A 102,071-nucleotide genomic window follows, 5' to 3' on the forward strand; every position below is an offset into this window, starting at 1 on the left:
TTCTTTAAGAACTTGCCATAGTTTGCTGTGGTCCACACAGTCAAAGGCTTTCGCATAGTCAATGAAGCAGAAGTAGATATTTTTCTGGAACTCTCTGGCTTTCTCCATAATCCAGCGCAAGTTAGCAATTTGGTCTCGAGTTCCTCTGCCTCTTCGGAATCCAGCTTGTACTTCTGGGAGTTCTCGGTCCACATACTGCTGAAGCCTACCCTGGATGATTTTGAGCATAACCTTGCTTGCGTGTGAAATGAGTGCAATTGTACGGTAGTTGGAGCATTCTTTGGCACTGCCTTTCTTTGGGATTGGGATGTAGACTGATCTTTTCCAATCCTCTGGCCACTGTTGAGTTTTCCAAATTTGCTGGCATATTGAATGTAGCACGTTAACAGCATCATCTTTCAAGATTTTAAATAGCTCAACTGGAATGCCATCACCTCCACTGGCCTTGTTGTTAGCCAGGCTTTCTAAGGCCCACTTGACTTCGCTCTCCAGGATGTCTGGCTCAAGGTCAGCAACTACATTGTCTGGGCTGTACGGGATATCCAAATCTTTCTGATATAATTCCTCTGTGTATTCTTGCCACCTCTTCTTGACGTCTTCTGCTTCTGTTAGGTCCCTCCCATTTTTGTCTTTTATCATGTTCATCTTTGCGCAAAATGTTCCTCTAATATCTCCAATTTTCCTGAACAGATCTCTGGTCTTTCCTTTTCTGTTATCTTCCTCTATTTCTTTGCATTGTTCATTTAAGAAGGCCCTCTTGTCTCTCCTTGCTATTCTTTGGAAGTCTGCATTCAATTTTCTGTAACTTTCTCTATCTCCCTTGCATTTTGCTTCCCTTCTCCTCTCTGCTATTTCTAAGGCCTCGTTGGACAGCCACTTTGCTTTCTTGCATTTCCTTTTCTTTGGGATGGTTTTCGTTGCTGCCTCCTGGACAATGTTACGAGCCTCTATCCAAAGTTCTTCAGGCACTCTGTCCACCAAATCTAGTTCCTTAAATCTGTTCTTTACTTCCACTGTGTATTCATAAGGGATTTGGTTTAGATTATACCTGAGTGGCCCGGTGGTTTTTCCTACTCTCTTCAGTCTAAGCTTGAATTTTGCTATGAGAAGCTGATGATCAGAACCGCAGTCAGCTCCAGGTCTTGTTTTTGCTGACTGTATAGAGCTTCTCCATCTTTGGCTGCAGAGAATATAATCAATCTGATTTCGATATTGCCCATCTGGTGATTTCCATGTATAGAGTCGCCTCTTGTGTTGTTGGAAAAGAGTGTTTGTGATGACCAGCTTATTCTCTTGACAAAACTCTATTAGCCTTTGTCCTGCTTCGTTCTGAACTCCAAGGCCAAACTTCCCTGTTGTTCCTTTTATCTCTTGGCTCCCTACTTTAGCATTCCAGTCCCCTAGAATGAGAAGAACATCTTTCTTTGGTGTCAGTTCTAGAAGGTGTTGTAAATCTTCATAGAATTGTTCAATTTCAGTCTCCTCAGCAATGGTGGTTGGTGCATAAACTTGGATTATTGTGATGTTGAATGGTCTGCCTTGGATTCGTATTGACATCATTCTATCATTTTTGAGATTGTATCCCATTACAGCTTTTCCCATTCTTTTGTTGACTATGAGGGCTACTCCATTCCTTCTACGGGATTCTTGCCCACAGTAGTAGATATGATAATCATCTGAGCTGAATTCGCCCATTCCTGTCCATTTTAGTTCACTGATGCCCAGGATGTCGATGTTTATTCTTGCCATCTCCTGTTTGACCACCTCCAGCTTCCCAAGGTTCATAGATCTTACATTCCAGGTTCCTATGCAGTATTTTTCTTTACAGCATTGGACTTTCCTTTCACTTCCAGGCACGTCCACAGCTGAGCGTCCTTTCGGCTTTGGCCCAACCACTTCATTAGCTCTGGAGCTACTTGTACTTGTCCTCCACTCTTCCTCAGTAGCATGTTGGACGCCTTCCGACCTGAGGGGCCCATCTTCCAGCGTCATATCTTTTAGCCTTTTGTTTCTGATCATGGGGCGTTCTTGGCAAAGATACTGGAGTGGCTTGCCATTTCCTACTCCAGGTGGATTGCGTTTAGTCGGAACTCTCCACTATGTCCTGTCCGTCTTGGGTGTCCCTGCACGGCATAGCCCATAGCTTCTCTGAGTTACTCAAGCCCCTTCGCCACGACAAGGCAGCAATCCATGAAGGAGTTTTTCGATAGTATATTTAATTCGATAGTAGTATTTTAATGTGTACATATCAGCTTTTAATACATACCAATACATACCTCTTATGTCCTTATTCATTTTGAATGCCCTATCAACAGAATATAAACAGGTACCTCCTAACTCACCAAAGCTGGTGCCTAGAGGCAGTTAGGACTGTTTTCATGCCTCTCCACTGACCTTCAAAGGCAGAAAGAATACTGCTGAGGAGGGAGGGAATTTCTGCAGCAAAGTCCCCCACTGTGGTGGACGGGTGCCAGCAGCACTTCCGTTCTGTTACAGCAGTACTGTAGAAGGTAGAAAGCCTCAATACAAGGCACTCCAAAAACAGAGAGTCAGTGTAAGCCCCTCCACATGTAAAGCTGCTGCATTATCCGGATAGACCCCTTCTTGACACGTCAGTTATGCTCCCCCACATCAAATATCTCTCTTGCTATCAATGGGGGAGGTAAGGTAAAGGTTCCCCTTGACAAATTGTCCAGTCATGTCCGACTCTAGGGGGCGGTGCTCATCTCCGTTTCCAACCCATAGAGCAGGGGTCAGGAAACTATTTTACCCTTTACCCCCTAAAAAATTTATATACGCTGACATTACCCCCTTGATTTGAAGGGAAGGATCTCAGTCACACGCGGCCAGTCGAGCGCCACCGCAATCTCGCCTTCCGCGCCTGGGCCACTGCCACCACCTGGCAGGGCTGCACTCAGTCCTTGGCCCTGTGGGGGTGGTTCCCTTTCTCTGCTGGTGAGCGGCTCCTGGGTAGCCGTCGAAGAGCAGCAGGTGGCTCAGCCTCCAGGGGGGGGGCACCCGATGCCGCCTCCTGCTCCGGCACTAGCTCCGGTGGCTGCTTGTGCGGGCGGCTGTGGGCCTCGCCGTCAAAGTGCCATGATAGCTGCCACACAGAGGGCAAGAGGCTCCTCCAGACCTAGCCAGCCAGCGCAGAGGCGCCACCAAAGGCGCCACGCAGCCAGGCGAGTGCCGCTGCTGCCCGACGGGCTCCACCGGGGACGGAGCATGGGGTGGCGGCCCAGCACCAGGAGACTGAGCCTGGCCCAGGCTGCCGTCATGGCCACGCCCTCCCCCTTCCACCACGATCCACCTCTCCAGGCACTGGAAGGAGAGGCTCCTCCTGGCTGGGGCACTCCAGCCACTCGCCCCAGCCGGGGCCTATTGCTGTCCGCCATCTGCTGTGGTTTGGTTGCAGCCAGGCTGGAGAAGGCGGTGGGAAGGGGGCGATCGGGCTGCCGGAACCCCCCTCCGGGTAGAGGAGGAGGAGGAGGGAAGTGGGTTAGGGTCACGTCCTCATTACCCCCAGGATTTTCATTTTTATCCCATTTGGGGTAATTTACCCCTGTTCCCTGACCACTGCCATAGAGCTAGCGCTTGTCTGAAGACAATCTTCCGTGGCCAGCGTGACTAGACACAGAACACCGTTACCTTCCCACCGTGGGGGTACCTATTTATCTGCTCGCATTATGCATGCTTTTGAACCGCTAGGTTGGCGGGAGCTGGGACAAGCGACGGGAGCTCACTCTGTCGCGTAAATTCAATCTTAAAACTGCAGGTCTCATGACCTTGCAGCACAGAGGCTTCTGCGGTTTAACCCGCAGCACCACCATGTCCCGTATCAATCAGTTAGTGGCTTGTAAACACATGGATTCATTGAGCTAAATAGCCCAGCAAAATTTCTTTTTTACTTTCTACCATGATGAGCCAAAAGATCTGTGGTTGAGGTGGTAGACAAATTTGTTTTTGGACTACAACTTCCAGATTCCACTGCTGGTTGGAGGATTCTGGTACCTGTAGTCCAAAAAAGAACTTTTTTCAAACTTTGGATCGACTTCATTACACTCCATAACCACCATTCAGGATTCTTCTGTAAAATTAACAAAGAATATTACAGTGGACCCTCTACTTACAGAATTAATCCATATTGGAACGGCGGCTGCAGGTCGAAAAGTCTGTGGGTCAAGTCTCCATTGACCTACAATACACTGAAAACCGACTAATGCCATAACCAGCCATTTTTGTTCCATTTTTGTTCCATTTTTGTTCCATTTTGTTTTTTTCTGGTCTGTAGGTCGATTCTCCGGCTGCAAGTTGAACCGAAATTTTGTGGCCAGAGAAGTCTGTAACTTGAGCCGTCTGTAAGTTGAGGGTCCACTGTACCTGATTTTTTAATAGTACCCGGTTTCCCCGAAAATAAAACCTAACCTGAAAATACATCCTAGTATGATTTTTCAGGATGCTCATAATATAAGCCCTACCCTGAAAATAAGCCCCAGTTAAGTGAAACCCTGCCCTCCACCATTGTGCAGCAACCAGGAGAAGATGACATGATATGTACTTGAATAAATGTAGATTATTGTACATGAAAAAACATAAAGCATCCCCTACTGCATTTTTGGAGCAAAAATAATAATAATATAAGATCCTGTCTTATTTTCCAGGAAAAACGGTATAGCTGGTCTTAAGGGTTCAGTCCATAATACAGATTACTGTAATTTGCAGTGGATTGGTTCTATGGTGCACCATGGATACCTGAAACTGCAGATATAGGAACCCTACATATATAGTGGATCCTCGACTTACAGACGGCTCGACTTACAGACTTTTCGAGTTACAGACTTCTCTGGCCGCAAAATTTAGGTTCAACTTGCAGCCTGAGAATCGACCTACAGACCAGAAAAAAACCAAAATGGAACAAAAATGGAACAAAAATGGAACAAAAATAGCCGGTTACGGGATTAATCACTCTGATGGCAGAAAGTGAGGAGGAACTAAAGAACCTTGTAATGAGGGTGAAAGAGGAGAGTGCAAAAAACGGTCTTAAACTCAACATCAAAAAAACTAAGATCATGGCCACTCACGTCCTGGCAAATAGAAAGGGAAGATATGGAGGCAGTGACAGATTTTACCTTCTTGGGCTCCATAATTACTGCAGATGGAGACAGCAGCCACGAAATTAAAAGACGCCTGCTTCTTGGGAGGAAAGTGATGACAAACCTTGACAGCATCTTAAAAAGCAGAGATATCACCTTGCCAACAAAAGTCCAAATAGTCAAAACTATGGTTTTTCCTGTCGTGATGTATGGAAGTGGGAGCTGGACCATAAAGAAAGCTGACCGCTGAAGAATTGATGCCTTTGAATTGTGGTGCTGGAGGAGGCTCTTGAGAGTCCCCTGGACTGCAAGGAGAACAAACCTATGAATTCTAAAGGAAATCAACCCTGAGTGCTCACTGGAAGGACAGATCCTGAAGCTGAGGCTCCAATACTTTGGCCATCTCATGAGAAGAGAGGACTCCCTGGAAAAGACCTTAATGTTGGGAAAGTGTGAAGGCAAGAGGAGAAGGGGACGACAGAGGATGAGACGGTTGGACAGTGTCACCGAAGCAACCAACATGAATCTGACCCAACTCCGGGAGGCAGTGGAAGATAGGAGGGCCTGGCGTGCTCTGGTCCATGGGGTCACGAAGAGTCGGACACGACTAAACGAACGAAGGAAGGTTTTAAATTAGGAAGGCCTAACCCTCTCATTTTTTTGAGATTTGTATCACCACTTCTTATTTATCCTTGCTCTTTTATCTTCATTACAAAATGTATTATTCATGTTTTGCTAGTCTTTCAACTCTTCTTCAGTTTCCTTTATCAGTAACATCCTAAATCAAAAATTAACCTTAGCTAATCAGCAAATAAGATAATCTTTCCTCTGTCTTTGCAGGCTATAGTACAGTCAACCAAGGCTTCAATGTCCATTTCATACTTCAACTATGATTACCAATCCTGTAAAAATCTTTCTACTTAAAATCAGACAACAAACATCCGCCAGAGGAACACTCTGAACATGCAATAAACAGTAAAAATATCAGCATGTACAGCAAAGTGGAACCAAAAATGATCCGTTTTGTGAGCCTTCCTCATAAGGCCTTCATCATAAGCCAAACTCTATAACAGAACTTGAAAGTACACTTCTGTGTTGGCATATATTTCAACAACAACAATAAACATTCTTCTGCTTCCCAGTGCTGGCTAAAATGGTTCCACTTCACAGACGTTTATGAAACCATATGGTGCTTCTTCAGGAGACATTTCTTATTCAGTCTGGGGGCTAAAAGAGTTTTCAGAAAATGTGCCTCCTTTCTCTAGATGCTCCTCTAAATGTAAGTTTATTCAACATTTTTATTTAAGTAGTTACTTTTTGTTTCAACTTGTATACTACCCCATTAGCACAAACACTCTCTTTAGATAGGCCTTTCTCAACCGGGGAGGAGGGGGGCGTACGGCTGCCCTGGACCGCTGGCACACCTGAAAGGGGCCACAGACCGAAAAATGTGAGAAGTTTCTGAAAGATATATGTTCATGTTGTGTCCTTGTTTTACATGGGGCCCTGGAATTCCTAAAAGGACCATGGGAGAAAAAAATGTTGAGAATGATGTTTTAGATTACAATAACAATAAACTTTTGTTGTTGTTGTTGCTGTAAAAGGTTTTGCCCATTTCCAGATATACATAAACAAAAGATAGTATTGGTCTTACATAAAGTCACATATAATCTATCAAATGATCACAAGAGTCTTACCTAAGAGAGTGGGAAAGTGCATATCTCACATGCTAAAATCCCAGGTGTCTCCAGGTAGAGCTGGGAAAGTCCCTTGTTGGAAAACCCAAATAATATCTGCCAGTCAGTACAGACAGAAAACAGGGTTTCAGATAGACAAAGGTTAGGAAGTAGTTCTTCAAATAGCTAAACTGCTATTTCCCCCCCCCCCAATAGGATGTTGTTTGTGTCAATAACTTAGGCAGCTCGGGGAGTGAGCCAAATTCACAGATCATAAGACGATCAGTGGTTACTAGCCTTGAGGTTTATATGCTACTTCCAAGTTCAGCGTATGGATGGCTTTGCATATTAATTGATAGGAAACAGAGACAGGGGAAGGCAATTACCCTCATCCTGACTGGAGGCTTCCATGGGCATCTAAGTGGTCACTGTGGGAAAGTAAATAAATGATGAGACAAGCCTTTAGCCTGGTCCAACAAGCTTCATTTAAGCTCTGACACATTAATCTAAATTATCTTCCTGCACTCCCTCAGCTCCTCCTCATTTCTGCAAAATGCCAGAATCTTGGAGAACGGTATGAAAATTGCAGAAAATCACCCACCGAGTTCCAACCAATGACCCAACACAATCCAAATTACAGCATGCACAAGCAGCAGTGAAGACCATGAACAAAGAGTGCTGAAGAGGAAAAACAGCTCCACGCAGGAGGCTGCCTCATACCAGGTCGAACTATTTCTAGCCCAATACTGCATACAAGAACTGGAAGCTACATCTGCCCATTGTATTTCAGGAAACCTGAACCCCATCATGCACCTGCCATTTTGTTTCCCCTAAACGCAGCCTGGAACCCACTATTTTCTTCTTTGGATTCAATGTTACCACAAGAATAACATATTGTTTAAAGTTGCAGTCCAAGAACATCTGGGGACACAAGGTTGGGAATGATGGAGCTAATGCATTAACCTCTTTAGACATGAAATACAGCGGTGCCCCGTTTGATGATTACCTCGTTAGACGAGGAAATCGCTTTACGGTGAAGTTTTTGCGATCGCAAAATGATGTTTTAATAGGGAAAAACCGCTTTATGACTATTGGTTCCCTGCTTCAGGAACCAATTTTTCATTTAACAACAATCTTTACAGCTGGGTCTTCAAAATGGCAGTCCGCTGTGCAAAATGGCTCCCCGCTGTGCTTTAGGACGGATTCCTCACATTACAGGCACCGGAAAATGGCCACCCTATGGAGGATTTTCGCTGGACGCTGAGGTGTTTCGCCCACTGGAACTCATTGAACCAGTTTTCAATGCATTTCAATGGGCTTTATCATTTCGCTTGACGAGGATTTCACTTAACAGTGATTTGAACGGAATGAATTATCCTCGTCAAGCGAGGCGCCACTGTATTTCTACCAATCTTTGATACCAAAGTGAAAACATGAGAAGAGGCCTGTATGAGGTCGCTCTAGCCCAGCATTTAGTTCCCACAGCAGCCAGTCAGATACCTATGAGAAACCTACAATATGAACATGGCAAGCACAATATGAACATGACAAACCTTGAAGCTTGAGCTCCCCAACCAAAGAAATTCAGAGGCACATTGCCCTAGTGAGAAACAGTATGGCATGGTGGATGGTGTTGGACTAGAACTCATGAGACCTGAATTCAACCATGGGAATTCACTAAGGCAGGGCAATAGCAAAACACTCTTTCAATATCTCACAGACCCTGTGTACACAATATGATAGATAGATAAAACCTTATTACGGTCAAAGACCAGCCACAAATAAAATATCGAAATATACACAATATGAGGACCATCTAAAGCCGCAAGCAACTTGAGAGCACACAACTACTCTGGTAGTGAATGCAACAACTGTGATTAGTAACCATTGACCACTATGTGTTTCAGAGATTTATCAAGTCCCTTTTAAAAGTCAATCTAGTTGGTGACCATCATATCTTGTGGCCAGAAACTCCACAGGTGAACTATGTGTAGCATGAATAAATAATACTCATAGGTCAAGTCAATTCTGATTTACAGTGACCCCTGTCAGGGTTTTGCAGGTAGAGAATTCGCAGAAGTGGTTTATCATTCCCTTCTTCTGGGGGCACCCTGGGACTGTAGAGCTTGCCCAAGGCCACACAGGCTGGCTCTACTCAAAAGGAGCAGAGTGGAGAATCAAACTCCCAACCTCTGGCTCCGCAGCCAGACACCTAAACTGCTGAGCTATCCAGCCAGCTCTAGCATGGATAAAAGGCTCTTTTTTATCTCTCCTGAATCTCTCACCATCCAGATCACATTCCAATATGAGAGAAAGAAACTTTTCCTTGACCAGATCAGCAGATATATGAATTCAGGATTTTTTTTTTGCCTCTGTGTGCCTCACTCTATATTCCTTGAACTGAAGAACATTTGCCATTTTTATGCTCATTTACCAGTTTGAAGAAATCTCTTTAAGATTTCCTAACTGATCTCTTAATTTTAACCAAATGAAAATTTATTTTTTGTTTGTTTCACATAATTTGGGGAATGTAAGAGAAAGGGTAGAACAGTAACTAAACAATAAAAATCCTATGTGGTGCAGCTGTTTTTGGGATGTTGACCTTGGAAGATGCAGGTTTGAGTAAACACTAATCCATAGGAAATGCAGTGGATGACATTCAGGTAGTCTCTCTCTCTCTCTCTCTCTCTCTCTCTCTCTCTCTCTCTCTCTCTGGCTAATGTACCTCATCAAGCTGTGGTAAGAGAGAAGGGGCAGGGGAGGAGAAGACACGTACAGGCTATTTTGAGATTACTGGAAGATTGACAGTATATAAATGTATCAAATATATAAATAATCTTCCAAAAAGTTTTTAAAAGTGCCCCGAGGGATAGAATTGTGAGCTGCTCATAGAACCTAAAGAAGAGATCCAAAAATTTAATGCAGCTGGAACTAAGCATGTGTATCTCACACCAAAAAAGGTGTGGAAAAGGTGAGTACTGGGCATGCTCAGTGAGCTTGGAATGATGACTAACAGTTCATGAAGTACCTGGAATTCCAAAGAGGAATGTTCCACCTTGCAACATCTTATTTCACATCTTATTTATGCATTAATCAATTTTAAATTTGCTGACTGACTCTCTTACCTGCAAGAAAAAATAACCCCAATTAACTGACAAGTTCATTATAGGTAAAAATAAATTGTTATTTTTTTAAAAAAATAAAAATGCATCTTGGAGCTTCCACTTAGTATTTCCTTATCTGGTGAACATCCTTTTTTTTAATTAAAAATTGGCATATAAATTAAATACATGTCAATGAAACTTCACAACTCTAATCCAGTGTGAGGCCTACTTGAAATCTAATTTAGTAGGTCATCGTAACTGGATTATCGATTAGGTAGCCCTCCTCTTCAAACACCACTATTATTCTTATTAGAAAAATACCACACTACAGTGGTGCCTCGCTTAACGAGCGCACCATTTAACGACGAATCCGCATAGCGATGCGGATTTTGCAATCGTTTTTACGATCGCATTGCGATGTTTTCTATGGCCGGAAATCGCATTGCGATGTTTTTTTAAACAGCTGATTGGCGGTTTCAAAATGGCCGCTGGGTGCCCAAAATGGTCGCCGCAAGTGTTTTCGTGCCCTGTCCTCGCTTACTGAGGGCGCGAAAATGGCAGCGCTATGGAGGAACTTCGCTGAACGGTGAGTTTGGGAGCCATAGGAATGCATTAAACGAAGTTCCTATGGCTTTTTCCGTCCCGTTTAGCGATGTTTCTGCATAGCGACTATTAATCCGGAACGGATTAACGTCGCTATGCGGGGCACCACTGTATAGTGTTATTTTGTATTGTGTAGTACATAGAGTGATGGACTAGGACTCTAGAGAACAGGGTTCGAATCCCCACTTGGCCATGGAAACTCACTAGGGGTGTGGAATTGGCAAAACCATCCATAAATATCTCATTTACCTTAAACACATACTGTATGAAGTCGGTTCATAGGTGTTCCCTCTCCTCCGGACAGCTTCCTTAGGTAGCAACGACAGAGAAGCATGCCTTTTCTAAAGCTCTTAACAAAACATCTGTCTGTAAAATCTTCTTTCTCTTCTGTCCCCTTGTTTCTCAGATCTTTGTAAGACTATCAACTCCTTGTTTGCAGCAGGAATACCACCATATTTTTGTGATTCTTATGGTTTAAATAATGCAGGAATCCATGATGATAAAGTTTGCAAAAACTCACAAAACTAGTACACTCTGAAAAAGGACAATAAGAATTGCACAGGAAGGATTCTCCAGCCCCTCAGTACACAATGCCAGCAAGCTACATCTATATCTTTAAAAAAAATCAAGAGTCAGCATGATCCTATTATATTAGGCATCCTTCAGTCTCAAAAGACTATGGTGTCGTGCTCTATATGGAGGACCATATAGAGCACGACACCAGCATGATCCACCGGTGGTGAAAATGTCAGAAATCCAAGTCCAGTCATCAGTTTTAAGTAGGATACCCTCTGCAAACTACATTACATCACATCACAATGGTGCAACATCAAGAGGCAGCAAAGCTTTCATGCCACTTCAGGCACAGCGCTTTCAGTTCACACCTTCATCAATCAGTCACCTAGTACACAATCATTAAAAGCAGAACAATAGTCTATATGTATGTGCATGCTTACGTTTGCATGAAAATACACATATGTGAACCAGCCTGGTGATTACAAAATGAGATAAGGATGTGCTGCTTGAGTCAAGGAGATGTATGAGTCAACTTCAGGTCAAGGAGGAAAAGCAAATCAGTATATCCTCTCTGTCCCATTGCTCCCATCTAAGCATGGGCAGAAACCAGTGGAATCACCTCTCAATTCTGGTGAAGACTACAGAAGGAAGCATTGTTACTTTACATTAGCTACTCAGCTTTTGGCAAACACCTCAGCAAAGAAATACACTTCTCCCATCAACAACGCTGGGGTTGGGGCGATGGACCATGTTGTTTAAAACCAATGTAGTGTGTAATTCTTATGCCCACAAGAAGGTAACTACAAAGCATAAACAGTGGATCAACACATACAGAGAGAGAGAGAGAGAACAATTCTCTCTACTAAGGTTCTGTTCCATAGCGTTGAGAAAACGTAAGGAGCCTTAAAGGTCCTGATCTAGAGACTGAATTAGAGATGTTGTGTTTGGACCCAAGCAGACTACTTTGATGCCTTCAACTCATGGGGTTTTGAGTGTCCTAGGGGCACAGTATTTATTGAATATTTATTTATTGAAAAAAATTCCATGCATAATCAAAACTGTGTTCAGACCGTATGCAGTTCGAGTGTACAGGGATTCCACAGAACTGCCGACATCAAAGAGCTGATGCCCTCATACTCTGAAGGACTTCACAAAAGCACATGGCCGACCCAATTAAGACACAGGATGCCGAACAGACAGATGCTTGAATCCTTACTGTCTTGTAAGCCAAAACACAACAGATTAAAACCTACGTATTTTTAAAACATCTGAGTTTGTATGCACAAAATAGACATACAGGAACACACTGGCGGTTTAGTTGTTTTGATTATCAAAACAAGCACAGAGAGAAAGTTTAGCAGGCAAACTTTCTCTCTGTGCTTGTTTCGCAGGAGTAAAAGGCATCACAAAAGAGAGGCAAAATCTTTGAGCAAGAGTTTTCATATCCAGATTCATTATTGGTTACACACATTACAGTACTAGAGACATTTTACTACATACATCCTTAGAGACAGCCCAGAAAAGACTGCTAATTAACAGGGTTCTTTGCCCACAGAGTTTTAAGGAAGCAAACCTCATCCCATATTTATAATCTTTCAGTATACACACGCACACAAAACATACCTATTTCGCCCGCACTACACACTCTGTGCAGAGGCATGACTCATGCCTTAAAAGACAGCTTTTGGAAACTTGCTGAGATTAATGGATTTTGTCAGGCAAGGCACTGAAGGAGATGCCACTGCATTCCTTGCTTCTTGCCACAGCATCTGCCAAAAGAGGCATGGCCAGTATAGACTTGACTGGGAGCTAACAAAGAGCAGGAAGGTAAATCCACCCATGAGATAGTGGGAGGGCAGCTGGATGGAAGCTGAAGCCGGAAAGTCACGGTGCGGTTGTGTGCAGAAGCCAGCCAAAGGGAGCAGGAGAAAAAAAAAAGTCGACCTGTTTGCAGGCGTTTGAACAAAAACAAGAGCCCAGGTTACCTCACAGCTAGGTAACTTCTCCCTCCCAAAGGACCCTTTATATTCTCAATGCTCCCTTCGCATGCAGGATCACCATGTTCGCCAATATTTTAAAAAACAGGGTCTAGAAAAATGGGAGGGCAACACAACCATATTCTCGTTAAAGTTGTTATTGTTGTTTGTTTAATTAAAAACAATCCAAAACACAGTAGCCACCGGCCTGTGACAAGAGGAGAGAGATGGAAAGCTTCCTTACAGAACAGGCACGTCCCGGGAACTCTCCGTTCACAAAACTTCAAAGCAAACTTCCCCCCCCTCACCCCAAACTGTTGCATCTGCAACTTACCTGTGCCACATGTGTTGGGGGGTCTCTGGGTCTCTTCAAGGAGTCACGGGGGGCTGGAAATCCCCTCCTTTTCTTTCTCCTCTCCAAGCAAAAGATTTATATATTTGGGGGAACAGGGGGGGGGAAGAAGACAGTCCCCGAAAGAAAATGTATGACGAGGGATGGACCAGGTTTCCGTCTTGACCAAGGAATCCAAACAGAAAGGAAGAACAGAGCCGCCGATGCAAAATAATGACGAGAAGAATTGGGGAATGAGAGAAAACGCGGGTGGAGGGGGGGGGGGGAAGGATCCGGACTGGGAGGGGGAAAAGAGCCGCGAAGGGGAAAGACCAACGGCTCCTCCTTCCTGCAAGAACTCCAGCGGCTCTGGGGAAAGTTTGGAGAAGTTTAGAGAGGAGGCATAAAATTCCAAAAATAAAAAAAAAGGAGGGCGGGGGTGGGGTGGGGGCTCCGGAGCCGGGAGGGAGGGGACAGAAGGCAAGGGAGGGGATTGTGGTCTTGATTATGGAGCGAGGAGGGCCGGAGGAAGAGGAGGAAGAGGAGGAGGCGACGGCTGCCTGCGTTGCTCCCTTTCCTCTCTGGTGCGTGTCGGAGCTGCTCGGAGGAGCTGCCGGGGCTGAGCTGGGGAGTCAGAGCCCAGGAATGCCAAGAATGCGGAGCGGCCGCGGCCGCCACGGCGGGGCAGAAGGCGGCGGGGACTTGACTCCGGATCGCTCCCTCGCGCGCTTTTGCTCTCCCTTGGCCCACATCCCCCCCTTTTTTTTCGTAGCAGGCACGGGAAAGCGAAAGCAGCCCCGCGGAGGCGTGAGAGCCCCGGAACGGGTTGCTTCTCAAATCCCTATCCCCCCGGATGGTGCAGTTTCAGCGCCACTTTTCTTTAAGAAAAGGTGCCCGGGGGGGGGGGAGATTATAGGACTCCCCAAACGACAAACATCTCTTTCGCCTTCCCAGCGGCAGTGAAGCGCGGGTCAGCCGGAGTTTTGCCTTAATCGTCCCCCCGCCCTCGCCAGCCCCTCCAGGAGTGGACTGGCAAGAGGAAGGGAAGGCAGGGAGGGGGCGAGGAAGCGTTGCGGGACAGTGACTGGGGGGGGAGCGTTTATTTGGGCTTTGGAAGCGCGAGGAGACTCCGCGCGGGGGGGGTGGCGGGGGATGGAGGCCAGAGAAGATGGAGCTGCCTTGGCGGCTTTCGGGGAAAAGATCGGGCGCCGAGGAAGATGGAGGAGAAAAAGGTTTCCCGCGGACGGGAGCGAACTTTGAGAAAGGGGCGGGGCCACGGGGAATCTTGCGGGCCAGGCAGCCACTGAGCGCGCCGCGTGTCCCTACTGGCCCGCCCCTCTTTCAAAGCCTCTCAGGTCCTGGGGCCTGCCTGGATTTCCTTGGGAAGAGCGTTCCGGCTGCGCTCTCTGAGGCCAAAATTTTTAAGCGCGTATACAGTACTTGGAAGTACTGTAACTCCTACCCACGTCAGTTACGAGTGTGCTGTTCATACTCAAAATAGTGCATGTGTATACACGTACATGTAATGTATGTATATATGTGTGTACTTCAAGCACTGTGGGGCTGTATATAAGGAGTACCTGTCCCCCCAGTTCTGTGTGAATCAACAACAGCTTGTGTTTATTTTTAAAGGACCTTCTCACACATCCTGGCCCAAAGGTCTGTCTGCTAAGGGCAGGGTCAGGTGTCCACTAAGATTTAGGAGGGCAGTTGCCTACTTTTTCCTTTAAAACATTGTGAGGCTTTCCCCCCTCTGTGTAGTTTAACTTTGTTCTGTAATTCTTAATACACTTGATTGTGGCCTTGCCTTTGTAATGTTTTCTTTAGTAAACAGCTTTGGAGATCATACTTTTAAAAAAAACAGTTTAAATAAAGTGGTGGAGACACATCTCAATAAAATTGAGATAGCGTGCTTTTGTTCCAATAAAATTGTAGTTTTCTTCAACACTCCGTACAGGGTGGAGTAGGCCATTTCCTGGTGTCCTCCAGTTTTTATTACAATTTCAATAAGACCCAGTTAGCATGGCCAGTATTCAGGGATGATGGAAGGTATAGTCCAACCACATATTGAAGGGTGCCAAGTTCCCCAGTCTAGACTCCCAGTAGCAGTTTGTTTTTGAGAATATTGTTTCTACACACATCTAGGTGGGTATGAATAATACATAATATTATTCTTAGAACTGCAGAGCTAAAAGAGATTCTATGGATCATCAAGTCCAACCCCTATCGAGGCATAGTGGGGAACTGAACTTCCAACTTCTGACTTCCCAGCTAGATACCTAAACCACTGAGCTGTCCAACTAAGAATTATTTATTCTTAATATGAATGCTGTGGTTACATCCGTGTTATGGACAAATAATTAGGCAGCTATTCATAGCATCAAGGAATAGAATGTTCCACAGTGCCATTTTTGTTAAATTTTCACTTTTTCCCCCTTTTGTATTTGATGTCAGACATTTCTCAGATGTACCCCTCAAGGAAAAAAACTTCAGGTTACCTTTTCAAAGAAACCAAATCTAAAATCAGAAAAGCAGCATCTTTTACTCACCAGTACTCGTACCATTCCCTAAAAGCTTAAAATGTTTTTAAATAGTTGACTTTATTTATTAGACATTCCAGTTAGTTTTTTTTAAGGCAATGCTTCTGTTACAAGAAACCTGCAATTTCTCCATAGTCAAAATACCATACCAATGTTTTGTTGCTGGGAAAATTATTCTTTTCCTTTTTTTCAGCTTGTAAGGCAAATCTCCCTAAAAATTAAGAGGGGAGAATGTCTGTAAAAGTATTTCACAAGCAAAATTAGCAAACTTCTACATCAAATTATTCATTGGATCTGTATCCCAATCTGTGAAAATTGGATTATACAGGACATGGGATCATGGAGCAACCATCCCATGCCCACCACCAATGTTTCACAGACAAAAACAGTGACACAGTTGTAACATGCCTTTCACATGTTCAGTGTTCCCACGTTGTTGATAGCTCTACTGTGCCTACACTATGCAGTATTAATTTACCGTACAGTATTTTATAGTACTGACTTATATTCTGTTCACATAAAAGTCACACATAATGGTATTTGCTGCTAAAGATATACTAGAGAAATGGTACTATGGATATTAACAGCTCATTATATTGAAGATGCTTTAACATCCATAGATATGCATTTAAATGTAAATACAGTACACAACAACACACATTACATTAGGCTCCCTCCAACTCAGAGACAATCCTATATACATTTATTTGCAAATAAGTGCATTGTGTTTAATGCAACTTCATCTCAAGTAAGTATATATGGGATTGCAACCTTGACTGGAAATTTCTAGGAATGGGATGATCAAAACTGCAGACTCAAGATGTGCAGTACTTTCATCTTATTTAGAAAAAACTTATTTTAGATCACTGTTAACAAGCAAATATGCTTAAAGTGAGGTGTTGGAAACAAGAATTGTAGTATTTATTATTATTTAAAATATTCTTTTTCCTGCCTTTCTCCTTAAAAGAACCCAAGGCAGCTAGATTGTAGGGCTAGATTTTTGCATCAAGAGCACAACTCATGAAGTCTGGTAGTTAAATGTAGCCCTCTCTGGGTATTGTATATAATGTGTTAACATTTTCCATGCAGCCCACATGGCAGCCATTTTTGTAGCCTGGGAGTCCTGACATACTTCCCTGAGTTCCAGACAAAACATCCCCTTTCAATAGGACGGTCACACCTTTAAGGGTACGTGTGTGCTGTCAAGTCAATTCTAACTTATGGCAACCCTTTTCAGGATTTTCTAGGTAGAGTACCCAGGGGTTTTACCACTGCATTCCTCTTGGGACTGTGCAGCTTGACCAAGGCCACACAGGCTGGCTCTTCTGTGATATAGTGTGGAATTGAACACCCAACCTCTGGCTCCACAGCCAGATGCCTAACTCACTGGGCTTTCCAGCCAACTGGATAAAATATAGTTGTCCTAAAATAGTGCTAGGCACACTTTTGTGACAGATTTTTGGGGAGGGCTTAAATAAAAAGTAATTTCCCCCTATGCTTTTCACCTCATTCCTTGTCCACCTCTGCCAAACAACAAATGACAGGGAACTTTGTTTCCTTAAATGTTTATGAGTTGCATCCATCATATCTTGGCCTGGTCATATAGGACTGTAAATAATAGGCATTTGACTTCTGGAGGGCCAACTGTAACACTATAACCCTGGCAGAATATCTCCTAATCTTTTGCTGTGGCAGCACTACATACCACAGACATAGTCAATGAAAACTCTATATACCAGCATCAAGAATTTTAGTGGCATAAGAGAGTTGAATCAGGGAGTCTTGATGTGAATCTTAACACTACCTCTGTTTAATATGCAGAATGATCATCCCAACTAATTTGCAGCAAGAGCGTCAAACACATGGCTTTTCTGGTTTGGGCTTTATAACTCACATCAGCCCACCCACTGTAGCCAACAGTGTGGAACTGTGGCAATTGCAGTCCAAAATCTCTGGACAGCCAAACGTTCCCCACCTCTGTTTTACAGGGTTGCTCAGAAGATTTAAAACTAGATAACGCATGTAAAATGTTTTGACACTTGAAAATATTATTAAATATTGCTCAGTATGGTGATGCTGATTAAAGTTTGATCTTCCTCGATTGTGTATAATGTTTGAAAACCAGAACCAAGTGTTGGGCCCATAGCATTGGCCTACTGACTACCCAGAGTTGAGATACTACACTTGATAATTATCTGTTGGATGTGATGTCCTCTATATAAAGAAGGAACTGGAAACCTTTGGCCATCCAGATGTTGTTGGACTACAACACCCATCATCTCTTATAATTGGCTAATCTGACTGGGACAGATGCAGTCAAACACCATCTGGAGGACCAAATATTCCCCATCACTTAGAGCAAAGCACCTTTTAGCAGCTTCTGCATCTTGTTTAAACTGGCCCATTTTTTTCGCCTTCAGGGCTTTCAAGCCTGAAACGCCTCCAAAGTATATAGTGCATGAAAATGTAGTTTGTTCAATAATCTCATTAAAACCAACCCTAATCATCCCACATGAAAAGTTGAAGCATTTAAAAATGTTACTAGGATAGCATCCACCTGGTTATATTGTTTGTTTCTCCTGAATAACATATTGCCCTGGGGTGGTTTGCATGTCACACCTTGAGTTGGTAAGAGGAAGGAAAAGAGAAGACACATTCCAGAGGTGGGCTGGAGCTCCTGCAAGGAACACGGATAAGACCTGGACAAGCAGGTCTCTGTGGAGTAATCCAGTTATTTTATTTATTATTTTTTTGAATAGTTCGCTTCTGTAGATATACACCAAAAGGTTCCTGAGTTATTTGTCCTGCCAGAAAAAGAAAAGTGGTACTTTAAAATGGAAAAGTTACTTTTTTAGACTGCAGGTCCCTGAGTCTCCTACACAGTATGGTCATCAAGTAACTCTTCCAAAATATAGATGTTCCCAGCATTATTGTCTTTTCCAGGGAATCCTGTCTTCTCATAATGTGTCCAAAGTAGGACAACCTCAGTTTCAACTAGAGATGGGCATGAACTGGAAAACTGGTGGTTTGTGATGGTTCATGAACCACCATGTACCACCCCTGAACCCCTAGAAAAATGAACCGGGTTGTGTTTCTGGTTCACACCTGAGGGGAGGGGACCCTACCACCTCCACCATCCAACCTCCCCCTTTCCAATGTCCCTGCTGCCTCCTTAACTGCTCCTGCTGCTGCCTCGTCCTCCACTGCCATCTTCAGAGATAGCAACCGAGCTTCCCTTCCACAAGCTACGCTGTCTCTATTCATGTGCCCATCTATCAGCTGATGGTTTGTGTGCAAATGTGCAGAGACAACAGGTCCAGCAGGAGCACATAGGCTCCAGGGGAACTTGACAAGGGACTGAGAAAAATGATTTTAAGTTGCAAGTCAAGAGCAAGTCTTGGGGGGGGAAAAAACCCAAGTCAAGTCCAAGTCAAGTTGCTGGTGTGACTTAAGTGTGACTCGACAGTGAGTCGTAAGTCCCCATACCTGGCATATACCAAGCTATCAGTTGATAGGCGGGCACATGCTCAGAGGCAGCAAGCCTGGCTCCCAGAAGATAAGCTGGGACACTGTCTCTGAAGATGGCGGTGGTGGAGCAGGAGGCAACAGGACCAGTGAAGGAGACAATGGGGGCAGTGGGAATGGGGCAGGTGGGCATCCGTTTTGCCAAAGCAAAATTAAGCTCCAAACAGAAAAATAGTTTAGTGCTTGGTTGCACAAATCGAACCATGAACTGAACCATAGTTTGTAGTTCGGTTTGTGCGCATCTCTAGTTGCAACATGTTTGCCTCCGGAGATAGATAGATCAGGCTTGATTTGATTTAGAACCCGCTTGTTCGTGTTTCTGGCAGTCTAGGGCAGTGGTCCCCAACCTTTTTAACAACAGGGACTGGTTTTGTTGAAGACCATTCTCCCAGGGACCGAGGGGGTGGTTGGGTGTCCAGCTTGGGGGGGCAGGCATGTGTGCATGCATGTGTCTGTGTGGGGGGCAGGAGAGGAGGGGCATGCATGTGGGGGCGGCCAGTGTGTGTGTGTGCATGCAGGTGCGTTCCTTCGGCCCTCGAAGATCTGTCTCAGCAGCACAGTCCTTCAAAGGCCAAGGACTGGGACCAGTCTGGGGCCTTGGGGCTGGGAATCACTGGTCTGTTCCAGCACTATATTTCAATGAATGTTTTTTTTTCTGTCAGCTTTTTTACTGTCTAGCTTCAACACCAGCTTTCATGGTGAATGATCTTGGTTTTCGTCTCTGGTGACACAGACTTGATCTTTTCTAGTTCCTTCATTGGTGCCATTTCAAATCTGTCTTCTTCTGACTTTTTAGCTGCAGTGTCCATTTGAATTGATGGTTGAACCAAGGTATTCACAATCTCTATTTCAGTCTTTTCATTGTAAACCTTTACGTTAATCTTTATGAAGATACAAATCTTCTTCTTGAGTTTTTGCACTAACAAATGGCATTACAAATATCTGTATCAATTTTATAAAAACAATTACAATTTGCTCCCAAAAGGTATTCCTAAATTTACCTGTGTATGTAAAACTTGTTACTTGAAAGTAATTATTTTCTTCATTCTAAATTAGATTTTCCGATAAGAGCTCAAGTTTTTCAACAAAATCTGACAGTTAACTTTTTTTGCACACAGACCTTGAGAACCCAGTTGTTTTGTCATCTCTTAAATTTGCGCCCATATCTCTGAAACAACAATTTGCTTCTGAAGTTGCACATTCCAACCAGATAAATCCTGAAAATTTTTACTTTTATAGGTATCTGTAATTTTTGTGGCTCTTTAAATGTACAGGAAAAACAGAGAAGTGCCAAGGCAAAATTAGGATTATTGGGTATGGGTGAATTGCAAAGGCCAAGGCCACAGAGACATAATAGCAAAAGAAGCAAGGAATGCAGCACAGCTTTGAACACAAAACAACCATCTTCTTGTCACTGAAAACTTTGTCAAACCACTCTGTCTTCTGTACATTGTTTTTTTCAATCACAATTGCTGGAAACTTCCTTTCAATTTTAAAGAGAACAGGGATATTTCTGACATACTGAATGCAGGAGAAAATTCCCAATGTTCTGTTTGCACATTCATCCTATAGAAGCATGGACAGAGTCTTTGAAGTAAGATGTCTCAGACATTACACAGTTGCATCAAAAATAAAAGTAAGGTGGCATACAGTTAAGGCTACTCAGAACCTGGATCTGCTAAGATAGTAAAAATTTCTATGCAAGTAGGAAAACCATCTTGCATCCAGAATAATTCCTAAATCCACAATACCTATGACTTGGGCAGTGTTCCCAAATCTGGATCCCTGAATATTGGCTAAAATCTCCTGTGTAGTGAGTCATAAGTAGAGCAGACCTATAGAATCAGTGGGGATTTGGTAAGTCATCTCCTCCATCAATCTCACTGATTTAATGGGTGTACTCTAGTTGTGACGTAGGATTTCTGCTGGAGTTGGACTATGGTTCCCTTTATCGATGGCCAGCATGGGCAGTGGTCAGAGCTTTGGGGACTTGCAGGGGACTCTGAAACCGGTGGTCTAGAGCCATCCTGAATCATGCAGAGGCCACAGTGTTTTCTATACAGAACTGTGGACCCTATGTTTCCTTTAAACTTTCAAATAAATCCAAGGCAGGGGTAATATCTCCACTCTTGTGGGCAACAAAAACATGATGACCAGAACATGTACATCAAACATATAGTAAGTTATGAAATAAACCCAAGCATGAAAACTTTCAATTTAGGCTGGCATATACGTACATCAAAATGTTTCAGACTTAGGTTTATTGGCTCTTGTTTTCATACACATTTGCTGGCCTTGTTTCTATATGGAAGCTTTAAAATATAATAAAGTGCTGAACTTTACACACATGCACCTTTCATAGTTGCTGAGAATGTTTTTTATTTTTGTTCTTGGAGTTATCTTTGCAGGAGTACGGTGCTAAGCTATGAATAGCCAGCTTTACAGATGTATATCATTACAACTGTGAAAATGTAGTGGGGTATAATTCTAGTCTAAACACCTTTAGATAGCTCTTTGCAGTGGGAATAATCTACATATTATTATAATATTATAAAAAAGTCCTTTCCCACCACCAATAGAACTTTGGACATCAACTAAGACTTCACAGAGGTGTGACCTTCAAACTACAGTATTTTCAGACTACAACTCCAGTAATCTCTTAACACTGGCTATGCTGGCTAGGGTTGATGGGGAATCTGGGCACAACATCTGGACCACAGTGACCCACACCTGAACTGCATAAATAAGCAAACCATCATTACCGTTCCTGTTAAATCAGGAAGCACTACAGCCTGGTGAAATCCCATCTCAACATGGATCAAAATCTTAGATGAATCCTGAACTAACAGAATGTATATTTTCATTTCAGACTATGGATAGATGGCGGCGGGAGGGGGGGAGGATTTGTGGCAGGGATTTCCAAATCCTCCCCAACATTTTTGTTTAAATCTGTGCAGTGAGAAGGATAGTTGTAAAAATCAAGGTGACACGAGCACACACTTGTGTCTACATAATGGAATTGTCTTGTGTTCATTCAACGTCCCCTCAGCTCTCACCTGAGCAAATTTTGAAAAAGGGTAGAGGACTGTAAGGGGAGTCTTCAGTTCAGACAAGGTATGCAATTGTTGGACAGCTGGCTAAATAAAGTACTAAAAACAGAAATGATTTGGTGTGGAACTTTGGCCATTAATAGCCTGTCTATTGTTATTATATTCAAAACACTAGTATTATATAACAGATACAAGTACTGTATTAACCAAACCCTAAGTATCGGTTAAATACTGGTGTAATAGGGATGTGGTGGCGCTGCAGGTTCAACCACAGAAGCCTCTGTGCTGCAAGGTCGGAAGACCAGCAATCATAAGATCAAATCCACGCGACAGAGTGAGCTCTCGTCGCTTGTCCCAGCTCTGCCAACCTAGCAGTTCGAAAGCATGTAAATGCGAGTAGATAAATACAGTAGGTACCACCTCAGTGGGAAGGTAATGGTGTTCCGTGTCTAGTCACACTAGCCACATGACCACGGAAACTGTCTTCGGACAAACGCTGGCTCTACGGCTTGGAAACAGGGATGAGCACTGCCCCCTAGAGTTGGACACGACCGGACTAGATGCCCAGGGGAACCTTTACCCAATAGGTATACTATTCCTAATATTGCTGTTTTTTGCAGTTCTTATAGTGTTATATCAGAGGGCTACATCCAATCTTATCCAATCTACATCCAATTTTATAATCTTTCATAAAATTCCATGGCATGGTTCCCAGTCCCCCAATGACTTTGGGGACCACTGTGTTTCACCCACAAATAATGTGGCATTACCTCAGAAAATCTGGGGAAAGCAAAAAAAAAAATTTCCCATCTGCATTGCTCAAATTGTATAGTTCACTACTTTAGCATTTGATGACTTACAGTAATTTTGGTGCATGAGTGGACAGGGCTTCAACAGGCACAGATGTGTAGATAAAAGTAAATACCAAAGTTTCTCAAACTTGGATCCCCAGATGTTTTTGGACTGCAACTCCCAGAATTCCTGACCAGCACAGCAAGTGGTAAAGGCTTCTGGGAACTGTAGTCTAAGAACATGTGGGGACCCCAGTTTGAGAACCACCAGTCTATACCAGGAGTAGGCACAGTATGTCCTTCAGATGTAGTTCGATTGCAACTTCCAGCATTCTTTATCACTGGATATGTTGGCCAGGATTGATAAGAATTGCCATCCAACAAAAACTGGAATGTTTCATTAGTCCATCCCCCATCTACATGAAATTAGTGGAAGTGTGAAAGCCCATCCAATCTAATTTGTATCTAAATATTTTCTGTACAGCCTAGGACCAACTTGCCAGGAGCTGAACTAGAGCTAATCTGAACCAATTTGTTCTCAGGTTCTTGTTGGTATGTATATGTTTCCAAATGAGGGATAAGCTTCAAATGCAGAAAACAAAGGACTGGGATAAGGTTTATTATGTGGTGCCATCAGTTGGGAAATATGGTACACCATCAGAATATAGGAAAAGCTCCTGTTACAACCTAGCTTTCTTCTTTCCATATGTGCCTGTGGGAGCTATGTGCTCAGTTTCTTCCACAGCTACCACCTCTCAATGAATCCACCTTGCATCAGTCAGCAGCAGGAAAAACAAAGCAAAAGACCATGGGGCAGGTAGTCCCTAGCACTACATTGATGTATTTGACCAAAGCCTGCACAAGAAAGTCACTCACTCATTCAACATTCACATGTTCACCAAGCCCTAAGTGTAATGAAGACTCAATGCAGTCCATCTACTCAGTGACATAGTACTAACCCTTTGCCATGCCTGGATGTGAATCAGTTCCTCAGTCAGGTAGACAGGAACACACAGAGGTCAAACTGAGCCTTCCAATGAGACTCAGCAACTGGAAAAGCACAAATATTGTTTCTCCACCCTGCTTAGACATTTGTTTCAAGGCCAGTATACCTCCCAACCTCCTTCAACCATGTCTCTACCTGTACAAATACCAGGCCTTCTGTAGGGCATAAATATTCTTTCACAACTGTAAAATGTAATGAAAAGTGTACGGTACAGTATATGGTAGCAGAAGGTATCACTCACTTCATTTATGCTTTGTGAAATAGCAACTTCTAAAGTTGCTTATGACTAAATTTGTCTAATGCTTGGTGTGTGCATGAACACTACATTTACAAGCCTTGTTCTTCTTTTGGGAAAGGAATTTGGATTACACAATCCTGGGTAACAAACCGGTTGTCATAAAGCATGATTCAACATGTTATAATTACTTGATGGCTTATAGTTGCTAAGAAAGCACTCTGAGCCAAATAGTTTTCTAATAGGTTATCTCATATGAAAATAAAGAAGAAAGTATACTGTTCTGTGACAGGAATTATAACTGAACATTTAAAGTATCACACGTTCTCCATCTGAGTTGTAATAATTACATTACAGTGGAAAAAACTGAGCACTTTGGAAAGCAACATAGTGTATTACTTTAATATGAACGTTGGTCCTTTAAATTTGTTGGACGCTTTCTTCCTGGTCACGAGCTATCTATGCTATAACCGAATTCATCAGAAGCATGCAGTATTTCAGTTGTATAATTTCATGTATCTTAAAAAAAATTATAATTCAGGCTTTTTGAGACTGTTTTTCTCCTGAACAGTTCACAATATCCATAGTTATTCAGGCAGGCTCTTTTTCAGTATGAGAGATGAGCTATATGGCTGCTGTACTCTTATTTATTGAGTTAAATTTAATAATTTTGACTATAATTTTTTTCAGCCATGTGATTAAAATAAGAACTAGTGGTCTGAATCTAGTTGATAGTTCCAGCTACAGCAGATCCACCAGATCCTTCTGATTTATGCAAGTGTTGACTTACAGCTGATTCCACGCCTCTGCTCTAGTTGACATTATGACATTATGTGAGAGAATACTAAATTATGTGAGAGAAAACTAAATTGATATCTATAATCAGCACCTCTTGACAGCCCTAGTGAAAGAACCACTGTAGTGAAGATTATACAGCACTCTTAACTAAAAGGTCTGTTAAAAACACACACATACTCACAACTGGCAGATTTCGTCTTTCCCTGAAGGGGAAATAAAAATTACACCTTTTTTTTCTGTGGAAAAGGGTATCACCTAGTGGCAAGAAGAGAAATGGGAATTTTTTTTAAAAAAAATTACCAGCCCGAAGCTTAAATATATATGTGAAAATTAATTTGCAGAATCAAATGATAGTAATAATAATCAATAATAATAATTTAAACCAGTGAGGGGCAAGCTATGTCTATTCAGGAATAGGTAAGGACTACTAATCAGACTTTGTATCATCATCTAACATATGTCCTAAGTATGCTTTCTGTTTGCGTTTTTATCCCATACTTTAAATAAAGTACACTTCATTTCAGCCTTTCAGATGCTATTTGAACCAAACTACTGAGTTGCCCAACAAATAATCTATACACATTGTGCCGCTAAATTAAGTTTGCTAGGTCATTTTCCCCACTATCCAAAAAATTGCCTGGAGAGGTCTGAGTGGGTAACATGTGGACTGCCAACTGTTGTGGACTGAAGTTCTGATCAGCCAAAGGTCAGCCAACTGTGAGGGTTGTTGGGAATTGCAGTCCAAAAACAGCTGCAGGGCCACATATTATGCCATCCTAATAATAATAATAATAATAATAATAATAATAATAATAATAATAATAATAATAATAATAATAATAATAATAATAATAGTAGTAGTAGTAATAATAATAATAATAATAATTAATAATTAATAATTAATAATAATTAATAATAATAATTAGGCATCCTTCAGTCTTGAGAGACTATGGTAAAGTGTTCTGTATGGAGGACTTGGAACAGCGTCTAGTGTGGCTGAGAAGGCCAATTTGAGAGTGACAATCTCTTCCACACTGAAGACAAATACTGTACAGTCTGTTCCCTGTCCAGCTCCCCGATTATGCTGGTTTCGGGACTGCCTCTTTGCCTCGGCCTGCAGGACAAGGGTCTCTTCAAATTGGGAGAGGCTGTGATGAACCGCCTGCCTTCAGGCTGAACGCTCAGACGTCAAGGTTTCCCATCTGCTGCGGTCCATTCCTAAGGCCTTCAGATCCCGCTTGCAGATATCCTTGTATCGCAGCTGTGGTCTCCCTCTGGGGCGATTTTCCTACACTAATTCTCCATATAGGAGATCTTTTGGAATCCGACCATCAGCCATTCTCACAGCAAATTTATTTATTTATTTATTTATTTATTTATTTATTTATTTATTTATTTATTTATTTATTTATTTATTTATTGTCATTGTAATTATATACACAGTATACCCATACAATGAAATTCACAGACACCCACAGACCAGACACATGCACACACATAAAATTCCCCAAACACTTCCCACCCACTAAAAAATCCCCCAACATTCCCCACCCACTAAAAGTCCCCACTAAAAATACAAACATCTACACCGCAGGCCAAGTAACACAGTCCAACTAACTATTCACTACTGGTGGTCTTTAAGCTCATTATTAAGTGCAATTATAGCTCTGGGATAAAAACTACATTATTCAGAAAATGTGTGGTCCGAGTCTTAATTGTTCTGTATCTTCTGCCAGACGGCAACAGTTCAAAAAATTTATAAGCAGGATGGGAAGAGTCTCTCAGGATGCTATGTGATTTCCTTAGACAGCGGGATGTGAAGATGTCATCCAGGGTTGGTAGCTGGAGCCCGATGATATTCTGGGCAATTTTAATGGTTCTCTGTAGAGCTTTTTTGTCTGCCAACATAGACTCGCTGTTTCAGTAATGTATACATGCTAAAAATTCCAGCTCATTCTAGGACTACTAGTATAACAACAACAATAACAATAGCCATCAGGTCAGTCCTGACTTATGGCAACCCTTTCCAAGTTTTCCAGGTAGGGAATACACAGAAGTGGTTTACCGGTGATAAGGCAATTCTGGGAGTTCAGTGCAACATATATGGTGACCACCAGCTTGAAGAAAGCTGCTGTACTGAAACCAGTCTCTTTCTTTTTCTTTCTTTCTTAGCATGGGTTCCCAACCTCAAGGGGGGGGCACAAAGTGTTTTCTGAGGGGTCACCACGGTTCTTGGAAGAGGGGGACATGTTGCTATCACTTTTACACCATGCCATGCCACCCTGTCTTTGCTTCCTGCTGTGGGATTCTCTGTTAGCAGTGGTAGTGGCTCCTCTTCCTCCTCAGCTCTGGTGGTGACTGGTTTTGGGGACTGGGATGGGCAGGAGCAGGAGGCAGCCACAGTGCCAGCAATTCAGGGAGTTTTAGAGAGGTGAGCAGGCAGTGGCAGGTTGGAGGGGGAGGGGGACAAATGGTAGTAGTGGAGGAGGAAAAAGCTGCTGCCGCAGCTGAAGTGCTTTTGTCCCCTCCTTGCCTCAGCCATGCATTGCTGCCACCATCTAAGAGAGGGTGGCTGAGGAGGCTGCGGTGGTGGAGGAAGGACAAAAAAGGTGATGATGATTCACTTCTTGAAAAATTGCCCTCTCCAAGTAACATCCAATTTTAACCCACCCTCCTTACCTCCACCTTCTGGAGCCCTTTAAGGGGCTGTCCGGCAGAGAAAGCAGCTTTAACAAAAGCTTGGCTACACATTTTGAACCCGATTGCCCAGATGCCAGTACAACCATCCCATTAAATATTAGGTTAGAATAATGTTCCAAAAACCCTGTTTTTAATGTTTTCTTTATCCCATTGAAACGCCTTTTTGTGTAAATGTAGTGAGGGGTTGCAGGTTACTTGGCTATTATAAAAGGGGGGGGGGTTACCAACTGGAAAAAAAATGGTAAATTCTGTTTTAAAGGCTTGCTAATCTAGTGCTAGAGCAGGGGGCTGACCAAAGGGGGTGGGGGTGGGGGAGGGAGCAAGGACTCTGCAAAGACAGAGAAGGAAGAGGTAAGGTAGCGTTGCTCCAACCATGCCTCCTGGAAAACTGGAGGGCCAGAGCAGAGCCACCGTAAACACCTTAAACGCCTTAAAATTCTCCTTTCCTTTTGTCAATTCCTTGCTCTTCCACCCCACCCCTCCTGCCACCTAGCTGTCTTAGTGCTAGGATGGCATGCCTTTAAAGTAAAAAAGAAAGGAACTGAACAGAAAGGGTAGGGAAAGGAAGGAGGACGCAAGCAGACCTGGCATCAGATGTGGAAAGAAGAGGGCTCAAACAGTTTACAAGCAGGAAACAAGGCATATTTTAAATATTTAATTCTCTGATGATAAGGATAACTCTCATCTATGATCCCTCAAAGCACAATCAGCTGCCTAACTGTATTATTATAAAGCAAAATACCTAGAAAACAAAAGAGGGACCAGCTTTCAATGCGTGATCAACATCAGACCATTTTTCCTTTCTGTCACCACCACTTACCAACATAGTCAGAGCAGTAAAAAAGAGTGCTGTCCTCTGAAGATGCCAGCCACAGAGACTGGCAAAACGTTAGGAAGAACAACCTTCAGAACATGGCCAAAGAGCCCGAAAAAACCGACTTTACTTTGCAAACTTTATTTTGAAACTGTAGCATAGCCATGATTTTAAGAACTCTTTAATATTTTTCTGTACCATTCAGGCAAGGGGTGCCCTGCTTGATGAAGACTTGTTTGCTGGCATCTGTTATTTTTTGTGTGTGGCCTAAACAGAGGTACTGTATTGCCTATTCCTGCCTTTGAAGTGTACAAAGCCCATAGTCCTTTTGTTAGATATTTTGAACAGCCTCCCAGGGCACCATCTGCAGCCACTCATAGTCACTGACTTCATGTCAGTCAAACAAGACTGCAAACTAAGGACATCTTAGGGTTATTGTTGCTAGTTTTAATGTCTCTATTTTTGTTTTCTCTTATATGTGCTGTAATCTGCCCAGAGTAGTGCTGTGATACTCATAGGAGCGGGATACAAATGTAATAAATGAATGAATTAACAAATAAATAAACATCTTCCTTCAACCAATACAAAATGCTATTATTTAATTTGGCTATAATTGGCTTATGCTGGGGAAGTGTGAAGGCAAGAGGAGGAGGGGACGACAGAGGACGAGATGGTTGGACAGTGTCATCGAAGCGGCCAACATGAATTTGACCAAACTCTGGGAGGCAGTGGAAGACAGGAGGGCCTGGCGTGCTCTGGTTCATGGGATCACGAAGAGTCAGACACAATTTAATGACTAAGCAACAACAAAAGTTGATAAACTAAGTTTAATTTTTTCTTGACTTCTCTAAGAGGTTTACTCCAGTTCTGATTCACAATATTTAAGTATGTTTCTTAGTTGCAGCATGCCTTTCCTCCAAGCCTGAGACTCTTGTTTTCCTTCTTTATTTATTCAGTTATTCATAGAAGCACCAGTAAGTTTCATGACTAAGCAGGGAATGGCAACTGGATCACCCTAGTCCATGCAAATCCAGGGAAGGGTTGCTCCCCTCCCCAGCACCCCTTACAAGTATGTTGCCTTGGAAATTGTCACAGAACAAGTTTTAGACCCATCTGAAAAGGAGCTGGCTGTATCTAGTTGTGTAGGCAGCAATGGGGAGTTTGATTTCCCACTGGGGCTCCTGGGAGAAGAGCCAGCCTGTGTGGCCTTGGGCAAACTCCACTGTTCCAAGGGTGCACCCAAAACCACTTGAGTGGTTGAGTATTCTCTACCTGGTTGAGTATTCTCTACCTGAAAAATCCTAACAAAGGTCACCATAAGTCAGAATGAACTTGAAGGCACATTATTCTTATTGTTACCCAAAGAGAACTTCCAACTAATCTCAGACACTTATGCTTATGGAAGCAGTCTTAATCAATTAAAAAAATTCTATTAAAATATAACAATTAGTCTTTAAGGCGCCGCAACGTTTTTGCCTTATTTATTTTCTGGTTTTCGTTTGTTTCTCGTCTGACAACCTAAATAAGACTTGCTCCCTGGCAAACCAGAGAGGCGTAACCTTAGCTTCCAAAGAACTACCACGCTATCGTTCCCCTTTCACTGGCGTTACAAAACTGATCATGAGCGCTTCCCTTCCTAGCTGGAGAAAGCAAGCCACGCCTCCACCTGCCGCCTTTTTCTTTTCTCCGTCCTCCCGTCCAATGAGGTTTGAAAAGAACCCAGCTCGTCGTTCAGAAGCCACGCGTCCTCCGCCAGCTTGTTCTCTATTGGTTCAACTGAAGAACGCGAGGAGAAGATTGACGTTTCAGGGTTGCCCAATGGGCGTGCCGGTATCTCTCCGCTAACCGACCGCGTGAGGGAGATGGTGGGGGATTTGAATCTTGAGTAGCCCCTGGACCAAAGCGGAAAGGAGATTGGAGCGGGAAAAGACGGTAGGATGATGGATAGATAGGAATGAAGAAATCCTGCTTGCATTATGCATCTATATAGGCGGTGTTTGTTTAGGTTGGATGTTTGTACTTATAGATAGATCCTGTGCAATCGATAATTCAATTTTTTCCCTTTTTAAAAATGTGCAAATAGGTCCTGCCGAGTTCAGTGGGTTTTACTAGTGCTGCTGGAGTTGGTTTAGTCGGTTTTGTGATAGCAAAAGGAAGGTGAGAGTGCATTGCACTTTTCAGAGTAATCGGGCGCAACCCTGTGTATGTGTACACTCAAAGAATCTTCAAAGAGTTTAGTGGGGCTTACTCATAAGTAAACGAATGTAGGATGGATTGCGCTGCACATCCTGCGTGTGTAGGATGGATTGCGGCTTAGGCTTTCATGGATTTACTTGAGGTTTTGTTGTGTGGATGAGGTGGTATCCTTGGATGTTGAATAAATCCAGGCATAATCCACGAAAACTGTAGCGTAAACACTGTAGCCCATTGAGTACAAGGGACAAAACTTGAAATACTTGCGCAAAATTCAGTTGTGCACAAAAAAAGCCATTCACTGTGTTTATGTGCATGTGTTGGCTACATCCCGCTTGTCCTCCAATAAGCTGGAGGGTCATGGTTTTCTTCCTCCCGATTTTATTACCACAGCAACCCTCTTGAGCAAACGAGGCTGAAAGATTAACTAAATTTAAAGTCACCTAGCAAACTTCATGACCCAATAGGGGCCTTGACTACCCAAATCCAAATAAAATGCCATAACCACTGCAGTGTACTGCCTCTCATGCAAAAACATACTCTTCTGTTTCCCACTGAGACCCCAGATGTGATTCTTTGATGCAGCTAGATGTGAAATATAAAATATAATTTTTAAAAGTAGTAGTGTTAGTCTGTCACAGCATGATAGGGAAAAAACGGGAAATATTGTAGCATTTTGAACTTTACAGTGCTGCAGTGTTTTATACTGTACAATATGATTGTTTTAAAATGGAAATGTGTATTAGAAATATTGTTATTGTAATTATTTGTGCCTACTGTCTGGACATAAAGCAGGTGGGTTCGTCTGTTTTCTGAATGTGTGCAGCAGAGGTTTTTCACAAGATCTAAATAATATTCAACTTTTGGATGGTGGATGGGGAAGGAAACATTCATTTATTTCTGATGTTGGTTATAGTATACATCTGCCACATTTATTAAATTGTGGTTGTAAGTGTTGGCCTCTTCAGTTATACGACTGTGGGTTTATTTATTGTCCAGAATGGATTTAATGCATTTTCATCTGTGTGTATTGTGGATTACAAACCACAGGTATGATAGTTTCCTGTTTGCTAACTTGTGGTACCAAAAATATAGAACAATCCCATATGGATGTTTTCCAAATGTGTTGGACCAGAACTCCCATCATTCCCTGTGAGCATGGCCCTGCTGTGCTCCGACATACATGGAAGGTGTCAGCTTGGGGAAGTGTGATGTAAAGTAAGCTGGCACGTTGTATGGAAGCTCCAGAGTAGGGCTGGAGAACATGGGGTCCTCCAGAGATGGTTGCAGCTCCCATTGTGCCTTACCATTCAACAAGCTATGATAGAGTTGGATCCGAGCAACTTCAGGAGGTCTCTAAGGTGAGCTAAGCCAGGAGTTCTGGCAAAATATTCATAATGCGCAAACACAAGTGTACATTTGATGATTTGAACCAATGTTGACTGTAGACTCCATAAACAAAGACACCTTAGCTGTTTTTAGGCCTAGTGGTATAATTTATCCAATCTGAGGGCAACAGGGGTTCAGAGACACTAGTTTGTGCCAAAATATATTGACTGTAATAAATTTAACAAGTCAAATCAGCATGAGTGCAAATGTTAGGAATATTGCATGGAAGATGCCGTAAGTGTAAAAAGCTGGCTAATGAAGCTGGAGAATAAGGAGTGAGAAATAAATTCACACATCACTATCACTCTTCAGGTAAGACACTGGATAGAATTATAGTACAGTATTTTAGTTATGCATCAGACTGTGTGTAAATCCAGAAGTAACTTTTCAATGCAAAGAATTATACTTTAAGACACAATAAAGGGACGATGGGACAGTCTTATTGCAGGACAAGTATGAGGGAAATCCTGCCCTCCAGAAGTTGCTGGGTTGTATTTTCCTTTACCATTGAATAATGCCAGCTAGGTCTAATGAGGATTGTAATCCAACTCAGATGGAAGGCCACATGTTACCCATCACTGGTGTATGCAGCCTTTTCTTTGATTGCAGCGACTTAGTAACAAGGCCTTATAATGTCTTTGAGTGCCACACTGATGCATTTATTTCATGTCTTCATGTGATTCCCCAAGCAGTTACTGTTTTGATAAGCTAATGCAAACCAGGAGCCATCAAAACAGGAAAATCAGTTCTCTGTTAGTGCAGAAATGTAAACAACCAGCACAAAGAGTTTGTTTAAAAGAGAAAGAAAACCCTGATTTTAAAAAATGAGGGGAAATATAAGACAGTGGTTCTTAACCTTTGTTACTCGGATGCTTTTGAACTGCAACTCCCAGAAACCCCAGTCAGGACAGCTGGTGGTGAAGGCTTCTGGGAGTTGCAGTCCAAAACTCCTGAGTAACCCAAGGTTAAGAACCAGTGATATAAGATATATTTTCTGGTATGCTGAACTGTTGTGTTTTTGTTTTTTCCTCTAGATGCACATTTAAGTGAGCATGGGCCAAACTACTATGGGTAACTACCAGAGCAAAGCATGTTAAAATTGTTCCACTGAGCACATATCCCTAGGATGCTCCACTGTTACTGGTTATCATCTTACCTCCCCTTTGCAAATGGCTGTACAGTGGTGCCTCACATAGCGATGTTAATCCGTGCAGCAATAATTGCTGGTAAGCGATTTTGTCACTATGCGATTTTAAAAAGCCCATAGAAATGCATTAAAATCTGTTTAATGCGTTCCTATGGGCAAAAAACTGACCTTAAAGCGAAGATCCTCCATACGGTGTCATTTTCGCTGCCTCTAAAGTGAGGAATCCGTGCGAAAACACAGCGGGTGGCCATTTTTTTAACCCGGCAGCCATTTTGGAACCGCTGATCAGCTGTTAAAAAATCATCGCTTTGCGATGATCGGTAAGTGAAACAGGGAACCGATCATCGCAAAGCAAAAAAAACACACACATAGGAAACATCGCAATGCGATCGCTTTTGCGATAGTAAAAGTTCATCGCTATGCGGTTTCGTCGCTAAACGGGGCATCCGTTAAGCGAGGCACCAATGTATAAAACTCAGTATGACTATGCATATGTGATTTAAGGGTAAGTCCCACTAAGATTGATGGGATATATTTCCAAGTATGTGTGTGCAAGACTGCATCATAAAACACAGAATACTTCCATCTATTTTGATGAAATAAGAGGAAGTTTACTTATTGAAAGAGCATCAGCATCTTAACTGTTCTCTCTTTTTCTTTCTTTGTGAGGTCTCTTAATGTATTAAAGGAGTGAAAGCAGATGAAATGAGCTGGGTTGTGGAAGAATGGAAAGAAGGCCTTTCCACAAAGGTCCTTCACAAGATTCAAGAACTTGAGAGTCAACTTGAGAAGCTTAGAAAGGAGAGACAGCAAAGGCAGTTTCAGCTGGAATCTCTGGAGGCAGCTTTGCAGAAACAGAAACAGAAGGTATGATGTACAATATGTACGTGTATGACACCAGTGTAGAAAATAGTGGCCAGAATCCTAGTGGTGCCTCGCTTGACGACGTTAATTCGTTCCAGCGAAATCACTGTAGAGCGAAAACGTCAAACGAAACTAAAAAAAACTATTGAAACGCATTGAAACCCCCTCAATGTGTTCCAATGGGCTGAAAACTCACCATCCAGCGAAGATCCTCCGTAGGGGCAGCCATTTTCAGGTGCCTGTAAAGCAAAAAATGGCTCCTAAACACAGCGGGGAGCCATTTTGTATACCCGGCAGCCATTTTGGAAACCTGGCAATCAGCTGTTTTGATCGTCGTAAAGTGAAAATCGCTTCCCGAAGCAGGGGACCGATCATCGCAAAGCGGGAAAACCCCATTCAAACCATCGTTTTGCGATCGCAAAAACCTCACAGTCAAGCGGATTTGTCGTTAAACGGGGCAATCGTAAAGCGGGGCAGGACTGTACTTATGCACAGCATAAGCCAAAGGCTTTAAATCACTATAGTGAATTCCCTCTAGTTAAGAAATCAAAGCTTGTATTTGCCATCACTCGGCAGTCCCATGATTGGTGTGAGATGAAAAATTCAATCTTTGACTTCTTAATCAGCAGCAATTAGCTGCAGCTTTTTGTACTACTTGGCCAATGGAACACTGAATTCTTTTAAAGGACATGGTGTTTATTGTTTATTTCCTTTGATTAAAAAAATAGACATACTGAAAATATCTGAACTTCTCCATCAACAATTTGTTTATCATTAAGATCCATTGGCTAGTTTTATAAGCTGAAGAAGGATGAGTTGAGCGGTCAAAACAACACAACTATTCTGCCTTATTAACAATTTCAAAAAAAAAGGAAAGAGTGTTCCTCTTTTTGTGCTCTTAATTCCTTTTTTCCTTCTGGTAGCTTTTCATTTCCTTCTGGCAGGATAAAATTATGGAGACCTTAGAAGAAAGGAAGGTAGTTGCTTTGGTGGAGAGATTCTAAGAATCTGGACAAACAAATGGCAGGAGAAGAAAGGTTTGCCTCTCCCTCTTTGCTTTTCTGCTCTCAAGAATAAATTTCAGTATTTGAAGAAAAAAGCAGGGGAAAGGGAAACTCAACTCAATGAGTCAAGTCTTCTTTGGCCCTAGAGGCTGCAGGCTGCTTGTTAATTGTCTTGAGAGTATTCATTGAGGCACAGAAGTGATGCAGAAGTTTGTGAAATGTGTTCAGCTAACCAAATAATACAGAGTAAGAGCTGGAGCCTACATGTTTACAAACATGTCAATTCAGGTTCCATGTCAACTGAAGAATTGACATAGTACCTAAACCTGTGTTCTTTTCTGAGTTAAAATGGCTGCTATTTTAGGTAATGACTTGCACAGTCATCGTTGTTTATGCTGGCTAGGAAAGAGATTCTGGGACTTTTATTTCAAAAAGGTTACTTTTCTGAACTTTGGTCCTTTCACATGGATGATTTACATGCCTAGCCCCTTTATTCGTTATCATAAGAGGGAATGTGCAAAATATCATGGTTTTGTACAACTGTTTTTCACCAGATCTCTGAACCATAGAGTTTAAATCCTTCATTAAAAGAAGAATGTTGAGTCTTAATAACTGCCATTTTGGTATTAATCTGCAAATAATTTTTATCGGTATTAATGGTTTAATGTGTTTGTTATGCTTTTAAACGCCTATGAGGAACATCAGAATATAAAGTTCTAAAGAAAACATTGATTCTTCTCCAGAACTGAATAACACACTTTTCCTAAAATAGACCTTAAAATCAAGTTGATTGTGTTTGTTTATTATGGACTCTTCTGATAAGGTTGATCAAGAAAAAAATGAAGGTGCAACGCTAAAGAGAGAAAACCAGAACTTGATAGAACTGTGTGATACTTTAGAAAACACCAGGCAGAAGCTTTCACATGAACTGCAGGTGAAAGAATCACAAGTGAACTTTCAAGAGGGACAACTTATTTCAAGCAAGAAACAAATTGAAAAGCTAGAACAAGAACTGAAAAGGTGAGGACAGGCACAATGTGTATGTTGGTTCAAAATCACTCTTTTTAAATCATTTGTTTAGTCACAGTTTGAGAAGGTGTGCTTTGGATTCAAACTCATTACTCCGAAAATCGCCAGCCTGGCTGGCCTTTATACTTTCAAAATGATCAGGAGATTGGAAACAGCTCCTCTCTCAGAGAAACGTTACAATGCTTGGGGATTTTTGGATTTTAAAAAAGGAAGGGAGGGTAGATACAGTGGAGGTACACAAAACTGGCGCTCATAAGTGTTGACTTAGCAAGTCTCATTCATTGAATGAGTCTCTTCTAGTTGGGATTAGTAACTAGATTTAGTCCTAAAGAAGCAATGACTCACTTATCTGGAAATTAAATTTCCTTACTTGAAAAGCTATTGGATTTGCTGCCTATTTTAGTCCTAAAGAAGCCATGATTCACTTATCCGAAAATCAAATTTCCTTACCTGAAAATCTATTGGATTTACTGCCTTTGTGATCAACTTCCAGTGGAATAGGAAGACCTTACATCGAACATGGATAGAATTGCTCTTAGTTGAACATACAGTAGTTCCCACAAAATTCAGTGAGTCCTAAGCCATTCACCAATGATTTATACTAATTTAGTAAGGAACCAACCCTATATATATAGGGTTGGTTCCTTACTAAATGGCTTAGGACTGTATTGTTTTGCTACTAAGCTAAATTTCTATGCTTCTTTTTTAAAAAGATATAAATCTGAAATAGAAAAAAGTGAGAAGTCCCTTGTTGCTGGAGATGTGTCTTTCAGTACGCCACAGAAGAATTTCACTGGCTGTTCAACACCAAGTTATAATGGTATGCCTTGTTTTTCCTCTAGTAACTATATGGACATACTGCTTCATATTTTGTTGTCCACCTTTGTTACATAGAATTAAAATTTGCTTACTTCTGTTCCCATAGCCAGCTGTTTCCCTGTCTTGGTTTATTATTGAATCATGTTTTAATTCTTAGAGCAAAATTCCCAGATGCTCTGTATTTTTAATGAAAGCCCTTTCCTTCAGAATAACAAAGTGTTATAGTATTTTATGCTGGGGGAGGAATGATTTTACTTCAGTGGGTATTTTTCCCCATTCACAAGTGTGCGTGCACACACAGGGAGATTTATGTGTGGGATGTATGTGTGTGTCTAAAATTATAAATGATAAATAATAAGATGAGCAAAATAAAATGAATTTTGAAAAGTTTCTGTTCAACATTAACAGATTCAAGGTTTGAAGAACTGAAAGTAAAATACAGTAAAGAAGCTGAAGAAAGGAAAAGACTGGAAGCAGAACTGAAGAGCCTGAAATCCCAAGTAATAAGTTAAAACATTTACAGAATAAATACAAAATATTATTCAGAATAAGAAAAGTGTAGTTCCATAAAAGGTAGCTTAAGAGTTGCTTAATGATCTGGTGAATTTTAGGAAACAGCTGTTTCTTAGGTAGTTTTATTTAATTTTTTTCAAATTTTATCTGTCTTACTTGATGACAAGTAAAAGGATAAAGATTTGATCCCATCATCTAAAAAACTAATCAAGAGAGTGTTCTCTGTCCTGCTTGGTGCTGGTGAATTCTTTTCTATCTGAAGCATCTTCTGTATTGAGGTCAGCCCAGTTTAGTAAAGCGTTTCTCTTTGTGTTTTGAAAGAAAACCGGCAGTGTGCATACTGAAAGTACCATAAGTCGCAGAGAAATTGCCCGGCAACAGGCTTCCTCATCTGTCTTCTCTTGGCAACAAGAGAAAACACCAAGCCACCGTTCATCCGACAGCCAAGAAACCACTGTAAGCCATAGCTTGGCGGTGTCTCATCTTCCTCAGGAATCTGGGGCAACTCTGGGCCAAAAAGACGAAAAATTGGCAAAGAAAGACTCCACCAGCTGTAGCATCTTGGACAGTTGCAAGGACTCATCGCTCACTGACCAGATGAAAACACAGAACCAAGGTATATTTCAAATGTTGTAAGCAACTTAGACTTGTTGCCTCACAGTTTTGCCTAGTAGTTGAGTTTCAGAGGCCCACAGTTCTGTTGTGCCCTTAAAATAGCAACGGTCAGCTGCATACCTGTACTTGTTTCAGAGCACAAGTACTTTTACATGCTACAAGATTGGGACATTGGGGTGGGGGGGAAGGCTTCCATCCTACTGCTGTGATGAATGTCTTTTTTCTTGCAGCGCACACTTCCCATCTGACGATGGGCAGAAGGTTGAAAGAATTCTTCCCAGAGGGTTTCCACACCTCCCAGAGGAATACTATGGGGTGGTTCTGCCTCTTGATGGAAGCAGTTCCATCAGTTCCATTCCTCTGTTGAATCTGGTCAATATGACATATTTGCTGTATTACAGAGCGAGAGAACAGAAAAATCGTAATTGGAAATTTTCACGGCAAAGGTGTTCAGCTCTGCCAAATATTAATGAATTAAGTAATTGTCGCGACTGCCACCTCCTCCTACGTCACCACAAGAGATGACAGGTCACGATCCTTCACACTCACACAGTACTTCGCTGCCACCAACCACACATAAACCTGACACTTCAGACTTTGTATGGATTTTAAAATAAAAATGATGTTTTATTGGTTACAAAAATAAAAAGGAAATCACTGAATAAAAGAATCACTTGTAATACTGTATTTATCAGACCTTCACCCTGCACAGTTCTTGGTTACTTAACACACAGTCACCTAACCTATATCTAACCCTGTCACTCTCCCACTCTCTAATTCCCCAACAGCCTTCTCCCTCTTTGCACACCCCCCTTATATACACAAACTCCACCCCTTTTAGACCCACCTCCTGCCCTGCCATAGGCCAGGAAACTCCAGCCTTAGCCAAGACAGGCAGGTGACGTCATGGCACACGTCACATACCTTCCCCCTTTAATAAGTTGTTTTGTGGGGGAAAGCTAAGGTGCTTTTTCCCCAAAACAACTGCAACAAACATAAAACATTACATTTATTACACAGTTTAACACAACTACAAATATACTTACACTTCTTCCATACAGGTACATAAAAATATGCAATGCAAAACATTTATCACAACACAATACATAACTTTCCAAACACTTTACATTGCCATATACCATACACAGAGTCCATAAGTCCTTTAGATGTCGTCTTCCGGTCTTCTGGATAAGGCATCAGCCACACAGTTTATAGTCCCTCTGACCACCTTAACCTCGAAATCATAGTCCTGCAAAAGAAGCGCCCACCTCATCAGTTTACTGTTCTGTGATTTCATAGTCCGCAACCACGATAGAGGTGAGTGATCAGTGCACAAGGTAAAATGTCGACCCCAGACGTAAGCCTTCAGCTTCCGGATCGCAAAGATGATCGCCAAACATTCTTTCTCGATGGTAGAAAGATTCTTCTCCCTGGGAAGCAACTTCTTGCTCAGGTACGCCACTGGATGTTGGTCTCCGCTGTCATCCTGTTGGCACAGTACCGCTCCCACACCGGCATTAGACGCATCTGTGTAGATGATGAACTCTCTGTTGAAGTCAGGAGCATGCAGCACTGGATGGTTGGTTAGAGCATCTTTCAGCCGTCCAAACGCCATCTCGCACTCTTCCGACCAGGAAACGCTGTTGCTGCTCTGCTTCTTTGTCAGGTCTGATAAAGGTGCAGCAATCTCACTGAAACCGGGTATAAACTTTCTGTAATACCCTGCCAGACCTAAAAAGGACCTCACTTTCTTTTTAGTGGTAGGTCTGGGCCAATTCAGGATTGCTTCGACCTTGGCCTCTAAAGGTTTGATTAGGCCTCCTCCCACTATGTGACCTAGGTACTTCATCTCTGAGTTACCTAGCTGACACTTACTAGCTTTAACAGTTAGGCCAGCATCTTTCAATCTTTGAAGCACTAATTCTAGATGATGTAGGTGATCTTGCCAGGTGTTGCTAAAGACCCCTATGTCATCGATATAAGCTACTGTGAAATCACTAAGCCCTTTCAGAGTATGGTCCATGAGCCTTTGAAATGTTGCTGGTGAGTTTCTCAGGCCAAAACTGAGGACCCGGAACTCAAACAGGCCAAATGGACTGCAAAATGCGGTTTTCTCTTGGTCCTTAGGATCAATTCTCACTTGCCAAAAACCTTTAACTAGGTCTAAGCAAGAGATGTACCTACACCCCCCAATGGTTTCTAAGAGGTCATCAAGCCTGGGCATAGGATATGCATCAGGTTTGGTTACTGCGTTTAGCTTTCTGTAATCTACGCAGAACCTCACACTGCCGTCCGGCTTGTCCACCAAAACTATCGGGGCTGACCAAGCACTAGAAGAAGGTACAATAATCTGATCCTTTAGCATTTCATCCAGTTCCTTCCTAACCTTCTCTACATATGGCCCTGTTACTCTATATGGAGTTACAGATTGAGGGGAAGCGTTCCCTGTGTCAATCTTGTGTAACACACCCTTGGCCACACCAGGTTTGCTTGAGAAAACTTCACGATATCTTGTCACTAGTGCTAAAAGACTATTATGTTGTTCAGTGGATAGGGTAGGGCTGATCTGCACATCCTGTGGATTATATTTTTGCTGCCCTCTCCCTTCCCAAAAGGGTAATTCATGTTCCTCCTTATCAGCCTCTTTTATTGCAAACTGCACATGGTTGGTCTCTCTGTAATAAGGCTTCAGGGCATTTATGTGAATGACCCCCCTGCCTAACCTTTTCATAAGTTTGGATGTATGAGAGGTTCCTAAGTCTGTGATTATCTCAGAAGGAAAACCCATCCTACTCCTGTAATTTACTAAGGCTCCTGCCACAGTCTGGGTCTCTATATTACGTAATGGGATCGCTTCCGGATATCTCATTGCATGGTCTACTATAGTTAAAATAAATCTGTTCCCTCGCTTAGTGGCGTTGGGCAATGGACCTATGATATCCACCCCTAGACGTGTAAAAGGAGTTGAAATCACTGGTAATGGGCATAGCTTTGCTCTAGTTTTATCACAGTTAGAGCCCTGTCTCTGACAAATATGGCATCTTTGACAGAAACTCTTAATATGTTTACCCATATCAGGCCAGTAAAAGTTTTGGGCTATTCTTTGTTTGGTCTTGTTTATCCCCATATGAGCTGAGAAAATGTCTGCATGTCCCTTTTCCAGAATCATAGGGCGATATTTCTCAGGCACCACCAGCTGTCTCTTAACTTCAGGCCCCCCTTTTGAAATATTATTCAGTTTTTCCCTATAAAGTAAACCACCCTTAATAATAAAACGTTCAGGGCACTCAGGTGATAAATCTTTATCAGTCACCTTTCCAAAACAGCCTTTTAAGGTGGGGTCTGCTGTTTGTTCCTTGACAAAGAGGCTTTTCTGAGGTATTTCAACTGAGAATGCCTCAGGTTGTGGTACAAATTTCTCTGGCTCTTGAGAGTCAGTCTCATTACTGGCTTCACTTTGTACTGATTGTGCACGTGTTACCACCAGGGCACTCTTGACATGCTTTGTTAAGTCATTACCAATAAGAAAAGGGGTAGGGATCTCAGAAGACACCCCCACTCTCCACAATCCCTTCCAACCTTGATATTCAATTTTCAAATCAGCTACAGGTAGAGAAACTAGTTCTGACCCAATCCCTTTCACAGATAGAGTCTGGTCAGCAATCATACAACTTTGTGGTACTATGTCTGAGTGGCATATAGAAATTTGAGAACAGGTGTCTCTCAAAGCTGAATAGTCCTTTTCAAAAACTTTTATCCTGTCCCCAGCAGATTCCAATAAAGCACCATTGGTCTCTATGTAATAACAGTGGACAACTTCAGCGAGAGGTAGCTCCTTCAATGTATCCAATTCAGAGCTCCTAACTGCCTCTGCCTGGATTTCCATGGCAACAGAGCTTTCATTAGAAGAAGCTTGAGGTTTATTCTGAACACAAAATACAGCCTTTGCTTCTTTTACATTAACTTTCTGAGGTGGAATTTCTTTATTTTGCCTTGTATTAAAACATTGTGCAGCAATGTGGCCTTTCTTTTTGCAAATGAAGCAGATTCTCTCCCCCCATGAGCTTTTCCCATCAAATCTTTCAAGTTTCTCTTTTCCCTCCAAAACTTGTTTACTGTGCTGGCCCTGTTCTGAGGGCTTTTCACTAAAATGGCCGCCCACTTTAGTCTGTCTCTGTGCTTGTTCTTTAGAGAACTTTGGGTCCCATGTTTTCCTCACACCTCTCCCCTCATAACAACTAGGACCCCTTATTTGAGAAATAAAGTCAGCTATTTGTGCAGCATTTCTAACATCAGTTGGTTTCCGTTCTTGAACCAAAAATTTAAGTTCCCCATGGAGTAAGGAATAAAACTGCTCCAGGCCCACAACATTTTTCAGCTCCTGAAAAGTTTTTACATTCTCCTGTTCAAGCCACCGATCTAAACACTTTTCTAAGTTAAAACCAAGTTGGGTATAAGATTCATCTGATCTTTTAGTAAGTTTTCTGAACTTCAGCCTAAGATGTTCAGAATTAATGCCAAACCGATTGTAAACCATCTTTTTGAACTCTGAATAATCTTTACTGAGCTCAACTGGCATATCAGCATACACATCAGCCATTTTTCCACTCAGGAGAGACCTCAAAATTATCATTTTCTCTGTTTCCCTCACAGAAAAATCAGCACAACTTCGTTCAAAGATTTTAAGGAAGTTTTCAGGACAATCCCCCTGTTTATATGTAGGAAATTTCTTCAAATCTGTTTTTGATAATTGGCTCTCCTCATTTTCCCTATTATTATTATTGTTCTGGTTTATCATTTCCAATTTTCTTAACTCAAACGCCATCCTCTCTCTCTCCAGTTCAAATTGTCTTTGTCTCTCTTTTTCTCTTTCCTCTCTTTCCATTTTCTCTTTCTCTAGGGCAATTCTTTCCCTTTCTATTCTTTCCTCCTTTTCTATTTGTCTCAGTTGAAATTCATGTGCCTGGGCTAATTGAATTCTCCTCAGTTCTGATAACTGTTCACCATTAGCTTCTCCCTGCACTGAGGCAACTCTTCCCTCACCATTTGACTCATCCCCAGACCATTCTGACATTGCTTGGTCTCTTTGTTCACTCACTTCTGCCATTTGACTGCGCGTGAGAGGCATTTTAATCACACAGAAGGCTCTTTTCTGTTTTCAAGCCTCTGTTTAAAAATATTTTTCTTTCCTGTGCTAAGGTCTGACACTCTCTAACAGGGTATACAAACAGATATGGCTAGGCTTGTTACTGTAGTCTCTAATGGCTTCTGCCCCTTCACTGGGCCTCTTGCCAGATTTAGAGCTACTTTAATTTTCTGCCCTTGGCTCTACTTCAAAATCCACCACAGCTTCACCCTCTCTCAGGTTCTGCAGTTCACTAGAGAGATCCCAAATCTTTGCTGCCCTTGGTCTGTCTGTCCCTTCCGAGTTCTCCCAACTCTGGACTCTCAGACCAAGTCACAACAGCCTCCTACTTTGGGTCAATCTCCCTCACAAAATGGACCTTCTAGAGCTCATAAGTCAGTTCCCTCACTCTGAAGTTTAGGTGCCTCTCTACTAGATCTGCTCCCCCCTGGAGACAAATCCTAGAGAGTTACCCACACCCCACTTCAGGTGCACCTAACTGAAATCCTTTTGCTCTGGTCACACTAGCCAAGGCTTTTCTGGGCAACTGGGCAACTGGACAACTCGTATCCCACCGCTGCCACCAGTTTTGTCGCGACTGCCACCTCCTCCTACGTCACCACAAGAGATGACAGGTCACGATCCTTCACACTCACACAGTACTTCGCTGCCACCAACCACACATAAACCTGACACTTCAGACTTTGTATGGATTTTAAAATAAAAATGATGTTTTATTGGTTACAAAAATAAAAAGGAAATCACTGAATAAAAGAATCACTTGTAATACTATATTTATCAGACCTTCACCCTGCACAGTTCTTGGTTACTTAACACACAGTCACCTAACCTATATCTAACCCTGTCACTCTCCCACTCTCTAATTCCCCAACAACCTTCTCCCTCTTTGCACACCCCCCTTATATACACAAACTCCACCCCTTTTAGACCCACCTCCTGCCCTGCCATAGGCCAGGAAACTCCAGCCTTAGCCAAGACAGGCAGGTGACGTCATGGCACACGTCACAGTAATTCATGCATATTCTTAGGCGGAGATGGTATCTTCCTAGCTAAAATATAACCTGACTCTCAGTGGTTGAAATCCAGTAATAAACCACAATAGCTAACGTGCACTGGATTATGAAGAAAGGCAGAGAGTTTCAGAAAAACATCTACTTCTGCTTCATTGACTACGCAGAAGCCTTTGACAGTGGACCACAGCAAACTATGGCTAGTTCTTAAAGAAATGGGAGTGCCTCACCACTTTATCTATCTCCAGAGAAATCTATACGTGGGACAGGAAGCAACAGTTAGAACTGGATATGGAAAAACTGATTGGTTCATAATTGGGAAAGGAGTATGACAAGGCTGTATATTGTCTCCCTGCTTATATGCATAATACATTACGCTAAAGGCTAGATTGGAGGAATCCCAAACCGGAATTAAGATTGCCAGAAGAAATTTCAATAACCTCGTATATGCAGACGATACCACTTTGATGGCAGAAAGTGAGGACGAATTAAAGAACCTCTTAATGAGGGTGAAAGAGGATAGTGCAAAAAATGGTCTGAAGCTCAACATCAAAAAAAGATCATGGCCACTGGTCCCATCACCTCCTGGCAAATAGAAGGGGAAGATATGGAGGCAGTGACAGATTTTACCTTCTTGGGCTCCATGATCACTGCAGATGGGGACAGCAGCCACGAAATTAAAAGATACCTGCATCTTGGGAGGAAAGCGATGACAAACCTCGGCAGCATCTGAAAAAGCAGAGACATCACCTTGCCAACAAAAGTCTGCATAGTCAAAGCTATGGTTTTTCAATTAGCGATGTATGAAAGTGAGAGCAGCACCATAATGACGGCTAACCGCCGAAGAATTGATGCCTTTGAATTGTGCTGGATGAGTCTCTTGAGAATCCCCAGGACTGCATGGAGATCAAACCTACCCGTTCTGAAGGAAATCAACCCTGAATGCTCACTGGAAGGACAAATCCTGAAGCTGAGGCTCCAATACTTTGGCTATCTCATGAGAAGAGAAGACTCCCTGGAAAAGACCCTGATGGGAAAGTGTGAAGGCAAGAGGAGAAGGGGACAACAGAGGACAAGATGGTTGGACAGTGTCATCGAAGCTACCAACATGAATTTGACCAAACTCCGGGAGGCAGTGGAAGACAGGAGGGCCTGGCGTGCTCTGGTCCATGGGGTCATGAAGAGTTGGACACGACTAAACAACAACAACAAATCTTAAGTGTTAGCCCAGAAATGGCAAATAAGGGCTGTCAGATTGTGGTTCTTATATGGCTTTCCATTATACCTCCATTTTCAGACATGACTTAATGACTAAACAACCAAAATAAGTCACAACTAGAGCAGGCCATTGAAATAAATTGAACTTTGAGGGGAGTCGATTCTTCAGATCTCTGCTGATTAAATGGGCCTACATTAGTTGCAACTTAGTACAGTACTGGATTCTAGCCGGTAAGTCTTAGAAATATATGAAGTAGCAGTACATAATCTTTCTTTCTTTCTTTCTTTTTGCGACATAGGATTAAGATCCAGAATTACAGAACTGGAGCATAAGCTGCAAATTCAAGCAGAAGAAACTAAATGCAACCTTACTAAGCTGCAGGAAACCCAGCTGCAACTGGAAAATCTGAAAATAGAATTAGCAGGAAAAGATAAAGATCTAAATAAGACCAAAAATGAAGTGAACAGAATTACAGCACAACTTGACCAGGCTACCGCACAGGTAAAATCTCAGATTTCACATGGATGCTTTTAGAATTCTAAATTCTGTTCTACACATACACGTGGAGCACTAATTACCGTAATATTTTTTTAATAATCAAAAGTAACACAGGCCCTGGTCCTAGAACGGTATCTTGGTTACAGAGCTGTACAGGATGCTGGGAGTTCAGTGTACTCCCTCTAGGGAGAAAATAGGCATACTTTCCCTTTCACTTCCATTTGTGAGTTAAAATTAGAGCCTGGGAAAAAGGAAAAGTCCATCTTTTATATTTACAGACCTTAATGTAATTTTGTCTGATGTGACATGATGTCATGTCTTCTTTCGAGAGCATGACTGAAGATATGCTGGTTGGCAAGACCCTTCTATTTTGAATGATACACAAATATCTCCGTCTTTATTTACTTGAGTCCCCTTACAATAACATGTGTGGTGTGTATCTTCATTTACATTCCATGTTTGTTCTTAGATTTATTTCTCAACCTGTAAGTATTTTTCTACATAAGCGTGACACTGTTAGCTACGCATTTTGGTTCCGCGTGTCTTAATTCTACTCCGCAAAGGGTGAACTGTTGGTAGCTGTGATCCCGTTGGGTCTACCGTAGTGTTGAGTCCACTTACAAATCAGGTCCTAGAGATTTCCAATCCATGCCCCATTTCATTACTTTTTGTCTAGTGCGCTGCAAAAGAGGACAAGGTGAAAAGGCTGTCCGATGAGCTGAACTGTCAGAGGCAAAATTCCGAAAGTGTCCAGCGTGCTTTGCAACAGAAGCTGAAAGAAAAGGAAAAGGAGTTCCAACAGGTAAAGGCAAAGAGTGAAAGGACTCGTAGCATCCTGCTGCTTTTGTAACTTATCTGCAGAGGGCTGTGAATGTTGTCTTCCAATTAACCTTGATCTGTTCTAGAGATGAGTACGAACCAGAAAACCATGAACCACCTGAAAAACGAACTGGTCTGTGGCTTGGTTTTTGTGTTCGTGCCTTGGGTGACCTCCTGCCCACCCAGCCACCGCCCCGTCACCTCCCTATCTGGTCCTGCCACCATCGTCGGAGATAGCAGATCGGCTTCTCTTCCAGGGAAGGGCTCGCGGCCTATGTGCATGCGTAGAGGCAGCAGCTGGCTCCAGGAAGGGAAGCCAGCTGATTGCCTCTATGCATGGGCTTATCAGCTGCCTATCAGCTGGGTGGTAGGTGCAGAAGCATGCATGCGCACATCTGCTTAGGGCAAAAAAGTTCAGCCCTTCATTTTGCTTCAACAAAACAGGATCCTCAAACTGGCTTATGAACCGAATAAAGAACCAGTCCGATTCGTTGGTTTTTCTGGTTCATGGTGCCTATCTTTAATTCATATCTGCATACTGGACTTGTCTTGCGTTACAATGCCATAAAAATCTAGGATACCAACTGCTGAGTTCTCTGGGTCTTGTTGTTATGTACCTTCAAGCCAGAATCAAATTATAGTGACTCTTAACAGGGCTTTCAAGGTCCACGCAATATTTAAAGAGTGGTTTTACCAGTTCCTCACTCCCAGCGAACTTCCATGGCTGGGCAGAGATTTGAATCCAGGCCTCAAGAAACAATATATAATCCAGTGTTTCTTTTTTTTAAATCTGTAGCATCCAAATTGTAAATGCTCTCAGTGTAGTTTACAACTGTAAACTCCAAAGCCATCAGTAAGGTAATTATAAAAGCATGAAGACAGTTCGCTGCAGTATTAAAATGTTTAAATACAGTGGTGCCTCACTTCACGATTGCCCCGCATTACGACGAAACTGCATTACGACAATCTTTTTGCGATTGCAAAACGATGGTCTGAATAGGTTTTTTTCGCTTTGCGATGATCAGTTCCCTGCTTCGGGAACCAATTCTTCACAAAATGACGCTGAGCGGCGATTTCAGAATGGCCGCCGGGTAAATAAAATGGCTTCCCGCTGTTTTCTGGGAAGGATTCCTCCCAAGACAGCCACCGAAAATGGCCGCCCTATGGAGGATCTTCGCTGGATGGTGAGTTTCCAGCCCATTGGAACGCATTGAAGGAGTTTCAATGGGCTTTTTATTTTTGCATTACAATGTTTTCGTTCTACAGCGATTTCGCTGGAATGAATTAACATCGTAGTGCGAGGCACCACTGTATTTCAGTGAGTGAATAAAACAGGTCTTATACTTATCTCCTCAGAAGTCCCATTGAGTTCCAGGAAATGTGTACAGCTGTAATATATAGAGAGTTCTTTTGGCTTCATGATACACAGGTCTGCAGAACACACAGCAAATGGGATGTGTCTCTTTTTAGATAACAACTTTTTCTAGCCTAATCTTTTAACCCATGATTTGTTTTTCTTTTTTTCCATCACTGTTTTAGGAACTCTCTATCCAACTCAGCCAGGCCAAGATTCAGCTGCAAGAGGAACTGCATCAGGCCAAGAAGAGCTACAGTGTTCTTCAAACAGAACTTGAGAAAGTAGGTATTTCTCATGGGAAGCATTCAAACATAGGTGAGAAAGGGAGACTTGGAAGCATAATGCACTGTTTTGCACTAAAAATTTTTATTGTGCAGTATGCTGACTGTACTGAGAAATTTCCCCCATACAGTAGGATTGTAATATCTGCGGGGGATCAGTTCCCTTCCTAGATGCTGATACCGTGTTTCCCCGAAAATAAGACCGCATATGATTTTTTTCAGGATGCTTGTAATATAAGCCCTACCCCAAAAATAAGCCCCACTTAAGTGAAACCCTGCCCTCCACCATTGTGCAGCAACCAGAAGAAGATGACATAGAATTATAGAAAAGTGAAGCTGGAAGGGGCCTACAAGGCCATCAAGTCCAACCCCCTGCTCAAAGCAGGAATGCAATCAAAGCATATTTGGCAGGTGATTAAGTTTTTCTTGAATGCCTCCAGTATTGGAGCACTCACCAACTCCGGAGGTAACTGGCCCAATTTTTGCCCAGTTCTTTCCTCATAAGGCTTGGTTTCCAGCCCCCTGATCATCCTTGTCGCCCTCCTCTGAACTTGTTCCAATTTGTCAGCATTCTTCTTGAAGTGTGGTGTCCAGAACTGGACTAACCAATGCTGAATAGAGTGCACATTGCAGGATTTGGAAACTATACTTCTCTTAATGTAACCTAAAATAGCACTTGCCTCTTTTATAGCGACATTGCACTGTTGGCTCATATTTAGCTTGTGGTCTATGATAATTCCAAGATCCTTGTTGCTCATAGTTTTGCTGGAGGCTTTATGGTCTCATTGGATCAGACTGTCTGTAATGTAGGGAGAGAGACAAGAGGTGAAGAAGATGGGTATAGCCCTCTGAGATCTCTCATGTAGCCATCCTTCGGTCTCGAGAGGTCTTAGAACAACATCTAGTGTGGCTAGAGTAATAATCCCTTCCACACAATCTTCCAGTTCCCTGATTTTGCTGGTTTCAGGACTGTCTCTTTGTCTCAGCCTGCTGGACAAGGGGTCTTCAAATTGGGAGAGGCCATGATGCACTGCCTGCCTCCAGGCTGAACGCTCAGTTATCAGTGTTTCCTATCTGTTGAGGTCCATTCCTAAGGCCTTTAGATCCGGCTTGCAGATATCCTTGTATCGCAGCTGTGGTCTCCCTCTGCGGCGGTTTCCCAGCATTAATTCTCCCATACAGGAGATCTTTTGGAATCTGACCGTCGGCCATTCTCACAACATGCCCAAGCCAACATCACTATTTCAGTAATGTATACATGCCAAAAATTCCAGCTCGTTCTAGGACTACCCTGTTTGGAACTTTGTCCTGCCAGGTGAGACTAAAAATGTGTCAGAGATAGCACATATAGAACATGTTCAGCTTCCTCTCCTGCCGTGCACAAAGGGTCCCAGACTCACTACAGTACAGGAGTGTACTCAGGACACAGGCTCTGTGGACCTGGGTCTTGGTATCTGAGAACTAGAGAGGGCATTTATGGCTTCCAGACTTCTAGAACTTGCCCATTCTTGCTCTCTGGTGTAAAGAACTTTTGACACCCTCCCGCATCATAGAGAAATTAGATTTTTAAAAAATGTACAAACTAAAATTGGCCTCTTCTGTGAACTCCCCCACACAGCAAGAATATTTGTCTACTGTTCAATATTATATGCAACCACAAATTAAAATTTGTCATCTTTTCCTCCTTAGACTCTCTTGGCAAAACAGCAGTTTGAAAAAAAAGTCAACGATTTAACCCAGAAGTTGAATCAAGTGGACCAGGCTTTCCAGACAATGCAACTGAAGGAAAATGAGCTGGAAAATGTATATGAGGTAAGTAAAAATATGGGAATGATTGTGTTTTTAGATGTATTATAATCTGTTTACATGAATCCCTGCTTCTTGCAAAGAAGAAGCTCCAGGATACTTTATGGTCCAGCAGCTGTGCAAGCACCTGCAACACTGTGATTGATCAGAGTAGCCAAAAGGACTCAGAGTTGCAAGTTCATTCAATGAAACAGGAGTTGCAACACCCATGTGGCTGCCTTGCCCACTTTTGGGGTTCCTGGATTTTCTGTACACCTCCAGAAAACACACTTTTCAACCTCCCCCCCCTTTTTTAAAAATAAAGCCACAGCTGGACTTCCATCTCCGTTTGGATTTAGAGGAAGAACAGGCAAACTGTGGCAAGTCTTTTAGAGGAGGATTGTCTCTCGAATTCCATGGAACATATACCCTGCCTGTTTAAAAATATATAGAGCTAGAGAAGACAAATGCTGATTTATTATATTTGTTTGCTTGCTTGTTTGTTTTTATAGGCTGCCTTTTTCCCAATAAGGGGACTGAAAGCAGCTCACAATATTAAAAGAATAAAATTAAAAAGATAATGAGTTAAACATTAAAAAAATTAGTTAAAATTGAATTGAACTAGTTAAAATTCAATTGAATAATTCAAAGCAGGTAAACATTAAAAACTATCTTTAAAATGGTATTTGGGGACTCAGTCATGATTGTTAAAAGCTTGCCTGAAAAGATCTGAGCAGAAGGAGAAAAAGGGAGCACGCCAACCTGAAGTCCCAAGGGAGAGCACACTATAACCTGGGAGCTACTACAGAGAACGCACGTTCTCGTGGCCTCATCAACCGTGCCTGTGCTTCAATTAATCAGTTAAAGCTCATAGACATATGCTAAAGGACAGAAATGATTGTTAAAGCCAACAGTGCAGTGTGTCGGATATGAATAACCCCTTTGCCTTTTGGACAAGATCAAAGATGTGTCCAAAACAGCTATAAGGAATTGCTCTGTATCTATTAACAACTGCTAGGATTATTTTTCCAAGTGCTAAATGTTAGATGCCAGAAAAAGTAGAATATAAATCTAAAGAACAGTCACACAAATAAAGAAGAACAGAATGATTTATTATTATTATTATTATTATTATTATTATTATTATTATTATTATTATTATTATTATTATTATTATTATTATTATTATTATTATTACTACTATTACTATTACTATTACTATTACTATTACTATTACTATTACTATTACTATTGTTTGATTGATTGATTGATTGATTGATTGATTGATTTATATCCCGCTCATCTGGTCAGATTGACCACTCTGAGCGGCTTCCATAAAAATATACAATAAAGCATAACAATTATTACAAGTAAACAACACCACATATAATAAAACAGATAGAAAGAGAAAGGAAATTAAGTATTGACAGGAGGGAAGGCCTGAACATATAACCATGTTTTTAGCTGGTTCTTAAATGTGCCCAGCGTAGGGGCTGCACGAATCGCTGGAGGAAGGTTGTTCCAGAGATGAGGAGCCACCGCCGAGAAGGCCCGATTTCATGTTCGCTCCTTCTGGGCCTCCCTCGGCGCTAGGCTCCCCAGCCTCACCTCCTGGCTCGTGCGGGTGATCCAGGTAGATCTAGGTGAGAGCAGGCGTTCCGCCAAATATTGAGGTCCTAAACCGTTTAGGGCCTTGTATGTTACCATTAACACTTTGAAGTCGACGCGGAAACGGATGGGCAGCCAGTGCAGCTTGGCCAGAATAGGAGAGATGTGTTGGGATTTCCTCACTCCTGTAAGGAGCCTGACCGCCACATTCTGCACCATCTGAAGTTTCCGTGTCAGCCTCAAAGGCAGCCCCATTATGGCTCGGGAACACTTGAAACACTAAAGCTAGCAGTCCAGGGGGGAAAAAGGATAGGAAATCATCAAGACCTTACCATAGGTATATGCTGTAGTTGCCTAGACATGGTTCATGCCAAAATAAGGGCACACAGTTCAAGGATCATCAACTTGGTACTTTTTTGGTCGCACTGACACAGTCCTTGTCCGGGTCAGTGAAGTCACTTGGTATTTCGAGATCTCAATTTGGGGCCAGGGGGGGGGGGTGGAGGGAAAAAGTTATGTGCTTGTATGGCATTGGAAACTACATAGTGCTGTCAATTCCAGAGATGTAGACAGGATTTTTCTTCTAGAATTGTGCTAAGGCCAACAAGGAGTGTATTGAAACACCACAGAGAAAGAAAAGAGAAGAGACAGGTGGTGATGAAATGAGAAGAGGCAGAGGTGGTGGGTGGAGTCAAGACAGACACACTGTGCAGCTTACTCTGACCTATTTAGTCAAAGCCCATACAACAGAAGCATGGGCATTCATACACGGGCACACATACACGGTTAGTCAGTCCTAGTAGTAAACTGTTTGGTAAACAGACTAAGCTAGATAAGAAAGGGGAGGAGACTATATGAAATGAATACTAGTAGGCAACAGTGACTTAAATCTTCACAATGGACTTATGTGAAATGTCTGGTGGTGCAGTTGCAATGGAATATATGACCTTGGTCTGAGTCCTCCCTGGTGCCTCAGTGGTTTTGGTATCCAGGAGAATCTTGAGCTTTGATAGAGGATTCAGCTGTCCCTTGCCTTCTCCCTCATCACTAGTAGCACACTCTTCTTGCTTCCTGTTTTCTCAGTCAATAACTGGCTTTTTTTGGCTGAAAACCTTTTAATCCCATGAATGCCAGATGAAACGTGGCCTATCAGTAAGGTAGTTGCTCCACCCCATGGTCAACCAGCAGCTCTTTGCTCTGTCCCATAGTGCAGTGGTCCCCAACCTTGGGCTTCCATATGTTCTTGGACTTCAATGCCCAGAAATCCTGGCCAGCAGAGGTGGTGGTGAAGGCTTCTGGGAATTGTAGTCCAAGAACATCTGGAGGCCCAAGGTTGGGGACCACTGCCATAGTGGACCTAGAATTCCACTAATACCTATTATTCCATTTGCTTTTTCACTGAAGACAGTGCATAATCTGATTTTAGATGTTGAACAGCTGGACAGCTCAGTGGCTTAGACATTTGGCTGCAAAGCCAGAGGTTGGGAGTTCGATTCCCCACTGTGCTTCCTTGAAAGGGGCTGAACTCCATGATTCATAGTATCTAACGATGGGGATATTCATATTCATAAATAAATGAATATGAATATTCCTGTCCCAGCTGCACCTAGTCTGGGTCCGGTCCCCAGAACCGGCCCATCCACTCACACATTCCGGCACTGTGAAGGCCCCGCTCTTCCTGCCAATTGCGGCAGTAGCTCCACTGTCTCCCTGCTTGGATGGCCACTCGGCAGCCGTGTGGGGAAACCCGTCCTCCCACCCCTTGCCTGGAGTGGCCAGCTCTGCAGGGAGACACATGAGTGGACGGGCCAGTTCCGGGGGCTGGACCCACATTGGGTGCAGCTGGGACAGAATACAAATATCCGCCTCTCTAATAGGGTTGCTTCTAGCCATATTGTTGTGGGTGCCCCATCACTAGAGGTTTTCAAGAAAAGAATGGACAGCCCTCTGGGGTCCCTTCCAGCCCTACCATGATTCTATGATATATTTAAGAGATCATTGTATTATTCTGTAGGAGGTTTTTAAATAGATTGCAGAGAATCTATTTAGGATTTATTGTATGACGTGATGATATTTGTAACTACTGCTGATCTACATGTAGAAGTGTGTATTCATTCTTATTAAGATAAGAAATGAAAAACAAAAAACAACCCAAATGGAAATTGCTGTGGCTACTTCACCTCCAGACCTATCTAGAAGGCTGGGCTGGACTTACAGAGTCTCTAGCCATGCAGCGCTCTTGGTCACATACATGTACAAGTCTGCCAGTAGTTGGTTTTCTAGGCTACAAGGCATGGCAGACGTAGCTTTGTGTGGGGCATTTGAAATAACATGCTGTGTCCAGTGGCACAGCCTAGACACTAGAGTAGCCTTTCCAAACCAAATGAGGTGATGTTGGTTGTCATCTAACACACCAGAGAGGTACCAGGCTGGTGTGTCAGACAACATAAAAGTTACTCTATAACCACTGACATTGGTTTTCTCAGAAAATGACACATCTGCTGAAGGGTGTTAGATTCAAAGCTTGAGAAAGCGACTTTTTCAGCGTTACAATGCCCAGCTGGGATTTTTTAAAGAGTTGTAAACCAAATAAAAAGCTACTTTTCCAAACTCGGGGTGCACTGGCTGGCCTGGGAAGAGAAACGAAGTGTGTTTTGTGGCTTCCTTGCAAGCAGCCCAATGAGCAAGGGCAATTGCTTGGTTTCTCTGCGAATCTTGCCAGCGCATGGGTTCAGCTTTCACAGTGGAAGCCTCTAATGATAATCAGGGAGGTTGTGTGCTCCCGCCTCTCGAAACCACTCGACCTTGCTCGTATTTTAGGAGTGCTTTTTAAATCATCAGCTAATGGCCCTTATGCTCGTGCTTAAGAAGCCTTTAACTGCAGGATGCTCATTATAAACAGGGCATATCAAAAACTTGCCAGAGAACCTTGAGCTTTTAAATTTGGGTGCTTCTGAAGCATATTGGCACAATACGTTGCCTTCTCTTCCACCCCCTCCCCCTGACTCCCTTTCTCCCTTTTTTTCTGAAGGCTGAAAGGCAGGAGGAAGCAAGACAAGTGAAGCAACAGCAAGTTTGATCTTACTCTTGGGCTGATTTGCTTAAATAACTGGAAATCTAAACCTGCCTTGCCAGTGAATTTCCAGCTTAGGCTTCCCATCCTTATTCTCCCCTTCTCTTAACGTTGGCTTGGGTGCGCTGGTGCCCATCTGCTAGTGGTAACTAGAGGGATAATTGAGGGCTCAAGACCAAGAGAGGCCTGCCAATGCCATCTGTTATCTTAGTGACTCAGGAGTGGGCGGTGTGTGTATGTACGTGCCATTTTCTTTAGGAACAACGCTTCCTTTTTCCTCCTGAAAAAGAGAGAGTATTATGGGGACGAGGTGGGTTCATAAGAAACAGCTGCTTTGGAAAGTCAGTACAGAACGCCTTCATCTGCTTCACACTTCCTGTTGGTTGAAGGGAAAAAAAATAAGACTTGAGAGTATCAGGTTTCCAGTGAAGGGGGATGTCTGGGCTTTTCCTGGCTTATCTCCAAGATGCTGGCTATCTGTGCAAAAGACCTGACTCTCAAACCATCCAAACGTCTCACCCTGACTGCATTGTTGAAGCCCTTTACCTGCTATCTTAGTTTTCCTTCCTTCCTTCCTTTTTTGTTGACGTTAAACAAGGTCACACTTGCCTTGCTGTTTTCTTAATATATTTGCTATGGGGAAGAACCCTTGTCGTAGCAATAATTATAACAGGCTAGAGGTTTTCTTACTTTGGCAACTATTTAGAATGCAGTGGCTATCAGCTATAAGTTTCCAGTCTGATACTATTTTACTGCCATCTTGGTCTATAAGAAACTACAACTCTTTGTCAACAGATGGTTCATATTTGACTAGAAGGTTGTTTGTATTAAGGAAAAAGTGCAATGGAGCTAGGGTAGAATAAGGATGTTGCTGTTGTTTTTTGTCCTCTTTGAGCCTGAGAGCCAGATTTAATTTCATGGACGTTCTCAGAGCTGGGTAATACTGAAAGCAAAAGGATGAGATCCAAAGTACAGTGGTGCCTCACACAACGATGTTAATTGGTTCCAAAAAAATCAACGTTGTGTGAAACATCGTTCTGTGAAACACCATTTCACATAGGAATGCATTGAAAACCGGTTAATCTGTTCCAATTGGAACGGATTGCCATCGTTCAGTGAAAATCCCCATAGGAAACATCGTTGAGTGAAACAATGTTTCCTATATTGGAATGTATTGAAGCCGACTCAATACATTTCAATGCCTTTGCGAAGTCCTTTTTCGCTCCTGTAAAAGTGTCTTACAATGTTTGGACGCTGTTTTAAATGATTGCAATGGTTAGTCCACCTCCTGAAACCTATGCAAACTGATTTTGGTGTTGTTCTGACACTTCGTTAATTTATGATGATTTTTTGTTTTTTCTCCATAGGAAACCATTGGATGGTCTGTCTAATGGTTTCCAATGGAAAAAACAAAAAATCATCATAAATTAACGAAGTGTCAGAACAACACCAAAATCAGTTTGCATAGGTTTCAGGAGGTGGACTAACCATTGCAATCATTTAAAACAGCGTCCAAACATTGTAAGACACTTTTACAGGAGCGAAAAGGGAGATCCTTGTGTGAAAATCCCCCATAGGAAACATCGCTGTGTGAGGCAGCAAATTTAACAGAAAAAGGCATCGTTGTGTGAATTCATCATTGTGTGAGGCACTCGTTGTGCGAGGCACCACTGTATCAGTTACTTGAGTTACTTACAGTAAGCAGGCATTACAAGAGGCATATCAACCTTTTAGAATAGGGCAGGAGGGGAGCATGAAAATCTGGAAAACCAGCAAACAAAGGTGTCACGGGGAAAGGTGGACAGCTAAGCAGGGGAATCCCATAAAAACATGTTGAGGCCCCAGCTGGGCTGGATTCTGGCCCCATTGCTGAGTTTCCTCATCTGAGATCGTACAGCGTGCTTCCATTTGGAAAATGCAGAGATACTTTCCGCTGTTGCATCTACTGTATAGGCCAGCATTAAAATGCCTTTTATAACCATTCCTTTAACTGAGAAACTCTTGTCACAGGAAGTAAAGAAGCAAAACATCCTCCTTGACGGCCAGTCTGCACAACAATTGCAAGAAATTGGCCAGTTAAAAGACGAACTCTGCATAGCCAAGCAGCTTCTGCAGCAAAGTCAACATTTTGCAGAAGATATGAAAAGTGAGTAATTTTTTTAAAAATCATGTTGAATCACAATTCCAAACTGTTCTTCAGTATCAGGTTATTGTGTAAACTGTGTGCAGTCTACTTTGACTTGTGTGCTCTTGAGTTTCTTGACAGTGTTATGGAAAATACAGATAATTGGTGAAAACATGAATCCTATTCTACGTAGTCAGGGATGTAGATTAGATTAGGATGGGTCTCTGTGAGCTTCTTCAGGTCAAGCACATTTAAGTCCAACAGCAGAGGACTGTAACGTCTGGAAGGCTGCGGACGGTGACTTGCTGCCCTTATTTTTCCCTAGTGTTTCTCTTTGTCCCTTTCTAAAGGAACCTGAAGTGAAGGTCCTTTGTACCCCAGGGGGTAGGAACGCATAATCAGAAATGACATGAGGCTGCTTTACAATATACTGCTAAAGCCTCTTGCCTTGTATAATGAGCTTACTCTTCAAAGTGTAAGGTTTTGGATATTAAATTAGAACTCAAGAGAGAGCATGGTTCGAATTGCCATTTGGGTCTTCAGTTCCCAGTTGGACTTGATCTAAGCTTAAGAGGGCAAATTACCTCTGTCAGCAAAATTTATTTTCGTAGAGGTGGGGATATATGAATATGAATATCCCCAACACAGCTGGACCTACCGAGAGTCTGGCTCCTGGAGGACTGGAACGTCCACTCCCATATCTTGCCGCGGCAAGGGTCCTGCTCATCCTGCCAGTGGTGGCTGGAGCTCCCCTCTCTTCCTGCTTGGCTGGCCACTCTAAGCAGGGGGCAGGAAGACGAGTCTCCCTGCAAGGCTGCTAAGTGGCCAGCCGAGCGGGAAGAGAGCGGAGCCATTGGAAGGATGAGCGGGACCGAGACGGCAACATGTAAGTGGACAGTCCAGTCCTACGGGCTCGACTCTCATTACAAATGTCCCCATCTCTAGTTATGAGGATAAAAATGAGCAGGAACACAAAGTACATCACTCTGAATCCTTCGGAGGAAAGGAGAGAATATAAATATGTCAAAGAAAGAAAGAAAAATCCAGGCGTTTGCAAGACTAAAGCTAGCTAGCAGCATGGGCTAATTTTAATTTTTAATTTGCATTAATTTCCATTTTTTCTGTAATTTATATAAAGAGTCTTGAAACATTGTAATACTGCATTTATCTTAAGATGATTAAACCCTTTTCTCTTATTGGACTATATTGATGCCCAGAATATTACTGGTATTCATGTAAGATTTACTTAGCTTTCAGTAGCCAAATGTGGTGGGGTCTGTGTGTGGCAGAACATCTGAGTTGTGTGCCTGTCATTTCCAGTATTGTGCAACTGAGAATATGGTCCAACATCTCATCAGTTAGCTGAGGCAAGCTAGGCAGGCCTTATAAAAACATCAATAAATTTCCAGCTGTTAAGTTTGATTTTTCTTTCCAAATATGATCAATATTGATGAGTCAGTGTATATGGTGAGCCAGTTAGGGTATACCCCACTGTGGGAAAGTCTAATACAGTGGTGCCTTGCATAACGAGCGCACCATTTAATGATGAATCCGCATACCGATGCAGATTTTGCGATCGCTAATGCGATCGCATACTGATGTTTCTTCGCATTGCGAGGGGGAACAGCTGTCCGGCGGTTCGAAAATGGCCGCCGGAACACCCAAAATGGCCGCCGGAACATGGGGAAACATCACAGAATGGTGAGTTTTGGGCCCATTTGGAAAAACCCAATGGGTTTTTTTGATCCGTATAGCGATGTTTCCCCATAGTGAAGGTTAATCCGGAACGGATTAACCTCGCTATGCGGTGCACCACTGTATATATAAATGCAACTAATGACCAAAAATATAAATTAACGTAATGGGGGGAAAGAGTCATTTGACAGGTGCTGAGAAATTAGTATACCCCCCCCCCCCAAAAAAAAGGCATAATGTTGGAAGTTCTTGGAAGCACTATTGAAATAGTTTGCTTGCGTAACGGTGATTCCTAGAGAGTGGCAACAACTTGTCCCTTTGTAGCTTTGAGTAGACTAAGCCAGCCCTTTACCTCTCTGAAAGTGTGCACTTGAAAGTACTTGGAACTGGCACTCGGTAGATCTTTATACTGAAAGTGGAACCATTCTCAGCAGTGGGAATGGAAAAAATACGTATGTATTATGGGCACAGTCAGCAAGAATGCAAGGGGTGAGAATCACATGGTTAAATTGATTGTTTCTGAGTACAGTAGTGATTTAAATCGAAGCAAATGAGATCCACTCCCAATCAAATCATAATTTGTCAATGCATCCATACTAGCAGCTCCAGGGGGGTCCTGGATGAGATGGATTAGCTAGCTCTATTTCAGTCTGGCTTCAAGCTTGGTTATAGGCAATGTTCCCTCTAAGTTTCTCTCCCACTGCGCAGGAACCTCTCTCTATCTGCGCAAGGGTGGGTGGGGCTTCATTGGAAGGGGGTAAAGAAGCCGACTGGCTGTGCACAATCCCGACTGAGCTCTGGCCAAGCCCGCACGCAGCTTAGAATGAACATTGGTTATAGGACTGAGACTGCTTTGGTTGCCTGGGTGGATTACCTACACCAAGAACTAAACAGGGTGATTGTGTCCCTGCTGGTTCTGCTGGACCTCTCAGTGACTTTCAGTACCATTGACCATGGTATCCTTCTGGGTTGTTTCGCTGGGAGGGGACTTGGACGCATTGTTCTACGATGGTGCTGTTGGTCCTCCTGGACTTGCTGCTGGGGGACTCCAGTTCAACACCCTGGCTGTTGGCCTGTGGTGTCCCTCGGGATTCTGTTTTGTCCCCTATGCTGTTTACCATATACAGTGGTGCCCCGTATAGCGAGGTTAATCCGTTCCGGATTAACCTTCGCTATACGAAAACATCGCTGTGCGGGGCAGGAAAACCTATTGGAACGCATTAAACTTAGTTTAATGCGTTCCAATAAGTGTCTAAACTTACCCCCTCCAGCGATGTTTTCGCTCCGGCGGCCATTTTGGAGCCGCCGATCATCTGTTTGGCGGCTCCAAAATGGCCGCCGGAGCCCCAATCGTCGCAAAGCGAGTGCGGCGATTGGGGCTGATCCGTATAGCGATCCCCAAAAAGGGATCGCTATACGGATTTTTCGTTAAACGGTGCACTCGTTAAGCGAGGCACCACTGTACATGAAACTGCTGGGAGAGGTTGTCTGGAGTTTGGGAGTTCAGTGTCACCAGTATGCAGATGACACCCAACTTTATCTCTCCATGCCATCTAAATCTGAGGAACCTGACACTCTAGATCAGTGTCTAGTGTCAGTAATGGACTGGGTTAGAATTAATATCATAGGCATCATCATAGGCATCCTTCAGTCTCAAAATACTATGGTAACATGCTCTGTATGGAAGACTTGGAACAGCGTCTAGTGTGGCTTGACGTTTTCGCTCTACAGCGATTTCCCTGGAATGAATTAACGTCGTCAAGCGAGGCACCACTGTAGAGTGTTGCACTTCGTTGCTTTGAATTGTTTTTTGGGTTGATTTTGTTTACCATCTTTTAGTGTGGCATTTGTTTTGGTTTTTCTTAAATATTTGTATACTTGCTGGTTTCAGTTTTTACATACTGTTTCTTTAATGATGTAAGCCTCCTTGGGTCCTTTTTATGGAGAAAGGTAAGGTAAGATATTTTAAATGAATAAATTTGGTTTGTGCAGGCCATCCAAACCAAAATTGTAAAGTTGTACAGTGGACCCTCGACTTGCAGACGGCTCGACTTACAGACTTTTCGAGTTACAGACTTCTCTGGTTGCAAAATTCAGATTCGACTTGCAGCCAGAGAATCGACTTACAGACCAGAAAAAACCAAAATGGAGTAAAAATAGAATAAAAACCACTGGTTATGGGATTAATCGGTTTTCAGTGCATTGTAGGTCAATGGAGATTCGACTTGCAGACTTTTCGACTTGCAGCCACCATTCCAATATGGATTAATTCCTTAAGTAGAGGGTCCACTGTATCAAATGATGGTTTTACTCCTTGGAAAGCTTGTGAAAACAGTAATTTTGGCAGGTTGCAAACTGAATGTTTTTTTTTCCTATTTTCCAAATGATGGTTATGTATAAATCAGTGAGATACTGAAGTATTTTTTAATATATTAAAGTTATCATTTTTATTGGTGTAGAATATGTTTTTGTGTACTAGCCAAATAAGGCATGAATTTAATACTTTATAACTTTTCTCCGTTTTAATTATTCTGCTTACAGATAAAAATTTCTCACTGGAAAGAGAGTTAAAGTTTCTTGAAGAGAAATTGAACAAGCAGGAAGATCCTCTTACTCTAGAAAAAATGAAACTTACTATTTCTGACTTGGAAAATGAACAAGATTCTCTTCGGCAGCTCCTGAGGCAGAAAGACAACATCATTGAAGAGCTCAGTGTAAAACTGGAAGACCTGAAAAAGTTGCAGAACATTCTTGTAGAATGTGGAGAACTTAAAAAAGAGATTGAGAGTCTTTCCCAGTGGAAAAAAGAGAGTGAACAACTCTTGAACAAACATGGTTTAGAAAAGGAAAGACTGATGAGCAAAATTAGCAGCCTGGAAAGTGCTTTGATGACTGAACAGCTTAAAAGTCATGACCAAATAAGAGTTCTGGATGGTGAAAATAAAAGCCTTAGTGCGGAGGTGAAAAATCTCAAATGTACAGTGGAAGACAAAACAGCAGAACTAGAGGCACAAAGAAAAGTCCATAATGACCTTCAGCAAGAAGCAGCAGCATCTGAGGCCAAACATAGGAAAGAGAGAGAAAACAATTTGCTGAAGTTAGCTGAGATCTCCCAGCATGTGGCTGTCTTACAGAAACAGCTTCAGTTGGCCGAAAATGAAGCATTAGAAAAAGGCAAATGTATTGCCTCTCTCGAAACATCCTTAGCTTCCCAAGTACAGTTAAATGAGCACTTTCAGAAACAGTCTGAAGAACTAGCCCAAGCCAGAGATGACATGGAAAGAAAATTGGCTGAAGTCGAGCAGAGAGAGAAAGATTTTGCTCAGGGAGCGGGACAGCAGATTAATAAATTACAAGCTGCTGTTTTTGAAAAACAGGAGATGCTTGCTGAAGCACTGACTGCTCTTGAGGAAAAAGATGAGAAACTGCAAGCGTTGATGGAACAGTTAAACAGGCAAAAAGCACAGACTCGTGCCGTGTGTGAGGATTCTGCTCAGCAGCTCAGCGCTGTGCTTCAGTCAACAGGTCAACATTCCAACCTTAAGAGTCCTGTTGGTAGTTTAGAACAAAAAAGCCTGGACTTAATGCAGAAAACCCTGTGTCTTTCCGGTAGCTTGAAAGAAAGAGAAGAGGAGCATGGAGGAAATGCCTTATTACTCTTGGACACCAAAGAAAAGTTGGAAAGGGAATGTATGTCACTGGAAGCAAAGGAGGAGCATTCAGAATGTGCTTTAAAGGATCAAGCTTGCCATTCTGAAGTGGAAAAAGCCACATTTGAAACGCCAGACAGACAGTTGATGAGCAAACATGAGGTACTACGGGCTGTGTCTTTGGAGGGAAAAAATAGCATTTTGCTTTATAATCCTGAAGAACATCAAAGTGTACCTGAAGAAGCTAAGATTTTGGAACAGGAGGGGTCAGCATATAATAAAATGCAGCATTGTGACCTTATCTTGATGGAAGAGGATGGGCAACTGGTCAAGGAAATGAAAATAGGAAATGAGTATGCAATAAGTGACTTTCCATTAGATAAAGTTCTCCTGCAACAGCTGAAAGTATCAGTAAAAGAAAAAGAGGATGAACTGAACAAATACCAAGTGAAGCTTGAGATGCTTCAAATGGATCTTGAAGATAAAGAAGCCTCTGTAGAAGATTATTGTGAGGAAATAAAGCAGCTAAAGACTGTACTGAGAACTGTGGAAATTAAAATGGAAGAAAGTGAAAATGAAAACGAGAGATTGAAACTTGAACTGCAAGATCTTAAAAATCTGGAAAGTTCAGCTCTAGGAATGACAGATGAAGATGGGAAAAACCAATTATCAGTCTGTTTTAGCATGTTTACTAAGGACATCCTTAACCAACAAGCAGATGCCAAGCATGCATCAATTTCTCCTGATTTGATGCTTAGCCAAAATGATTATGACCAACTGGTATATTCCTTACACATAACGCTGAGCAAGCTAAATGAGTTGGAGAAAATGTGTGAACACCTGCAGGTAGAAAAATCAAGATTAGCATCAGGGCTGAAAGACTTGCATTTGGAAGGCGTGAGGAACACAGATACTGTGGCACAAGAACTCATATACAAAATGAATAACTTAAAAGAACAGAGAGCTACTTCTTCTGATGAAAAAATTAATCAGAATAGAATGGGCGTAGAATGTTGTGATGTACTTAACTATGAAGATTTGAAATTATTCACTCAAGAAATCAAAATACTCTTTGATAAAGTCAAGGAAACAGCCGTGTCTTTGAAAAATGAATATGAACTCTCCCGTGGGGAGAACTTGAGAATCAGCTCCAACATATCAGAGCTTCAGTGTTATGTTGAAAGGCTTAAAGAAAACAATATGGCTGCAGGCTTCATTGAAGTTGATACAACATCATTCACAAGTGAAGTGATTCCAGGACCAGTGGATCAAGAATGTCAGACAGAGGGAGAGTTCTGTGTGGGATTTCCATCCTGGAGTGAAACCAGAAATTGTACAAAAGCAGTTCCTTCAGAGGTCAACTTTGATGTTGAAGTGTGCACACCATCAAGCAAAACGGACGGAGGAAATAGTAACAGACAAGCTACTGTAGAATGTACAACTAACCAGCACTGCCATTCTTTTGTGGAGGATGCTGCAGGTGTGTCTGCCATCAAGCAGGAATGCATTGTAGCTAAAAGACACGATCTAAAAAAGACTGTTGAACGCTTGCTGTGTGAGACTCATGGAAAGTCCTCCAAAATGCCTGAAGAATCCTTCAGGTCTTATAAAAATCTAGAAGATGAAGAGATAAAAAAGATTCAAGAAATGCTCCTTTGCACAAGGAAGGAAATAGATGGCCTCCAAACTGTATTTGATAAGCAGCAGTGGCAACAAAAACTAAATAATGTAGTCCTGCAGGTGGCATCTAATATGAAAGCTGAGAAGAAGCACCTTGAGAAAGCAGAAGGGCACCTACCAGGCCTTGCTTTAAGTTCCACGGCTCTGCTCTCTGTTAACACTGAACAAGTAAGTGTCTAAGTTCCCTGTGCTGGAGCAGCTACACTTGGGTTATGAACTGCATTGCCCAGGGTTATAGTAAGGAGGGCAAAAGGGTTTTCCACACTCTGCAAATGCCTTATACAGTGGGGTCTCGACTTACGAACGTAATCCGTATTGGAAGGTGGTTCGTAGGTCGAATCTGCATTTCCCATAGGAATGCATTGAAAACCATTTAATCCGTATCTGCTCTTTTCCGTACATAGAAACTAATGGGAAGCTGCTATTCCGCCTTCTGCCACTAGAGGGGGATATTTTTTCTTTTTTTCCCTTAGGTTCAGGAAAGGGAGGAAGGCAGGGAACAGTTTGCAAAGCACTTTTGAAATCTTTTTTTCCAACGAAGCCAATTTTAAAGCATGTTGTGCTGATTTTTTCAGCACACAGACACACAGGCAGGCTTTTTAGGTGCTGAGCAAGCCTCCCCAAGCCTCTTTTGAACCAGCCGATCAGCTGATAGGCAGGGAGAGGAGGGTTTAGGAGAGGGGGAAAAGCACAAAATGGCTGCCAGGCTCCTGCTGGGTGTCGGCTTTTAGCTGTTTTTGTTTTGTTTTGTTTTTTGAACTTATATACCGCCCCATAGCACTACAAGCACTCTCCGGGCGGTTTACAATTTAATTATACAGGCTACACACACACACACACACACACACACCAGCAAGCTGAGTACTCATTTTACCGACCTCGGAAGGATAGAAGGCTGAGTCAACCTTGAGCCGGCTACCTGGGATTTGAACCCCAGGTCGTGAGCACAGTTTTAGCTGCAGTACAGCGTTTTAACCACTGCGCCACGAGGCTCTTTTTCCTGATCTTTTTCCTGCTGTTTGGGGACTACCAAGGCCTGGTAAGTGACTTTCTTTATTTTTAAGTTTCTGACCTTTTTTTCCCCTCCAGAAGCCTCTAAGGGGAGGGAGGGGACACTTTTTTTCCTGTTCGTAACTTGAGGGAATTTCGTATGTCGAGTCCTTATTTCCCTATAGGGTGGGGTTCGTAAGTTGAATTGTTCGCAAGTAGGGTCGTTCGTAAGTCGAGATCCCACTGTAGTGACATACCTATGTTGGGGGGGGAAATCATTTTTGGTATGTTTAAGGAGCCGCCCATGTGCCATGGGTGCCAGTCTTTTGTAAGGGGAGAGGAGCTTTGTTTGGAAGCAAAGGAGGCTGCTGGTAGAAAAGCATCTGCCCCTGGCAAAAGCTTTTTAGGCAGCCTGTTGGATTGGGGCCATGTGCCTTAACAAAAAAAGGGTGGGCGTAACACGATGTGTACCCTGCGAAGGCCACCCCCTGTAGTCCCAGGGTCATCACAGCTGTCCCAGCCATTCATATCCTGTCTCTTAAAAAGACCCTTTCTGGTCTTTCTTGAAAAACAGAGGAGGATGGAAATGCAGACTATTTCCTTGAAGAAAAAAAATAGATGGCGTCATGAAGCAGATGATTTCTGGGAGTTAGGGGTTTAGGGTTAGGGTTATATAAATCTTGGTGCTCCAATTTCTAGGGGGTTACACCATTCTTGGTGCTCAATTTTTTTGTGGTCACTTGGGGGCATCGGGGCTGCAGCCGTTGGAGGCCCAGAGAGGAGCGTGGCCCCTAGGTCCACAGATTTTGCCCACCTCTCTTCTAAAAGGCAGTTCCCTCACAACTCCCATCGAAGCTATTTTGATAATGTCTAAAATTCTGTTGCTTATCATAATGCCAATGCACTAGAATAGGCCCACTGAATGCGCCGGGCATTTCATCTCGGCAACGACTGCACAAATCCATTGCACAATGGTTTGGTGCCCGTGTACTGACAGAAGTGCTTCATGAATAGTGCTTCCGCCTGGGTTCAATGGTAGCTACCATGCGCATAACACTGAGTGATGTCCAAATAGCTACTACAGTAGGTCTCCCCTGCCCATGGGTTCAGTATCTACTGATTCACTTAACCGCTGGCTGGAAATACTAAATTTAAAAAAAACAAGAAATTCTTATTTATATGTATTTCCAGTTTATTTGCCAAAATTGGCCACTGGAGGAAATCAGATACCATGCAGAGTATAGTGTTTGATACTTGCACATTTTTCAGCATCCTTGGGGGTCTTGGAACCAAACACACACACCCAATCGATACTGCAGTCCTGTTGTAATAAGATTTCAACCTATGGCTTACCTGAGCCTAAGTTCAGGTAAGGCATTCTATCATCGCCATCAGAGAGAAGGCTGTGGCCCTTTTTAGCAACTTATGTAAATTATCTCATTATAGGCATCTATTTTTGTTAGCTTTACTAGAGTCTAATATTTATTACCTAACATCTCTAATTGGATTTCACTTTTTTTAAAAAAAGGACTCTCTCATATCTATTTTTAGCAAGCGTGGATTAATGCTGAGCAAGCAGTGGATCCCTTGTGGCCATTGGAAATAAGTGCTTTGCCTAATGAAAGCATGGTCGTTGAAGCTGCGAGTGATGAAATGATAACAAAAAGCTATCAAGTAAACAGAACAGAAGACGAGACAACTACTTATGAAGCAAATCTCAGTATAAAATCTCCAGAAAAATTGGTTTTGGACATAGAATCCAGAAAAGTAGTGGATGAATGCACATTTCCTACCAATTATCCCGAGGAGTTATTATTTCCTTCAAATCCCAGCATGGACACAGTGGGTGTGAGCTTCTTGGAAAACAGTGGGACCACTACAGTGCCTCATCAACAAATTGAGCAGGCTAGTCATCAAAAGTCTGAGTCTTCCCAGGATGTGGAAGAAGCCAGCAGGAGAACTGATACTCTGTTAATGGAGATTCAATATTTAAAGTCACATTTGGAGTCAAAGGACAAAGAGTTGTCTGAAAAAATAATTACTTGTGTAGAGTTGGACAAAACAACTAGGGTGCTTGAACAAGAAAAGGCAGACTTAAGTGAGGCACTTAAATCTGTTACTTTTGATAACCAGCAATTATCTTATAATCTTATGACTCTTGGGATAGAACTTAACAAGGTTAAATCTGATTTGGAAATGTATAAGCTTAGACTGTCTGATACAATGGATACACTAGAAGATTTAGAAATGACCAAGGTAGACTGGACTGAGAGGCTCCTTGAAACAGAGAATGAACTGAGGAGGATAAAGTCTGAGAAAACTAACGTTGAGAACCACGCTCTCTCCATGGAGGCTGATGTTGAAGAGCTTCACTTAAAGAATGAGCAGTTAGAAAGAGAAAATGAAAATAAGCTGAAAACTGTTTTAGGCCTTCAAGAGCAGCTTCAGATAATCACAACTGAAAGAAACCAATTTACGCAAGATCTGAGGGATTTGTCAAAGGATAAAGAAGAATTGGATCAAATGTGCCAAAAAATGCAAGAGACTATAAAAGAGCTGGAGTCACGTCAGGTGGATTCTGCTGAGTTTATCAGGATATTAGAAGCTGAAGCTAAGACCCAGACAAAATTGCTTCAGGCCATGAAGACCGACACTGATCTGTTATCAGCAGAAAAAGACTGCCTCATGGGGCAGCTAGAGAATTTGGATAAGCTCGTGAGGGATCTTGCACTAGAAAAAGAGGCAGCAGAAAGCCAAATAAAGTACCTGAAAGAGGAAAGAGAAGCAGACCTTCGGCAGTACGAAACGTTGCACAGCAAGCTGAGTATCTCTGAAATGGAAAACAGCAAGATAACCAAGTCTTTAGAAGGATCACTAATAGAGAAGGGAGAACTTGCAGCTAGACTGAATTCTGCCCAGGAAGAAGTGGATCAGCTGCGACAGGGTATTGAGAAACTGAAAACAAAAATAGAATCTGACGAAAGGCATAAGCGTCAACTGGCTGAAAAGCTGCGAGAGAGTAGGCGGAAGGCAGACTGTCTTGTAGACAGAATCCAGAACCTTCAAAGAGAATTGGAGATGACAGAAGAGAACCTAGAAGATGCCATTCTTCAGGCAGAGGTGGCTAAAGCAGAGACTGAAAGAGTGAACTCCGAGGTAGACCACATGCGTGCGGTTTTGCAAAGTGTAGAACTTGAAAGGGATGCCTTAAAGTCGGCAAAACAGCGTCTAGAGAGACAACTCATGGGAGAGCAAGACAAAGTGGCCAGTTTAGAAGGTGGTCATTCTATACTTGTGAAACAATTGGAAGATAAGGAGAAGGAAAACACAGAACTTCGAGGCAAATATGAAAACGCAGTGTTAGCAATGGAATCCCAGTTGAACCAGGTGCATGAACAGGCTGAGCAGTCCCTTAATAAGCAAAACATTTGCAGGGGAAAAGAACAGGATTTCATCAATCAAGTAACTTCTCTCAAATATGAGAATATGTCCTTGGGTCATCAGCTGGAGGAGGCAGATCACAAGGATTCTGAAACTGAACAACCGATAGAAGCCCTCATCCAGGAATGCCAAGTTTTCATACAAAGATTAGAGGAAGATGCTTCCCTTCTTGAGCCTCTACCAAAAAATGAAATTTCTCAGGCTCTTTTTGAGGAGCCTTTTGAACATCGTGAGGAGGAGTTGGAAGCTACGACATCTGAAAAATATGCCTACCTTGGGAAGGTAATATATGGCTTCTTGTATGACATGAGTGGAATATCTTGTAGGATGTTCTGTATGAAATGAGAGGCTGTTTGGTGCTTATTGCAGGAATTCAGTAATAACTAGACTAAATTTGGGGGACTGTGTAGATACAGTGCTGACAAGCAGAAAGTATACACAAGGAACTATAGTTTTGGGTCCACCACCAATCTTCCTCCTTTAAATACAGGCAGACAAGATGGTATTTAAAGTTACATTTATGTCCCAGCTGCAGTATGTCCTCATAAACACAAAATAGTTTATATATAAAGTGGAGTTTCTTTATAAGTACCCTCACTAAAAACAGTGGGGTTTATTCTTAGGCGAGTTGCATAGGATTGTAGTACTAGTCCTATCTTCACTAATTCAGCCCTCTCTAGATATGCAGAACTGCAATATCTATCCTTCCTGGCTGGCAATCATAAGAGGTTGAATTCAGCACATCTGACAGGCATCAGGTTGAGGTAGGTGGACCTGGTTGTTAAACAAGCTGTTCCTGTGCCTTCATATTTTTTTAATTTTACTGTTTTTGACTTTTTGATTAGACAATTGGGGACAACCTTGGGCACACTCCATTTATTAGCAGAAATATTTTTTATTAAGAAAAGGGAATTAGCTAGAAACTTTACTTAGCAAAGTCTAGTACAAGGTAGTACAGGTACCTCTCTCTTACAAACGCTTGCTTTGGAATCCCTCCCTCACAATTTGAGCAGGGTCTCAGTGGAAGACCGTAGACCGACTGGCCCCAAAAGAGGTGCTCCTGTAAGGTATTTTGGCCCCCTTTAAAGGAAAATGGCAATACTTGATTTGGGCCCAAGTAATTGATGCAGTTCATTTTCTTATACAAGACCATGTACACTGTGGTAACAGTATTCTTTTTAAAATACTGGTGTGTGTGTGTTTTTTTTCCAGATAGAACATTTAAAAAAAGAATGTAACATCTTTTATTGTAAATACCAACAATGGTTAAAAACCTTCGGGCAGCTAAAGCAGGAAAACAAACTGATGAGGAAACAGATTGAAGAACTTGAGGGTCAGCTGAAGAGCTTGGATCCAGGTACGTAGTGCTTACATTTTAAAAGGCAACCATCACTTTCTTCCATGAGTCTCTATGGCTGCCATAGCAGTGCTAAAAACCACTTGATGCTTATTTTAACTGTAAAACAAAGGCATGTAAGAATTCTTGTATGGACATTTAAGCATCAACACTAGAGATGGGGGTATTTGTATACAAATACCCCTGCACAGCGGGACTTAACGAGGGTCTGCCCCCCCCGAGGGCTGGACCATTCACTCATGCGTTCTGCTGCGGCGATGGTCCCGCTCATCCTTCCAGACAGGGAGAGGGAGGATGAGTCTTCCTGCATGGCTGCCAAGTGGCCAGCCGAGTGGGAAGAGAGCAGTGCTCTGGGCGTGATTGGAAAGTTGAGTGGGGCCACCTCTGCAGCAGGACACATGAGTGGACGGTCCCCAGGGGCTGGACCCTCGTTAAGTCTGGAGGTGCGGGGTTATTTGAATAGGAATACCCCCATCTCTAATCAACACCATAGTGGGGTGGGCAACTCCCCAGGCCAACTGTGGGCCACGCTTCTTTATCCCCACCCCCCAAAAAATTGCCAAGCAGTGGTACTTAGGGGCAGGGATGGGGACTCACACATGGCTGTCATGTCAGACTCAGTTGTGTGTGTGTTTTTTTTACTTCACATCCAACTCAGAATCCACCCACCCCTTCCCTTTTTTTCTAGGGAAAAAAGCTTGTTTTTAATTGGGTCTCGGACTTGGGATATGGTACCAAAGACTCAGACCCAAAGACTTGCCAACATCCCCATTTTGGGGTACCAGAAAACATTGAAACACGTTATCTATTTTTCTCTCTCTCTCTCTCTCTCTCTCTCTCTCTCTCTCTCTCTCTCTCTCTCTCTCTCTCTCTCTCTCTCTCTCACACACACACACACACACACACACACACACACACACACACACACACACACACACACACACACACACACACACACACACACACTTTTAAGGTAGTCGGGGCAGAACACATTTCTTTCTGGAAGGGGTAGGAAGGAAAACTATCCTAATATAGGGGTGCTGAATTTTGGCAGTAGGCCGCTGGTAGTTGATGGGAACAGGAGAAACTAGGAAACATCTGGAGCAACTCCACATACTGCCTGCCCCTGCTCTATAGCGATGAGTACCAAGCCTGTATTATCTCAGTGTGGCCACCTATCATGCTATTTGCTTTCTCAGCAACAACAGAAAGAGGAAGTGCCTCTCATTTTGCATATGAAGATTCAGAAGGATTTTAAAGCAACATTATATTATGTAAGGCCACTTAAGGTAAGATGGTGTGGCTTTAACATCTGACCAAGATTATTTTGGCAACTTTGGAGAATTCTTGCTTTCGCTTTACTAGCCTCCAGTTCTCCTGGAGAAAGAGACCTGCTGAACTCAAAAGCTAGCCTGTATCTGTTTCTGAGATTTTAGTGGTCTAATGAAACTGCCATCCACTCTTGCTTTTGTCTTTTGGAATTGTTATATGTTTACTAAAGCATGTTTATTTCACCAAATGCCAATAGGTGTTGCCTGCAAATTAAAACTTAAAACAAATCAAAACAATGCAATGTGCTGTATAGTTCAGTATGTCAGACACAGGGGAAAATAGCAGTCAAGAGGCAAACAAGCAGCAACTCATTTCCAAAGCATTGGATATCAGGCCATGGTAAACATACTGTAGCATTCTCCATTTATTAGATCTATAGTTCTTGTTGTTATGTAATGGAATGGTTCATGCATATTAATGTTGCTTAGAGGTGGAGCCGAGAGAGATGCTATAAGAGGCGGAGCCTGAGTCAGTCAGTGGGTAGTCAGTAAGAGAAATGTAAAAGTCAGGCAGTAGAGATTAAGTCAGTAAGAATCAGAGAGAGTAATAGAGTGTGTAGTTTGGGAAATTTAGGTGTGATTAGCTACTGAAGATATTTATGAATGTAATCAATAAACCAAAGTTTTATTTAAAAGAACTTGAAGAGTGGACCTGCATCTTTCTGAGGTAATGGTGATTTAGGGATCACCTGGTGGCAGCACTGTTAAAGAGGAGAGTGTTTGCCTTCGTGTGCTCTGAGGCTTGAAGGTCAAGCAAAAGGGGCATGAGGGTGGATACCACACATAACACTGGTAGAATGTAAAATCTGCCTGAGTCACAGGAATTTCATAAACAATTTGATTTTAATCTCTAAGTATTACCGCATTTTAATGTCCATCAAACTCAGTGTTAATGATTACTATAACCCAGTGCTTACAACTATATGAGTGGGGGGAAGTAGACCTTTGTTCTAGGTAGAGCGCTTGGGGGAATATAGGACCCAGAATTTAAGGATCACCTGAAAACTAGGAGTAATGAAATAAGAATTTCAGGTGAGGGGGCACTGGGGGGGGTTCCATAACCTTGATGACCTGGCCAAAAATGCTTTAGCTTACTTGGTCAGTATGCTACAGAGCAGGAAAACCCAGAGCAGGGATCAAGGCATTTCTTAATGTAGATAACAAGTACAGAAAATCCTTTTTGTTATCCTCTATTCTGTGGAAAGGACTTTACAAATGTTTTGTCGTCCCACTTGGGCATTTGCTCAGATGTTTAGCTTTGATGCTCTTCATTTTTAGTAATCATGTCTTTTTGTTTCTGAGACTTCAACAAGTAGCAACAACCTTTCTTTGTGTTGTGCAGGTTCTCAAGAGGATGCTGTTGCAGACGAGATGGAAGAGTTGAGGGAATCAGCTGAAGAAAAAAACACAGAAGCAGATCATACCCTGGAGAAGTACTGTGCCCTGATCATTAATCACCATAAATTAGAGGAAGAAAATGAGATGCTAAGAACACAAGTCTTTCTTCTGAACAGTCGCCTGAAGCAGTCATCAGATGCCTCCGGTTCTCCTGACCAGAGCCCCACAAAAATTGCCAGCAGGCTGCCTACAGAAAAAGCGTCTCCTGAAAATAGTACGACAGTTGCTGGAAAGTGGCAACAGTGCCAGGCAAACAGAAGCAATGGCAAAAAGTCAAGATCTTTACAAGAGACGGTCACAGTAATGAGGACTGTTTTCCAACAGCATGGCTCAGTAGGGCCCAAAGACAGCGCAAAGCAGGATGAGGGAATGAGGGAAAATGGTAAATATGTTTAAAATAGCCTTGGCTTTTGTTTAGTGGTAGCTCATGCTGTTATTGTTGCACTTCTGAATAGAATTGTCTTCGGACTGGGATGTCACCAGTAACTGATGCTGATGGTAGAACAGAGGAAACTGCTGGGGCAAGGAATATAAAATGTTGCTTAAATACAATTTAAAGGGGTAAACGGAGGAGGGAGCTAACTTTTTTAAAAAAATCATAGCCTTATTCTGCATGTTAGGGGTTCCCAAACTGGGCGCCGCCACATCAAGCCAGAGGCACCATGGGGGGGAAAAGGAGGGAACATGGAGCTATGAAGGCTATAGAGGAACTGTTCTATGTCAAACAGGAACCAGAAATGGAAGCCATGTGCCCCATCCTTGCCCCATCTTTATGGTCCCCAGTGGAGTTGCTTGCCAGGTGGCCTCGTGAGTTTCTCACATCAGGTCCTAGAAGGAAGTCGGCCCTTGGGGATGTTTGTCAGAAGGGGATGGGATGGGGGTGCTGCCAAGATCCTGCCTCTGGTGGCAGGGAGACCCTTGATGGCCCCTCCGAGCAAGGGGAGTCACAGCCAGTGGCCAGTAAATCAAGGGAGCAGTACATTTGGAAACCACTGTATGGTCACACCCAAGACAGTCCCGCCTACCTAAGTAATTGTGCATATGATTTCAGCATCAGAAGGTTTTATTTGCATGGATACAGAGAGTCAGTAGAAACAATGGAGATAGTTCTACTCGGGTTCTACAAGATTGTCTTTTATTTGGTTTGTGTTTTATGGCCAGTGATGTTAACAGTTGTGAATTGTCTGGCTGGGCAAGTGGTTCTTTTGAAGATCAGGAGAGTGAAAAATGGGGCAGAAAGGGGGTCCCTGACGCCCTCTGTAAATGCCACTTCACCCTAATTAAAGCTTTTAAAAGGAAAGACTGTAGAAATGAATGCATTGTTGCAAAACTCTATAATGAAAAGAGTATAATGTACATAACTACATTGTTGGGCCCAGACTGCTTCCCCATATAATGTACATGAAGGAAAATGTTCAAATGGAAGAGTTCTTTCGTTCACCTTCTCAGTAACAATCGGCGTGTGTATTCACCACAGACAGGTATGGACAGCAACATGCGCTGAGCCCAGTCTTTTGAGGGCAAAGTGGCCACTGTAGCTTGTAACTGACAAATCCTTTACTGCTGATGATCTCACAGGAGTATATTATGAGACAACTCTTGAGTGAAAGTTCATTTTCCACGGATGTTTAATCCAGGGATTCCTTAGTCATAGTCAGGACTGCAGGCTCAGTGCTATGGCATATGTCAGAAAAACAGAGACAACTTGAGAAATAATACTTATTTTTCAAAAAAGATTCTGTCAATATGGAAGAGTGAGAAAAGCATTTCACCCATTCAAGAAGTGACAAGCAGTCATATTTATAAAGATTTCTTTTTCAAAGGAGGAGGAATCACAAAACATAAAACACATTATAAATGGAAATTTACTTTTGGGGGGGGGTTAACTCTTAACATTTTATATAATAATATAAATGAATTAGGTGGTGATCGCTAAACTTCTCTCCCAATGTTCTCCAATATTTTTGCAGGAAGCAGCTGCCCAAATTTTTCCCATTTAGCATTTCCAAAGACGAGTCCCTGTCTTGTCAACCTGAGCATGAGATCACCACCGTTTCCAATTGAGAAAGATGACATGCATGAGAATCTTAAAGCAACAGCAGAGGGCAGCAAAATACAAAAGGTAAGTGGTATTATTGAACTTCTCTTCAATGTGAGAGCTTGAGATGCTCACAGAAACTGGAAACACTTTCTTTTTACTACAATTCCCAATACTCCCTTCCAGCCAGCATGGCTACTGGGGATTCCTGGGAGTTACAGTCGAAGAAAACATTACTGGTGTCTCTGAAATTCATGTTGTAGATTTTGTTTTTCCAAGCGCTTGTGCGAGGCGATTGCTGTTCAACTTTTAAACATTTCAGTACGAAGACAGAAAAAGATGACGTTCAGTAACTTTTGGCAACAGCAATTAAAGGTAGAAGAGCCCCCTTGTTCTACCCAATGATTCACTTGAAGAGATGTTTGCCTTTCAGATTAGTTATATCTTGCTCTGAACACATGTTCAGGTAGTTTTATTCCTTTAAAGCCCTAAGCAGAGAACTCAGTACATCAAGTCTATTCTAGTTTTGTCCTATTGGAAACAAGTGCTCACCATTAAAACTGGAAAAAATATTCAACACTGCCCGTGTTGGGTAGGTAGTGCTGCCTGAAGAATGCATTTAAAAGCATTATGTTAAACCACATGCGGGGAACTTGTGATTATCCATATATTGTTGAACTTAGCAGCCTAGCCAGATATGAGAAATGATGTGTCTTACAGCCCAGCAAGATCCTGGAGGACCACATCCTCATTTCTGTATTACAGAAAAATATCCAATCAACAATGGCACTAGATGCCTAAAACAAATTTCCTGCCTGCCCATTTCTTCTTTCACTGAGTATTTCACATGCAGATGGTTTCTCCAATTGGAACTACATGTTCCAGCTTAAAGATAAAGATATGTGTGAACGGTACCAAACTAATGGTTGGTATTCTCAGTTCTGATCACTATGATTACTTGTCCTTTAGGGGCCATCCATGTGCTCTACTTATCCAATAATGATAATTAGCACTTTGGTTTTTTAAAAATACTTATTTGCCAAATTTATGTCCTGCCTTTCTGCCAAAAAAAGAGCCCTCACAGTGGCCAGTGACAGTGAAAATAAAAACAAATGCAACTAAAACAAAAACAAATCTGAGACAAAACATATCAATTGTTTCATAGATATATACACCACTGACTTACTATGTTTACAAAGCACTTTACAAAGATAAAATAAACAATAAACCCGGCTGCTGAGAAAGGTGGGGTAAAATATTTTTTGTTAATTACAGTGGACCCTTGACTTACGGAATTAATCCGTATTGGAACGGTGGCCGCAGGTCGAAAATTCCGTAGGTCGAGGGTCTATTTCCCATAGGAATGCACTGAAAACCATTTAATCCGTTGCAGGCAAAGAAAAAAATCCCGGGGTTCCAAAGCTGCACCAGCTGCCCTCTGTCTCCAGTCTCTGGTGCCTCTGCCTTCTGTGTGGACAGAAGGCAGAGGGCACCGGGGACAGGAGACAGAGGGCAACGGGTGCAGCTTTGGAAGCCAAAAGCCACTCCGTGCCCACTGCTGGCTTTTGGCTTCCCAGGCTTCAAAACCCCCTCCGCTGCCATGTTTCCCGTCCCCTGTGCCCTCTGCCTTCTGTACCCACAGGGACAGAAGGCAGAGGGCACCAGGGACGGGAGACAGGGACAGCAAAGGGGGTTGGGAAAAGCATTTTTCCCTTCCGAGGCTTGCCGAAGGCTGGAGAAAGAGGAGGGAACTTTTAAAATGGTTTCGGACAAACCTCTGCAAACGCCGATCACTGCGCAGAGGGACCCGCGTGAGTCCTTCCATGGTGCAAGGTAAGCTCCGGGGGACCCCTAAAGCCGGGGTGTGTGATTTTGGGACACCCCCGCCAGGGTTCTGATGGCTTCCCCTGCACCATCAGAGCCCTGGTGGGGGTGCCCCGAAACCACCCACGCCCGCTTTAGAGCACTTTGTAGGTTTTTCCTGATGGTGCAGAAAAAGCCTACAAAGTGTGTGCTCTAAAGCGGGCACGGGTGGTTTCGGGGCACCCCCACCAGGGTTCTGATGGCTTCTCTTGCACCATCAGAGCCCTGGCGGGGGTGTCCCAAAACCACCCGCGCCCACTTTAGAGCACTTTGGAGGCTTTTCCTGATGGTGCAGAAAAAGCCTCCAAAGTGCTCTAAAGCAGGCGCGGGTGGTTGTAGAGCGAAAAAGCCCCATTGGAACCATCGTAAAGTGATTTCGTTGTCAAGCGGGGTAACCGTCTAGCAAGGCACCACTATCAGGAAGATCTAAATGTGCTTCTAGTAGCTGCACGACCAAGAGAAAGATTTCCCCCAGAGATGCTGAAATTCAGAAAATCTCATAAGAAAGAATGCTTCCAGTAAATTGCATAGCCTGGTATCAATGGGTGGGACTATGTTCTTAAGCAGACAATTAGCCATTGTACGAAGAGCACCACATGTTGCCTGTGGTTGGCCTCAGTCAACAATTGGGCAGCAGTGCTCTGGACCAGCTGAAATTTCGAAGTGTTCCTCGAAAGCAGCCCACGAACAATATATTATGATTATCAAAACCAGTGAATTAAGGGTATGTGTAACCATGAGTGAATCTAGGAAAAAAACTGTATGCTTGGTTTAGCTCCATCAAAGACGAACCAGACATACTGATATTCACCACCATCTGAACATCCAGGCTCACGTCAGTTTTCAGATCATGTACTTCTATCCACATATTTGTTAGTTACTTAGATGCACTACTGCACTGATTGATTGTCTCTGAATCAAGACAATAATGCATAACTATGTAAGGCAGAAGCAGAAATCTCCTTGTTCTTTTTCGTGGCCTCTGTGAATGCACACATATGGGTATTGTCTGCGCCTGCGCTGACTCTCTCGGAAGATTCTAGAACTAAAAGTAACAATTTTATGGTGTGATCCTCCACGAGGTATATGCTTCTCCCACACACCATCTTCCCCAGTTCCTTTTTTCTGCTGAGCCAAACGGTTCTCAGGAAAGATTGAGCGCTTCGCTATTTGCCTTCTGGCTATGTTTCTAGGCTCTTTTGAGCTTTTGTTTGCTTTTCTTTACTTTAATTACCTATTTAGTGATCCTCCGCGTCTTTTTGTTTGCCTAACCGGCTTCCCGTGGTTTTTATTCCCTTCCCCTTCCCCCCTCCACTAGTCCTTTGCTTATGGCCTCGCCGTCTCCTTTCAAATGTTGTACTACTTGTGCGAATAAAATCGCACTTTCTGACGGTCATAGCCAGTGCCTTTTTTGCCTGGGTGAGGAACAGCCAATCCATTCGTGCCCTGCTTGTAAGAACTTAACCAAGCCGGCACTTAAACAGAGGCTCCAAAGACTTCGGTCTTACCTTTGGCAAACAGCCATGAATCCTCCTACTACATCTTCAGAGGCAGCTAGATCTCCTGCCCTCTCAGCCAATAGGCTTCCGGCGGGCCAGTCTACTTCTGACTCTACTTCTGTGCTACCAGCTAAGGACACTGCTGAGAAAACAAAATCGTCTGGTAAGCACAAGTTGCCCTCCTCTCAAAAGTCTCGAGCGCACAATCCAAGCTTGAAGAAAAAAACCTAAGCCTGCCCCTAAGAGGCTTAGAAAGGACAGGCTTCCCCGCGTGGAGCCCTCTTAACTTCTCTGCCTTCCCCTATCCTCAAGGAATCATCCAGAGAATCCCCTGACTTAGCCTCAGATGGAGATGAAGCCCATGATGTTGCGGCCCCCCCATGATGCCGCTCCAAACCCCGAGCATTGGCCTCATTGCGGCTGCACCACAGTCTAGCCCGGCCTCAGCCCATTCCAACCCTGACTCAGGGCGTGCAGCTGAAAGCTTGGCATCCGATCCGGAGGTTCCCCCTTCTCCTCCACGGAAGAGAACGGAAAAACGAAAGCATCTCTCTCCACCGAGGTCCGTGGCATCGCAAGGCGATTTATGCCCCTTTCCAATGGTACCATACCATTTCGACCCCTTCATCTGGCAAGCCCTATACGAAAGGTACCAGCCTGACCAGGCTAAACGCCCTCGAACAATGCCAGAACTCTCCTATGCCATCTCCTTCGTGGACTCGAACTGCCTCCGCGCGTCCACTTCAGCCCCGGCAGTTTCAGCTCCATCCGTATGCCCTCCTGCCCCATCTAAGCCAACTCCCCTAACTCAGATGTGAGACAAGGCTCACAAGGCTTTACCCCTACGTCCCGCACCCTCGATGCCGGACCTGATGACATCTCAAGACCCTTTTGAGGTCCTGCCGACCCAACGACACCAAGCCCCCTTGACAGAAGGTTTCGGTCAGTCAGACTACTCTTCATCTCCAGGCTTCCCTACATCTTCGGAGGCACAACACTCTGAGTCCTCCCATGAGCACGAGCTTCCCCCTCCAATCCCAGATACAAGGGATAGCCATGCTTCGTCCTCTTTGGATGACTTCTCATATTCTACCCTTATTTTCCAAATGGCACAAGCCCTGCATCTCGATACCGAACAGCCCTCGTCCGCTGATGCTGGCCCGGTATTCGACGACATCAACCAGGAGCGTCCCGTTCCTTTGAGTCTCCCCTTTAACAAGTCTATCCTTCAACTTATTAAGGACACTTGGGGAAAACCTCCTTCCACTATGCAGATCTTTCGCTGCACCGATGGCCTCTATAGGACCCACGGTGTCGATGCCGAATTCCTTAATAAGCATCCAGTGCCTAACTCTATCATCATCAAGTCCAGTCAGGCTCGAACTCAGGCCAGGTCCAAACCTACCCTTGCCAATAAAGACGGCAGAAAAGTTGACACAATGGGGAAACGAGTTTACTCTCTGCAAGCCTTTTTGCTCAGAAGTATTAGCTACCAGGCAACTATGGGCGCCTTTCAACGGCATCTTTGGAATCAAGTCCTTCCTCTGATTGACTCATCCCCTGAACCCATGAGATCTGATCTCACCAACATTCATTCACAAGCCATTTCTCTGGCCAAGTACCAGAGGATTGCAGCGTGACACTTCGCTGAGGCCGCTTCTAAGACTCTAGTTACCTCTATTTCTATTCAACGCCATGCCTGGCTCAAATCCTCCACAATCTCTGATGACACCAAGTCAAGAATTGAGGACTTGCCATTTGATGGTGCTGGCCTGTTCAATTCTACAACCGACAATACCATGGAGGACTTCCATAAGAAGCGCAAACTGCACGCTCTTATTCTGCTCAGCCTTCTACCTCCTATCAACGGCCCTTCTATCTCTCAGGCCAGTTTCACCCCAAGCAATACCAGAATCAAAGATTCCAGCCTCACAGGCAGTATCGCCCCCATCAAACCGACAGGTGCCTACCTGCCCCTCAACCTCTGATGGCATCGTACTGGCCTCAAAGCCTACCTCGTCAACATCAATCCTTTCATAAAGGACAGTGAAAGGGTAAGCAGTATTGACAACTACCTTTGCCTCCTTTTCCTGGCTTTTCTCTTTGCCCACTGAACTGTACCAGACCGGCCCCATTTTTCCATTGTTGGCAAGCCATTACGTCAGACAAATGGGTTCTATCCATCATAGCGTCTGGCTACCTCATACAATTCTCCGATTTGCCTCCCTTGGGATTCATTTGGTACACCCCCTACTCCTCTGCTCTGCAGGATGAGGTTACCAAACTTCTCCAGAAACACGCCATTTTACCGGTCCCTACTTTGGACTCCCTCAATGGTTTTTACTCAGAATACTTTACTGTTCCTAAAAAAGATGGAGGCCTCTGCCCAATCCTTGATCTCACTCACCTCAACCATTTCATATCTCCCTGTAAATTCCGCATGCTTACATTGGACTCTATTATCCCTTTGCTTTCGCAGGGAGATTGGTTCATAATTATCAACCTGCAGTATGCCTATTTCCCTGTCTCCATTCATCCAGACCACCAAAAATTCCTCAGGTTTCACTTCAACGGCACCACCTTCCAATTCTGTGCCCTCCCGTTCGGGCTCTCTACCGCCCCTCGGACTTTCACCAAGTGCATGGCACTGGTAGCCGCCTTCCTCCGCCTGCAGGGAATAAACATTTATCCCCACATCAACGACTGGTTGATAGTGGCGACATCGTACCACGACGCCATAAAAGCACGAGACACAACCCTCCATACTCTCCAAAGTCTCAGTCTCAAGATCAACCTTGAAAAGTTGCACTTGATCCCAAAACAAACAGCAAAGTTCATAGGCATGGAGATAGATTCCCTCTGTGCAAGAGCTTTCCTGCCTCCAGACAGAATCAGAAAAATTCAAAAGGCTGTCAGCCTTTTCCAAACACATCACTCCATTTCAGCGCATCACGCCCAACATGTCCTGGGCCTCATGGTATCGACGACGGCCGTCGTCCAACACGCCAGGCTCAAAATGAGGTCGCTGCAGACATGGTTCCTTTCCCTATTCAATCCAATCACAGATCCTCCATCTACTCTACTGCTGGTGACACCGGAACTAGCCTCCCAGCTCGACTGGTAGACTTGCCCAGACAACCTCATCGGCAGACCTTTTTCCCCCCTGAGACCTTCCATACAGGTCATAACCGACACCAGCCCCGCAGGATGGGGCGCCCACTGCCTTCAACACACAGTCCACGGACTCTGGTCAAAACAAGAACTGCCACTTCACATAAACCATCTAGAACTGTTGGCAATCATCAAAGCATCCCATGCTTTTCTTCCCCTCATTCAAGGACAGGTAGTGCAGTTGGCAACAGACAACACCACTGGACTCTTTTATGTCAACAAGTAAGGAGGCACCCACTCCCCTTCTCTGCTCTACCTAGCTGTCGACCTCTGGGAGTGGTGCTATTCCCACCATGTTTTCTCTATTGCCGTCCACATTTCCACCGACGACAACACCTTGGCAGACCGGCTCAGTCGGCTACCAACGAGAACACACAAATGGTCTCTGAACGATGTCATATTTCAGCAGCTGTGCCGATGATGGGGCATGCCCTCAATAGACCTCTTTGCAGCCGATACCAACAAGAAATGTCCCTGGTTCTGCTCCAGAGCGGGACGGGACGGCACCTCTCTGGGAGACCCATTCCTGATGGATTGGTCCCAAGGTCTCCTTTACATATTTCCCCCTCTGCCTCTCATCCAGAGGGTGATCGTCCGTCTCCGACAGGACGGGGCCAACGCGATCCTGATAGCCCCGTACTGGCCCCGCCAGCCATGGTTCACTCACCTGGTCTCAATGTTGGCGGACATGCTCCGCCTTCCTCTCCGCCCAGATCTCCTCTCGCTCGACCACGGCCTCGTTCTTCACCCAGATGTCGCCTCTCTTAGTCTTGCAGCTTGGAGGATACTCCCGACATGATGCAGGTTCTTCGAGTCCAAAAACCTTCCACCTATATGAAAATAAATGGAAGTCCTTTCTAAAATATACTCATGACAATGAATTACCTGCTATACCTGTCTCTTTGAAGACTTTACTCGCTTATCTCCTGCATCTCTTCAGTTTCAGCCTTTCCCAGTCCACATTAAAGGTCTACTTATCAGCCATTATGGCCCATCAGCAGGACGATTCTCCCTCCTCCAAGTTGTTTTCTCACCCAACTGTCAAGAAGTTCCTCAAAGGGCTCAACAACATTCGCCCTCCTCAACAGCGTATCACTCCCCAGTGATACGGTTCTTAATGCCTTGATGCGGCCTCCATTCGAGCCCATGGCGTTCATCGACCTCAAGTTCCTGACCCTTAAATCAGCCTTCCTTGTTGCAATCATGTCAGCCAAAGGAGCTAGTGAGCTTGCCGCTCTTCGAGCCGATCCTCCCTTTATCCAGTTTCCCCCTGATAAGGTGACTCTTTACTTTGACGTTTCCTTTCTCCTGAAGGTGGTCTCCGACTTCCACCTCAACCAACCCATCATACTACCTTGCTTCTTCAAATCTCCTTCCTTGTCCCTGGAACATATGCTCCATAATCTCGATGTCAGACGTGCCCTGGCCTTCTATGTCGAAAGGATAAAAACTTTCAGAAAGTCCAATAAACTTTTTCTTTGCTTTCACAGCCCAAACAAAGGGGCCCCAGCCTCCTCCCAATCCATAGCATGCTGGATTGTACAGACTATCTCCCTTGCTTACAGCTTGTCGGGGAAATCCCCTTCAGAACATTTGACAGCTCATTCCACCAGGGCGCTGTACACCTCTACTGCCTTTCAACGTGGCACCGAGGTTCCTGACATCTGCCGTGCCACTACGTGGTCCACACCATCCACGTTTGTCAAACACTGCCAGCTGGACATCAGAGCATGCCAAGATGCTGCATTTGGCAGAGCTGTCCTGTCATCCTTCTTACTGTGATGACCCACCAACTGGTAAGTGCAGCTTGCTAGTCACCCATATGTGTGCATTCACAGAGGCCACGAAAAAGAGGTTACTTACCTGTAACCATAGTTCTTTGAGTGGTCCTCTGTGAATTCACACAACCCACCCATCCTTCCCCTCTATCCATCACAGGTTTATTATATAATTAATTAATTCTTTCCTTCATACCTGGCGGATAAAATTCAGGAACTGGGGAAGATGGTGGGTGGGAGGATCACACCATAAAATTGTTACTTTTAGCTCTAGAATCTTCCAAGAGAGTCGGCGCAGGCGCAGACAATACCCATATGTGTGAGGACCACTCAAAGAACTATGGTTACAGGTAAGTAACCTCTTTTTAATTTACTCCTGAATCTGAAAAGGTAGGGTGACAAATCGGCAACTAAACATTCCTTCTAAAAATCAGCAACTGGATAGATTTATATCTTGTCCTAATGACAGAGAAAGGGGTCCACTGGAACACCTTCCCAACATGATTAAATCCTCAACACTGGAAACGCCTTTGTTCCTTCCACAAGAAGATTTTGAGTGTGGCGTAGTCACCTCCCCATTGGAAGAAACAGAGAAGTTCACACAAGGAAGAGAAGGATGTCAATAAGCCAGCTAAGCTTTGAAAAAGTAGATATTTTGCTTGCTCCTATGCAGATGAAATCCACTTTGTTCAAACAGATGAGTGTATTTCTTGCAAAGTAGAAATAACATTGATGTTTGGTGTGTATGTGTCTTTCCAGATGAACAATGCTCTGATGCAAGAAAGACGAAGTCCAAGTTCGCCCCTGGGGTTTACTCCCCGATCTCCTCTTTCTGCCTACAATCCGTCGCTCCAGGTAGAAGCTGGAAGATCTGCTGAGTACCTGAACACAACCACAGCTAAACATTCCCTAAGTTCAGAAGAAAATGAGCTGGACAAAGCCTGCCATGTCCAGTAAAACCACAAGTATTCCTGCCATTTCCACTGGCCATACTGGCTGGGAGTTTCTAGGACTTGTAGTATTTGGAGTTTTTTTTTTAAAAAAAAAAATCCCTTTCTAGCCTCTGTAAAAAAAAACTATTGCCCATAAACACTCACTTTTCTGATGGTTGTCCTGGGTTTTTCGGGCTCTTTGGCCGTGTTCTGAAGGTTTTTCTTCCTGACGTTTCGCCAGTCTCTGTGGCCGGCATCTTCAGAGGACTGGAGTAGGAACCCTGTCCATGCTCTGTCTAGTTTTCTATTTTTTTCCTCACTTTTCTGTTCTTTTTTTTAACCACTCCACATACATTATGCTTGGAGGCGAAATCCTATACCCACCTCTCCTTGCTATCAGGGTTATTCAGGGCTTTCCTGCCTTAACCTCCTAAATCAGAATCGAAACTCCAGAACATGTCAGAGAGAAGAAATGTGTTCTGTAGGTTGTGCCAGCCTCTTAGCCTAGGAAGCAAGTTACTAATTTAATTCAGAACTATCCAAGAATATGTTAATTGTACTGCCTCCAGAAGAAGGAATTGGATGTGGATGGCCTTCCCTTCAAAAACATTATTTCCGGGCTAGAGGTGTTTTATTCCTTTCCTGTACAGTTCTCTTTTGCCCCAGGTTGGAGATAATATTGGACAGCTGCTAGCTGTAGAGGTTGTCGTTACTTTCTCAGAGACCTTCAGGTCTACTCTGGTCTTGACAGACATCAGAAAGTCCAGCAATATACAGTGATGTCTTTGAAGACAAATGCCTCACGCAATGAAAAACTCGCAAGATGAAAGCGTTTTGCGATTTTTTTTTGTGACTCGCAAGATGAATTTTTCTATGGCCGTGCTTCGCAAGACAGATTTCCCCCTTTTTTTGGTTTGTTTTAAATCGCACAACCGTTAGTACCGCACTTCACAAGACAAAATTTTCACAGTGCGACACGACTCGTGGAATGAATGAATTAATTTCGTCTTGCAAGGCATCACTGTATAGCACTCTACCTGAGCAGAAAGGAGTCTAAGAAAAGCCAAGTGTCTTAGCCGATGGGTGCCAGAAGAGAATTCTGCTGGCAGATCTATCAGCAGAAGAGAGTTCTGCCAGCAGAAGAAACTTGTGCCCAGTCCCAGCCTTTTACAGCTGACACATGTTTGAGTTAGGGTTGCACTGTAACTTAGTACAGGCCGTTCCCAGGCAGCTTCAAAGCTGAAGCAAGCACAGACAAGCTGGAAAGAACCTATGCACTTGTCAGAAGCATTCTCATAAAATGAGTTCTCGCCACTCAAGTCTAATAATTTCTGTCACCTTCCAGTCTTGTCCGCTGGAATTTATTCACATGGTCTTCAAAGTTGCCGTCCACCCTTCTGTGGGTGAAAAGGTCCACTTGGAAAATTGTTGCCATTAAGAGAGAGAGAGAGAAAGAGAAAACAAGCAACCAAAAATGTGTTGTATACAATAGGTCTGGACTGACATCATTTCAAATAAGAAACCTTTAGAACAGTAATTTTCAAATTGGAACACATAGTCTCAAGGGTACTCAAGCTCTCATCAAGGTTACAAAGTACCTAAGAGATACAGATTAAAGACACTTCAGGGAACAAAAATAGCTTGCTGCTGTACAATCCTGTTAAGTGGCTTCTCCCCCCATCCACATCCCAACCTCTTTTTTTTTCAAGATTACCTTTTAGTGTTTCATTTCATCGTGGTTGTGCAAGCAAAACAATTCTCTAAATTTCTAAATCTGTCAGTGTCTTCCAAAGCAAGACAGGTGAGGAGCCACAGAATAAAAATAGTTATGCACACCCTGGAGGGAACGTGGGTTCCTCAGACAGCTTGTGTTCCCTTCACTGAAGCCTATATAAGAAGCCAATTTTGAAACTGAGGAAAGTTTACGATGATATGGCAAGTAGATCCAGGGTTCAGAGGAAGTAATCCCTTGTGTAACTGAGGGCCATACCTGACGTGGATTTGGGGGTCCTTAAGAGTGGGATGAATCCCAAGCTGGCATTAAGATGGCCGGAAGAAATATCAACACCTCAGATATGCAGATGATACCACTCTGATGACAGAAAGTGAGGACAAATTAAAGAACCTCGTAATGAGGGTGAAAGAAGAGAGTTCAAAAAATGGTCTGAACCTCAACATAAAAAAAAAAAAATAAGATCATGGCCACTGGTCCCATCACCTCCTGGCAAATAGAAGGGGAAGATATGGAGGTAGTGACAGATATTACTTTCTTGCGCTCCATGATCACTGCAGATGGTGACAGCAGCCACAAAATTAAGACATGCCTGCTTCTTGGGAGGAAAGCAATGACAAACCTAGACAGCATCTTAAAAAGCAGAGACATCACCTTGCCGGCAAAGGTCCGCATAGTCAAAGCTGTGGTTTTTCCAGTAGTGATGTATGGAAGTGAGAGCTGGACCGTAAAGAAGGCTGACCGCTGAAGAATTGATGCTTTTGAATTGTGCTGGAGGAGACTCTTGAGAGTCCCCTGGACTGCAAAGAGAACAAGCCTATCCATTCTGAAGGAAATCAACCCTGAGTGCTCACTGGAAGGACAGATCCTGAAGCTGAGGCTCCAATACTTTCGCCATCTCATGAGAAGACTCCCTGGAAGAGCCCCTGATATTGGGAAAGCGTGAATGCAAGAGGAGAAGGGGATGACAGAGGAGATTGTTGGACAGTGTCACCGAAGATACCAACATCAATTTGACCCAAATCCGGGAGGCAGTGGAAGACAGGAGGGCCTGGTGTGCTCTGGTCCATGAGGTCATGAAGAGTTGGACACGACTAAACAACAACAACAAATCTTAAGTGTTAAGCCAGAAATGGCAAATTAGGGCTGTCAAATTGTGGTTCTTATGGCTTTCCATTATACCTCCATTTTCTAGGACTGAAGGAAGTGGCAGCCCAACATGAAAATCACATGTTCTCTTGTTTTAAGTTAGGCCCCTTGCATCACTCTCTTCAGCACTAAACACCATTACCTTAGAACCAAGGTTCCCTCTAAGAAGCATGCCTGCGACTCTACCTGCCTCAGCGCACTGACAGCTATTGTTTTCAGCCCCTTTGGTTCTGGTAGCAATGGAAGCCCATTGAGCGGAGAGCAGGCAGAGGCAAGATCACATACAGTGGTGCCTCACTTAACGGGTGCCCCGTTTAACGACGAATCCGCATAGCGATTAAGATTTTGCGATCGCATTGTGATGTTCCCTATGGGGAAAAATTGCTTTGCGATGATCACGGGGAAGCGATCATCGCAAATGCCCCAATTTCGCCCAGCTGATTGGCAGGGCTTCGGGATGATCGGGGGGGGGGAAGCGCCCTGATCATCCTAAAGTCCCGCCGATCAGCTGAGTGAAAATGCGGGCTTCGGGATGATGGGGGGAAGCCCTTCCCCCCGTCATCCCGAAGCCCCATCGATCAGCTGTGCAAAAATGGCACGTTTGTGTTGATCGAGCGGAAGCGATCATTGCAACGCTCCCATTTTCTCACAGCTGATCGGTGGTTCCAAAATGGCCGCCCGCTGTTTTGCCTCGCTTTAGAGGCACCGAAAATGGCCACCCCTATGGAGGATCTTCGCTTAAGATCAGTTTTTTAAGCCCATAGGAACGCATTAAACATGTTTCGATGCGTTCCTATGGGCTTTTTTGCCCTGCATAGTGACAAATCCGTATAACGACGATTTTTTCGGAACGGATTATCGTCGCTATGCGGGGCACCACTGTATGTGAGGCAGAGCCCTGCCCAGCCGGGCTGAATGTTAGAGGGAATGTGGCTTAGAACTGCAGGTGGTGCTGCTGCATGTTAAACCGCAGAAGCCTCTGTGCTGCAATGTCAGAAGACTAGCAGTCGAAAGATCAAATCCACGTAACGAAGTGAGCTCCTGTCACATGTCCCAGCTCCTGCCAACCTAGCAGTTCGAAAGCATGTAAATGTGAGTAAATAAATAGGTACCACCTTGGTGGGAAGGTAATTGTGTTCCATGTCTAGTCGTGCTGGCCATGTGACCACGGAAACTGTCTATGGACAAGCGCTGGCTCTATGGCTTGGAAATGGGGATGACCACTGTACCCTAGAGTCGGACATGACTGGACTAAATGTCAATGGGAACCTTTTCTTTTTACCTGCTTAGAACTGCAGAGCTAGAAGGGACCCTATGCATCACAGAGTCCAGCCCCTGTCAAGAAGGTACAGTGGAGAATCAAACCCCCAACCTCTGGCTCCATAGCCAGCTAACTAAACCACTGAGCTCTCCAGCGGTTCAAGTTTGGTCTCTGGAATGGACGGAGGACAGGAACAGACCAGAGTATACAGAAGTAACATGTTTCAGGCTTGTGAAAACAACTAATATTAGAAGAAATGGGGAAAGTGGTCAGTTCAGCAATGATAAAAGCTTAAACTGGAAGAGGAGGGCCATAAAGAAAATAAATACCAGAAGCATTTGTGAAATCTTATTTTGTCTGGATAAAACCAATCAACCATGAGTAGTACATTTATTTCTGCATAAAGGCAAGGGCCTATTGGAGGTTTTATTTTATGAAACCTGTAAGCAACAAAAATTGTATAATAATGATTTATATAAAATATGCTGGACATATAATGCTTTTGTTTTTAGGCATTAAATGGTTTTCTATTATGCTATAGAAAAACTACACTGACTTCCTTGGTTTTTTTAATCTTAGACCTTGTTAAGTCTTGAGTGATTTTTCTTCAAGGTTTATTCCACACCTCATGTCTAAATAGTTTAGTTAGGTGGCCTTTTCTGATGTATTTCCATCCAAGTTCCATAAATCCTGTATGTTTTCTCAAGTCTGTAGATTCAATAGACCAATTTGCCTTGAATGAAGGTAGTTATATATACAGTGCAGTGAAGCAGTGCCACTATAACTGATGAAAGAGTCCAGCAGATTAATTCTAATGTTCAGTCTGTTAAGGCTTTAAAAAACCCCATGCATTTGCTATTGAATAAACGTGCAAATTGCTACTGTTAATAGTATCGGGATGGGACAGGATGGTATTTGACTTACATTGCCTCAATACATTTTAATGAGATAGTATGTGGGGAAAATAGCAAGGAAAATGGTTATTGCAATCCTGCTTAGAATCAGAACTAGAACAAGAACAGACCCCCAAAGATCTTAAAAGTCCGGAAAGCCAATGCAGGAATCCAAAGCTGGCAGAAACAACTTTGTGTGTATGCATGCATTTTGATACTCATCTGAGCTTCACTGAAGTGGCTAATTCTGACTGCAACACCCTTATTTGTTGGGGAAAGCAAGTATTTGCTCTACTTGCTAGGCCCTCCAAAATAGTTGACTACCTTTCTAGGTGTAACATGCAGGGGTTAACTGGCTGGTTTGTCATACTGGGAGTATCAAAGGAAAGCAGAGATGAGCATTCTGGCATCAAGAGAAAAAAGGACATAAAGGAAATAAAATTCATTTGGAACATATATCCTCTTCATCACCCTTCACAAGTTGAAGGCAAACTGGGGCTAGAACTTTCTATTGATGTAAGCTTCCTGCCTAATTTGGGAGAAGACCTGCAGATTCACAAATGTGCCCCAAGAAAACCTTTATTAACCTCCAGTACTTCTGAGAGCAATAATTTCTTCCAGCAACAAGGGCAAAAACATAACACCACGATACCTATGAAAACAATAACATTCTATTGGAAGGGTGTGGAGTCTCCAGTAAGAAATGGTGCAGCAGGATACATCCATTCTTACAATTTTCCAATAAAAAAGCTAAACATTCAGCTGTCCAAATCTACATATTTGCTATTTAGGCATAGTTTCATGCAATTCACTGCTGGCAGAATTTGCACTGGGGAAAAGCTGTCTGTACAGCATAAATTTTAAAAAATATGGGTGCACAACAGTTAATGTTAGTTCTGTTTCTCCAAACTCCCAATCATGACAGCCCATGATCAGATATGAGGCTAGTTTTATTTTGGGCAAGCTGACTGTTCACCACAACCTTGTGAAGAGCACTGAAAGCTTAACTACATGTGGCACACCATCCTGGATTCTTTAGAACGGGCTGATGTCCTTGCAATTGTGTGTAGTCATTTCCCTTTTGGCACGTGATGATCCTAGGAATTAGTGACTCCAAAAGCATTAACAGTCTTGATCAAGTCTTGCAGGCTGAAGGCCATGACCAGCTCATCTCTTAGTCTTTTCCTTGTGCCTTCAACCTTTCCCTGCATTATTGTCTTTTTGACGGAGTCTTACTTTCTCGTGATGTTCCCAAAGTAGGACAGCCTCAGTTTCATCGTTTTTTTGCTTCTAGTTCAGAACTGATTTGATCTAGGATGCCCACTTGTTTGTCTTTCTGGCAGCCCATGGTGTCCACAAAGCTCTCCTCCAACCCCACATTTCAAATGATTTTTTAAAAAATGAAGCCTTTAGAAGTTCATCCAGATAGCCATTCATTTTAATGTGGGTGCCCAGCACAAACGGCAGGTTGGGTGCAGTCAAGGGAAGGTTGATATTTTCTCTCTGGTTGCATGTTTGCAACTGCAAAGTTTTTCTTTCCTGTCAGTTGCCAGAGAGTGCTGTTTTGTGCAAACTTTGTGTCAGGCCTAGAAATGTACAGACATATTAAAGAGAGAAGATATGGAGGAGGGGCGATATTTATGACTTCGTTATATTGAATTTAAGATCAGTGTGTAAACAGCAGCTCTAAAGATAAATGGATAACCACTGTCGGAAAAGGTATTGTGCCACATGAATGGGTTTGCAAGAAGGATTTTTAAAACAACCATTGAGTTGTGTCCCCAAGAGGGATGCCTCGTTAGGCAAATGCAGCTCCTGGAGCAGTTAGAAAGCAAGGAAATAAGTGGTTGTACGAGGACGTGAATTGCCTGTGTCTTGGAACTAGACCTTGTGCTGGTTTTAATCAGAGTAGTTTCATTTACTTTAATAGAGCTGTGCTGATTTATGCTAGCAATTATACAGGAGCACCCTGAGGTTTTAAATAAATTTATAGTCCTTTTAAAAATAGTCAAGATTAGCTTGTTGCTCTTCGGTCCCTTCTGCATGGGCTGGGATTCATGAGAACACCCCGGAACAAAGCCACAATGTAATTGTTTCAATGACGGTTTACGTTAATGAAATCCTAATAAGGTGGAGGCAAAGAAGCACACATGTTTTATAAATAATTTCCTTTATGTAGCTTTGTTGAGTTTTTAAAGATTGCTTTTTTAGCTGTATACTTTTGCTTTACCAACATACAGTAATACTCCAGAGGGAAAATTTATAGTGTTTGTAGGGTGTGGGCTAATGTGACTGATAGCAATGTGTTGTTTTGATTTACTGAGGTTCATCAGAATGCAGAATTATTATATGCAACAGCTTAATTATGGGGTGATAGCACAGACTCTACTGGATGTTATTTGAATAGGACTGTTATCTCTGTGGCAATTAATCATGGTGACATCCCAGAGTTTGGAAAAGTTACTATTTTTGGACCATGACTTCCACAACCACCTATGCATGCTCATGGCCTTATTGGCTATGGAGTTCTGAGAGATATACAGTAGGACTGCTGTATCCTCAAGATAAGCACCTGCAGTTTCATTCATCCTCTGACAGAAAATATAAAACAACAAAAAGAGAGAGTGAGGAAGACACATTTCCAGAACTGGCTACTAAAGGGAACCAGAGATTATTTATTTATTTTATTTATTTATTTAACTTATATGCCACCCACTCTACCCAAAGGTCTCTGGGCGGCTTACAACAATTAAAATACAATTAAAAAGATAAAACAATAAAAATACAATTATATACTCTAAAATTGCCGTCAGAACCTACAATTGATATTATTTCAATTAAAAGCCTTCTGGAACAGGAAGGTTTTGACCTGGCGCCGAAATGTCATCAACATTGGCACCAGACAAATCTCCCTTGGGATGGCGTCCCATAGTCTGGGGGTAGCTGCCGAAAGGGCCCTTTGTCTACAAGCCATCCCTCTTACCTCCTTGAGGGATGGCTCTTTCAAAAGGGCTCCCTGGCTAGATCTTAACTGCTGGATAGGTTCATATGGAAGGAGGCGGTCCTTCAGGTATCCAGGGCCCAAGCCGTTCAAAACAAGCACTTTGCATTGGGCCCAGGCAGCTACCAGTAGCCAATATAATTTAAATAGAATTGGCTTGATATGTCCCCTAACGGCCCCACCACTCACCAGCCACGCAGCTTGATTCTGGATCAGTTGCAGTCGCCAGACCATTTTCAAAGGCAGCCCCATGTAGAGCGCATTGCAGTAATCTATACGAGATGTTACCAGTGTGTGTGTAACTGTCATGAGACTTCTCTCGTCCAGGTAGGGCCATAGCTGGTATTTCTCAGCTGAAGGAAGGTGCCCCTGGCTGCTGAGTCTACCTGGCCTTACAGAGTTGGACTGGGGTCCAGGAGCACCCCAGGCTGTGGACCCTGTCCCTTAGGGGGAGTGTAACCCCATTCAGGGTAGGGAAATGGCCCTCCAGCCTGTCCAGCGAAGCACCCGCTAACAGCACTTCTGTCTTGTCTGGATTGAGTTTCAGTTTATTAACCCTCATCCAGTCCATTATCAGGTCTAGACACGAGTTCAGCACAGAAACCGCCTCACCTGGATTGGTGGAAAACGAGAGGTAGAGCTGAGTGTCATCAGCATATTGCTGACTCCTCAGCCCAAACCTCCCAATGACTTCTCCCAGCAGTTCCATGTAGATCTTAAACAGCATGCGGGACAGTATCAAGCCCTGAGGAACTCCATGACATAAATGCCATGGGACAGAGCAACTGTCTCCCAGCACCACCCTCTGAACACAGCTAGGGAGGAGCGGAACCACCGTAAAGCAGTGCCCCCAACTCCCAACCCAGCCAGCCTATCCAGAAGGACACTGGTTGATGGTGTTGAAAGCCGCTGAGAGGTCCAGCAGTATCAACAGGGTCACACTCCCCCTGTCTCTCTCCTGGCAAAGGTCATTGTACAGAGCAGCCAAGGCAGTCTCTGTACCCAAACCTGGCCTGAAACCCAATTGAAATGGAATCAGAAAATCCGTTTCATCCAGCAGCACCTGGAGTTGCCCAGCCACAATCCGCTCCAACACTTTGCCCAAATAAGGGAAGGTCGCCACTGGTTGGTAATTAACCACCAGCCTTGGGTCCAAGTTACTCTTTTTAAAGAGTGATTGAATTACCACCTCTTTCAAGGTGGTAGGGACCACTCCCTCTCTCAAAGAGGCATTCATGGCCTTCTGGACCCAGGTGCAAACCCCCCTGGCAGAGCTTCCTATTAGCCAAGATGGGCAAGGGGCGAGCAGAGTGGTGGTAGAACTGACAGATTCAAGCACCCTGTCCACATGCTCAGGTCTCAACAATTGAAACTCATCCATTAATACTTGACCTAAGCACGGCACACTGGACACATCCTCTGATTCTGCAGTAACGGTGGAGTCCAACCCACTGCAAATCTGAGCGATTTGTTTCCCTGAAGATGAATGGCAAACTCATCACAGCGAGTTGATGAGCAGTCCGGGACCTCCACCAGATTTCCCAGTTGAAGAAGATCCTGGACCACCCAAAACAGCTCTGCTGGACGACATTCTGAGAAAGCAATACGGCTGGAGAAATATTGCCATTTTGCCAGCTATATTGCCACGAAATAGGCCTGATAATGGGTTCTAAGTCGTGGTTGTTGGGTTTTTTTTTTCATTTTCAAGTATTTATTTAAGACCAGGGATAGAGAATACAAAAAATAGGGGGGAATAGGAAAAGGAAAAAAGGGTTTGGGGGATAGGAGAACATAAAATATACCATCATCCGATTAATTCATATTACAAATACAAGTCAACTTTTTGCTTTTTCACCGTTTGATTATCCTCCTGCTTTTATCATTTAATTTTAGTTTTATTCTATGTTACTCCAACACTGTCTGGTAACTGCTGCCATTTATACCGTACATTCCATCGTTCAGTTTCCTTTTGAATTAAACAGTCTTTCAGCCCATCTGACAAATATCCATTTTTTTCACTTCCCATATTTTCACCATAAGATCCTCTGGTTTCAGTATCTCTGCTTCCTTGAGATTTTTCATCAAATCATCTATTTTGCTAAGACTTTCATTCACTTGCTGAAACCCTATTATTATTATCCTTTGCATATTAATCTGCCATTCCTTTTCTATTTCTTGTACCACTGTTCCAGAGCTTTGGGATTGAACAGAACAAGTCTCCATTTGTTCTCTTGAATTTCTGGAGTCCATCTCAGGCTTTGGGGTTTGTATAGATAGTACTATACCCTTAACTACAATAATCACCCCTTAGATATCCTTCCACAGTTTCCACAATTTTATCAACAATCCAAATCCCTCATCATAGACCTCCCCTTAGATCTCCCTCCAATCTTTATCCAAATATTATAATGTAAGATTAACTTTTAACCCAGCAGATACAGAGTCAAATAGAACCGTGGCACAATTTTTTTCTTCATCCCTTCTCTAAGTCGTGTATGATTGGACTCCCAGCGGGATTTCCTCCACCTGCGCTTCAGCCGTCTCCCCTCTCACTTCATCATCCACAGGTTATGCTATATATAGGGTTTGCTATGTGTTGACACTATGGGTTAAAACCACAGAAGCTGCAAGGTCAGAAGACCAGCCAACCTAGCAGTTTGAAAGCATGTAAAACTGCAAGTAGATAGATAGGTACCACCTCAGTGGGAAGTTAGTCATGATCCGTGTCTAGTTGCACTGGCCACGTGACCACGGAAACTGTCTATGGACAAACGCTGGCTCTACGGCTTGGAAACAGAGATGAACACCGCCCCCTGGAGTCAGACACGATTGGACTAAATGTCAAGGGGAACCTTTGCCTTTACCTTATCCTCTGTTTTCAGTATCCACTTGGAACTGATCCCCCATGGTTATTGCGGTCCTACTGTAGTTACAAAAATTACAAAAAAGTAGAATTTCCAAAGTCTGCTACACCTTCTATGTGTGCATCACAACATAAGCTCAGTATATGCATTAAAAAAAAAACCAGTAGCTAGTTACTGTCATCAGTTATTGCCACTAGTGAACCATGGTTGCATTGTGATACCACTACTAGATTGATCTCCTTGAGATGTGATATGCAAAGCAAGCTCTCACATGCTCTGGGTGGCTTCTCGCACATTCTCAACAGATTTCTGAATACAAAGGAAAAAGATGAGAGTATATGCATCCAGTGCAGCCATCCTGTAAGAGCTCAAAGATGAGTTTCTCTGTGCATGGTGCTCAGGTGTATGCAAAGAGGTCTACACTGCATTTTTATTGTAAGCCTTCACATAACTTGTGATCTACAGAGTCAAACACAACACATCCATGATGATGTGTTGGAAGATCAATACACATTTTGTGTTGTGCAGATAAGATAGGTTTGCAGAATGGAATGGGACTGTTAGAATCCTGGAAGGCTGCAGAATGTGTCTAGTGAGCTTTATTGGGCTTGATGGTTTACAACTGATTGCCTGCTTATTTCCCCTTCCTGCTAACAGCACTGAGGCTTCTTCTTTGCCACACTTGCACAGACCAAAAAGATAGATTAAAATAATAATCCTGATTTATCATGGCCAAGGCAACATGGTGACACAGGTTTCTTCAACAGTGCCATTTTGCTTACTCTTCAAGTGGAAATGTCTAAACAAATCATGGACGTTCTATCTGTGGCTTATTTGTTGCAACACATGAACCACATTCTCTGCCTTGGTTTCCCCCCCCCCCCGGACAATCATAACCCTTGAAAAACCCTCTCCAACGCGTGGGCAGAGCCCATGTAATTCTCTCCCTGGTTGAAATCTAGTGAGGAATCTTAACCTTGGGATCTTTGTACATGCAATGTTCCCCTGCCCAGACTTTGAACAGTTCCTCACTCCCTCTTCAGGATCACATCTCATAATCTGTAAGTTTTCTGGACTATGCAAACAGGCTGTTTGGATAGCAGCGAAGCTGTAGAAGACGGTGTGGGGGGGAACCACAGAATACGTTGCCTTATCTTCACACAACACTACAGTGGTGCCGCACTTAACGATTACCCTGCTCCACGGCAAAATTGCTTACGATGAGTTTTTTGCAATCGTAGTAGTGATCGCAAAATGATGTTTAAATAAGGAAACTCTGCTTGATGATGATTGGTTCCCTGCTTCGGGAACCGATTTTTTGTTTGACGATGATCAAAACAGCTGATCGTTGGGTTTTCAAAATGGCCGCCTGCTGTTCAAAATGGCTCCCCACTTTGTTTAGGGCAGATTTTTCGCTTTACAAGCACCGGAAAATGGCCGTCCTATGGAGGATCTTCGCTGGATGCTGAGGTATTTCGCCCATTGGAAAGCATTGAGCAGTTTTCAATGCATTTCAATGGATTTTTTACTTTTGCTTGATGACGATTTCGTTCTACAGCGATTTTGCTGGAATGGAATATCGTCATCAAGCGAGGCACCACTGTACGTCACTTGCAGTAAGCACTGATTTGGAGGTGGGGATAAACATTTTCTAGGCAAAATTTGCTTTCATTTCACTGTACTAGAATGGCACATTTGTACATACAAACCTTCCGAAACATTTTCATACTTAGAATGGCATTTTTAACATGAGCTGCATTTATTGTCCTCTTTGAGATAGCTGATATTCAATTACTGCAACAAGTTAAGGTATCCATTTCTGCTATGATTTCTAGAAGCATTTGTTCTGGGAGGTTGGATGACAAGAGGGAACTAGCGACCTTCACACATGCGCAGAGTATCTCTGAACTTACAGAAAAGGTCCCATCTGTTCACTGAGCATCAAGAATCATAGCTACTACTGTGCATGTTTCTTGAATATACCATCCAGATATTTTTCGTAAGTCAAGTCAGGCAAAAGCCAATATATGTAACTAATATTTAATGTCATTTTAATAGGAAAGGTACCGGAATTCACATAATACATTTATCTCCAAGTGTTTTGAGGACACACTGTCCTCTTTATACTAATTCTAAAAAAGTAGAGGCCAGATCATAAATATAAAAGTAGAAAAGCACAGTTACGTGTAACAGAGACATGGACTTCATGCTAAACATTAAATATTTTGTCTGCTCACATCCTGAGCCTTGAGGCCAACAGCTCATAAAATCGGAAAAGGCAGACAGAACTGGAATAGATCCTTTGAGTTTTGCAATAAATGTTCAGTCACTTTGCTCACTCTTAAGTCTTCGCAAAGTACAAGGGCATCTGTCTCTCATTTTTGTAGGCATCCTTCAGTCTCGAAAGACTATGGTAGCGTGCTCTGTATGGAGGACTTGGAACAGCGTCTAGTGTGGCTGAGGAGGCCAATTCGAGAGTTACAATCTCTTCCACACTGAAGACAAATCCAATCTGTCCCCTGTCCAGCTCCCTGGTTTTGCTTCCTTTGTGACTTCCTCTTTGCCTCGGCCTGCTGGACAAGGGTCTCTTCAAATTGGGAGAGGCCGTGATGTACCGCCTGCCTCCAGGCTGAATGATCAGATGTCAGAGTTTCCCATCTGTTGAGGTCTATTCCTAAGGCCTTCAGATCCCGCTTGCAGATATCCTTGTATCGCAGCTGTGGTCTCCCTCTGGGGCGATTTCCCTGCACTAATTCTCCATAGAGGAGATCCTTTGGAATCCGACCATCAGCCATTCTCACAACGTGCCCAAGCCAGCGTAGACGTCGCTGTTTCAGTAATGTATGCATGCTGAAAATTCCAGCTCGTTCTAGGACTACAATATGTACAGAAAATATGTAATAATAACTAGTTACTAGCAGAATTTGTAAAATATACTCATTTGCCAAAATCTTATTTTTCCTATTCTATGCATTAATATTCCAAAGGATGCCTAACATCGTTTACTCCAGAGAAACTGAACCTCAGGCTGTATGTTATGCTCACGTAAGAGTAAATGCCACTGAACTTGGGACATAATTTTGAGTAGGCATGTATAGGATATATGTGAACAATGCCACAGTTAAACTGAAATGCAATTTATTCTTCATTTAATCAATTTCTCCCATCTTTTTGCCAAAGGACAGTTTACATTAATCATTTTAAAAAGTTAAACTAAAAAAAACACCAAGATATGAATTGCAAATTAGAACTTTTAGTACAAATCTAGCAAAGTGCCCAAAGAACTTATTTTAAAATCCTGCCACTTCAGAAAGGTAAAACTTCCAACACAATCAACAGTGAAGCAATAAAGAATAGCAAATCGATTCTACAAGACAAAAAGTGGTCTGAATAAAATTTCTCAGATGTCGCTGGAAGGCTATGGCTGAGAGGGCTAGATGTATTTCCCACAGGAGGCAGTTTGAAAGCAACACTTGACTTCAAATTGTTGATGCAGTACCTCACGGCTTCAGACCCTACAGAATTTATGACTGGTGGGAAAGCATCTCACCAAAAGTTGGGGGTCAAAAGTTCTCCTCTTCAGTAAATGAGCCATCCCTGCTTCAGATTACAAGATTATATAAACCAAGTGTCACTTAGTACATCATTTCTTAATCATTATACAGGTTAGTGTTGTATTTTTCTAATTTAATATTTTAAGCACCTTCTGGTTGTTTGTTTTTTAATGGCCTGAATCTAGTTAAAACATTATGCCAGCCCAGGAGTATTGGAATAATTATTAGCAACATATTGCCCTAATTAAGTAGTCAGTATTTGCATTTGTAGTTCTGTGCCAAGTCACACAACTGGTATGTGGCAGGAAATAAAATTATCTGATTCTTAACTACCAGCAATTCATGGCTAAAATTTACACCAATAAACTTAGACTGCCCGGTATTAAGTAATAGGATTCTGCCCATTGCCTTTAATTAGTTTCTCAAGCATATAAAAGTGAACTGTGCTATTTCTACAAGGAAATAGGGAACCAAATACAATTTAGAATGAAAGGAAGGAACAGATTCAACCAAAACACTTGACAGACATAAAAGCCTAGGTCTATGAAATGTCATCTGGTAGATTTCTGCCAAATTATTTACTTACAATAAAACCAAATCTATTGAAAAGTGAGCCCTGCTGTGTTCAGTGAGACTTCTCCTCAAGAAGGTAAATATGTAAAATGGTAGTCTTAGAATCATATAAGCCTGAGCTTAGTGAGCTACAAAAATAATATATCAATAATATAACGAAGAAATCACAGAAGCGTTCTCACTGTTCCAGCAGGTGTTCCAATGTGGGGCCAGTTTTGTGACCAATGTTGCAACCAATGTATGAGCATGGAATAGGAATCTGCTGAGAGTGAGGGGATACTTAGCTGATTTTTCTCCAGTTTCTCATTTAAACATTATACTAGCCAATACAGTGGTGCCTCACTTAACGACGTTAAATCGTTCCAGAGAAATCACTGTAGAGCGAAAACGTTGTAAAGTGAAAATAAAAAAACCATTGAAACGCATTGAAAACCGTTCAATGCGTTCCAATGGGCTGAATACCTGCCTGTCCAGCTTAGATCCTCCATACGGTGGTCATTTTCGGTGCCTGTATAGCGAGGAATCCATCCCTAAGCACAGCGGGGAGCCATTTTGAGTGCCTGGTGGCCATTTTGAAAACCCGACGATCAGCTGTTTTGATCGTCGTAATGCGATGAATCGGTTCCTGAAGCAGGGAACAGATCTTCGCAAAGCGAAAAAACCCAGTTTTAAACATCGTTTTGCGATCGCAATTGTGATCACAAAAACATTGTTGTGAAGCGGATTCGTCGTAATGTGGGGTAATCGTTAAGCAGGGCATGACTATATAATAATCACAGCGTATGAAGAGCAGTATTGTGGAGGTCCTTGGAAGGGAATGAGATCTTAGATGTAGTTCCTTGGCTTGGAAAGATTCTCCAATGCTTATCGCATTCATGATAATAATAATTGTGTGCCCTCAAGCCAGTTCTGACTTAAGGTGACCCTTTTCAAGATTTTCTATGTAGAGAGCACTCAGATGTGTTCTACCATTGCCTCCTTCTGGGGGTGCCCTGGGACTGTGGCCCAGGACTTAGCTTGCCTAAGGCTACACAGGCTGGCTATTCTGGGAAACACAATGGGGAACTGATCTCCCAGTCTCGGGATCTTCACCCAAATGCTTAACTCACTGAGCTATCCAGCCCGCACTTATTACATTAGGTACAATTTATTACAATGTGCTCTGTAGTACATTTATGGAGGTTTAATAATGAGTGCAACCATAATGTTAACACTAATTTAATTCTAGAGCACAAAATTACTAACTTAAGCCATTTTTTTGGTTAAAGAATTAATTGAATCAAGTTGCTCCTTTTCAGATTAATTTATAATGTATTTGAGTAAATGGCTTCATTTCTATTATTGTCTATGATAGTACTCTAACACCAGCAGCTGAGGGCCATGAAGTGTAATCGGAAAAGGCTACAGAGCATTTGGAGAAGGCCCCGATGGAAATTCATTTAAAAGCCACCAGGATTGTTAGATCATACTTCGCTGACCAGATAAGTGAAGCTCACAACCAGCAGGCAGAACTTTTTCGTATAGTGCAAGATCTATCCAGAGTTGGCCCCAGTGATAGGACTCCCACTAGTACTTCCTGTGACCAATTTGCGGCATTTTAAAAATCTAAAGTGGAGGCCATCTGCTGGGACCTTGATCCCTTTTTACAGACAGTAGATCGAGATTAGATGTCCAGTGCATTGTCTTGTCCGGAGAGATTAACTTGATTTCAGCCTGTGACGTCTAATGAGGTGGACAGAGTGCTTGCACGCTGTCGTGCGACCTCCTCCTCCTTAGACCCTTGCCCGGCTTGGCTCATCAAAGCAGCCAAGCCGGTAACAACAGAATGGGCCACTGCAATAATTAATGGGTCTATCCAGGAGGGCATGGTTCCCCCTGCCCTCAAGGAGACACTCATTAGGCCCATTCGAAAGAAACCTAATTTTGCGGTGGATGAAATTGATCACCAATGTTTCTTTCTTAAGTAAAGTGGTTGAGAGGGTCATGGCTGATCAGCTCCAGGCACTCATCCACCCCAGAACAGTCCCCAGGCAGCGCTTAAGGGACAGAACAGCATCCACTGCAGTTGGAGAAAAGGAGAGGAAGAGCTGGGTGTCATCAGCATACTGATAACACCAAGCCCCACACCTCTGGATGACCTCAGCCAGCAGCCTCATAGAGATATTAAATAGCATTGGTGAGATGATCGACCCCTGCGATCCTTCTTTGGAGACCATCTCCAGAGAGTGCAGCTTGGTGAGATGACTTCCATCCTGTGCATCCTCAATTGTGGGGTTCCGCATATTGCTATATTTAGCTGTAATATTTCATTTATCTCTTTAAAAACCAACTTTCAAAACTTTGTTATATACAGTATTCACATTCCCACCACAAGTGGAAATAGGTTCCTATTCCTGCTCATACCTCCAACATATTTTGGAATACTTTGTGTCCATACAATTCAGTTTCACTGATGTTAAATACCATTTCCAATCCAATTTGTAAAAAAAAAATCCTTTATTCTTACAGATATACATTTTCATTCCATATATTCTTCTAGTTTTCAATACTTATTTCCTCTCCCAAATCAGCTTTCCATAACATTTTAATACCGCTTATTGATCTTCTACTTCTATTAAAATTTTATAAATTTTACTTATCCTTCCTTTCATTTTTACTCCCATTTTCTTTTTCTTTCTGTAATATTTCTTCAAATTTCATAGACACTCTACATTTACCTTTTCTTTTCAACCATTCTCTAATCCAACTTTCCAACTGAATGAGATTAAACTATAAGTTTTCTATTCCCAGCATTTCTGTTACCTGTTCTTTACTACTCATCTTCTCCATCCAATCTTTTATTCTAATACCTCGTACAGCCAGGCGGGTACAGAGTGAATCCTGATAAGAGTGCAAGGTCGAAGAGGCCCAGTGTGAAGAACCAACAAATTCCCATCTAATTGGAATGGAGGGAACACACTTGCAACTCC

The 102,071-nt window shown here is 43.0% G+C and overlaps 2 protein-coding genes across 4 annotated transcripts in view; one reads left to right on the forward strand and one right to left on the reverse strand.

Annotated features, from left to right (window-relative positions):
• The window catches only part of PTPN14 (protein tyrosine phosphatase non-receptor type 14), a 155,155-nt gene extending 141,401 nt beyond the window's left edge, over positions 1–13,754 (reverse strand). The window contains exon 1 of the mRNA XM_020808676.3: positions 13,303–13,754. The gene's annotated coding sequence lies outside the window, so the exon portion shown is untranslated. The remainder of the gene's footprint in view (positions 1–13,302) is intronic.
• A 16,801-nt stretch (positions 13,755–30,555) lies between these two features.
• Positions 30,556–88,766, forward strand: CENPF (centromere protein F). Of its 3 annotated transcripts, XM_072990231.2 has the most exons (18): positions 30,567–30,690; positions 33,375–33,411; positions 34,157–34,354; positions 36,179–36,375; positions 37,098–37,204; positions 37,612–37,703; positions 38,038–38,332; positions 46,005–46,207; positions 46,881–47,006; positions 48,563–48,661; positions 50,351–50,473; positions 57,138–57,273; positions 61,489–64,445; positions 66,819–68,990; positions 69,921–70,065; positions 72,739–73,176; positions 74,765–74,916; positions 83,903–88,766. In XM_072990231.2, exons 3-18 carry the CDS (start codon positions 34,193–34,195, stop codon positions 84,098–84,100), a joined length of 7,602 nt encoding a protein of 2,533 aa, XP_072846332.2. In that variant the 5' UTR covers positions 30,567–30,690; positions 33,375–33,411; positions 34,157–34,192; the 3' UTR covers positions 84,101–88,766. The 3 variants fall into 3 exon arrangements, with proteins under 3 accessions (XP_072846327.2, XP_072846332.2, XP_072846329.2); XM_072990226.2 differs by lacking the exon at positions 33,375–33,411 and having other exon boundaries at positions 30,556–30,690; XM_072990228.2 differs by lacking the exons at positions 30,567–30,690; positions 33,375–33,411 and adding an exon at positions 33,426–33,566.
• The last annotated feature ends 13,305 nt before the right edge of the window (positions 88,767–102,071 follow it).

This window comes from Pogona vitticeps, chromosome 1 (assembly GCF_051106095.1).
Source record: "Pogona vitticeps strain Pit_001003342236 chromosome 1, PviZW2.1, whole genome shotgun sequence".
Lineage (NCBI taxonomy): Eukaryota > Metazoa > Chordata > Lepidosauria > Squamata > Agamidae > Pogona > Pogona vitticeps.

Coding starts and splice junctions, on each gene's coding strand:
- CENPF (XM_072990226.2), top strand. CDS start 34,193: ATGAGCTGGGTTGTGGAAGAATGGAAAGAAGGCCTTTCCACAAAGGTC. Junction 37,704..38,037: donor TGAAGAGCCTGAAATCCCAA/GTAATAAGTTAA, acceptor GTGTTTTGAAAG/AAAACCGGCAGTGTGCATAC. Junction 47,007..48,562: donor AGGAAAAGGAGTTCCAACAG/GTAAAGGCAAAG, acceptor TCACTGTTTTAG/GAACTCTCTATCCAACTCAG.